The sequence below is a fragment of the Vicugna pacos genome, chromosome 6 (assembly GCF_048564905.1).
Source record: "Vicugna pacos chromosome 6, VicPac4, whole genome shotgun sequence".
Lineage (NCBI taxonomy): Eukaryota > Metazoa > Chordata > Mammalia > Artiodactyla > Camelidae > Vicugna > Vicugna pacos.
The window spans coordinates 79,813,293-79,957,471 of NC_132992.1; the positions used below are offsets into that span (position 1 = coordinate 79,813,293).

Genomic DNA, 144,179 nt, shown 5'->3' on the forward strand with positions numbered 1-144,179 from the left:
ACAGGTTTGCTTTTTGTTTCTCTACTTCTTTGCCCTTATGTATTAGTGATCATTTCCCTATGAAAATAAAGTAAACTAATTATCACAGTTTTCTGAGTCTGCAAAATGATTATACTCTGGAGCCCCTGACCCACATTTACTACTCTTTTGCTTCCCCTGGCTCCACCATCACACATTCTAAAGCTGACTCATGCACCATGTGCTTAAGAGATGTGTTACCGTGATTCTGTTCATACGTTTGCTGTGATATTTTCCATACTTTATTTCCCATGTCCTGATTACAATAATCACACCTGATTACAATTGTCTTTCACAAGGAGCACATCCACATGACAGTCTTCTTTTCACTGAGAAACAACAATAACCTAATATACAAATTCTGTCCATCTGCAACCACCCCCCTCTCCCTTTCTCAGTCTTACTCATTTCCAGGAGCATAAATCAGAAAGTAAAGACTGAACAGGGTTCCATTTTGCCTTTAAACAGAAATGGATTCTTAAAGATGAAATAATTATACTGCTACGTGAGATCAAGGTTTCAAAGGAAGAACCTCGTGTGGATCCTTATGCACACTTATACCACGAAGGTGGATGTTTAAAAGCAGCTAGATGGGTATTTGTCCTAAAATGTGGTCTTCCGTGTTGGTTCTGCAGCCTGAGGAGCTATCCCTATGCTTTGCTGCCACCTTGGCAAACTAGAAGGATTTACAACGGAATTCTGCACCCGGCGGGCTGGAAACAGCGTTCCCATTGACTCGGTGGGCTGGCTTGGCTCAGAGAGGCGTTTGAAATGGCTGTTATGTTGCAGAGAGAAATTAGAACATCAATCCGGTGGGGAAACACATTTTCTCTATTTAAAATAACTCAGTTTCCGCAAGATTCCGGTGTTACTCTCCGGATGATTTTTAAAGGCTCAGCCTTTCTTTCTTCAGTCCGAAATGGAGACGGAGAAAAAAAGGAATCGGTTGAAGACTTCGGAGTTTGCGCTCTGGGCGACGTTCCGGCTCTTTTGGGTGTGACGGTGACAGCTGAGGCGCTCTGCCGTCCGTTTTCGCTCGTAAAAAGCTTCTATTCTGTGTCCATGAGATGACTCGCCGCCTCCAACTCCCGTTAACTTCTTGGGAGTCCCGAGAACTTAGTCGAAGATGTTTACAAAATGCAAAGCATCTGGGTGGCCAAGATGAAGGCTTGTATTTTTTTTTTAATGCTGCCAAAGGAACTGGGTAAATATTGCTGATTCAAATCCAAGCGCTTTAAACTGACCCGCAGCTTTCAATATTGGGACTCAGATATATTTTCCTCATTGTTATTCTTGTTTGTGTTTCTCCTGTTTATTCCATTTTAAGGCACTCTCTCCCTCCGCCCCCACCCCCTCGACCGCACACCTATGTCCCTGTTCTCATCTCAAAAATCCTTCACTACCCCTCACCCCACCCCCCAATCTTCCGGTCTTTTAATCTTATCTGAATGTGTGGTCGTTTGGCTTTTGCAGACACTGGGTGGGAGGCAGCTTTCCTCGCTATTTCATTTAAATTTGGCCTGAGTGCGTGGGTGCCTTCCACATTTCGTCTCGCACACGCAAAACAGTTAAAAGCTAGAGTCAGAATGAGCGGAGAGTTCCACAACTTCAAAGCACCCGCTAGGAAAGGAAATAATCCGGGGGTCCGAATTGGGGGGTGGGGAGAAAAAGGGAATAAAACCCAACTTCGCTGGCAACGCCAATAAATCTGGTAACTGGAGGCGAAAAATAGATTTCGAGGGCTGGATCTGGTCCGGATGAAAAGCTCGGGCTCCTTCCCCTGCCGGAGTCTGGCGCTGGAAGCCTGCCTCTGGCTTCTTGCCACGCGAGTGCCCCCAGACAGCAACACACCCACTGGAAACGCACGTGAACAAAGCTCTCGCCCCGGGAGCCGCCGCCTGCGGTTTCCTAGTGCATTACAGCTGCTCCGGGGAGTGCAGGGCGCACACAGGGTTAAGTCAGTTCCCTCCCCGGTAGGAGGGAGAGGCGGGGGAGGGGGAAAGCAGCTTACTGTCTCTGGCTGGGTACCTAGTAGTTAGTTGTACGTTCGAAACCTGTCGCCGTCACTTGCGAGTTTGGCATCTGCCACTGTCACCGTAGAGGAACGAGAGCTCGGAGGTAACACCAGTGGCCGCAGTCTCCGCGCCTGACGCCGCGCGACTCTCGCCCCGGGTGCATCTCTGGCCCTCGGTCCCGCGTGTCAAGGAGCGGCGAAGTGGCAGCTCCGCGCCCGCCGCCGTGTCTACCCAGCCCCAGGACCAGGTTGGCGGTTCTCAACGATGGGCAGGAGGGACCTTGGCGGCGACCCCTAAAATAATACCATGCCCCGGGAGCCCCGTTGCTGCCGAGCCAGCTTCTTCCCTTTCCACCTCCCTGACCCTGTCGGATTCGGATGAGCCCACTGAGAGGAGCCGCGGCCGCCAGGTAAAGGGGCTGAAGTGCCAGGTGGAGTTTCCAGTAACCGCCCGGGAGGCCGCTATGCGAGTATCACGCAGCATCTTTAGGGCGATTATTTTTAAAAACTAGCTGGAGGGTAATCGCTGGGGAGGGATAGTTTAAGCTTTATCTTTCATCCAGAGAAAGAATAGACTGCTTAACTCTGATCCAATTTGGGGGAAGTCTATTTGCAGGTCGAATCTACCTCTTCTGAGTTTTGTAACTGAGCTCAGGGTCAAAACGCTAATTCGCAAGCCCGCTGGAGCATAGATCCTAAATTGGGGTTTCTAGGGCCACTAAGCTTGCCTGAGTCCAGCCTCTCACTTTCCCAGAATGAATGTTAACTTCCACCAGTAACAAACCCCTCGTTCCCTACCCCTGCACCCACTCCATCTGCTCCTAATGTCACCAGAGTTATTACCAAGCCGTTGCGTCTAAAGACACCCCCTTGCCCGCAACCCGAGATCCAATAGTGGCTAAGAAGATGCGAAGGGTACTGGTTCATTTTCCTTCGAGTTGGGGAAGGGGTTATTTTTCCCATCAAGTCTTTCTCCAGCCTTGCTGGTTTTCAGTGGCCTGGCGCTGAGCTCCGCCAGTGTGTCTTACAGGGGCTCCAGCGAGGAGCCCACCAGGCTTAACTGGGATTGCGTTCCGGGTCCGCGTGCGTGGGATGCGGGGAGAGGGCGGATAAGGCGTCCTGGCACTGAGTGCAGGGGCTAGGCGGCAGCGAGGAGCGCGGGGGCAGAGCCTCGCTGGGTGCCACCGCGTCCCAGCCAGGGCTCCGAGCCACCTGGAAAGATCCCTCCGCCACGCTGACCAGTCCCGGGCTCGTCCCCGCGCTTTCAGCGCTGGCGCGGTCAGTTCTCATTTGTAATCACACCCAAGATCAAGGTTGCCAGTTGAGGTCTGGGCACTTAACCAAAGAAAGGAAGTATTCAGGGAAAAGGGTGACTGGGGAGGGCTGGATCCACACTTGATACCCGGGAAACTCCTGGAGCGCTGGGGCTCCGGCTGGCGGCAGCTGCTAGTGGAGGCGGAGGCCACCGCTGCTGTCGTCGCTCGTGCTTTGCTCCTGGAACCTCCCAGAAAGATGGCACTCACTGTCCTGGTCCAGTTAACTTCCCCAACCTTCCTCACTCCTCCTCCACAGTGTATTAGTCACATACTGAGTTTGGGGAGAAAAGCGGCTTTGTATCTGTAAGTCGAAGCATTTTCTTAGCCACTTTCTCATAATGCTACAGGAGTAGCAACCCGCGGGCACGACCCCAGGTCGCGTGTGCGCGCGCGCGCGTGTGCCAGCGTGCGTCTCGGGCGTGCGTCTGGGTGGATCCGTGCGTGGTTTGTGCTTGGGAGGCAAATCGGGCTTTTCTCCAAGTCTGCTTAATACGATTTAGGCGCTCAAATACTTGAAGGCGGTAGACACAACAGGGATGCGAAGGAAATAAAAACAATTGGGAAAGTGGTGCCAAGTGACTCAGACTTTGAACTGAGGACCGGGAAATCATCTCGAACCGGTTGTGGCCACCGCCCCTGCCTAACTCACGCCGCGATAGCTGAGCGGATCCCTAGGGGAGTTGGTCCTGAGCTAGTCTGAAGCTCACTGATTGCTTCTCGCGTGGTCCCACCGACGGCGCGTCTCAGCGCAGCCCAGCGCTTGGCGCGAACTCGCTCTCCCTCTTCTGTTCAGATGCAGCCTCTCTCCAGACTTGTTAAAACATGACAGCAACTTAACTGGAGGCTGGAGGAGCGGCAAAGAAATGAAAGGAGAAAGCCAGAAGTGGTTTTTTTCCCCCCCCGAGAAAGAGACGTGCACATGGTGTTCTTACATTACTCTTTAACCTTTGCAAAGAGATTGAGAAGTGGAAATGTTGCTTATATGCAAATCGGGCTTATTTTTCGCTGTCAAACCTGTTTCCTAAAAATCTGCGAGGCTGAATTTGGTTGTTCGTAGTAATCTATGAGGAATGTGAACTACGCTCTTTCCAGCGGCCAGGATGAAGGGAGAAAAATGGGATGTTTAAAATTATATTAAACTGCAGATTATTTTCCCTCTTAAGTTATTTAAAAAAAGATCCAGGATCAGGGAACTAGTGATGGGGTGGGGGGAGTAAATCACCAAGGTTGCCTGCATTTGAAATAACGCCATCTTGGTTGAGAGACTTGTTATATTTTACCCTCTAATCTCACGTTTCAATCGTTTCTCAGTGTCTAAATAATAGATCCTCTAACTTAGAAGTACCACCCCAGGCGGGCAGGGGGAAATCAACTTTCTGCGCTCAGACGGTGGCACTGATCCTTCAGAGTTGGGGGTGGGATGGTACAGGCGGGCACGGTCAGGGCGGCATTTGCAGTGTGAGCCCCGACGCTCGCTCTGCAACTCTCTTCAGGGAGGACAGGGTTAAAAGCCGAGTCTGACTATGCCTCTTGGAAAGCTTTGGGTTGCAGCCGCGCCTCCCAAGCATTCTTTAAACCAGAAATGTGGGAGGGACTCCGAGAGGGAGGGAGTAAGCGAGGGAGGGAGAGAAAGAGGACTCGAGGAGGGGAGCGCGCCAGAGCGCGAGGGACGGAGGCAGAGGAGGAGCGCGGGAGCGGCGGAGGCGATCCCGCGAATTCATTACTGTAAACATCTCCCGGGGGGGTCAGGAGGGGTGGGGGTGGGAGCCGCGGCGCCTACATTAGCGGGGCCGGGTCAGATCCAGGCAGCAGTAAGGTCGGAGCAGCCTCCGGACCCACGCCGGGCCGGCGCAGCGCTTGGAGCGAGCCCCGCGCCCGCCCCCGCGCACCCCACGCAGCGCCCCACTCCGGGCTCCGCGCGGTCCGCGCACGGGCGTCGGAGGCGCGCCCGCCCGGCTCTCCGGCCGCCCCCCGGGGTCCTCCGTCTCCGAGGAGCCCCGGCGCTGCGGGGCCGCGTTCCGCCGCCTTCCCGGCTCTCCCGCCTTCTTTCAGGACTCGTGGGCTCGGCCGAGGCGGAGAGGGGGAGGCAGAGGAGGAGAGGAGGCGGGGGCCTCGGCGGCCGGAGCCGAGAGAAAGTGGCATGCCCCGGCCCTGGAGGCGGAGGTGGCGGAGGACGGAGGAAGACGATGCCGCGGCTCCGTAGGGGAGGAAGGCGAGAGCGAGCTAGGCGAGCGGGGCGCCCGGGCGCCGGCCGGCTGCGGGGAGGCGCGCGCCGCTCTGAGGCTCCGGCCTCCGCACCCCCGCGCCCCGACGCTGCGGGCGACAGGGCCGGGCTCCGGCAGCCTCCTCCGTCGCCGCCGCCACCACCCGGAGGACCTAGCAAAAGTTTGGATCTGGGGGAGGACGCGGCGCTGAGCGGGATTACCACCAGAGCTTGGAGGAGACCTCGAGAACCTTTGCAGGTAACGCACACCCCCAACCTCTCCTTCCTGGCCCCTCCGCTGGGCTCCAGCTCCCTCCCAGCGCGTTTCCTGACGCTCGCCAGATCTGGCTGAAAGTAGGAGGGAGGCGAAGTTCAAGATCCCGGGGCTGGGCACCTAGCATGGGGAGAGCTACAGGAACGGGGTCCGAGGCGCTTCTCTGCGCCGGGTGGGCAGCTGTGCGGGGAGGCGAATCTCCCCCGGGAATGGATGAGAACCCTCGGCCCCAGCTGGTGCCTCGGCTTGTAGCTCGTAGGACATTCAGGGTGTTTATTCAGTATTCTTCAATCCGGGGAAATGGTGCGTAGATTTCACTCACTCCCACCTTCGCCCTCGCACTCTCCCACCCTTATTTAGTATCTTTTGAAAATGATACGAACCCACTCCCATTCGCCCACCTCGTTTAGCTGGTGCAGAAAGGCAAACCGGGAAGGGGGGGGGGAGCGTGTGTGTGAAAATTTCAAGCAAAGGGGAAAATTTATCCTTCCCCCTTTTAACATCTCCAGAGTACTCCCCTCCTCCTTCCATTCACCTTCCGGCGTCATAAAATAGGAACTTTAGAAGTCACATTTTCACTGAAGAGTGAGATGAAACATGTTAACCATTGGTGGCGTGAATTTGCAGTGATTGTCCGCCTGTGTGTGTGTCTGTGTTTGGGGGGCTAGTGGTGTTGCGGAAAGGCCGGTTTTCCTTGGTGGCCTGACGCGCCGTCGCGTGGGGGGAGTGAGCGGTCGCGTGTGTGCACTGAGGCGGGGGCAGCGGAGAGAAGACGGTCACGTTTCCAGAACAGCAGCCTTTCTTGGGCTAATAAAATAGCTGCTGCGTTTCACTCCGAGAGCAAAAAGATTCCAGCCCCAACTCCCCAACGTCCCCTTTCCCCCAGTCGAGTTTTTGAGTTTCGAAGCAGCTCAATGTCTGCTGCTCCATTATCTTTTTTTTTTTTATGAATCATTATTTGTGCACTTGGAAACTCACCGTGCCTTCTCTGGTAAATGGAAATAAGCCTTCGAGGGCTTTTGATTAATTTTAGTGGAGCGAATCTCTTGTAAAGCTTACAGTAAGCTAATCAAGTGCAAGGCACAAATCCGTGTAAATGCTCGAACAGGAGTGCAAGGTGCTGATTAGATTTCTTTACTTGCTGTATTTGCTATGCAAAGCCTCTTCTAAATGGGAGCTATTGCTCCTTCCTCGGCTGGGAGACCGTTTAATCACCCAGGGTCAGGAAGCTTTGGGGCATGTCCACACGCTCAGGGGTTTATTGCTAAAATTATTATGTCCAACTTCTCCCAGCCAAAAGGTAATATGAAGGCTACCTTTCATATCCAGACCAGTATTGTCTGTAGACTTAAGCGGTATGACCTTATTAAATCTCCAATGAAAGAATTCCGCCAAACATTTTGAGGTAAATAGAATGCAGATTGGCATTTGTCCAGGGTTGTATTTGGTCGTTGCAGTAAGAATGTAAAATTTTAGGTCAGTATCTGAAGTGTTAGCACCAGTTTTTTTTTTTTTTTAAATCAGTAAGCAACATCACCAGATTCATAAGATGGAAAGGCCACCATATTAGATGAGAGTCAATCTTTGGGTAGTATGCATACCATAAAAAGTTGCTCATTTCCCCACAGTGTCAGGAGTCCCTCGCAGATACAACTTTTCTTCCTCCCCGCCTCAGAAGCCTCAAACAGGATAGGGTTAACCATTTATGGATTTGTAATAATCACGGGTGACAGCACACCACCATACTGTCATGTTGAGTTGCAAATGTCTGTGACTGGAGGAGGCTGGAAGATGAAATTTCAAACATTATTCCATGTCTCTGGCAGTCGGTACAAGAAATTGTAAAAAGAATCTCGCTAGCTGTACTGGAGCAGACCTATTACAAACCTAGCATGGAAGGAATGCTGGTTTAAAAACAAAAAGCCCATGTCCTAACACTTCAGTAGTTTCATTGCAGTTTTACAAATTCCAGGGGATGCTTTTAACAGAAGAAAGTAGATTCCCAATTGACACCGTGCTGGGCTGCTTTGGGGTTCTCCAAGCAGGCATGGTTTTTCTTGTATGCTAGGTTTCAGACGACGTGATCTTATCCGAGTTTGACTTTGACCGCCTGGATCTAATTTGAAGCTCCTCTGATACCCGTTACATTTATATTCTGGCCTGCTGGAGAGTTTGATTTAGGATTTAGACATATCTCCCGAAAGCAACCTTATATCTTCCCAGTTTGAAGCTGTGGTTTCAAGAAAGACTCAAGTATGTTCAAGTGCAGAAGCCGTATTCTGGAGAGACCCAGTGTGAGCATCTGATCTAGTTTGACTGTTTAGCTTTGTACTCTACAGGGAAGACGTGCCACTTCTGCGATCCCCAGTGTCTGGAGTCAAAAAACAGCAAGGGTGAAGGGCAACTCTTGGTCTTGCTCTGTTGAGAAGATTCGAAAAAGGTCCAGGTGATGTAATTTTATTTCTAATCAGGTCAGACCTTCTCTGGATAATCGTCTGTTGGTATCTTTACTTATTTCAGTTCAAGTTCATTTTTCACTTGATTACTTTAATAACTTTGTGGTTTCTGCCACAGTGATTCAAATTCAGGCCATTAGTGACCTCTATCTGTGAGAAGTGAACACTCAGTGTTTTTCTTTCTTATCAGAGTCTACAGATTATGGGGTGGGGGGGGAAGGGGGCGGATACCCAACAGCTCTGTAGTTCTTTCTGAGTATTTAGATTTTCCAGCTTGGTTTTCCTAAGACAGAGTTCAGTACAGGTAATGCTCTTTAACAACAGTAATGAAAATGTTACAGGCCAATGAGCTACTAAGTTGTTCCATACAGCATCGACAATTTGATCAACATAAACAAAACACCAGAGCTATCCGGTGCCAATAAGAGGACTGTACAGGCAGGTAGGCCAGTGCTTTGAGACTCACAGTACTGCTGGATGTGAGTGAAATTTTATTGCCCCGAAGTGCTTACATAACAAGGGAAACTTGAGACAAGCCCAGAACATATACGTGGGAGCTAAGACTTGCCTTTAAATTCGGCTGTGCTTCTGCTGTGAACGTACAGCGCAGATCAAGGGAGAGGTGGCGTCTGCGAAGGGTGACTATAAACAGATGGTCTTTTAAGGAGACTTTTAAAATCTGACTCCTAATCCAGCTTTGTCTTCTGAGCATTTTCCAATCGAAATTTCCATTTGAGTTGATTATCCTAAATGGTAATTGAAGACAAAGTTTACAGACTTTCTTAGGTGGGTGAATACCATTATCTGACATTTTCCAGATGGTTTTTGATCTCATGGTATTTGGGGATATAGAATTTTTAGGAGGTTTTCTTTCTTTTCCCTTGGGCAGATTTTACACCAAAGGCATTTTTAAAGACCAATTCTTCTTATTAAAGGTAAACAATTATTATCATACCCCAATTTTCTTACTTTTCCCACCCTCCATATTGCTTTTTTTTTTTTCAAAGTTGTATTTTTTCTTCTAAAACTACATGTTGGGGATAAACTATCACTGTCTTTTTATTCCTTTCAGCAATATGACCTCCAATTAAATACCTATTTATAGTAAAACATACACACTTACATACACATCAAGCAAGGACCATTTTAAGACAGAGATTCTTTTCAAGGTTTTAAATATGTTTCTTTTTTAAAGGGCTATGACACAAATATTTTAATAAAAATATCCTGTGTTCCGATGAATACAGAGACTTATTTCAGTTGCATGGAACAGTAAAACACTGTATTAGCGAAATAATCAGCGGTATTTTCAGGACATGGTCAAAATCTGTTAGAACCTTCATGGGTGCTTTTTTTTTTCTTTCCCTTGACGAATTTTGCATCTACTGGTCTTTTTGGTTTTCTTTGATTCCTTCTACTGTAGCTCTTTGAAGTGATTCAAAATTAAACAGTAGCTACTTTTTAAGGGAAATTCATCATGTTATGTTCAGGATTCCAGAAGAGTTAATGATGCAGAAAAAGTCCTGTAAAACCATCTTTCTAAAAGAAGTCCTTCTCTTGCAGGCGTCCCACTTACTGGCCTCCTGTACCATTTGCAGTGAATTGGAACTCCGTTATTTATTTATTTTTCAAATACCACCTCTAACTTAATTTAACGTGGGATGTGTTTCTGCAGAGGCATGTAGCTCCACGTGTCCCGAGTCGCCTGGACTCAGCAATGGTGGTTTTTTCCCAGATCTAGAAGAAGGGGAGGTCAAAGAAAATATCCTTGTAGAATTTGGGAAGTCAAACGGCCATGTTTGTGATCCTGAAATCCCAATCAGTTATTCTGTGGGTATTCAATAAGGGTACACGTTTTCTGGCAGTTTCGTGGTGGAAGACCTCAGCCGTTTTTTGAGGCCTTCACCAAAGAAATCTGTGGTACCTGTACAGAGCTCATTAGAGCCAGACAATTTTTCTCACTTTCTTCCCGTGTTGCTTTTAAGGGAATGTTCCAGAAATGTGGCAGAAGGTCCTCTGTTCCCCTCGGTTCACAGGTCACGTGTTTATAGTTGTCTCTTTATTAGGGTTTCCAAGACACAGATAAAACAATCTTCCATCTGAACCTTTTAAGAATCTGAGGGCATTTGGATTTCAACCCACCAAAAAAACACCTGGTCTCAAAGTTCACCGGTGCTGCTTGGCCGCAGAACACTGAAACCTCCTTCTCTAGGATGTCGGGGAACAGCAGCTCCTAAAACTGGTTCACACATACATGGTCCAGGGAAGTCAACAGAGGCCATGGGGCTGAATGGAAAACATTAGACTCCCATCAGTCCCAAAATAGGCCCACGTGCTGGTGTCACTCTCGGCGCCAGCTGCCTGGGGGTGTCACTTTCATGAACATCCCGTGTCCACGTAGCCTCAGTGAGGGTTTCCTCTCCCATTTTGCTCCAGAGCTTGGGCTAGTTGGAAGAAGAAAATAACACAGGGAGTTGTAATAATCTTCACAGATATTAGATAAAGAGGAGGGCGAAGTTAGGGCAGTAGATGGATAAGCATTTGCCATAGAGGTTCCAGAAAATTCTACGTAGGCCCTGGGGGATGACATGGATTTTAAAACACATTCGTCTCCCTGTCATTTTTCTAAGTCTCACAGGCAGGATTTCATTTATTCCTCACAGCTGCCTCTGTGAGCTGGTCTGAGACAAGCCCCACTCACCTCGTTTCTCACTGGGAAGCGGGAACCAGAAAGGAGTTGAAGGCTACCGAAGGCTGCACAGAGCGCTCCTTTAAACTGCTGGGCTCTGTGCAAAGTGAGGAACATCACATTTAATTACGTAGATCTTGAATGTTCCAGGTCTGGTTTAGAAGTTTTCTTCTCTGCGAGCCTACTCAAAATGATCAAGGCTGTGTTTTAAAAATTAAAACCGGACAAAATAGTGCAGTTGTGTAAATATTTAGACTTAAAAAAATGCATTTCACCCTCTCTCCCACATTCTGTTAGATACATGTTTGCTGGTTTTGGATGAAAGTAATTTTAGGAGCTAGGCTTTGTGGTTTCAGACTTCTGCTGGGGTGGGGGATGAGACATAGGCTGTTTTGGAAGAAAGAGAAGATGTATTTATGTAAAGAAGCCCCACACTCTTATGTCAGCACACTCCTTTCTACATTTATGACCTTGGACAAATTACTTAATCTCCTGGAGACTTAATTTCCTCTCTGCAGAGTTCAACAGGGTTGTTGTGGGGTCAGACAAGATTAATGTGTGTGAAAGTACCTTGATAACAATTCAGCGCTATATTCTCATGAAGAGGCATCATTCACGTGGACCTCATTCATCACTGCAGGACTGTCATGTGCTCGGATAGGTCTAGGTTTTATGTAAATAGAAGGGTAACCAAGACAGAGGGTCCTGCCCTCCAGGAGCTTTTGCTTTTTGCTCTGGGATACCGTCACCCAGGAAAGTGTCCCATGGCCCTCTGCTGCATCACTTCCTCCCTTCATTTAACGGTGCATGATCTCCTTTTTTTGTGTTTGCTGTATTTTGATGAAAATATGCTGATAAGGGCGAGTTGGGTGCAAGGGCCAAACTTTCCTTCCTTGACAGCTTGGCTTATTGTTGGAAACTGAATTTATCACAAATGGATTCCACTGAGGATCTTTTGGGAAGAAACCATCAACGTTCCCTGAAGTAAGGTTGTTTCTTTTTGGCTAGCTTTATACTTCAGCCATCCAAGTTAACCTTTTGCAAAAAAACATAGTCATTAGTAGAGCATATGATGATTTTTAAGGCTTTTGTTTTGCATAAATAAGGCAGGCCAGTGCAAAGGACTGTCTTTTCAGTAGTTTGGAAATCTCCTGAGCCCATTCCCCACAAATGGCCTCAATTTATTAAGAAACAACATAATCTCCAAAGCTTGGCCTTAGGTTGACTTGTGAGTGTCACAAAGCCCTTGTGGGACAGTTTCGTACAATTTATTTCTCCATATTTTCTTCAACTGGGTTTTTACAATTGTCAAATCTGAGACACTTAATTTTAAGTGTTCTAAAAGTGAGCGTGTACAATTTACTTCCCCGATATGTATAAACGTAGGCCTCTGTAAGGTTTTAATTTTTAATTGTTTTAAGGTTACTTAATTGAAGCTTGCGGGAAACATAGGTGTCCATGAAGCGTGTATTTATAAAACCCAGGATTAGGTCACGACTCGTGCTCGGAAGAGCATGTGCCTATGAGTGACTGAATGGAGGCCAGTCCGGTTCTAGCGATGTTCTTTTCAGGTCTGGGTTCACTATTTGCTGGAGTTCTGACACTCTTTCTTAAAGCTGATTAGCATTTTCGTAGTACACTGTAAAGGACCTGGCCACAGAACTATATTTTCATGTGACAAATTACTTCCATAATTTGGAGAAATTAATCTGAGTACCTTTTGTTCTGGCAGTGCCGGATGACATAATTATAATATTTGAAGAAAAAGAATGTTACTACTCGGAAGAGTTCTGTTAATAAAATGCGAAACCTCTGTAGGTGGATGTGTGGGGAGTTAGTGTGTGTTTGTGCGCGTCTTTGGAATGCACAAGGAAATCTAAGTCTTAGACACTATGGGGTGGGAATCCACGTTAGCCAGGTGCTAGGTGGTGCCAACTTAGCTCCTGTGTTTACTTGTTTTTTTTTTTTTTAACACCTTTATCGTGGTATGGTTCCTGTACCGTCTACACATATTTCATATGTATAATTTGACGAATTTGGTAGATGTAGACACCTGTGGAAACCCCCACCACAATCGAGATAGCTAACATTGCCATCCCTCCCCGAGAGGTGCAGTTTTCGAACTCCCAGTGCATCCCTTCCCACCCACTTTACTGCCTGGTAACCGTAAGTTTGTTCTCATAAGCCACCTAATTCTGGGGTGGAGATTTTCTTTTCCAAATAGGTCCTAGTGGAGCTCTGAGTAAAGCACACATTGTAATGACTGTGACATGAAGGAGGTATTTTTCTTTTTTATTTTAATTTTTTTTATGGGGGAAGGTAATTAGGTTTACTTATTATTTATTTTAATGGAGGTACTGGGGATTGAACCCTGGACCTCATGATTGCTAAGCACACGCTCTACTGCTGAACCCTCCCCTCTCCTCCTAATGTTATTCTTGCAGAGGTAGAAGGTATGCGTCAGATGATGAAGAAGTCTTTTTCATTCATTCAGGAGATGTTTTTTACTGCTTACCACGTACCAGGCAGGGAGTAAGACTGGGGAGCCCCTCCACTGAAGCTGCCCAGGCTGGGGAGGAGAGAGGCATAAACTTAATTGCAGGGCAGTTTCATACAGGATTGAAGACAGTGCAGTCGACCTGGGTAAATGCGGCAGGAATGCGTAGTACTGAGAAGAGCTTTGTGTTGAGAGAGGGAGGATCTTGGGTTCTAAGCCTGGCTCTGTCACTTGCACATTTTGTAAACTTGGGTGGGAACCTTTTTAAACGTCTTTCAGTCTTCGTCTCCTCAAGTCGAAAATGGGAGGAAATACTTTCTGCTCACAGAGCTGTTCTCCTAAGGACAGAGATAATTATGTAAACCATCCCCCTGTCTGGCACACAGTAGAGGCTTAATAAATGCTGACTGCTGAGCCTTCTCTCTCTGAAATGATAATAGTTCCATTATGTTACTCTCTCCCTCTACAAATACCTTGGCATTTCTCTGGAATCCCAAAGAAGGCTTTTGAGCCCTTAAACTGTTCACTCGCAGGATCCAGCCTCTTCTGCAAAATAAAATTTTGTTTTTTACGCACGTAACAGAGCGTGAAGAAAGCGGAGCGAATTGCAGTCCCCACAGTGGCAGGACTAGCGTGTAGCCCCTGGGGTCCAGTGTGTGGGCTGATGCTGTGACAGGACACAGGGCGAAGGGACGGGGACCAAAAAGAGGACTTGTCTCAGTTTGGCGAATCAGAAGGCGGTGCCAGCTGGATCCTGCCTGACTTGTAATTTTTTTTGTTTTAATTGAAGTATAGTCAGTTACAATGTGTCAATTTCTGGTGTGCAGCATAATGTCCCATCATGTATATACACACCTATATCCGTTTTCATATTCTTTTTCATTAAAGTTTATTACAAGACATTGAATAGAGTTCCCTGTGCTATGCAGAAGAAATTTGGTTTTTTTTTAATCTATTTTTATATGACTTGTAGTTTTTTCGTTCATTGAAAGCATCGCCTTTGACACCCCCCATTGACATCCATAACGCCCTCCACGGGGACAGTACCTGTGACAGGACCTCCCATGTCTCGCCTCTGACACTGGACGCAAAAAATGAGCTGTGATTATTATTATGTCTCTGCTGATCTACAGATATTTTTATCGGAGTGAATTGTAAACACGTGCTTCACACAATTCATCTCACACACACGACTCTTGGCAGAGTCAAGAAGATATTTTATTGTAGAAGATTTAACACGTAAATTATTGTTATGTTTATATAATGCTTACTCTGGTTATAGAATGATTATACCTTGCTTGTGTCATGAGAGATGTTAGAAGCAGAATAATGCTTCTAACTACTGGGTTATCATTTCTGTGTGGAAATACTTTCAGAAAGCCATTTTCAATTAATTTAAGTGAAGGAGCTTCTTGCTGCTTCTGTGTCAGATACTTCTGAACAATACAGCATTCAGAGGCACCGGTCAGGATACACAATGCTGGAGTTATTTTTCGTTTCTCATTATGATTGCATGTGTATAGAGTATAATTTTTGTATTTGACTCAGCAATTGAGATTTGATTCTTCTTTTTTTTTTTTTTTTTTGGCTTTTAAATTGATGTAGGGAGGTTATATTTAACAAGATGTTAGGTGCCCCCAACTTCCAGGTTCCGAAACACAGAAGCTTTTCCTGTTAAAAAGTCACATCATGTATACACAGTCTATATACATGTGCTTGATCAAACTGGAGCAGAGAGAGGCAGGCACTAGAACGTACTTTGCAAGCCCTTAACATCTAAGTAAGTAGCTTCTGAACCAACATTCCACGCAACATAAAACAATAAGACCTTGTTTTTGCTACTTTAGAACATGTAAGAGAGATTAAAATTCTTTGGGAAATGGTTTAAAATTTTTTTTTTTTTACCCAAATAGGTAAGGAACAAGTCCAGTAGTGCTGACAGCAGTGGAATTTAAAACTCAATTCTAATAATCTCTGAGTCCCGAAAGAATGCAAGGCAGACATCCATTCAGGTCATGAGCTTGTAACTGGGGATTTGACAGAGATTGTTTTATTTTACCTTGTGCCAGACACCATGCTAAGTTTTGTGCTGAGCATTTGGGATACTGTTTCAAAGACAGCCTCGTCCCTACTCATCAAGAAAGCTGATGGATTGACCTGGAGTCACGCTTTTCCAGATTTGACTCATCCATCTGAATTAACTGGAGGAGCTGGTTAAAAATGCAGGTTCCTGTGCCTGAGGCCTGGAGGTCCTGATTTATTAGGTCTGTGATGAAGCCTGGGAATGTGGATGTTCAAAAGTTCCCAGGGTTGGAGATCACTAACCGATCATTTTTAGAATTTTTTCTGACCCAGAGACTCGGTGGTTTCATAGTTGTCTGGTTCAGAGCCACTTGTGAGTTTCTGAAAGTATTTTTATATATATTTTGCCACATAGGAAATACTGCTTCATTTAACCCAACTCTTCTAGGGGAACCTTGAGAGGGACCAGATGTTGGCTGGTTTCACTCTTGGAAGCCATAGTCTCCCATGTGGTTTCTCCACCATTTGTCAGTATCCGTTACACCATGGTACTGTACCATTCTTGGTGTCCCCAGAGTTAATTCCCTGAAAAGCCAAATCACATCATATTACTAGTCCCCTACCACTTGGATTCCTTGTCCCTCTGGAAAGAACCCGTCCAAACCTGTTAGCATGACATGTGAGATCCATGACAGTCTGGATCTCAAACCATCACTCAGGCCTCATTCTTAATCAGGCATCCATCCTCTGCACCCATGTTCCAACCAACGGTGGTAACTTAGCCTCTTGACACAGCCTTTCCCATGTTGTTTACCATTTACTTAGAATATCAGCTGCCCACTCTCCATTTGGCAAACTCTTTTCCTTTAAGACCCACAGGAATGTCACCTTCCCTCCCAATGGAAATCAATCATTCCTTTCTCTGGGCTTCTGTGGAGTTTCCTTGTCCCTTTGTTAGTTCCCTGCTGATGTTGTATTGTAATAGGTCTGTTCATGTGTCTGTCTCTCCCAATAGATGCCAAGAACTTTGGCTCATTCGTCCCATCTCTCTGGTGCTAACAGTCGTGCTCAGTTCCCCAGGTTCTGCATATATGTAATTGAAGGAATAAGTACGTAATTGTTCTGGACAATCTTGGAAGACAGGAAGAGTCATAATCTAGCGATAGGGACTGCTGCTTCAGAAGTGCTCTTCATTCCCATAGATCGGTTGCCCAGTGTGGGAGGGAGATACAGCCGCCACCATGCTGCCTGACTCTAAGCAGTCTTGTCAGGCAGCCCAGCCCTGTCACCCAACCCTGATCGGAATCAGGCTCTCCAAGCCACACGTGAGGTGGTTTCAGATGCCACACTGGAAGACCTGTTTAATGAAGAGCGAATTTTGCTTCATGAAATATCTTTCTTGGCACCAATTAAAACCATCAGTTAAGTAGATGTTCACGCAGATGTAGTGCCCGTAAAATGAGAAACTTAACTCATAGTGTTAACTTTGTGTGTCTTTCCTGGGATAATTAGAGAGCAAAGCAAAGAACTCGTGAAACTTCTATGTATTTGCTCTCTTTTTCGTATTTTTTTGCTCTTTGTTTTGATTTTGTTTATTTTATCTTAGGCGCATTATTTCCTGATGGAGATACCTGTCTGAGGAACGAGGGCCCTCCAGATTGGAGAAAAGAGGACTAGAGATCACAGATCCTTAATCACTCTGTCTCCACAAAACAGGATCCGCCTTAGTCCTTGTGATTTGTGCATGCAAAGGTTACAGTACATTGTAAACTTGGGTGGCTCCGTGTGATCACGATGGTGACAGAAGTAGGGCTCTAAGTCCTTCTTGTTGGCCAAAAGGAAGTACTAACACCTTGCTGCTTTCTTTGTGGATTATCGATTGATGGACAGGGGGGACTTCGCTTGCGTGTGCACCCATATGCACACAATCTGGTCCCTCCTCCCCCCCCTTTTTTTAGCAAAATTTTCAGTGGCTAAAAAGAGTAGAAGATGGCGGAGCACGTTTTGATATGCCCCCACCTTCCCCCTTGCTCCCTGCTGGGCTGTCTGTGCACTGGCAACGCTTCCCATGCCAACAGGAGACACATGGAATACCCTCTGTGTTGGCTTTTGATAAACCCCTCTGCTTAACTCCAGGGGCTTGTAGCAACCCCCCGGGGGATCTTACAGTGTTAATTTATGGGACTGTTTAGAAGCAATATGCTTTCCTGATTCTTGAATCACACTGAGTATCAGTAAGGCCACATTCTCATCTTGGGAGAGTCATAATAATGGTAATAATAAATAATAATTAACAACCATAATTGTACTGATTATAGATATAGTTTATTTACGGTGCTGCTTATGCACTCTGGGTAATAACTCTATAATAATATAGATTATATTCTATAATCTTTTTTATTATGTGTTTTATTCTATATGTTATATAATACAGAGTCCTATTATAGCACTCTATAATAAACGTGATCTATATTATCACATTTAAACATTCACAAAAACCCTGTATAGTAGGTTCTGTTTAGTAATACCGCTCATAACCCCTGTGCGTAAGCACAGGAAAACTGAAGTAGAGAGAATTGCCTTAGATGGCTTATTTTGTATTTTGTAGTTGCTGTTAATTAGTTTTAGAGGATAAGTGAGCACTGGGTGGGTTCCAAAATCCACTCTTAAGTTTGTTTTTCCATGTCTTAAAATTCTGGAGTGATGGCTCACTGTCCACAAACCTCTAGCTTTCCATATTTGACTTTTTAAGAGGTAACTACCTGAGAAGGCATTATTTACTCTTTGCCATTTTCGATTGAAAACAATTCTAGGGGCTCTCAATGTATTTCTGTAAAATGGGAAGAGAGAAGAATCACTCATTGCAAAAGGAAGCGTGACAACGTCTTAGCATGTTTTCAGTGCTAACGAAAGTTTGTGGGGAAGTACCTCGTGATTAAGGAGGTAGTTACTGGAAAGAACACTCTCTATTCCTTTACCCTTTTACCAGCGCTACTAATAAAAGGTTATATGGATGGATTTGAGATTCACCTCTTTTTCCCTGTGGAGGTGAAAATGGACAACGGAAGGACCAGAGGGCAGATAGTAGCATAGAGCCTGGAAATGATGGAGAATTGATCGTGTTATAAACAGGTGAGATTCTCTCCTTTTCTGAATCTATGGAATTGCTCAGGCGGTGGATCCTGTTGAGTAAAAAAATGACCCAGAGAGGGTCTGGGAAGGGCTGTTCCAAGTTGATAATTAGACCGTAAGCTCGGCGTGTGCTTACAAGTCTTCCCCTGCTGAATTTGATTCTGGCCGTCCCTCCCTGTTTGCCCCTTCTGCTGATGCACTCATTTCTGCATGTATACACATTGTGTTTTATGCATTCGGGATTGTAATTAAGGCCCTTCAGTTATTTATCCTTCCTTGTTCCTTGTAAGTATTCTCAGTTCTGTTTACATTAAGTGATCCATGCCTTAATTCCTTCATTTCCCTTTAGGCAGCTAGACCACGGCTGCTCTTGCTTCTGTGTTCTCTTGGTCACCCGGGGCGCGTTATCTGTCATGAAACTACTGTGGATGGAGTGGCATAAGGTGCTTTCTGAGCTGGGTCGGTCTGGATGGGCTCACTGAAGGGGTGGTCTATGAGAGCAGACTCTGCCCAGGTGTGGTAGCCGTTTGGTGACTGACTCCCCAGCTTCAGGACCGCATGAAAACACCAGTTGTGTTTGGCACCCTTCCAGTGAATTCTGGGGAGTTTCTGTCTGTGACAGTGGAAGTCTAGCTGAGTTGGGTGGAACCGTTAGCTGTCTGCAGGTTGCAACTGAGGCGCGATCAGGCCATGTGAACTGAACGGAAACCTCCCCGCGTCAGTCTTGCTGGAAGTGGCTGCCTGGTCTGCCTGGACCACATGCGTCTGTAAAGGATCAGCCTGAGACTCAGGGTCACTCTTTCCTCTCCACTCCGAGTGCTGGCTGCACTTGGGTTTTCTGCTGGGCTTGTGTCGTCGGTATGCTTCAGAGTGAGCTAAACATTCTGAACCATGTCCTGTTCTGCTTAATTCATGCTGCTTTATTCAACAGGATCCACTGTCTGGACCCACTGCTTCGAGTCATCTTTGATGATGCCCTTTCGCTCATTTTCAACAGTTCTGTCACTAGTTTCATGTGTCTCTTAAGAATCTGCCTTAGCCCTTTCACTTTGGTTCTGTGGTCGTTAAGCCCACACATGCTTTCCTCCCCTGATCTGCACACCATAGTTTCTCCTCCTCATTTCCATGCTGATGGTACTACTTTCCGTTATTCACAGGGTCAAGTGCACACTTTTGAGTTTGATGCCCAAGGCCATTCTTTTTGTACTTCTCTGTATCTTCCCAAAGAAAGTCGATCTTCTCTTCTGAACTGTGTCTAGGGTGTGCGCCCTTACTTTTGTCTTGATATCAGTCTCATTGTCGTGTGAAATTTTACCAGGTGCTGTGTGTCTACTGTCCGGGAGCTCATTTAGGGCAAAGGTAGTACATGTTTGAGGAGCTTAAATTGAACTCAGGGCTCAGTCCCCAACCTACCTCTGAAACTTACAGCATGAGTCCATCTCTTCCTTTCCGAATACTGCTTCTCATCATTTTCAGTGTTGAGTGAATTCCTATTAACAGAGTTTGCAGAAATAATGCTTCCATATTTGAATTTTCAAGTTATCTAATAGAAGCTTCCTTTGTTCTCCCTGTGGAACACTTTGCCAAAGCAGTGTGCTCTTGATTTGAAAACAGGAAGGTAGAACATTCCACCAGCATCATGAGCCCTCTGTTTATATTTGTGAAATCTGTAGTCTTCCCAGGCCTCTAGGCAAGAGCGAATAGAAATAATCAGAGGCATTAGACTCGATGATGTTGAGTTGGATTCTCAACAAAGGCTTGAGAGCCAGAATTAGTGGTGTGCTAGTTTATACTGAAAGAGATGCTTGCGATATTGCAAAACCGTAGTCTCCAGCTTGCTGGAATCTTTGAAGACATCTGGATGTTTTGAAAACCGCAACAATCACAGGCTTTTTTATTATCTCCGTAATTGTTTTCTTTTTAACAGGGAGCTGCATCATGACAGAGAGTAGGGGAGTGATGGAAAGGCAGCAGAGTTGGGGTTCAGGCGGTTGGATTTGAATCTGGTCCTGCCTCAGCCAGCTGGGGAAACTCGAGCATGTTTCTTCACCTTGGTGTCTACGTCCTCAATTTTAAATAGAGGAAAAATACGCATCTCATAGGATCTGTGTGATGAACGACACACACCAAAGACTAGGAGGCGTTTTTCTTCTCCTTTCTATGTCTCTCCCCTTCAGCACTTCAACTTGAAATAATATGAACGCCGTGGTTTGTAAGTGGCTGTTTTTTTCCTGCATAGAGAAGGCAGTTCCGTAATACTGTCACTGTTTCCCCGCAGGGTCTCTGTGGGGCCACAATGCCTCTTGTCCAATTTCTCCATAACAGTATTTATTTCTGGGGTCCAGAGAGGATGCAATACCTGGGAAATAATCATCCCTCCGTCTCAATTAGGACACTCACTGTTGAAGGACTCTTAAAATCCCTTTGCTTTCTGGGCAAAAAAGAAATCTTTCCAGCAGTCTTATCACCTCAAAAACAGTGGGTATCATGGATTATTAGAAAGGAATTACCCGAAGATCATGCTCTTAAAAACAACTGCCTGCAGAGAAGTCTGTCTTATCAACAAATGAAAAAAGAAAGAGGAATTTTTCTCCAAAATTTTAGCTTGTCGCTATACACATGAAAGTAGCAATGCTCATAATATATTCTGTGGGGACATTGCTGCGAATGTTTCCAGTAGGTGAAATTCTCAAGTAGGAGCTTCTACGAATGAGCGCTAACTCTTCAAGAACATTAGGGAATGTCTGTTAGGAAGCAGGTAAACAGCAAAATGAAAGCTGTTACAAAAAGAGAAGCGGAAAAAAAGGTAAACCAAGCAAATAATTTTATTGCAGACCACAATGTGGAAACTATGATGGGATGGGAGAAACATTTCATTTAGTGTGAATGACCAGTGTCATTGTAATTAGCTAATGAACGTGTTTTCTTTTTCTGCTTAATATTAGTGCCATCCAAAGTTATGAAGGTGTTTTTCATATCAAAATCCCACAGCCACACAAAATTACATTCATAGACTTATTTCCTGGTGGAAAATCAGTGTTGTTCTAGCTTTTGCTTAGATTCCAATTTAAAGGGTTGGCTGCCGTCTGGAAACACAAAGTTAGGAGATAAAGAAGGATCTATACAATGTGATTTTTTTTTTTTTGTAACCCTTAACAAACTAGTGTTAGTGCTTCCCTTGATTACATGTTTCTTTGTGTGGAAGTGTTGATCTTCTCATATAAAATGCTTGGGAAATTTGGAAGGGATTTCATGGGAGAATTTGCATTTCCTTCATTAGTGATTTTTCAAATAATAAGAATCATCATCCTGATGGCGTAGCTTGAATTTGGTCTCCTCTGAGAGGCGTGCAAGCAATCTGGCTTTTCCCTGCCCCCTTCTTGTTTCATGATTCTTAATTTCTAGGATCATTAGTGGAATTTCTGTGAAAATATATGGCAGATAGACTCCTAAAGAAATGAGTATTCAGATGATTATCCATCCTTAAGTGACAGAGATTTGTAAACAGTGGGACATGGAGAGAAACCCTTGATTTCATTTGAGAGTAGTTTGGGTGTGATTGTGACTCTGCCTCTTTGCCAGAACGCCTAACAAAAAGATGAAAGGAGTGAAACTTCAAGTCCCATTTGTTTCTTTCTTCACAATGTAGGGCACGTTGCTGATGGAAGAGTGGTCCTTGGGGTCTCTGAAATGTGGTGAACAGGACCACGAGGCCATCATTGAAGCGATATAAGGAATGGGGTTGTTTGGAAAAATGAAATGGAGGTGGGGAGTGGGAGCTTAAGAAGGGCACAGGCATGCCACTGGTAGGGATGACCTTCTAGGATCTCCTTTTCTATATACGGAAGCTCTTTGCCTTCCCCAATGGATGATTATAGAGAATTCATTGAAAAACGAAATGTTTGCTCTCTTCATGTCACTCTGTGATTTCACTCTGTAGAGCCCAAGTGATCGCACTGGACGCTCCTGTGCTGTTTTGTAAGAGTGGATCACAGGGGGAGTACCTGTGGTTGTGGGCACATCCAAGCACGACTCCAGGTAGAGGGAATGTCATGTACAGCATGGTGCTTCGGTGCTGGAATTAGGTGGGTCTGAGTTTGAATCCAGCTCTACTATGACCTGTGTAACTTCGGGCAAATTACACATTTTAGCTAAGCGTCTTGTATAAAATGAAGGCAGTGATATTTTATAGAGTTCTTTTAAGGATTAAGAGAAATAAGTTATGCAAAATATTGTGCATAGTAGGATTTTAGTGTATTATTGACTTCATGTGTGTTTGGCTAATTACCACTGTAGCCTAAGTTCTTTAATGAATGGATGGAGGAGCGCGAGCATGAATGGAAGCATGTGTATGATCTGCCTGGAAATCCCTGAAGGATTCATTTTATTTAAGATCACAGTGGATCCTAATGGAATAACTGAAGATTTAATTTAATTACTGCCAGAGAGAAAGCATGACATGAAGGGAGAAACTTGAAGACGGGAACTGTTTTTCATACTCCTTTCCATTTTTGTAATTCCTGTTTCTTTTATTTCTTAAAGCTTTCAGTTTGGTTATAGCATTTCACTTCCATGTCTCCTGGAATCGGGTTTTGGGGGGATCTGCCACGAATGCTCTCATAGATTCCCAGACAGGAAAATGCAACACTGAAGGTCATGTCCATTTCTGTTCTGTGTAGCTCTGTACCAAATAGTCATCTTCTCAACAACTAGTGCCAGGAGGGGGACTCGACCAGCAGTGTGGGGTAAGCAAAAGATCTGTAGGCGGGTGGGCAGAAGGTCTGAATTCGAGTTTTTGTGCTGTCTCTAAAAAAAATTTTTTTTGATTCCTGTCGATTTACTCAACCCTCTGGAGCCTCCGTTTCTTTCTTTCTTTCTTTAGACTGGGCAGTTCTCAGAATTCTCAAATTCTCAGAATCGAGGGAGCCAGTGCTAGTGGGTTGGAAGGAGCCTGGCTCTTGATCAGATCTGCTTGGGCTTCTGGCTGTCCTCACTGCCCCACAGCTCTGGCACCTTGGCAAGGTCCTTAATCTCTCTATAAGTCTCACTTTTCTCATCTGTGCAGTGGGGATCGCAAAAGTAAAACCTTCTTTTAGACATTGCCATGAGGATTAAATGAAGTAATCCACACGGGGCGTTTAGCAGCTGGTGCACTTATGTGCTCAGTAAATACTAACACGTCTTTCAACATGGCTTACTCATAAAAAGGTAAGGTAAATATCAATGATGTTTTCAAACAGCAGTAGATTTTTTAAATGTTTTTAAAAAATTTTTTATTGAAGTGTAGTCAGTTCACAATGTTGTGTTAATTTCTGGTGTACAGCATAGTAATTCTTTTATACATATATACATATATTCATTCCTTTTCATATTCTTTTTCATTATAGGCCAATACAAGGTATCAAGTATAGTTTCCTATGCTATACAGTAGGACCCTGTTATTTATCTATTTTATATATAGTAGTTAATATCTATAAAATCCGAACTCCCAATTTATCTCTCCCAGGGCCCTTTCCACCCTGGGAACCATAAGTTTTTTTGTGTCTGTGAGTCTGTTTCTGTTTTGTAATTAATTTCATTTGTGTCCTTTTTTTTTTTCACTGGAGTCTACATATAAGCAGTATCATATGGTATTTTTCTTTCTCTTTAGCTTACCTCACTTAGTATGAAAATCTCCAGGTCCATCCACGTTGCTGCAAATGGCGTTATTTTATTCCTTCTTTATGGCTCAGTAGTATTCCATTGTAGAAATATACCACAGCTTCTTTATCCAGTCATTCGTCAGTGGACACTTAGGTTGTTTCCATGTCTTGGCTATTGTATATGGTGCTGCTATGAACACTGGGGTGCTTGTATCTTTTCAAATTAGAGTTTCCTGCAGATACGTGCCTAGGAATGGGATTGCTGGATGATAGATTCATCAGAGATTGGGGGAGGGAAGGAGTGAGAGAGGAAGAAGGAGGGAAGGAAAGATTGAGGGAGAAAGCTTACTTCTGTTAGGTGGTTATAAGAAGTTTTGGTGGTGGTGGTGGTGGTGGTGGCGGTTCTGTGTTGTAATTTTGGGAAAGAATAGAGCCTTTTGCCCTATTGAAGACACAGCATAGCAGATGACTCCAGGAGCGCATCAAACCATTGCTTTGCCTGTGTACTTGACGCAGGGGTCCAAACTACTGTAAAAACAGCATGGATTCAGTTTTAACTCATCAGCTTATTAGGTAGGGCACATATTTCCAAATGTGATTTTGAGGATTTCAATTGAAAGGAAAGTCTCATCAGGAACAGAAAGCCGGCCTCCCTTCTTGTTTTCATTCTCATGTAGAAGAAAGAGGGCAACATTTCATTTTTTTTTCCTTTTTCAAAGAGTGGAACTTAGAGGGCTTCCTTACGAATTACGCTCTGCAGGACACCACATAAGTTTAAGTAAAAAAAAAAAAAAAGATTCATGATTGAGCCAGGGATCAACAAGTATTTATTGAAGTCTCAAATGCCAGAAAGTTCTAAGTGCTCATTTAGTGTTCTTCCTGAGGGATTTAATAATCTGTCGTTTTGCAAAAAAAGACATTGTGGAAGATGAACGTTCGTCAGTGAGCAATCACAGGGTGCAGGTGCCCTTCCTACAGAGGGGAAGTATTATGTGCTTTGTTTCCTAATGTATTCGTGCACCTGAGAAATATAGTCTGGGGGATGGACTACATTTTCATTTTTTTCAAAGCTTGCCAGTGGCATACAGGTGCCTCTGAGGCTTTATCAGACCACTTCTGTGTGGTTTGAATACTATTCTGAGTCCTCCTCCTCTTTTCTTAACTGAATCCCGACTTTCCACTTAGAGCTGACAATGAATTCAGTCCATTTAGGCTGAGAATCTCTCCCTCTGAAAATTGAGATATTTCTACTGGATCCCTGATTTGTAAAATTTAACTCATTGACTTTGACCAAACAATTAGCATGGTGAATATGAGTGTGGAGTCTCACCTAATGGAGGAATGGTTCTGTTTCTTTAGCCATTCCTTTCTGAATTTAAAAATGGAGAGCTGCTGCTTGCTGTGAATTTCAATCAGCTCGGCCCTGTGAAGAGCACAGTTCTGCATCACTACTGCTGGATGCCTGCTAAGGTCAGATTCTGAGGTCCTTGTTCCCTGAAGGTGGTTTGCTGTCCTGCAGAGTCAGAGGCGGTGCTCTGTCCCACGTCAGCCTCCCAGCCCTGACTCCTTGGGTGGACATCACACCTGCAGAATGCACTGCTGTGGATTAAAGACCTGTAACATCATCTAATAATGCCTTTCTAATGGAGATAGGCATCATTCTGGTAATGTGATTTTGGTCCTTAGAGACTTGGTATGCAAGTTAGAAATTTGATTTCACTCTTTGTGTAAAAGCTATCTTTATCGAAAGGGAGGGAGGGAAAGTCGAAGAGTGGCGGGGTATTGAAGATTCGTCACGTCAGATTTTACAGTAGATTCAGATCTTGACCTCAGGGGCCAAAGGAGGTTAGCAGCCCTAATGATCTGGTTATACCTTCAGAAATGAACTAGTCAATATGTCCAAATATGCCTAAACTATGAGATCCTACAGGTCAGCAACATAACCATTTCTTCCTTATCTAAAATCTTAAAGTGAGTCTGCTAAGGGGAGAAGAAAATGGGAAGAAATCCAACTATTAAAAATTAGAAAAGTGATGACTAACACTTTTAATAATGAGAAGATGACGTAAGCATAACGATGTAAGAATGTTTTTATTTTCTAGCAGTGAGATGTTAATACAATACAGATAGAAGGCATATAATTGAGAAATTTACTACTATGTTGATAATGTCAGTCTTGTGAATATGGATGTTTTGTACATACAGAAAGCCATCTGGAATATACAGATGATTCTCTTAAAATTAAATCAAAGCAATGATAAGCAGAGCTGCCTGGATGTTTAAATTTTTTTTTTTTAAATCTGACATCCTAGAGACAACTATATTGGTTCCATCTGCAGTATTTGCCCTTCTGAGAGAATGTCCACGGTTGTTGAAAATTAAGTGTGCAGGGGTTGTGTACATGGCATGATCATTTTATTGGCAGGGACTTAATTTTAGATATTTAGTTGACCTTTTGACGAGCTCCATCCTATATCCAAATACCCTGCTTTCTTTCCCTAATTTTGTCTGCAAGTGGTGCTCTATGAATTTTTAAAAGTTAGTGATAAAATTCTATTGCTACAAGTATTTTAGCTTTAAAAGTGGACTCAGAGCCCGAGCTTGGTCTGGGGACCACACACCTTCCTTGGAGAGAATGCATTTCAACCCAGGATGCTCCATATGCTGTCCTCTGCATGGGCACACTGACTTTTACAGGTAGTTGTAGAAGGTGATTAAGCTAGTCCTGGGGCCAGACTTCTCAGGGATTCAGATCTCATCTCTTCCTTATGCTCCATTGCCTTAGATAAGTCACTTGTTTCTCTGTGCCTTAGTTTTCTCACCTAGAGCATGGAGATAATGTCTACCACAAGAAGTTGTTGGGAGGATTACGTGAGTTAATACGTACAGTGTGCTTACAACAGTGCCTGGCACGTATGCATGCACATTAAGTACTGCCTATTACTATTAGTTATAAATAATGCTGTACTAGCACAATTTCTCTGCCATTTATAATTGACCTAGTGAATAACTTTGTGAACTCTTCCTGTTTCCTAAGTGATTACCCCTCCCCCCAAAACAGACCCTCTTACTCAAAGGGAAGCTTAAAGTCAAAACTAATTGAGAGTCTTTTTTTTTACAGCACTTTTTACAAGGTAGCTCTTTTACTAGTTTCCCCATTGCTCGCGAGCACGGTTCATATGACATTCATCTTGAAATACCTCCACAGCTCCTAACCTGGTGTTGAATGAAGTGATGAATACATTTGCTTAAACGATTTCTTCCTTAAGTTTACCTCATTATGAATACGATACTATGAGCTGAGTGCCTAGATTTTCAAAAAGGAAATAGGCTCATCAATGTCCCTACACCGACCCAGAACGCATGAAAATAAAAGCGAAACAAAGGAGGCCCTTCTCAGAGCTAACTTGTGCATAGCACTAGTTCAAATTGGAAGGAAGACAGTGATTGAAGAACTAGTCAACCTGCAATCCTTTTTAGGAAACAAAGGACAGAATGATCTTTTGAAGAAAGTGTCTCTTACTAAGTTCCAAGCACAAATCATAAGAATAAGGAAGCCTCTGTGTAATCTGTTTTGCTTTGGGACGTGTATGCCCTCTGCATGTACGTCTGCGTGTGTTCATCTGGGTTAGGATGTTGTCATTTTGTAAGCAGAACAAGAGGTAAAAGGGCTTTCATTTGCCCCAGGAGTTATGCTCTGGTTATTCAGGGGATTTGTGTTTTCACCCTGAAACATACACCCTTTCTTCAGAAATTAATTTAAAGAATAAGTAAACGAGAGCGAACAGAAAAAGCAAACTGGGTAGGTGGAGGGGGCGGGGGTGGTTGGAGTCATGGGAATGGTCAGGTGCGTAGCTGATTTAAAATGAGAAGTAAAGCAACGGCCGAGGTTTTCTGGATGAATGTCGATATGCATTATTAAATGAAACCGTGGTAAAATATAGACTGTCAGAAGCATTTTTCTTCTAGAAACAAGGGGAGAATTGAAATGCACATTCAAAAGAGAAGTCTCTTGCGGTGTTTCTTCCATCACTTTCTGTATGAAGCTTTAATTACAGCGCTCCTTCCTACCTAATGCTTTCAATTTCAGATCACATCACGCAAGAGAGGGGAGGGTGCAGTTGCTCAGAAGAACCGCGGCCATAGCATCAGGGTCCAGGTGTCCGTTCACCAGGGAGTTCCTGCCACACGATCCCTTTCGAGGTCAACAAATCATTTTCCGAATGCTTTTGTCTCACGCCTACTGGACACAGTGTTTCTTTATAGAGTGATTGCTGTGATGTTGTTATTGCCAGAACAGTTAATAATCCTTACAAAAGAATTTATTCTGAAAGAAAGGAACTAGTTAACTCCATTCTGAAAGAGAGGAGCTAGTTAATTCCATCGCCTTCTGTGGATCTGGTGATGTGGGTGGCTGGCTAGTGGCTGCCTAAGAGTTTAGTGTCCTGATCTAAGAAATCTGTATTTAAAATATATTTATGTGGCAGAGAAATACACATGTGCATACACAGAGATATGTGTCCACATGCATACGCATACACATACACATACACACACATATATAACTGTCATAGTTACTCCTGCTGAAGAATTTATTGTTCAGCCCAGTCAACACATATTCTTTTTTTATAATTTTTTTTTGGTGAGGAAGGTAATTAGGGTTTAAAAAAAAATTATTGTTACTTTTTTCAGTGGAGATACTGGGGATTGAACCAAGGACCTTGTGCGTGCTAAGCACGCTCTCTACCACTGAGCTATACCCTTCCTGCAACACATACTTTTTGAACAGGTGCTCAGCCCAGCAGGACAGAGGTGCCAGGCACTCAGCCCCTGTCTCAAATTGCTCAGGGTCTGGTGGTGGACGGACAGGAGGGCAAGCCGTGACTGCGGGGGTAGGGGGCTGGGTATGCAGGGGTCTGGAAGCAGAGCAGAAGTGGAGGACAGTTCCCCTCTGGGAGCCTGGGAAGGCTCCACGGAGAAGTGACCTTTGAGTGGATCCTTGATGTAGGAACAGGAATTAGCTAAGTAGATAAGCTGTTTAAGTTCTGCCAGGCAAAGGAAGTAATCACTTTGGAATTTACACCAAAATGAATATGAGTTCTTTTTTTCTAAATAGTTCAGCTGTCCTTTGCACTGCCGGGAGGAGAGGGAGCCAGGATGCTAAACCATAGTTGCATACAGTAACAATTATATGTGGTATGCAATATACGTCTATATACACATATATGTCATGTGCACACATAAATACATGTGATACGTATGTTGTTATTCATAAAATCCTTTTATACTTTTTTTTCCTTTTTGCCTCTTAGCAGCTCAACGAGTTAGAGGAACAGGGTCATTATTTTTCAGGGATGGAAAGGGAGGCTCACAGAAGGGCTGTCACTTGCATAAGATCACAAGGCTCGGTGTCCCTGCAGTGATGTTCTTGGAATTCACCGCTCTTCCCCGGCTCTGTGCTGCTTGCTGCCACCCTGACGTTAGAAGGCAGGTCACAAGTTAGATCTCTGAACCCAGGCTCCACCCCCCCCCCCCCCCGCATCCGCAGCAGGGAGTCAGTGGCTTTCCTGTCTCCATCACTCTAGCTTCAAGTCGGATGGGCAGGGCTTTTTATCTGTCTCAGGAAGCTCCGGAGGATTTGAGGAAAAAGGTTGACTTTCTTGCAACCCTGCAAGAGCTGCTCCCTTCTCTCCCCAGGAATTTAAACACATCTCTTAGGCTGCTGCCTCATTTCCGTACTTCAAAGTGTTTCTGCCAGACAGACAGACAGACCTGTCTGTCCCAGCTCTGACTCTTCAGGGATGGGTCGGTTAATTTATTTATTTCTCAAGTTTGACTTATCTCTTGGATGTGGATCTGTCCCCACCCCAGTGAAGCAGTGTCAGTTTGCCCTCATTTTCATAGGGGAGGGAGTGGGAACAGACGATTACTCACAACTCACTCCAGAATCAGGAAGCTAGAAGGAGGAAAAAACATCATAACCTATCGGAATTAGAAATGATATCACACATACCAAAACCTGACTCCTCATAAAGACAGTCTTCACACACAGGATCCATGCTAGGTGACAAGTAATTTGTAACAGCCAAAAAAAAAAAAAAAAAAAACTTCGAGAGAAGAAAATTGAAAGGTGCTAGGTGCGGTGTGACTTGTCTGCCTGCTCCTGGATTCTGAGATGCTCATGCAAAATTTCAAAAAGTAAATGAAGAATGTTCTTTTCTCGCCTTTCTTCCCCCTTACAATTAGATCTTTTTGATTATGGGGAAAAAAATGCAAAAGAGCAATTACTCCGCTACTTTAATTACTCTCCTAATTATAACGGTAACCTTGTCACATTATCATAATTCCCCAAACAGAAAATGCAGACTCCAAATTGCACCAATATTTGGTAATTTTACCTTGTTAACGGTTCACTGTCAGTGTGTAGAACACTGCGTGTTTTCTCCCCCGTTACCTTTCTCTTGCACCGTGGATATTTCTCTGCCTCCCAAGCTGGTGTTACATTCTGTCAAAGATGTTTTGTGCTCCACCACCCCATGAATTCCTTGCAGCTTTTTAACATCTCCTCGCAGTTTCAGAAGCTATCTCCTGAGCAGTAAGTAATTCTCCCCTGGCTGTTTGATGGTAATGGGTGCTGTGCGTGTCTGGAGAGGGAAGAGCACAGCCTGGGGTGAGAAATAGCTATTTATCAAGGTATCTTACCATCTCAGTTTATGTTGCTGTAAAACGTTACAGTGCATGTTCTGCGAGAATATATCCGCTAGGAATTTGTCAGCCATTGTCAACATACTGTAACGGAATAAGGACATGTATTATTCTAGTCAACTTAATTTTATTCTGCATTTCTTTGCCCTCATTTTCAAAGAGACTGACTACCAGGGGCACTTGCTTAATGGTGCCATCTGTTAGATTATGAATTGTGCAGAATGAGTGCTGGAAGTCTACTAGAAGGCTCACAGAACCCTGGCAGGTAGGCGACAAGCATCGTGATGCATGAGTCTTGCCTGCGTGGAAATTCTCCCTCCATCATCACAGCAGATGATGTCGACAATGAGAAAAGTTGCACAAAGGCTGCCTCGTGTACGGTGACAAAGCAGGAGTGAGATAACGTAGAGTCACACCAGAAGCCTTTCCAAAGAGAACGGTAAATTACCCACGCCTTAAAACATGTAATAACGTAGCCGTGCAAACCATTAGTTCTTTGGACCACCCCAGTCTTTGGTAAAAGTACGGACTTGTTTCTGTTTTGGTTATTGTTGCCTTTGCATTTTATGGTTGCTGTTTGACTTTAGTGCCGCCGAAATCCCACAGCCCCCCACCCTCGCTTCTGGGGGACCTTTCTGCCGCCACGTCTCTTTTCTGTCCTCAAGCCTCTTCTGGATGAAACTAGCCTCAAGATGAGTTGGAGAGTCATTCCGACTACAGCAAATATGAGTGACACCAATGCTCACTGTTTGTCTTCTGAAAGTATTTGCATTTTAAAATGATAAGTAAAGCCTTGGACTGAAATGCAAGCAGTTTCTGAAATGGCGTGTTTGGAGCAGCTCCTGGACACCTGGAGAAGAAGGTTCACGAGAGGAAAGGTGTCATTTCCTTTTGAAAGTTTCCCACACATCTGGTCAGCTTCCAAAGTCCATCTGACTTAGGTTTCCAAAGGGACATTTCATTTCACAGGGACGTCAGTATTTCTGCATTTCAAACCCAAAGTAACTGGATGTGATGTAAACAATGTAAGTTGTTTCATGTGATGCCTGGGATTTTCATGGCATCAAGAAGACCAAGTTTGGCTACAGTCCCTACCATTTTTTATCTAGTTATTTGACTTCGTGGAAACACAGCGTCCTCCTCTGTAAACTGAAGGTTGATAACACCAACTCCTGGCCTTGTTCTGAGCATTGGATGAGACGATGTGCATACTGAGGAGAGGGAGAGGAGAGGTGGATATATGATGACAGCCACTTGAAGCTAGTTCCCAATTCTCATCCCTCCTCCACCTTTTTTTTTCTTTTTCTTTTTGAATCAAAGTGTAAGGTCTCTAATTTATTTCATAGTTGTCTTAAAGGCTGTGATGCTCCTGAGCATCAATTACTTTCTTGTTCTTTAGGACATTCTTCAGGCAAGAACCATTCAGTAACAGGACAGGATGCCATCACGTGATTCAAAATGAAATCTACTGATGGTTGAACAGTATAAACAACAAGGAACATAATCGGTCAGAGTGACCCAGGGGAAACAGCCCAGTGAAATTAAACAAAGGAAATTTTATCCTGTGAGGAAAAAAAAATCAGTGGATTGTAACCGAACCCTGCAAGAGGAGACAAAGCTCTTGAGTCCCAGAGACCCAGAGGCAATTGCAAAGCTGTGTGAGCTAGAACCTTGGCTTCTTGATTTGCTTTCCAAAGTCTGTTTGCACTGTGTTATAGAGAATGATCAATAGTAAAGCAATGTGCTTTTAAATTTATTTTTTTCTTACAAAGTTAGAGATGCAGAAGTATTTATAGGCTATCTCCTCCTTAAGAAAAATACATACAGTTTTTCTGAGAATTATGGTTTGCTGGATGGACACTGTTGCCTTACCCAGTTTAATCATTATAGGAGCCTTATGAAGTATGAGTTATCAGTTATTCACAACAAGTGATAGCACAACCATTATCCTTGTCATCGGGACCTCACAACCAGGAAGTGATGAGATTGCAGTGGGACCAGCTCTAAGTGACTCCAGAGTCTATGTTGTTTAACAAATGCCAGATGCACTGGTTACCACCCCCCGCACCCCCAGGGGCACGTTCTTTGTGGCTAACAGGGTTCAGATCTTCTGTTATCTCCAAACGCCAGTGCTTTAGATGACCTTGAGAAAGAAAAACAAAAACAGGTGGAGTAGACTTCTTCAAAAATCTGAAACACTTTATACGTTTCCTCCTAGGTGGAACACATGGATGTGTCTGATACTTGGGTGTAACTTCACTGATGGTAGTTGAGTCTAAATCTCCATGAAGATGTTAGAGTTAAAAGGAAGACATTATTGACACATATGAAAATCCCAGCATGAAAAGAGCCTTAAAAAGGATACTCCTACACTTGACACTTGAATGGGCAGCTGGAAGTCAGGGCATTGATCCCTTTCCTTCAATTGATCCATAAGATGATGTTATCAAGGGAAGTATAAGGCAGGCAGGGGGGCTCACTCTTTGGTGCACTGTGTTCAGTATTTACATGGCTTACATGGCGGAAAACCAAAGTGGCCCTGGGCGACCTGCTCTTCTTTGCCCGTGTCTGGAGAACATTATAGCCAAGTGACATTTTTCCTTTTTTTCATGGCTCATGAATTGATTAGGCAGATGACTTGCTTGAGTTGGATGGATAGGTTTAGAAGCTTTAGTGATTTTGGTTTTTTTAACCCTTTGGTGAGTACCCATTTGAGAGAGTTAAAAGGAACACCAGTTTCTTTCATTTTGGTAAGGATTGATTATCTTAGAGAAGTAGAGGATGATCAAAAATTAAGCAAACAAAAACCATGACTAACAATCCACGTTAGGAACATATTTAGGTAGTTAAGAGCCTAAATCATTACATCTCCATTGGGCCAACCAGATCATTCAAAATGTATATATGGAAGACATTATGGCTTTGGCAAAAAGGACTGGTTTTCTGAGTTTGCTGTTGGACTCATGGGTAACATAAAAGAAAGTGTTTGAAAGTAAGGTTCTGTCACGCAAGCCATTTTCTGTGTCTTTTGTAGACTTGGGTAACGCTATTACGGAAATACACTGCTACCTGCCGTGATTGAAACAAATGATCTGTAATTTAATGTAATAGTTCTTACACTGCGTGGCTCTGCATCCTCTCTGCAAATCAGCTTCTTCATCAGTATGACCAGGATTCTGACAGTGCCGATCGCACAGGTTTTTGTACTGATCAGATGTGAAACTCTGTCCAAAAGTGATTTGCAAGTTGGAGACTAGTATTCATGTGTAAGTTCTAGTGGTGATTATTATTCTGTTTCTATGGGGTAGTTCATACATTAAGACATATTTCATGGGGCTTATCTCTTTCTGTCTTGAGTTGGTACAATAATACCCATTTAAATGTATTTCCTTTTGTTTCACAAAATTGCTCTCCTCGTATTTCCTGTATAGTCATGAATTAGTTCTCAATTGCATTCCTGGTCTTACCAGAAAAGCAATTTAATTTTATGATTCAATCAAGTCTTGGGGATTTTAAAATACTGCTTCCTCAATAGAAAAGAGAATCTGAACTCCTAGATTGTTGGGTTCCACTGACTTTATACGATATTGAAAGAGAAGTTGTTGAGTGTACACTGGTGTTTTCATGGTAAGAAGGAGGTAAGATATTTATCGTATGTTCTCTGGTTTTGTCTCTGTCTCACCATTTCTATGACAGTAGGGAGAGAGTAGTGGGGTTCTGAGCTACACCAGTCTTAGGAAGAGGATTTATAAGATACTGTGTAAAGCAGTTAAGATACAAAGCCACAGAGATCCTAAAGTCTTACTTTAAACTAGCCTTCCATTTCTGTCGTTTCTGTTCCTTTTAGGGATCTTAGGAAAAAGGAATGGAAGACCCTACTTAAAAAAACTGGGTGTTTTGTTGTTGTTATTTTCGGGACAAGGAGAACAAAATTCTCCCTGACCCAAATGGCGTGCAGTCCGCAGTGTCTTACACTGTTTTTGCAAAACAGACGTGCTATTAATATTCCCAAGATGTAGAGAAAGCCCTAAAAATAGCTTTTGCCATAATATCGCTTGTATGCTGTTACTTTTCTCATAAGAAGCCTGTCACATTCATTTTCAGTTGCAGCGTGGATATGAGACAAATGGATTCTACAGTTGTTGTAATGGGCTGGGGGTAAAAATAACCACCTTGATGGAGCTATTCGGAGGGTTAGCCAGCATTCGGAACCCTGGTGCTTTCTTAATCAGATCAGTAGGAATATTACTACCTCTCCAGTACATGCATGGCGAGTGGCCAAGCTTACTTATTTTAAAAAAAAATTTCAGATGATTTCAGGACCCAAATTCACAGTGCTGCATTAAGATGTATATGCTCCTGGAGTCCTTGTGTTCAGGTTATTGGTTTTAAAATACAGGGTGTTAGCTTTTAAAAGGGGTTTGCTGTTTTAGGTTTTCACGCGTAAAAGGCACTTGGAAGTAGCAGGGAAAGACTCCTAGATTGAAAGAGCTGTTACCAGTCATGAGGGAGAATGTACTTGACGTGTGACACTGATGTATTCGTACACAGTGAATCTGTGGGGCCTCGGGAAGGCTTAGAACCTGCAGTGGAATTTATCACAAGATCCTGACCGACGGGCCATATCTGAAGGGCGACGAGCCGGTGCTGTGTTAGTCCTTCGGACAGAGACGTCACTACTTGCAGGAGAGGATGAATAAACAAAATGCACCAATTTTTGTAAGGTCCTCCCCACCTGCAATCATGAGAGTAAGAAGGGTGTGCCTCCACTCCCGGCCGGAGCTAGGCTGATAGATAAAACCAGGATAGGAAAATGACACACTTAGGGAAACCTGTCAGTGCCACCATGCCAGCAGTAGGTGTCATGTGATCATCTTGATGATTCGTGCGATGCAGATGGAGGACAGTGAGGGATGTGCCTGGACAGAGATCCGCTTCCCTGTTCGTATTTGCTCAGTGCACTCTAGTTGAGGGCCCCCAAGTGTGCTCAGGAGTCAACCAGCGATAGTCTCCCGATGTATCAGAGGGAAATAAAATCCAAGGATCGTGGCCTGAAGTACCCTGATGAGCCCCGCGTGCAGGGGTCGGGGAAGACAGTGCTCACTGAATGAATACTGCACATTATCACCACGTTCAAGGCTGAAATCCAGGTAGTTCTCCAAGAGTGACATGGCTTTGGAAAGGAACCCAGAGGACCACTTAAATTTTTCAGCCCATAAAATAACGCATGGTAAAGTGTCAAGTCTAATTCTAGAGGGACCGTCCTCAGTGCCCCCATGAGTGCATGTGGGTTTAAGGTGGGGCTTTCTGCTGCTATTATGGTGGAAGCAACTGGGAAAAGGCAGTATTTAGTATGTTCGGTAGCTGATCCAAGTATGTATGGTAGACTCTTTGGGGTTTATATTCCTGGCCTAGTAGCCTGGAGGGAAAATGTCATCTGGGGGCTGAAAAATAGTTGCAGCGTTGCGTCCTATCCAGTCTTTGGCATGACTAGAAAGGAACGGATCCCTTTGGCAGATCAGCTTCCCAGGAATGAAACAAGCATAAATATTTTTTCAGTTTGGCCTTTGTGAATTAGTCATGATGAAAAAGCAGTCCGTTTCTGGCAGATGAAGGGTGATACAGTGCGGAACTTTTGACAGTCTTCATATTTGTGTTGTGACTGAAAAGTAATGAAAACGGTTTCCAGACTTCACCAGAATTCCTCATGATGGGACCAGCGCCCCCGAAAGTAGGAGAAGGGGTCCATCTGTGGGAACCTATTTAAGTGAAAGATGTGTTGACACCTGTGCTCAGTGGTCATCTTTTTCAAAGATGCTGGGGAAGATGTGTGCAAACACATCTGTAAATTGGGAGCAGGAGAGTGGATCTGAGCTTTATGGAGGGGTGGTGGGAACCAGCCCAGTTCAGCTGCTCTGTTTGACACATCCCCTCGGGACCCCATGGGCACCTGGGCAGTGTCTTGAACATCATGGTACTTCCATCACTGGCATGCAACTCCAAAGGTACTTGGAACCTCAGAGCTTCCTTCTGCACGCTTCTGCTGTTAGACCAAGATGGAGCTTTCTAGAAGGACATCCATTGCGTACACGTCACGTGTGTGTTTGCCCTGTTGCCATATTATATGGATTGAGAGCCCGGATTCCAGAGCCAGACCACCTGGGCTCATACCTGGGCTTCACCACTTGTTTATCGAGGAGCTTGGGCAAGGTCCTTTATCACTCTGCCCCATGTTTATCGAGGAGCTTGGGCAAGGTCCTTTATCACTCTGCCCCAGTGACTTTCTCTGAATGGTGCAGACAATGACAGTCCTTACTCAGAGGGTTGTTGTGAGAATTGAATGACAGTATCTTTAAAGTACTTAGAATGGGGCCCGGCAGAGAGTAAATGACTTATAAGTAAATGTGGATTTCCTCTAGAGATCGCGGAACATTCAGCTCAGCTAAGCTCTGTGAACAGTGAGGCTTATGTCCTCCCACCAGGTGGACTGCAGAAGGCTTGTGCGATTCCTCTACAAAACAAGGAGTCTGGCTACTTCTTGGAGATTAGCCATCTCTGTCCTCCTCAGGGTGGGTCCTTTGAGGATTTGCCCCTTCCCCTGTTTCATAAGGGGACAAATAGAGACCAAGGAGTGAAAAGGCAGTAGGCTTTGCCTCTGTTTGTAGAACCTCGCTGACCTGTGGGAAGGAGGGCGCTTGGGGAGCAGGGGTTTTTGAGGCAGAAGCACATGGTTTTGTCCCATGTCTTTCCTAAGCAGGGCCTTCAGTTTCTTACTGAATGGAAAGAGGACCTCTGCCCTGCTCGGGCAGTGGGAAGGACTATTGTAAGAAGAATGAACTCTGGAATTAAAAGGTGATTAGAAAACCTTTAACAGTCACGTGTGCGGGGAGGCAGGCATTCGTACTGAGACAATGGTCATTGCTAAGTATGTTTCCAACTGAGGTGAATTTTCTTTCTTTGTATAATATAGAAGGGGGTGTTCCTTATAAATGTGCTCCTGTTCAGGAAGCTTGGAGCAGCTCTGGATCAAATGGCACAAAAGATGGTGATTGAGCTTCACACGTAGTTTTCCTGCCCTTTCTTTTGTCTTTTCTTCTTTGCCTCTGTAAACTTCCTCAAGGATCTGGTGTCCCAATCCTGCCCCCGACCCCCAGTTAATGAGGACACCCCCCTGGGGAGCCCCACCTTGGCTGCTCTCTCTCCTCCTATCCTTGGGACCTTTACCTTTCTCCTCTTAGTTACCTGACTTTTGGAAATTGATTTTCACTGTAAAATATAGATGCTTTACTGACTTCGGATGTTAATGGACATGGTATGTGAGTGTCTAGCTCAGTGCCTGGTATGTGTTGACCCCTTCTCCCTGCTTCTCATTCTTCCCACCCCCCCTTTTCCTTAGCATCCTGTTCCCTTCAGGACTTGCAGGTCAGTCTTTCATCTTTGAGGTTCCAGCTGCGACGTTACTTGACGAGTAAGCCCTTTCAGACAAATAGCAACATTGTGATAGCAATTTCCTAGCAACCACAGCCCTTCACTGAGAAGAAGGACTGTGTTCATGGTGGATCTCTTGGGCATTGTGGCAAACTACTGAGGACTCTGGGGGGCAAAAAGAAGGCACTTTAGCCACGACAGGCAATTGTCATTTTGCCTTTAAACACTGTTCTTGGATTTCCTTTAGAAAGAAAAGAGGAAGTGTCTGCCCGAAGCAGCCCTGTCATTACCCCACATCCTTGGCAGCTGACCGTCTATTGTTAAGGTGACCCATGTCGATGCGAGTTTCCTTTTTCTATCCTGGGATGGAGAGAAGGGCAAAACTGGGCTCCTCCGGTTCCCTGGGCTGACCAGGAAAAGCTCCGGGGGCAGCAAGGCGAGCGGAACCCAGTGCGGAGTACTGTGTGCTGGAACTGTGGTCCACAGCAGGACAGGGGCAGCAGGAGAAAGAGATTATTTCCTGCAGCGAACACCGCCTTGGATGCATTTAACTCAGCCCTGAGACGTAAACATTAGAGACAACGAACCAGTGGGAACCGGGACACTGTGAGCGCACTTCGGAGTTCTAATAATAATCTGCAGACGGTCACAGTAAGGAATGTGTTTAAGAATTTTAGATGGGCATTGTTTGGTCGCTGAGCCCTTTGGTGACCACGGTTAGTTTTGGTTTAATCAGAGCAACTAAGAAATACATTTATCTTGCTGAACACCAATGAGACAATGGCAGAATATCAATCGTGAGATAATGCTCTTAAAGCATTTCTTTTTTCTGGGTCTTTGGAAGGATTTTGCATCAGTGATAACAATCGTCATGAGCACCCTCGTTACCAAGGTGTTTTTTTTTTTTTTTAAGTTTTGGCCAGTTCAGTTTTAGGATCATGTTAATTAAATATGACAGAGTCTTAGTGGCGTTTATAGATGTCGGTATGTCCATTTCACCTGCTATCGGAGTCTTTAAACAGGTTTTCTCGAAATGGCCATGTCATCTTTCAATCTTAGAAGGAAATCAGGAGTAGAAAGTGACAAGCTTTCATACCAAATACGACTATGTATCTCCAGTACCCACGTTTCCTATCTTCCACCACTGACAGCCATCACCCAGGAGAGGAGAGTTGTCATTTTGATCCAAATTATACCTTGTCTCCTTCAAAGCTGTTCTCTTGTTCCAGTGCCGAGTTTGCTTTGAATATTAAGGGCGAAAGCCCTTGGATTCCATAGATTTCACATCCCAACTCCAGGTTAGAATCTTTGTGAAGATATTGTGAAAGACTGGGTAGATACACGTGAAAACTGAACAGGTACAAACTGAGCTCTCTTCATTGTAGGCATCAGGATTCATAGCCGTGCTTTCCTACCTCACCCTGACCACAGTATTGAAAGCAGCTAAGTGAATTCGCATGTAGAGGTTAATTGTTTTTAAAGCATTGTATTGGTATGCTTTAATTTATACACTCAATGAAAGAGCAAAGAGTGAAGTGTACGGTTTTAAGGAATTCCTTATGCTTGTGTTTTCCCTTAAATTTTCGTAATTCCTGGAAAACAGCTCTGATATCTTAATATATTCCATTATACTTATTTTCATTGTACTCTGCACTGAGTCAGGAGTTTAGATTTTAAAGTATTCGTTGTTCATAGGAGTTAGCTTTGAAGAAAGTATCTGTTTATAGTTCTCAGTGGTACTGTGTTCGGTGGGGTGTAATTACAGTGTCTTTTGGGCTCTGATGACAGTCAAAGGATTTGGAACCCTGAGCTTCATCTGATTTGCTCAAGGCTGTCACTGTTTAAAATGAATATTCTTTCATTTCAGCACAGGATGCTCTCTGCTAATGTGTTTCTCTAGAAGAGTACCTAATTTTTAAGAGTCAACATGATGTTAGCTTCGGGTCAGCTATAATATGTTTCTATCTGTATCTACTATAAAATTTTTATATTCAAGAATTTCTTCTAAAATGGAAATGGTCATACTCTTATATGTGAGTTTCAGAAACTTTAACAAACTATAAACATAAAGTTGTGAAGTAAGGAGGATATTGAAATATGAGGTGACCAGTTGGTGCCTATTATGACATTTTAGTGTAATGGTTCATAATTGGCAGTTTGAAAAAGATAACCCAATGGATGGGGTGGTTGATGTGGGCATTAGAAGGGAGAAATGGTTTATCTAATCTCTGGGCGCTTCCCTTCCACTGACACGTGCAAAGTCTACATCAAAGACTGGTTCCAAAAAAAGGAGAATCAAAGACAATCATCACCCATCTGGTATTGAATATTTCCTTGACTTTCTTACCACGATGGAGCAGAAGGATTCTTAACAAGGTGGGCGGGGGTGAGTGTGCTGGGGCAGAGCCGTGGCGGGACACTCCTCTGACTCAGTGCATCTGATGTTTGAAGAACACAGCTAGCACCTTCTTTTCTTACCAAGTGTGTCTTAAACTCAGAGTTCTGAGTGGCCTCTGTTTCCCAAGCCGCCTGCATAAATCATGTGTCAAGGGACTCCTTTGTTTTGCAGTCAGTGAAATGGACATGTGTGTGTGTGTGTGTGTGTGTCTGTGTGTGTTTGGAGTGGGGGGATGCTAGTGCCAATTTATTAGGACTTTATATATAATCTACTGTTAGTCTTATCTATGCAACCTCAAGGCTCTATGCCTTGAGGATGAGCATTGTCATCTGACAGCTGTATGGTGGTGAGACAAACCATGAAACGTTGAGAACCACCCACCAGCCTGAATAGCGCTGGTCCCGCTCTTGTGCCTGGCCCTCACTGTCGCAGACGACATGGTTGATGTCCTGTCTGTCTGTAAGTCATCCCTTAGCTTTGGGTTTTCTCATTTCCGTGGCTTTACTTGTATCAGAAACCTAGGATTTCCTCTGCTCCGCTTATCTAAATCCTCCTCTTCTTTCAAGGCCAATCTCAAGTGGCTTATCTTCCACAAAGGATCCCCAGGATGCTTTGACGCCTCGCGGGTCCTTTTTCCCCTGAGCCCATGGCATTATCAGCTACACCACGTGTCCCGTGGTTCCTCAGCTATTCATCATTAGCTGTTTGTACTTTATGTTGTCCTTCTCTTGTTATTATTCACCCTTGATTCCCATTAACTTCCCAAGCAGGTAAGTGTTACCTTCTCAACCAAGTCACAGGGAGCAGGGCAGAGTGTCTTAGAATGTTCGGTGTTACCTCCGTCAGTTAATCAGGTCTCGTGTTCATGGCGGGGCTTGTTACAAGGCGTGTATTGGTTCATTGACTATAATAAGATGGTGGTGTACAGACAGTAAGTAGATTTTGATACTCTTTTATAGCTCAGTTGTGCTACACGCAGACAGGCACAGAGTCTGTGCTGGGCTCAGCCGCTGGGCCCGCAGAAACACACTCTGGCTTTGCTTTCTTCCCTTTAGTGAGCCAGCCATGTGCCATGCTCTGTGGTGGGTCCTTCACACACACACTAGTTTATTTAATCCTCCCAGGGGCTCTTGAGTTAGCTGTGATTACTTACATTTTCCAGATGAATGAGGGGCACAGAGAATTTGAGTCTCCTGCCCAAAGTCTCAGGGCCAGTCAAGGTGGTTACGAACCACCTTGGTTTTGAACACAGGTCTGAGTTACTCTCGAGAGGGCTCTGATCCCTGCTTTCCTGATGCCAGGTCCCCGCTGCATACAGACTCATATCTCAGTTCTAGCTTTGCGGTTCTTGGCCATTCTAATCACTGATTAGCCAGAGTTTCTGTGTTAGCATCTTTCTTTGGCTGAGTCATCCTTTGGGTCATTTGGACCTCATAGTTAGCAACCCAGGATTGTCCAACAGCCTCCCTGGGAGGGAAGTTTGCGTCTGTTGTAAATGGAAGGGCGGGTGGGGAGTTACTGGCAAGAGCCAGCATATCGCAGAGAAGAAATTCTGCTGATGGTGAGAGAAGGGAACGCTCCCTCCTCTGTCATTGCCGTCCATTCACAGATAGCACGGAGCACAATTTTATCCTTGGAAGCAAAGAGTAATTGAGCTTCTTTTTCAGTGAAGAACAATTGGATTTTTCTTTACTCACTTTTAATGCTATGTTAGCATTCGCTGATACAATGAAGAAGCAAGCTGACATCTGTCGAGACAATTCCTGATTCAGATGTGGATTTCTTTATGTGATGTTGTGATTGGAGAGTTACTTGATGGCGAAGGAGCTTACACATTTGCTAAGGGTAGAAAAATATCTCCGCTCCTTCTGTTGGGTGTGCCAGCTCTTTCAGCTGTTCAAGAAACAGGATGTAAGGAGCAATTGTTTAGAAATGACAGCATGGGGTGAATTCTGGCATCAGGTATCAGAGATTCTATTCTTAGCTGTGCTTTTGGGTTGCTGATTTAGTGAGTGGTTTTCCCCTCAGTGTCCTCACGTGGGTGATGAAGTCTACGGCAGTATTTTCTTAACCAGTATTTGGGTTTGTTAGCTCCTTTTGACATTCTCAAGTTAACACTATCTGAAGATTTAAGACATCTGAGCCACCTCTGAAGGCCTCATGAAGTATTTGAGCCATCAAAGCAATCTGGCTTATTGTGTCTTCCTCATTTATTTTTATCAATCAGAGTTAAAACAGTCATTCTCAAATCTGTGTGCATCCGGATTCACCTGGGAACTTGTAAACGCAGTGATGATGGTTGGCCTGTGGGAGAGCTGATCTCCGGGGAAGATCCCAGGAGTCTCCCTTTTCAAAGAGCTTCCCGGGAAGGCATAAAGTAGTCTAGTGGTGAAGCACCTCTGGTTGCACCATTAACCAGCTCAAAAATAGTCCATTCAGAACTTGCTCATGACTGTTTGATTGTTCTGTCGTTGGGTTAATCAATGTAATAAGTAAAAATATAGGATGCCTGATTAAATTTGAATTTCTGATAAACAGTGAATATTTGTTTGCATGGGTAGGTCCTGTGTCCAATTTTATCTCCTTTTGCCTGGCGACCTTTCTTGCTCAGAAAGCCAGAACAGGCTGGGTTCTTTCACAAATCTTAATCCTGGGGGGTCAAAAAGGATACCGAGACAAACAGAGGTTTGTGGAGATCTGTTAACTTGGATCTTAAGCCTGTTGAGGATCATTATACTAGAAAGAAATTTGAAGATACCTTTTTAAAAGTTTTCATTTATGAATTCTTCCTTTTATGGGGCATTTTGCCGGTGGCGCATTCAGTTTTATTCCTGAAATAAATTGAAGGATTTTTTTTTTTTTGAGTGCAAAGGAATCTAGCCACACAGCTCGTATGAAGCCATCACTTCATGTGGAAATTTGTTCCAGCGTTTCTTACGTGGCTACAACTACCTTTTCCTAAAGTTTCCAAACTTTATTTTGATGAGGAATCTGAGACCTGCCTGTTGACTAATTTGATGTCTTCCCAAAGAGTTATTCTCCCAGATGGAGTAGTTTCTACTTTTTCTGAGTTGCATCTTTTTAGTCTCCTTGGAAGAAATTTACCCAAGACATACCAGGTAAGGTAGGAAATGAAGGCCTTGGCCATCGTTCAAGAGCAGATCAGGTCATGGCCAACAGCACAGGATGCGCTTTCGCTGAAATTGATCTCTGGGTACCACCCACGCTTTGTATAGACTTACTCAGCAGTAAAGACCTGTGGTCATTCGGTAAGCAAATATTCTCTCTTTGACTTTTATTAAATAAGTTACCAGATGTGATTTGCTGGGCACTCAGCAGGCATGCTTGTCTTGTGCATGTGCTCAGAGCCTGTGACATGTGGTTGTGATTGTCAAGGGGATAGTTCAGCTGCCCGGACCCAACAACCTTATCATCCTCTGAAGGTTGTTGATTCCCGACCTTTGCTCCTGGGGTTTTACCATCTCACTGAGATCTTGAAACCTGGACCCAGATGACCCTCCACAGTCCTTCTGTCTAATACAGGCTGAAGGTAAATATTGAGTGTGTACATCTGATAGTCCTGGGTACCCTGGAGTGGAGTGTGGGGGTCGAGCAAGGGGCTCCATGACTTAGAACCCCATTTCCCATTTGCTGGGGCTGATGACAATTTGTTCTGATTGAACTATGTCTTCAGACTCAACAAATGTCTACCCAATGCCTCTGTTTCTCCCGCAAAACATTATTTTTGAATGGCTTTAAGGACTTCTGCAGCTCGAGAAGAATGAGTGTCCTCATAGTGACTCACCTTTGTCGTAAGTGGAAATGGGGAGCTGAAAGTTCTGTGTTCTGGGATGGGCACACCCGGCTCCACAGCGGTAATCCCAGGCATAGAGCAGCTAAATGAAGTGTGGAGAGATGAACAGTGGGCCCCGAGGCTCTGAGCCAGAGTTGTTTACGGTGAGTGTTGAAAACCCTGCCCCGGATGGTCCTCCGTTTACTGCGGGGCAGTCGGGCTCATAAATGAACAACCTGCAGCAGCAATTTCAAGCCTCTCTAAGAGCTGGAGAGAGCGCTCGAGAGAGGAAGGGACACAGAATGGGACCTCCTTTCTTCCAGCTCAGCCACCTGCTAGCCATAGGTCCACTGCCGCGAAGCGTCTTTACTTCTGAGCGTCTAATTGTTCATCTGTAAAGAAATAATACTACTACCTACTTGGCTGGGTGTCCAGAAGATTCAAGTGAGTAATGTATGTTAAGTGCTTCTTAGCACAGTGTCTGGGAGGGACATGGCTTTTAAGGGGCTCAGTAAACCTTAATTCTTGTTTGTGAAGGCATATTCTAGAACTGGGAAGGATGCTTACTGCACTAAGACTCAAAGAGATTATTCACAACCTTGTATATTTGTACTCTGAGCTTCCTCTGATTCATAATCTACCACCGAGTTCACCAATGACCAATCTTGAGATAAAATGATCTTTTCCTTGCAATCTAGGCTGTATTTGAAATGCTGACTATTAGAGGTCGTCTCAGAACCTCATAACCGACCCCTCAGTTGTTTGGATTTCTTTCATATTTGCTGCTATTTAAATTATATGTGTTTTCTTATTTTCCTTGTAAGACAAGACCTGTGTATTTTCATCCCTATGGTTATCTTTTGATGCCTCAAAGTACTTGGCTGTTTTCCTCTGTTTGGGCATAGAGGCAGGGATGTCATAATTTATCCAAAAGTATTTGCTGTCTGCAAACAGTAGAGAGAGTTCCTTACCTTTACAAAGTGCTAAAACATTATCATTGTTTTGTGTTGGTGCTTGCAAATTCAGAACTTTACGTTACTAAAAGCTTTCAACACCTTTTTTTTCCTTCTTTGAAAAATAATCAGTGTATTGCCTCTAGCACTCTTTCAAGGAAAGCCAAAGACTGTGTTTTCCAACTTCTGAAAAATCTAATCCCTAAAGCAGTGGCAGTACAAACTGCTTGTACCTTTCGCAAGCAGGCAAACCAGTCACTTGTGGTTTTTTGTTTCCAAATGCATTTCAGATTTACAGCTCTCCGTATTAACACTAATGACTTGCTTGATGGTAGAAACACCCTGTTGCATCAGAGAAAGGGCATTACAGACACTCCTCAGAAATGTTTCAGATACACCCCCAGGAGCACCAATGCACTGCTCCGCGGGGAGCAGAGATTCTGAAGGCCAGTCTGAATCGTGGACACGAAATTCACACGATGCGCACGTTTCGTAGTTCTGTTTAGAAAAAGTGAAAAGGCAGCTCTGCCCATGCGTGCTCCTGATCTTAAATACTGTTATTCTTCCAAATATAGCTCAGGACATTTGTCAGTGAACTGTGAAGCTCTTGTTAAAAATAAAATGGAAATTCAAATCTCAAAATGAACGCGGAGCGATTTGTAACATTGCCTGTTTTTCAGTTTGGGTCGGTGACTCCGAGGCCCGTGGAATGCCCATTGTGCGTGACCCCCATTTAAATAATTATTCAGAGGCTATCGGATCTTATCATTCAGATGTCTTCTTTGGCTGTTGGTGTAGAAAACTACAAAGCTGAATTGATTTTTTTAAATGTATTTTTATACTTTGTCAATATGTATAAAAATGGAGGCGAGGAAGTGAAATGATTCATTTTAAATGACATAGGAATCCATTTTTTTTTTCTGCAATACTGCTCCAGAACTCCTGTTGACATTACTGGGAGTTGAGTGCGAGGAGAATTCTAGTCACAAGCCCACTGCCGCTGTCTTGAAAGAAGGATGCATGGATTTTTAGTAATTCCCTGCAGCCGCGCTCCCCTTGGAGATTTTGCTTTCTAGCCAGTCTACTATTTCTCAGTTTATTAACCTCTGAGGACCCTGCCCTGCCTTCGATGTGCATGTTCTATTTCCCCTGCTGTCAGTAGGACTTGAACAAGACGGTCAAGGACAGACTTGGACCTTTATTCAGCAAATGGCCATCACTTCCCTTAGAGTTTGTCCTGCTGCATTGAGGAGGAAAGAGCTGGCCAGAGATATTCACTGTGGCATGCGGTGCTGCCTTTTTGTTGTCATCTATGCACAAAAGTATACCCCGTCTGTGTATATTAAAAAATATATATATTGGCAGCTGTTCCCCCCACCAGCTCTGTGTGTGACCATTCAGAAAGCTCCAGTACATCCCACTGCAGCAGCTTGTGTGACTTGTACCAGAACACACATCACAGGCGCCCCGTGTTAACTCAGCAGCGTAAAAGCATATTGTAAACATCACTATCAGGCAAGAACATCTTTGTAAGTCCATAATCATTTTGAATAGTCACGGCAGCAGTAACAATGATAACCGCTGGACGATAAACCAGGACTCGATGGCTAAGTGGCTGTCTCTCAGAAGTCACCTTGTAAATCACAGGCAGAGTAGAAGCGGGGGACGCATTGGCCTGGCTTCCAGGCAGAGCCTCCAAACTCTGACAGGGACAAAGGAAATAGACACTAAGGGAAAGTGGGGGGTAGGTTGGGGGGAACGGGGGTGAGTACTGTAACAAATCATGTTCAGGAACTTTTTGGTTAGTTCCCCTGTTTCATTTATAGATCCCAATTCAGGAGAATTCTTTTACAACAGAGTATCGCTTCAAATTCTAGAAATGCACGAAGCGCTTTATCAGAGGATGAAATACCGCCGCCCGGTCCGGTGAGGATGCACTGAGTCTAGGTGACATCCGGGTGGCCGTCCCTGCTCCTCAAATCCGTCTGGCACTCAGAAACCTGGGATCATCTTGCAGGCCTGGGATCTGAGCTATAGAAACACAGCCCTCTGAGTTGGAACTTCATATCTTCTGCTCTGCCCTGGCCGCCCTGATAGAAGTCAGCTTTTGGAAAACACTTCAATTTTTTTTTGTTTTGAGCTGACCAGCCTCGGCAGTGACTCTCCACTCCTCCTCCACCCTTCCCTAGGGAGAAGGTCCCCCTTCCAGCTGGCCCACGTGGACCAGCTGTCTCTGACGTCCCAGGGAGCTGTGCAGAGGCTGATGGGGGGTGGTGAGGGGAGGAGGGGCTGGCCGAGACTCACATTCACATTGCTCCATGGGTTTACAGGTTTCTCCTATTCCAGCTTTTTAAACAATATATTTCCTTTTATTTTGAAATGCGTGTCTTCTCTTGGCTAGAGTAAAGGCGGAATTATTCTGGTTCTAAAGTACACCACCCGAGCCAGCCTGTTTATGCAGAGTTGACTGTTACAAGCAGCTGCCACCAAAGCCCCCGGTGCCAGGACTTGAAAATTGGACGTACACCCGTTCCATTTAGGTTTAGGTTATTTCGGGAGTGGAGGAAGGCTGGGAGGCATCTGAAAATTCTGAAGTGAATTTTGATGCTCTCTCTTCCCTAGTATCTCCTTTTCCAGCTACCTGGAGCACATGATCTCTCAGAACCTCAGTTTTCCTTATCTGTAAAATGGAAATAAAACTCATAGCTCGTGGGTTTATTCTGAAGATTAGAAGAAGTAGTATTCATAAGCCCTTTATGCAGTTTCTGGTTCATCTGAACTGCTTAAGAACCTGAGTCTGTTGCCATTATCATATTTATGATACAGCAGATTTCTGTTGAAAACGTTTAGGGCTCGGGAGGGCAAAAATTGGCAGAGGGTTCTTCAAAAGCAGCATCACTGGAGACATAATGAATCTTCTTGTGGACACGTGCACCGATGGTCCAGATAGGAGAGGGCAGTCACGCCCTGTGTATGCTGTTGGGCTACAATCAGCCATTATCACAAGGGGGTGCCTGGGTCCTTCCACATCCATCCAGTCTGGTTTGAGTTGTCTCAGTTTTGTCACTCAGATTCGCATCTTGTCTTTCTTTCTGTTTTTAGTTGTTTGGATTTCTCCCAAAGTATTTGTGGCTAAAATTCCTTTTGGACTCTGAGCTGCCTTTTTTTTTTTTTTTTTTTTTTTTTTTTTTTTTTTTTTACATAAGCTTTGGATTGGAATCAATAGAATGTCAAGATGCCAGGCACATTCAGCCTAATAGCAGGTGGGTGTCTGCTGGCCAGTGTGCTGGATTGGCCTGACAGTAGCAAATTTAGGCCAGGATTAATGAGCCAGAGAAGATGCTGCTGGTGGTGCAGGGTTTTTGCAGAGTTTACACAAGTAGTTTTGTTTTCTCCTTCTCATGGGATGGTGTTTGCGCAAGAGCTGTGTGTTCATATGTGTATGTGTGTGTTACGTTTATTATATTATTGAGCCAGTTTACTTTTGGAAAACAGTCTTCCCTCCCCCACGCCTACAAATCTGGCTTGTAAACCACAACAAAGTTTAGTTTAACGTTTGTCTCTGTCTGTTTAATGCTCAGGAAGAAGGAGACATTCAAATGCAGAGTGAATTGCTGCGGTTTTTGTTTCCACTTAGTAGATCACATTCCTGCTGTATTTTGGGCTAAAGTCAGAAAACAATGGGTCAGCAGAAGGGAGGTCCTCTGGGGTGGTAGGTGAAGGAATGGGAGTACAGCCAGACACCACGATGTTTGCATCTTGCTTCTGCTGTTGAGAAGATGTGTAACATTGAGCAAACCTCCTGCCTTTTAATTATCTTTACCCCCTGGGTCCTTTCTTGTATGTCCGAAGGGGTTAAGAAAAAGATTAAATGTGCAAACGTCAGTGAAGTACCTGGTGTACATCTTAGATGTCCCTAAATGGTGACTTGCTGGTGCCTCAGTAGAAGTGGAAGCCCACAGAATGACTCTGGTTTCTTCCGTATTTATTCTTAGCTGGTCCTTTTGTTTTTCATAATCTGTGCCTTGCACCAGTCTTTCTCTTGTTTCTGGTTTTAATTTCAAATATCAACCCAACTCTGGAACCCAGGCCTTCTAATCGTTGACCATGAACGCCCTTTAAGTTCACGAGACCTCCCACAGCGAGGATGGTATTAAACATTCTGATCTAGATTTGGGCAGGGGATGAATGAAATGGAAATGGGGCTTATGCAAATCAGCTTCCATTTGTTTGGAGATGGTCAGAGGCAGCAGCAGTCGTGGGGTATTCCAGGATTCTAGAACAGGGCAAGCAGTGCTCTGAATGACAAGCCTGCGGCTTCACAGGGCTCATTACAAGATGCCACTTACCCCCAGAGAAGACGGGCCTCTATATTTTGTGGTCAAAGAAAGGAAAACAATAGTTTGACAGTACCACTGGGCCCTCGTTCAAACAGTTTAGAGAATTCTACCACGTCTCCACTTCTTGGAACAAAATGGAGGCTGTTCGTTCCTTGGGTTCAAAGCCCCAGTCGGTCCCCACGGGCATTCCACGTCACGAGTCCAGTGACACTGAAGACTGATCCCTGGAGAAGGACCTCCGTTTTCCTCTGGAATGAAAGGTTAAATTCTCCCTATGCAGTGGTGACATTGCGTGCATTTCATAAACTGTTTTACAGTCTCCAGCATTTTTAAATATGTAGGAAAGAGATTTTGAATAGTGAAACTCTTTATTTTTATGCAGGAAAAAAATGTGTATTTATTAGAGGTAGGAGGATGGTGCCCCAGGGTTCCTTCGCCACATTTCACTTGAATGCAAAAAAGCTCTACTCTTTGGGGTCATTCTGCAGTGTTACTTCTCCATAGTGTCTTGAATTAGGATGTGTGACCAATGTGATTCTATTGTTCCTTTTCGACTTGGGTTGTAGCCTTTGAAGGGGTGAATCCTTGGCTCTGGATGGCAGCTACGCCTGCGGACATGGATGCGGTTTGGCTTTCCCTTGGGTGTTCCCCTGCAGGGAGGGAGGTGCTGTTCCTACCACGGGGTTCGTCGTCCACATGGGCTGTTTTTCTCCTGGCGGGGTGGCAGGTGGGGACAGTTCTTGATAATGTCTGTGAGCACCAGCATTTAGGAAGCATGGAGGAAGAACTAATTTTAAATATTTGTTTGATCACTATTTTTCTGAATCTGTTTTCATGTCTGTGAATTGTACAAAAGAAGTCTTTCTGGCATGTTCTTATGAAGTTTACAGAAGATACTCTTTTTAGGGAACGGGAATACTCTGTGTGATCTGCCGGCTTTAAGGCGCACTTAGGTCCTGCTCTTAGACCTACAGGCTGCTGGTAAGGCAAAGCAAATGGATGTCATTCTCTTCAATAACAAGATGAGCAGTGTTCCGATATGTGTGCAGTATGACCTTATGATTATGTGACTTGTGTGTGTGTGAGTGTGTAATGGGTAATCATAGTTTGTTTTGATTTAGGAGTCTCTATGAAAGTGATAGAAAGCTTGAGCTGGGGACCTCAGAAGGAGGTAGGAACTGTTTCCTCAAAGACTCACAGAGGTTGTCTTCAACTCCTCTCACAGATACTCATTTTACTTCCTGTTTGTTTGGGGCAGTTTAGCAAAGTTGTTGAGAAGTCTAGAAATGAATTCAGTCTGGGTTGAAATTCTCGCATTTGTCACTCTTGATCTTGGTTTGTTACTTAACCTCTCTCTGTGGGCTCAGTTTCTTCATTGGTATGCTGGGAAGAAGTGGAGAACCTAGTTCATAATGCTACTGCACGGATTAAATGAAGACATCTTAAGCAAGGCGTCTAGCACGCAGTTAGAAATCATAGCCATTGTTGTAGTTATAATCGTTCGTGTGATGTGTATAATGGGGATAATAGTCCGATCTTAGGCAGTCATTGTGGGGATTACATGCACTAGTTATGCATAAATTTTCCCTGCAAAGAAAGTACACAATAAAGTCTAGCTGTTTTATTATTAACCTGGAGCGAAAAGCACCTAATTTTGAGAGACGTTAAGTAGTGGCTGTGAAAAATGGCCTCCTTTAATAGGTCTTTGTGTATGTTAGATACATTTTATTGTTTTGCTATATATTTCCATTATATTCCACATAATTTTCCAGAGTAACTGTTGCACATTGTTTCACTGCACAACTGTGGAAGTTAAAGCTAAGCTTCCTCGCTTCCTCCCCTCTCCCTGTCCTTGTCTAAAATAGAAAATCATCTGAAAGAAAGAACCTAGAGACAGTTCCCATGTGAGGAATGAGATTGCCCTTGTGAAGGGTTAGAGATCTAGGACTATGGGCAGAAAATCATTGAAAGATAATCTCTATACGAGATTTAGAAAATTACTGGGAGGGATCAACACTGAAGGTTAGACTGTCCCCAGACTTCCAGTAGTAAATACCTAAGGGACATTCATTTATTACAAATTAATTTTAATTCATGTAATTTTCTATGCTACGTCATGCTACTTCACGAAGAAGACGTAATGAGAGCCAATCTATATATAATTCATCCATTTTGCTAAATCAAAACTTAAGGAAATACTTTTAACTCATTTGAAATTCTTGCTGCTGGTAAACTGATGTGGGCCGAGTTCTCCAGAAGTAGCAGTCAAGGAGTTAATCCATTGAGCCACCGAGCGTCACTCTGCCCCATGGACAGAATTCAGATGTGGGTTAAAGCTATGAATTTGGGGAGCAGAACACTCCCATCTTGGCAGCACTGGCTTGAAGCCCTAGATACACCCAGCACCGCGCAGCGGATGCCGTAGGGAGAGGCTCCAGGCACGTCCCAGGACTCCGACGGGATAAAGTCAAGATCCGAGCTCCTGGCTCACTCAGAGGCTATTTTCTCAAGGCGTCGTGCAAGGAAGAAAATGTAACTTACTTTATATAATGTGCGTGCTGCATGTGGATCGTGCTGCTCTGGTAGCAGCTACCGCCTGAAAAGCAATGAGAAGGCAGAGAAAAATGGTCCTCCCTTTAACTCATCAGAATCTGGTGATGGGGATATGGATGTGCTAAGAATAAGAGGTGATTGGCATTCATTTTTTGTTACTGATTGGCATTCATTTTTTGTTACTGATGGACTTCTGTGGTTCCCTGAAGTGTCTTTATCCCAGCAATAGTGTTTATTTATTTATTCCTCAGGGAATATGTGTTCCGTTCCCCTTATCTGTAAGGTTTGTCTTCGGAAGGCTCCACAATTAAGTTGCTCTGTTGTCCTGACCTCTCTGTTTAAGCGCTGGTGAGCTAGGGCCCCTTAGCTAATGGCCTGACAAAATGCCAAAGAGTTGGTTAGTTAGTGTTTGCCCAGGACTGGGAAATGCGTTTTATGAGTGAGATGAACACGTACCGGGGCCTTTATAGTACTGACTGAGGGCATTGCGCTCATTTCTGTCTTTAAATCATTAGCAGGAGGAATTACATGGGAAAAAAACAAGTGCTGAAAGGTATAAATGAGAAAAATGTGGGGGTTAATTAAAACCGTGAAAGGACTTTTTCTGTGATGTCTTAATTTTGTGTTTCTGTAAAGCAGGAGACATCCTGCGCCCAGGGTGGGTGGCTGGGCCCAGTCAGACTTGGAGGTTCTGGGTGTTTCTGCAGCTCTTTCTCCTGTCGATTGAAATAAAATCACACAATGTTGTTTTATTTGGGGCAAAGTGAGGACTACAGCCTGGGAGACGGCATCCCAGGAAGCTCTGAGACACTGTTCCGAGGAGGCAGGGGGAGCTGAGTGTTATATGTGATGTCGGCGCAGAGGGTTGTACGTGCAGTCAGGCACACACTTAGGCAGAGGCTTGATGCTAGTCATGAGGAGCAGATGTCACCGTTAATGAATTTAGTGTTTTTCTGGATAGAAGGAGACTCAAGAATTTGGGCTTCTTCTCCTGAAAGTATCTAACCCTCTGAAGGCCTGTTGCACCAGTTGTCCCAGAGCGCAGAGCGCCTCATCCCTGACCTCCATCCTGACTCCTTCCAGGGAGGGTTGGAGGTCAGCGGCTGCCGCGGCTCGTGATTTAATCCAAGCGGAGTTAGATGGCAAGTGCCAATGTGGTTCCTTCCAGTCCTCGTTGAGGCAGGTGGCAGCTGCCAGTTTTTAGTTGGCACTCCCCTTCCTGACCTCCAGGAAGGGACAACGTGCCCTGCAGAGCCGCAGAGAACAGACATTCCCCCCGGGGCCCCCATGCGGTCTTGCCCGGCCGGCCCAGCAGAGGATGACTTACTGTGGGGAGCTGGCCGCCGCGGCGGATGCGCGCTGACGCGGGGCTCGGAGCAGCACTGAAAGCTGCTTGATGGGCTTCGCAGGGTCGGGGTGCAGGTTGGCGGGAATCCTGGTGGGGTCAGGCATCGCTGGCCCTACCTTAAGCAAGCCCTGTGTGGAGGAGCTGGATGTGGCTTCTGTGCCCCTGTTTAGTTTTCATTGCAAATGGGGCAGCATCCAGAAAACACTGAAGAGGGTGGGCTTGGAGGGGGAGCATGATGGAGGCACTGAATCTAGATGTGAGCGGGCCGAGGACTGGGAGGAGGCGGACGAGGGCTCGGTGGCATGGTGAAAGGGTATGTAACTTCGGGCCAGGAAGCGTGGGTGGCTTTCTACCGTGACTGCTGGTGGCTGGTGTGACCTTGAACCCTGGTTTCCGTACCAGCCCTGAAATGGTGGTCCAGGTCGCTACCTACACGCTGGAGGTGAGACCGAGGGAGATCAGGCTTGTGGTGCTTGTCAAGGTATCTGTCATCAACACTCAGTACGTGTCTCCAGCCCCTACGCCTTTCGAAGCTGCCCCTCCTCAGGTCTGAGTGAGTGGAGAATCTGTCCTCTAGGTTGAAAGAGCAAGACGATGCTCAGATTTTTTTTTTTAATAGAATTTTTTTATTTTTTAGATTCACAGCAAAACTGAGCTGTGAACTTGCATGGGAACTTAGATTTCCCATAGAACCCTGCCCCGTACAGTATAACTTCCCCTACTGTCAACATCACACAGTTGTCACATTTGTTACAACTGATGAACCTACGCTGATGTACCATTATCACCCACAGCCCATAGTTTACGATGAGTTCACTCTTGGTGTTGTACGTTGTATGAGTTTTCACAACTGTATAATGATATGTATCCATATTTTTGGGGAGGAGGTAATTAGATTTATCTCTTTATTTTTCATGGAGGAGCTGGGGATTGAACCTGGGAGCTCAGACTTGCTGAGCATGCGCCCTGCCCCTGAGCTAAACCCTCCCCCAGCACAGATGTTTTATTTCTCTTCCTCTTCTTGGTCCCACTTGTTTCATCCCAGATCATCATTTCTCAGGGCAATATTTGTATTTTCGGACTGCTAATCCTGCCTTCCCCAATCGTGTTCAGTTATAATGAGAATTCTAAGTTATCCCTATTTGAAAAATGCAAAAGGTTTCACCACCAATCACAAAGGTGAGGCAAGCTTATTTATAGATAATTTGGAAAATCCAAAGTTCAAGAGTAAAATCCAGCAATTATAATCTCAGTGCACAGAAAGAATCGTTGCATGTGTGTGTATGTGTATTATATACACACGAGCAGACCTATGGTGGGTATTTTATTAAGTATGATACTAATATGTTATTTAGAGTTCTGGATTCTGCAAAATAAAGGCTGTCGAGATGGAGGATGGATGAATTTTATTTTCTTCATTTTAGATACATCTAAATCATAAGCGATTTGAGAATTCCCTCTGGTCCTGGAACCTGCCAGAAGGTTGGGTGAGGAACTGGGAAACCAAAGATGGGTGGTTGCATTTTTCTTCCTTTTCTTCCCCCGCTTTTACTGAGGAATAATTGACAAATATAAATGCATATACATTTTCCTTTCTGAATGTTCTTCAGGAGTATCAGTACTTTAGTCAGTGGTAATGACTGCAAGTATTTTTACATCATTTATCTTCTTGGCATTGGTTCTGCATGCCACGTATGCATACATATTTAATACCTGTATAACAGCATATATATGTGTGTATATATGTATAACAGGTACATATACATATATATAACAGATACACATACAAGACTTACATAATTCTTTTTATAAGAAGAGGCAAATGAGGCACAGAGAGGTTAAGTAACTTACCCACATGTCACACAGTCTGTCATAATGGAGCCTGGCTGCAATGCCAGGGGCTACTTGAGCTTTTATCTATTCTGCTTACCGCATGGATAATTTTGGTGTAAGAAATGATGCTCAATCAATGAGCACAAAGTTTTGGTTCTGCAAGATGAGTAAGTTCTAGAGATTGGTGGTACAACATTGTCCCAAGAGTTAACAGTTCTGTATTATATACCTAAAATGTTGTTGACGGTAGATTTTGCTGTGTTTTTACCACAATACAATAAAATTAAAAAAAAAAAAGAAAGAAAGAAATGAAATAATGCTCCAGTTCGGCATTTCATAACCCTGGTAAAACTCATCTTTTATGCCAATCCTTCCACAGTATAGGAACTGAAACTATGGTGCTTTATTTTATATATATATATATATATATATATATATATACACACACACACACACGCACACACACATATATATAAAAAAAGAAAAAAGGGTGTGTGTTTAATTCTTTCTAAGCAGCTGAAGTTGGCACGCCAGTCAGGCAGAGTCTCATGGGCATGGGGTTGTTAGTCATGGCCCCCACATTTGTCCATTGGGGGTCATGGCATTTCTCTGAGTCAGAAGAAAAAAGTTCACACCCAACAGATCAACACAGGAAGGGAAGCTGGTTCTTGTGGAGTTTAGATGAGTTGAAGAAATTCCCAAGTAATGTGTGAAGATTAAAAATTGTATTTGTTTAATTTAATTTTTTTTATTTTTTGGAGTTGTCTTTCCTTTATAGATCAGTATCCTCCAGTTTGGCTGTAGGGAAATCTGCTCTATGTTATAAAAAACAGTCTTTTACTTGATATTTGGCCCTTGGTTCATGTTTTAGAAAAAGGGTTGCAGTTTCCAGTTTTACCATCCAATGAGGAAGCTAATTTTTTTTTTCAAAGTGATATTTGGAAAAAAAAAAGTACACTCTTGCAGCATTTCAGGAAATGGGTACAAGTAGCTTTGAAACTGCTTTGTCATCTGGTTTGAAGCTGGCTAAGGATTGAGAAAAAGCAGCGCTCATCCTGGTCACTCTAATTGGCACTGACAACAGACACCAGCGTCCAACAGTTGCCAAGAATTCCCAAGGAAGAGCTACTTCTGCTGTCTGAGATTCTCCAGATTTGTTTTGTTTGTTCATTTGATGTATAATCTTGTGGTTTCTGGCCATTTCACCACCTAAAGCAGAAAAATGTATTTGATTCTTAGCTTGTTTTAACTAGAACTTGCTCTCCAAATTCTAACTATTTCAACAAATTAGAGGACTTGACTGTGGAAAAAAAAATTTTTTTTTTTACGTGAACACTTCGCAGTGACTCAAACTCTACCCCACGTTCAGCAGACAAATGCAGACTGTCTCTTTAGATGTGGTCACAGTTGACAGTTCAAAAGCATGAAATCAAAACCCTTAAGACTTGGAATAAAAAAGTCATTCTTGGAATAAGAGGTTGTATTTCAAAGATGATATTAAAATGGTAATAATTTTAAACATGCCCTTTTAGCATAAATTTCTCCTGATTAAACACTGCCCACAAAACTGTAAGGCTGTATGTATGATCTTAAGCGTCCTTTTAGGGAGCGCCCTGAAACTCTCAGATGGTGAATGATGTGGGAGTGTGCTAGGGGACTGCTTTTTATTTTAGTTTCCTTTTTTATTGGTGGTGATGGGATTAGATTAAAATCACCTAGAATGAGCCAAATGTGTTTGGTTCTCAATTTTAGTTTTCAATACTGTCGTGAGCTAAAAATGAGCGATTCTTCTTACGCCCTCGTATATTTTCCTTCTCTCTCTCCATGTGTGGTTAAATGAAAGATACTGGGCTTTGTTATTAATAAAAATGATAGAAATACTGCCAGTTCTGTAAGCATCCCAGGAACAGGATGAAGCACTTTGCTTGCATTCTCTCCGGCGGGACCCTCGCCCATCCTTCAGGGTGGGTACTGCTGTACTGTGAACAGTATTATACAGATAAGGAGACTTGCGTTTCCCAAAGTTCAGTAATTTGTTCTGTGTCCTGTCACTAGTTCAGGGTTTCTCAGCTGCAGCGATATGGACAGTTTGAAGTGAAGAGCACTCTGCCTTGCAGGAGACTCAGAAACATCCCTGGTCTCGTCTGTGGTCTCACCCCACTAAACACCAGTAGCATCCCCAGTCAGGACTACTAAAAAGTCTCCCACACTGCCAGCTGCCCCCTAGGGGAGGGGGGCCGAAGTGCCCCATTGAGAACCGCTGCTCTGGTTCTGTGGCAGAGCTTGGGAATGTCTTAGACTAACTCCCTTCCTCTTAACGTGTGTGCCGTGTTGCCCCTCCCTGTTCATCTAAAACATGGCTGCAGCCTTCGGCTCTTCTGATCTCTTCCTCTGCCAAAAATCTCTCTCTCTCTTTCTTCTGAACACAGAGATGTAGCTTTTAGTAAGTGATCATTAACATCTGCTTGTTTATCTCGGTGATGGGCTAAGTGCATGACAAACACCTTTCTGTTCTCTCTGTGGGTGTGGTCAGTTAAAGATGGTGTCGGGACAGATGAGTAGTTTGGGAATAACAGACACACATTACTGTATATAAAAGAGATAAACGACAAGGACCTACTGTATAGCACAGGGAACTATATTCGATTTCTTGTACTAAGCTGTAATGCAAAAGAATCTTAAAATATATGCATATATATGTATGTATACGTACAAGTGAATCGCTTTGCTGTACACCTGAAACTAACATTGTGTATCAATTACACTTCAGTGAAAAATAAAATAAACGGTGTAGGGTCTACACGTTGTGAAGGCAACAGCGTACGCATCACAGTATGTGTGAGGAACCATTCAGTAAGCGTTTTCTTAATTGCTCATCTCTCTTCCCTTGCTGAATGTGCACCTGGGATGTACTGCCGTCACGTGTTCACTGTCACTGTTTCCTCTGAATTGCTGAGTGGTCTTGAGCAAGTGCCCGGATCGTTTCTGTTTTCTCCTTTTTCTCTTTGACAAAATGAGAGCCATCAATCTCTTGCAACGCCTCTTAGCTTTCACTTGGGAGAGTGGCGTCTTAACTGCAAAACACTTTGAAAGGAATTCTAAGGCATCCAGTTCATTGGAAAGAAAATACAATTTTTGAAAAATAGAAGCATCATTCATTGAACTCACTTTCAAGATGAAACAGTCAGCCCGTCAGCCTTCAGTGTGTGAAAGAAGATAAGAAGAAAGCCAAGAGGAAAGTAGCCACATCCCAGGCCATCTCTGGCTTCGGCTTTCCCGGGGTGGGCTCTTCCTCAGGCTTTCTAGTAGCTGCGGATTTGGATAAATGTGAAGCCATTTTGGAAAGAATGTCATACAAGCACTGATCAGTGGTGTCTTGATGTTGGTATCATCTCTGCATTTCACAGGAGCTGGGACACATCTTGTCCTCTTCCAGTGTGTGTTTGAAGTGCGTTGTCCTGTGGGTGTTTATTCTCTGGGTGAGACAGTCTGCAATGGAAAAGTGCTTGGACTCTGAGGATCTGAAGGGGCACAGGCCGGGGACAGACCACAGCCCTGCCCCTTGTTTGGGAAAGTTGTGGGGCAGGTTTCAATAGCTTGTGGGAGGTAGCTCAGATGACTGGTTAAATGATCAGAAATCCTATCACCTTGGGACTCCAAAATAGCCATCAAATTGGTTTTGCCAATGAGCATGTGAAATAATTAGCTGAGGGTAAAACAAATCTTTGTAAATCTAGGCTAGCAGGCAACTAAGTGGTTCTTTTTAATTGCTTTTGATTTATTGAGTGACAGGTGTACATGGGTACCTAATTTATAAATGAGATGGAATTTTGTTTGCTGAATATATAGCATTTTTATTGCTTAATAAATATTTTGTGAGCTCAGCACAGACTCTTGGGATGTGGTGAAAAAAGGGGGCATTATGCTTACGTAGAAAGCTATATAAATGTAATATGCATTTATCTTAGTGTTTAAAACACATCCAACAGTCACCAAATGAATGACTCCCTCCACTAAATTGCAATATCAAAGTAAATTGCAAATTGATTTTTAAAGTGTCAAATTAAATATTTCTTTACGTGGTAGTTGATTTCACCCTGTCTGAGATGGGTCATTAAAAATATATGTGACATGAAGAAAACGAAAATCTTGTGTAAGATTGTTTTCTAACAACAACAATAAAATGTGACAGGATAAAGATGGGTTTCTCATTTCTTATTGTTAATCAATATATTCTGTGATGATGGAAGACAAAATAGAAAAGGAAAGCGAGGACTCTAGAGAAGGACCAGCAGTCGTTCCTCCCTGTTCCTGCTCTTTGTATCCTAGTAGCCACATGCCTGGTTTCTCTCCCAATCTGAAAGCAGTTAGGTGCAGATTGTAGGACACACTAAATGGAGACCTCTAACTTCCCTTCCTTCTCCATCTGGTAAGGAGAATTGGTACACCCTTTGCCCTTTGCTGATAAAAGTGCATCTGCTCTGAAAATCAGTGGAATCCAGTGTGTACAAAAAAGTATCGGCATTACTTGCGCAATCGAAAACTGTAACCACCTTATTTCTGCATCTGTTCATGCAGGACGCCATACAGAGTGCTGTGGGGGAGCCAGACGTGCAAAACATGCCACCTCGGCCGTCCCACGAGCACGGCTTTCTTAGTAGTCATCTCACACTATTTTCAAATTATGTAAAGATTTTGCATGGTCCTTTCAAATCAACGGGTGTAAATTACATCAAAATACATCTTCCTCTACCCTAGACTAAACCCCAGTTCACATCTGAAGATGGGTAGCACTTTACTTTCCTCTCATGCTACACAGTTGCCACTGGGTTATAGTCTGTTCCTTGAAGACCATTTAGAAGAAGTGTTTCTTCAGAAGAAAGGAGAAAAAAATGATTTGGCTTTGATTAGGTATCTGTGTACTGTCTTTAGCTCAACTTTTCATGTCTTTGGGAGCAGCTTGCAAATTTTTAATCAGCGAGTTATCAGACTTTTCCTAAAATTTCTAGATATTTTCTGTGATGTATGTGACCCCATTCTGTGCTGCTTCGGACATTCTACGAAGCTCATACTGTCTCTCCCTCGGGACAACTGAACTTCTTTTCTGTATCTCGTCTCCTGGATTCATAGCCAGTAGGTTAATTTAAGGCTCCTCAGACCTTTCATATGATTTCTTTTCTTTTCTTTCTTTCTTTGTTTTTTTTTTTTTTGGTACATATGTTTTCATTCTATTTTAATTAATTAATTAATTAATTGACGTATAGTCAGTTACAGCATGTCAATTTCTGGTGCACAGTATGATGTCCCAGTCATACATATATATATATATATACACACACACATATATTCATTTTCGTATTCTTCTTCATTAAAGGTTATTATAAGGCATTAAATACAGCTCTCTGTGCTATACAGAAGAAATTTGTATTTTTATCTATTTTTATATAAAGTGGTTAACATTTGCAAATCTCAAACTCCCAGATTTGCCCCTTCCTACCCCCTTAAGTGATTTCTTTAGAAGTATGATTGAAACCCTGTTGATTGGATAAGATTACAAATGTGTTCCTTTAAAATCAGTAGGTGCCAGTAGGATTTGAAATATGTCATATGCTGTCTGGGGATTGGAACCAAGGGATATGGTTGGGCATTTATAGTCTACCTGGAAACCAATTAATAATGTTGTTTAGACTGTGAACTTTTTGCATCATTGCCAACTCTTAACTGTTTCTTTTGGTTGTTTAGCATTGTTTACATGGCTCTTGGTTACCTGTGCTATTTTTTTTGTTGTTGTTTTGTTTTGTTTTTCTGGAATTGAAATAATTTTACACCTGGTTCTGAGCATTAAAATGTCTCAGCATCTGATTTGTTTAAATAATGCTTAAAAATTCCTATTCACCTGGTTTACTGTGGATCCTGTCATTTGTCTGTTTATTTAGAATGCTGTGGTCACAAGTATCTGTTAATAATTTTTCCAAATTCATCTAAAAACAATATTTATTATTAAGTATATACTATTTAAATATTACTGTTAAATAATATTAAGCAAACAAGTGATGAAACTTTTAACAGTAAGTGAACGATCACAATTATTTTTTACTGAAAATAATTTAACTAAGCTAAAATTTAGATTTTTCAATAGTAATGAGATTTTTCAGTCTCCTCAAATTGTGGTCTTCTGAATAATGAACCAATGCTAGATTTAAGCTCCTTAATCCTGTTTTTCTAGAAAATTCAGATTGCAGTGGGTTGACCTTGGTAGTTCAGCAACCAAGTGAAGAATAGGCGAGGCTCTGTGTTGAGGTGACCAAGGTGAGCCTCTCCCTGTGGTTGGGAAGATAAAACATGGGCTGGTGGGAGGAGACACTGTGGGCTGGATGCCTGGCCCCAAACGCCAGCCCCACTCTCTGTTACCCATCAGCATGGCTTCCTTCCTTTGGATCCCCAGGGCTTTTCTTCCAGTAAGAATGCATTTTATAGTTAAAATGTGCCCTTATTGGAAGGGGTCTCCTAATACTTATGAACCCTTAAAATGGGACAATGCTGATTTCTAGCTTAGAAGAAGAAGTCCAGGGAAGGCATCTTTGGAAAGGAGAAGACAGACGGGACAAACCGTTTGACTGGAGGAGACAGCAAAGGCATGGTAGGGAAAAAAATTCCACAGACACACCCTACGTGTATCAAGAGGCAGGGGCTTGACCATAAGGAAAGCAGCAAGTCTGTAAAAGTGACACTTTTTTTGCAGGGGGTCGGAAATGCAGGTCTTGGTGGAGTGACTGTCGGTGGGTGCCAGGGTCTTGCTCAGGTCCTGTCTGTATTTCACGTTGGCCCTCAGTGACGGGAAGGGTGGAGAAATGGAGGCCGTGATCACTGCATCCAGGAAGGAGTGAGGATTTGTTAGGTATGGAATGTGTGTGAATGTGTGTCATTCGAGTGTGGCCGTGTGTGTGTGTGAGCAGAGCTTCATTGAATCTTTTCTCCAGGTATCCACGTGCTCAGCTCCTTCCTTCCTGCAAGCCTCTGCTCAGATGCCCCATTTAAAACCCTCACCTGCTCAGCCCTTCACTGCACACCCTGAACCCCTCTTACCTCAGTAGGTAACAGATACTTAATAAACATTCCAGAATGTTCCCTCTAAGCAGTCAGACATTTAGAGTTGTCTCCATCGCAGTCATTTAAAGTAGGTAAACATACAGGAGGAGGCTTCTGTCTTTGGCACTTTTGATTTGAAGTCCTCTCATTCAGTTTTCATACACTCCTGATAAGAACCAAAGTTTCCCCAATAGTTCCATGCACACCCACCCCACAACTGGCTAATTACCTAACAGGATGTGTGTGACATGTCAGAACAACCCTGGGATTTGGGAATCACATCATCCTGGGATCAAGAGCTGGGGTTTGTAATTGGTGTGAATTTGAGCAAATTGTTTCACTTTTCTTAAATTTACATTTTAAAAAAGTATCTCAAAAATGGGATAGTCGTAATGACCTAGCCAGGTTTTCTGAGGATTAGCGATAAGCTGTAAAGAAATGCCTGGCAAGGTGCTTGGCCTTGCGAACGTGCCCGTCGTTGGGAGACGCGCGCCTCGAACGCACACCCTTGCTTGAGTATTTCTGTTTGTGTATTTGCACGGAGCTAGGAGAGAGCAGGGGTTCCTTTCAAAGATAGGGAAGACGGAACCTTTTGAAGTCTATATGAAAAGAGCTTAGGAATTAATGTCCTGCTGTTATCCAAGGTGTAAGTGCCTACTGTGTTCGAATCGCATCAGTGAGATTAATATTGAGAATCTTCTTTGAAGTCCCAACGCAGAAAGGCCTGGACGTGAGACCCAGAGCTGTTTCTACAGGGGGATCCATTCTCCATATCAAGCAACAGGTCTGGTGGGAAAATGAGGCCATATCTGTCTTGCTGGATTTTCCTGCCTTCACGTGTATATTCTCTGGTTGTGATGAAGAGGCTTTAGAACCGTTCAGCCGACTGGCGAGACATGAGCCAGCTTCTCGGAGTCAACTTCTGTAAGACCCCTGGGGAGGGGTTGGAGGGCTGTGAGATTTCTGCTTTTGAAACTGGGCTTTTTTTCTTTTTTTTTTTTTTTCTCCCTCATTCCTCTTTGGACAGGCTGGTGGCTGCCTCGCTCAGGAAATTACAGTTCATTTTTTGACTGTTCAGGAAGGGCCTTTTAACATACCAGCGTCCCACAAACAAAAAGTGTCCTGCGCAGGGCAGCGAGGCCGCAGCTCAGGCAGGGCCAGGAAGCAGACTCCTCTGAACTTTCGCCGTGGTTTGTTTCCTCACATTATCTTCTCTTCCAGATCTGGAGACTGACACGGAACCTGTCCGCAACAGATGTACGTGGGGTCAATGAAATCACCGCCAGCCCTCATCTTCCCCAGAAACCTACAGTGGGCGGGGGGTAGGTAACAGCTCCGTTCAGTGGTAGAGCACGTGCTTAGCACGCATGACGTCCTGGGTTCAGTCCCCAGTCCCTCCGTTAAAAATAAACTAATAAATACACCTAATTACCCTCTCCATCCCCCTCAAAAAAGAGAATTAAAAAAAGAGAGACACCTAAAAAACCTAAAATGATCAAACATTTCTGTAAATATTAAAACAGTTGGACACACACTTTCCATGTAGGGTTTTTTTGTTTCTGTTTTTTATCTTTCTTGAGGCACTCCAGCACATTGGTTGCTCTTCGTCGCGATTACGCTTCGTAGAACTCCAGACCAAACTAGAGGTGAGACAGGAACACCAGGGAGGTTTGCTTTCTTTCTTTCTTTCTTTCTTTCTTTCTTTCTTTCTTTCTTTCTTTCTTTCTTTCTTTCTTTCTTTCTTTATTTTTTTTTTGAAGCAACTTTTTAAAGTGGTAAAGGGAAAAAGGGACTTGAATGTGAGAATTTATTTTCTGGATTTGTTCAGTGCACAAGTAGATGAAAGAATTTCAGGTTTAGCAGTTCTAAAATAACTGAGCCCATCATCCTTCTGTAGACTTTTTTTTTTTTTCCCTTTTAAACATTGTTACTGCTTCAGCTCTGTCTGCCTGTCACCAGGGTACCTGGGAGAATTCGGGATGTTTCATAGGCGAGCAGTTACCATGCAGCTGCGCAGATCAGAACATGCTAGTTGGGCCTTCTTATGTGATGTGTTGACTTTCAATGGATTTGAGGCACACTTTAAATGGTAATGAGAATGCCGAGCTGGGAGAAAGCATATGGCTTTAATGATTTGTGTCTCAGAAAGCCAGCAAATGTTGAAAAACGGGAGTTTCCCGGGAGTAAAATTCTAGGTGAAATCAGAGTGTTTGAATGGCAGAAACTGTTTCTTCCCCTTTATTATTATTAACTATGCCTTTATGATCGTGTGTTGTTTGTATAGGAAAAAAAAAAAAAGGAAAACCAGAATTTGCTGTTGACGTTTGGATCAGATTAAATATGACATAAGACTTTGCTCAAAAGGTATGACTCCTGGTCCTTTTGAACTCAAATCATCCTTTCCGGTAAAATTTAATATGAAAAGTCAATTAAAGTATCATACGGAAAAATGTCGTTCAAGGAGCTGGAAAATGGGAGAAAATGTGTCGGCGCATGAAAGAAAGACGAAGAGAAATATTAGCTATTTAGCCAGGCCCTACATTTGTATATGTAGCACTCAGTGCATAGTCTCTTGTTAACCAAGAGGGCTACGTGAGTAAATGAGATGAGGCATTTGGAGATACTTGATCTCTTTATGGGAAAAGACTTGGAGGTTCCCTTGTACGTTGCTTTTCACTGTTTGCTCCACCACATTTTGCCAGCTGCCTTTCCCAGCTAAACGACAGAAGCCAGTGGGGTTATTTTTTTCTTAATCTGCACTATTTGCATAGTTAAAACCGAATGCTGGAGATCACTAAGGGTAGTTGACTTTAGGATATTTAGGGGGTTCTGAGAACTTGTGAGAAGTCCGGTCTGTCACAAAGACATCATGCTTCCTCTGTAGTTCAGTCACTTCTGCTTCTGCAGAAATGTAGAGGCGTGGGGGAGTTACTTGGTAAGATGTGTGGCTGAACATTATATCCTGATAGGATGCTACTGCTGAGTGGCACGGCAGTGATGGTGCGCCGTGGTGGCATGATCTTACACCAGCAGAACTGACTGACTTACAGTCAAAACCACCATTGTCTATGGTTGGCAAATAAGCCTTTGATCTCCTGAGTTTTAGACTCTTTAATGGCTTCTCGACACTTGTCACTATTTCAGTTCAGTTGTTTCACTCAAAACCGTCAATTTAGTTCCTTCTTAAAGAAACAGTCTAAATCGAATGATGAAAATAATCATTACCATTTATTGAGCACTTACTTTTTTCAGGCCATTTACTAAGTAAAAGCTTTCGGTAAAGGTCTTCATTTAATCTTTACAACCATGTGATAAGGAAACTTTGGATTAGAGATATTAAATGATTTACTGAATATTTGCCTCCAGCTCATTAATGGCAGAGAACATGTTCAGACACACAAGTCTGTCTGATTCCATGTATTCATCCTGGAATTAAACAGGTTTCTTAATTGAGTAAAAATACTCTTCCGAAATTCTAAACTCCCTTGGATTTTTCTGGTGATTTTTGGTTGCAGTGCACAGGTGATAGTTACTAGAACCAACACTGGAAGCAGAATCAGGAAACCAAGTCTCTGCCATCCTCATCAACGTTTTATGTCCACTGTATTCATCAGAAGCCTTGGCTTCTGATGACGACATTCAGATGCTCCAAGAAGTCCTTCAAATCTTAAAGCTACTTCTCAGTTGGACCCGGTGGGCAGCACTCCATCCCTAGGATGCGTGAGATTTTCAAACTGAGAGAGACTTTAGGCATTATAAAACCCTCTTCCTGTTGTAACACTCCTGTTATAATACTTTCTGTTTTAATACTCAAGCCCCCAAAATGAAATGACTTTCCCCACAGCCACACGTCTAGTTAGTGACAAAACTTAAGACCAAGATGCAAGGCTCTGGGATCCATGGGTTTATCCTCTTTTGGTTATTTACACAGCCTCTTGTTAAAAAGTAGTGTTGAGTAATAGATTTAGTCACATACAACAAATTTTATGCAGCTGTCCATTAGGATAAAAAAAGGAAATATTTTGTGTTTGTTTGTTTTAAATTCACATAACAAATGCAAACAGCTTTTGACTCTATGAAATACTCCTGACTCAATGGACTAGAATCATTTTCCCGTGTCACAGATGGCCATGTCCTGGATACCCTTCCTTAGTCCAATCTTGGGAATAGTCTTAGTAACTGCCATCCAATTGGTGGCTGCCGTAGACACAGAGTATTTCTGTTCCTCATTCTGAAAGTAACTCTATAAGGTTGGTATAGTTCTTCTTATTTACCAGGAGAAAACAGTGACTCAGCAAAGTTAAATGACTTTCACAATGTCATGTAGCTACTCAGTAGAATATTTAGGAATTGAGCACTGGTTTCTGTAACTGTAAAGTTATTATGTTTCCCTCTGTACCACAGTGGACTACCGAAATTAAAGGTGAAGAATTAATTCAAGTTGAAGAATTGTCAAGTAAGTCTAATGATGCCGTGCAAGAAAAAATTAATTCCTCCTTCTCAAATTGCACTAGACATTCAGTTTAATCATTCATTCATTCATCCTTGCTTTCTTTTATCAGTGAGTTAACAGATGCATGTGTGATTTCATAAATCAGGAAACCAGGTCGCAGGAAGTTTAAGTAACTTCCCCAAGGTCATAGAGCCAGGAAGTGGTAAATCTGGGATTTAAATCCAAGACCTAAGTAGATGGTTAGATTGCATCCAGCTATGGAAAATTTGAAATGACATTATCCTCACAGGCGGTAGAAATAAAGGTTTGAGTAGGGCAACACGATGATGTTACTTTCCAGATACTAATCTGTAAGTGGTTGAGGGTGGCTACGAAAGAGAGACTGGAGACAAGGAGACATGAGGCAAGTTCAGTTTAGCTTATTCATGGTGTTAGCAGTAAATATATGAAGAGAGAGTTTTAAAGTAAGAACTGACCTCACCAGCAACTCATTTGGGTGGTAAGTTAGGAGGAAGTAGGAGATAGTGGTGGCTTCTTCGCTGTGGATAACCAAGGGGATGTGGATGCCATTGGTCAAAAGGAAGAAGTCAGAAGATCCTGAGAGATTTGGCTTGAAGTTCCAGATGGATGTATGGCTGTTAGTGTCCATGTTTATAGAAACGTAGGACTGAATTTCTCATGAGATGGTGGGACTGGGTTGAAGATCTGGGATCCAGCTTTATTAGATTAAAGCAGTAACATTTCATCGTGCATCGAAGAGAAGGTGCAGAGGATAGAACTGTTACTGTTTGCATTTAGGGGTTGGGAAGGAAAAAAGATGTGGTCATTAAGTAAGAGGAACATGGACAGGGTATCAGAGAAGCTGGCAGACAGGGGTGTTTAGGGAAAAAAAATGGTCAGGAGTGTCATTCCTTGCAGAGAAGTCAAGGGGAAGGAAGATTGAAAGAGATCATTAGATTTTCTATTATGAAATATCATAATGTGGACATTTTAGAGAGAAGTTTCAAATGTATTTCAGGATAGAATGAGCCAGATTTTAAGGAGCCAGAGGGTAAGAAATAGAGGTCATACAACTTACAGGAATGCAAGGAGGAAGATGGATTAGGAGTGTGGTGGACTTCCGGTTCTGGAAAGGGTTTTTAAAATAGCAAGGACCCGATCATCTTGGTCATCAGAGGAGACCAGTTTGAGGTCAAGTCTCTGTATCAAGTCTGCGTATCATGCTGTACTTTGTCTCGTTCACTCCAAGTGCTTAGTAGATGTTTGTTGAATGACTAATTTAACCTTCTATCAAGCCAGAAAGATAGATCCTAACTTAATTTTATAAATTAAAGGAACACATGGAATCAAATAAACAAATGGTCCTATAGTAGACAGGAGGATGGGGAGGAGGTTGGGTGAGGGACACAAGGTTAACTTCAGAAAGAAGGTTCAGCTGATGGTCAGGCAGGGGCTCAGGAAGGCCGTGGGGATGCAGGGACAGAAGCAGAGGTGCTGCAGGGTGTGTAGGATGACTGGAGGGAAGCAAAACGTGGAAGCGACAACTGACAGAATGTGGCCCAGGGCCGGCAGTGAACTGGCAGCCCGAACCCATCAGGGCCAGGCTGAGCTTGCGATGGATTTATCAACCACCATTGAGCCATTTTGTCAGTGTTGCTTACAAGCCCTTTTGAACTTTAAATGACACGGCGTGATCCTAATAAAGAAATCCTGGAGCACAGCCAGCCTGCCAGGACCGAAATTATGTCCAACATCATCGATTCCCCGGAGAGACCGCAGACCTTCGGAGAACAGGAGGCAGCGGCTGCCCTTGCCGCTGGGGCAGGCGGCTGTGGATTCATGGCCTGGGGAGGAAAACCCTAATGCTCTTCCCACCCCAAAGGAAAGAGAACAACTCTGGAATCAGAACACTTGGATTTCAACCCAGCCCTGCAGCCAACTACCTAGATAAACCTGAGCAAATCTGTGGGATTGCCTGAGTGAGCCTCAGTCCTGTCATTTACAAAATGGGACCAATGACAGACTTAGCCTATAGAGATGTTGTGCAGATCAAATGAGATGTATGGAAGAGGACTTTGTAAATTTTTAATTCAATGCAAATATTAGCTTTTTTAATCATTGCCAGTACTGTTGGTAAAGCCATGGAGACGTGAGCAGCTGAGAAACAGGACTAGCAGAAGGGTGGCCCTGTAACTGGCAAGTAGCACTCAGAAATGGGAGGTTTGTCCTTGAGGCCAGCTTGGAGTGTTTTGAATACCAGGCTATGCAAATGGTTGCTCTGGAAAGTCAGGTAGAGGAGCTCATTTTCTATGACAAGCAGTGCATCTTGATCTGTATGGAGGAAAGGCCCTTTCTGCAATAGACACTTTTTTAAAAGACCGTATCGGAAACTTGTCATTAAATATTTCTAGGAAAGGGCAATGCGTGTGTTTCGTGGGGATATATGTTTTTGTGTGTATATGTACATACACACATTCACCCTGTACATGCATATAAAAATGTGCATGCATGTTACATGAAAATATACACATAACTGCCTTATTTTATCTGCTGTCTCCTGCCAAGCTGTAACAAGCTGTCTCTGCAAGTAACGATAGATTCATTCCAGTTTCTCAAAGTAGCAATCGTGCTAACACAGTCCTGACCTAGTGTCTGTGCGCAGACTTGGAATTAGCATTGCAGAACCATCCCTGGCCCGCTCAGGGCTCTGCTGCCTGCCCGCTTTCCACTGGAAGGCGAGACGGCTCTTCTGATTCCATTACAGCATCCTGCAGCTTGGCGAACAAGTTGCAGAAATCAGGACTGATTATTCTCTGCGATCTCTTTGTCTTTGTCGGCGTTTGTTCAAAGCCAAGTTAGAGTTTTCTAAGCAAGAGTGGCTTGATGGGCCTCTACATTCAGTCCAGAGAACTATGATTTGGCCAAATCTCCAATTATTAGAGGGAGTGAAATAGAAAGGGTGGGTGAAATGTTGCTCAGGATCCTTACTTTCACGTGACTTCCTTTGGCCTTTAGCCGAACAGACCTGGCAACTTACTAGGAAACATGGTGCTGGAATGTCGTCACGTGGATGGCATAGCCTTTGATGCATGTGTGGGGACCTTTCATTCTTGTTTGAATAAAACTAATAACCATTTTTAAGATATATTACCAACAAAATCTGTCATAACCCCAGATTAAATAATCATTTTTGTGCTCGGGTTTATTTTGTAGGGTTGGGAATAATAAGGTGATCTTCTTCTTCTTCTTCTTCTCCCCCTCCTCCCCCTCCTCCTCCTTCCCCTTCTCCTTTTCTTCCCCTCCTCCTCCTCCTCTTCCTCCTTTCTCCTTCTTTCTCTTCCTTCTTTCTCCTCCTTCTCCTCCTTCTTCTTTTCTTCTTCTTCTTTTTTTTTTTGGAAGTGGTTTTCTTCTTTACAACTCAATAACTCAATGGAGAGTTAGAAATGGACCTAATCTCAAATGCCACCTTCTTTCCAAATCTTTCAGATACTCCCAATCAGACATTCCGTTTTTGTTCTGCCTGGATACAATTTCGTTGACACCTCTGTTTACGGCACTTATGACCTTCCGCCTTCAGTTATTCATTTATCCATCTAACTTGTCTTCCTGTCTCCTAAGTAAGGCGCAGACAAGGACTTGAACCCATTCATTTCTGGATTCCCTGAAGGAACTTGGGGTGGAGTTCTTCACTTACTATGTGCCCACTTGGTAACTGCTACTGTTACTGCAATGAAATAAACTCCAAAGAACAATCGACAGTGGTCCCTCCGCATGTATCTATAAGGAAAAAGAAAGTTGAGATTCTGGGCATTGATTATTAAGGAGAGAAAAAAAAGAAAAAGACTTGTGTCATAATTCCTTCCAGAATAATAACATTGACTGAATAACTGAAAGCTCAAAACCAGCATATTAAAAAATGCCCCTGTCGTATCGTTCCTCAAAGAGTGATGCTCTCTGCCAAGGATGAGATAAGGACAGATAAATAACTTCTGATAGAAGATGAAGGAATTCTGCCTTTATTTTTTCTTCTTTTCTTTTCTGTCAAATCTTGGCAGGTAACTGAGACCTGGATAAAGAATAGAGACGGGGGTCAGGGATTAAAACTGTACAGATTTTTGGCTAACAGAAAGTGACTTTTCATTGTGTCTCGAAGGGACCCTTCTAACAATGTTAAAACCTACTGCTTTGGTTGAGATCCTCATCTGTCACTTTCTCTAATGTTAGTTTTATGAACCCAAGAACTTCAAAGCCTATCCTACCTAAATTAATCCCTGTCTTACTAGTTTTTTTTTTAATTTTTGTGGAGTTTTTTGTTGATTTTTGGCAGGATGGGATGGGTTGGAAAAGTGTTACTTATTTTCAAATTGAAAGGAACTTAGATATAATGAAATCCACCTCCTTCCATAAAGATGTCTGACATGACGCCTGGGGAAGTTAAATGACATGCTTGTATTACTGGAACGTTCAGGAGTAAAGTCATGATTTCTTAACTCTTACCCCAGCCTCCTTCACTTACACTTGATTTCGTGTGTTTTCCACATGCTTGTCCGTTGCCTGGTAATCTTCTCTAATGTGCGTATTTTATTTGCACAATGATTCTGTACATTTTTCAAGGACTCAGATCATATCTTTGACTTCTTTTGACCTCTAACAACCAAGCCCGAGTCTTTGAACATTATTATTCACAGTAGGTCACCCTTTAAGGATTAATGATTGCCGTGGGCAGCATTTGTTTGCACAAATTGCCTTGGGTGAAGAAATTGAGGGAGAGTGATGGAAAACTCCACCGAAAAGGAAAAAAAAAAATCAGAAGCTAGATAAAGAAGCCTAAGGATTGTTTTTAAAACTGAGAAGAATTTTTTCTATCATTCTTACTGTTTTTGAAATTGGATTGCTGGTAGAGGGAATAAAAGGATGCAGATAAACTAAATTGCTCTAAATAGGTGCAGTTCGGAGCAGTCCTGGAGAAATGCCTTCAAAACGGGCTTAGAAAATGGGAAATGAGTCTTTCCTGCTGTGTGTGTTCAGAGGGCCGGGATGAGGAGGACTAGGAGAGAAGAGGGGAAGACCTCAGTGGTCCTCTTGGCCCCGTCCGGCTGTCGGTGCCGGTTACTGAAGACGTGACTCCGACATGGAAGGTTCTGAATCATTACGGGTTGCAAAGAAGACACCACTAAGAATTCATAGCCGTTTGGGGGCCTAACTGCAGTGCACCTGATAAATAATTCAGGTCGTCAGAAGTGCCTGGTGTGGAAGACTTTAACCGTGCTTTTTCATCTTTTCCTTTAATATCATCCCGGGCTTTTCCATCTGATTAAAATCTCAATCTCTCTCTCTCTCTCTCTCTCTCTCTGCCTGCTTTCTTCCCTCCCTCTTTGTTTCTCTCCATCACATTTTTCTGCCCCTGCCACTATCTCTGTATCCCTGCATCTGTCTCTAGCTCTCTTTTGTCAAGAAGGACCATTTAGGAAGCCCCTTGTTTAGTTTTTCTCTCAGCTACATTATGCTTTTGATAACTTACAAATACAGTTGGAAATAAGGAGCATCGTTTATTTTGGTAATGGTAACTCTCTCCTTTGGATGGTGTTTAAGCACTTTTGCTTAAGTTTTTGCCTCAGTAATAAGTCATAGGTTTTCCAGGCTTTAGGGCTGATGGAACCATGTTATATATATGAAAATGTATGTAGCCTACAAAGTATCTAATAACAGACATAATTGGGACAGTGATTTCAGTTAAATTAAGAAATCGTTAAATATTTAAGGGGGGGTAATTAGGTTTATTTATGTATTTATTTTTTTAATGGAGGTACTGGGGATTGAACCCAGGACTTCACGCATGCTAAGCACGCACTCTACCACTGAGCTATGCACTCCCTCTCTCATAACATTTTGATACCCTAGATACACTATACAGCTGTTCATGTACTGTGGCCATTTTGAGGGTCATGAACTGTCACATATCTAAGGTTTTCTTCTCCTTTTCCTAAGAACCATTTTCCTTACCCCATCAGGGACAGTGTTGCCTTGATTAAGAATGTATTTCAGACAATTGTGTTCTTCCCCAAACCAAGGCATCAGGGTACTGTATTAGAGTGGGACTGACTCCCTATAATGCAGGATTGAGGAATTTTTTTTTTGTTGGAATATAGTTGATTTGCAATGGTGTGTTAGTTTCTGGTGTGCAGCATAGTGATTCAGTCATACATAATGCATATGTATTCTTTTTCATTATGGGTTATCACAAGACATTGAATATGGTACCCTGTGCTATACAGTAGGACTTTGTTGTTTATCTGTTTTATATACAGTGGTTTGTATCTCCTAATCCTAAACTCCTCACTTATCCCTGCCCCACTTTTGACCTGGAAGTCATGCCCCGTTTGCCCGTAGATGCTCCCTGCCCTGAGATAAGTACTTTGTTAGTGGATTGTCACTGAAGATACAAAGTCATTATTTGTTGGCCTGGAGAGTGGGAGGTGGTAGTTTCTTGGAACTGCTGAGGGTATGATCTTGGCACCTGGAAAAGAAAGTTTCCGGTTCCAAGAATGAGAAATCTTTTTGCGAAGGCCCGGAAGCTGAAATTGGGCTTAAAAGCGGATGTTTAAAAGGAAGACTCTCCCTCGGTTCACCGTCAAGCCTGCTTTGCAGCCTTGCTCTGAGGGTTGATGTAAGTGGACTGTACTCAATCACCTTGTCTTATGATTAATTGTGGCCTTTTTTTCCCACCGTATTATGAGTTACTGAACTGAGCGCATCTTGGGCTGCCATGACAAAGTACCACCTGCTGGGTGGCTTAAACAACAGAAATGTCTTTGTTCACAGTTCTGGAAGCTAGAAGTCCAGAAGCGAGATGTCCGCAGGGTTCTGAGGCCTCCCTTCCCGGCTTGTAGGTGGCTGCTTTCTCCCTGTGTTGTCATATGCTCTTCCCTCTGTGTGTGTCTGCGTCCTGTAATCTCGTCCTACAAGGACACCAGTCCTGTTGGATTAGGGCCCACCCTAATGACCTCATTTTAACTTAATACCTCTTTAAAGGCCCTGTATCCAAACACGGTCACACCCTGAGGTACTGGAAATTAGGACTTGAACATTTCAGTTTCAGGGGACACACAGTTCAGTTCTTAGCAATCTAAGACGTGTTGGGTCGCGGGCATTCAATAAGGAATGAATGAATGGGTTTTTGTTTACATTTTTACTGTTTTTAGAGTTAATGATTGTAGCAATACTTGAGTCATTAATAAATTTCTTACATTTATTATATTTCTTTTACCCTGAAGATACACTTAGGAGATAAAACTCCAAGGTGCTGTTTATACTTAATCCGTAACCATGCACCACTTTTCTCTTCAAGGAGGAGGGTCCTCTCATCCTGTGAGGAGCCACTGTCACAGCCGGTGCGCCCCGGACACTTGCAGGCCCCTGGGCAAGGCTAGCGAGAGGCCCACCGCAGATCTAACCTTGCAGAAGTTATCAGTCTTATTCTCAGGTGGTTTATAAAGTGTGTGTAGTTCTCCTGCCGTGACTGATCTGCTTTTGAAATGTCCTAGAAGGCCAGGCGGGTTTGAAGTCTCAGAGCCCCCCAGCTCTGCGTGGAAAGTAGCAGTACAGAAAGGACTGGTCCCCAGCCTCTTCTTTTCCCACAGGGTGTCATCTTGAACCCTAAGGGGCTTTGCACACACACACACACCAGCCTCCCACCTGCCAGATGAACAGGCCCAGAGGTGTTATAACCTCAAGGGAAGACAGACCCAGCTGAGAAGCCCGCCCAGGCCCCGGGAGAAGGTCTGGGGCAGGGAACTCTGGACCCTGGTTACAAATTGCATAGCTTAGATGGGGCTGTGGAGAGATACAGGTTTCTGATGCGGGGTGCTGCTCTTGGGTCAGAAGGGTGGGGCTGTGGTCCATTTCAGCTCCTTCAGGAACTCTCACTGGTTTTGAGATTATCCCCAGACTCTGATTTCCTTAAAGAGTGAGCAAGAGAGTTGGGGGTGGCGGGGGCGGTCAGAACCTTCTGGGAAAACACCAGGGTCAGGGCTTAGCCGAGTTCAAAGGCAGCTGATGGGGGGGTGGTTTCACCCAGGAATTCCCTTCATGAGGTCCCAGCCCTGAACACCCACAGTTTCTGCACCCATGAGTCCCCCAAAAGGCCAGCTCACAGCTCGGGAGGAGACCCGACTCTGGTCTGGAAACGTGAGAGCAGATTTCAGGATTTCAGGGAAAAGCAGGTGCTGCTGGGCCTCCCCAGGAGCGGTGGCTGCCTCACCTGCCGCGAGCCGGGGCCGGGGCGCCGCCTCTGGGCTCAGGTCAGACAGCGCGGCCCCTCCTGAGTGATGCAGCCCTGCCTGTCCCCAGACGGCACTAGCCACTTCCTTGTCACTAGGGTCACGAGAAGCCACTCTTTCAGAATTATCCATGGCTGTGCTCATAGCTTCAGAAAAAGAAAAAAGCCAGTGCTTGTCTTCACCAAGTAGAATAATTTATAGGTAGGGACCAATTTACTTGGTAGGGGACAGCGGGTGCTCTGCGCCTTTCCCAGTGGAAGGGACATCATGCTAAGCAGGGCGACAGGCTTCAGTGCTCACCGTGGAAGAGGGGAGGGCCTTCTAATTAATCACAAGGCTGTCTTTACGCAGCACGGGTACCTCACTTTGTCCTGTTTAGTCAGAGCTGAGTTGCTTTTATTTATTTATTATTTACACAGCATCTATTTTCAAAGAGAATTTGAGACAGCTGGAGAAAATGGGGTGGGGTTGGTATATGGGAGGCTCCCTGAAACCAGACATTTGAAGAGAAAATTCTGATGGAAGGAAGTTTGGTGTTTTCTTCCTTAAGGTTTCCTCTTCCACTTCATCATTACTTCCCCTCCCTCAAAAAACTTCTGTTGACTCTCTGCCGTACAGATTCAGGTTGTCCCTTTTCACCGTTACCATCCCTCGCCATACCCTCCCTGCTCTTAATTGCAGGCTTTCCATCGTCCATAGAATAAAATCCAAGTGGCTTACCAAAGCCTGAGGGCCTTGCATGTTCAGGCCCATCAGAACACTTGGACCCCGACTCGCGCCATTCCTCACTTAACATCCCCAGCCACACTCGTCTTTCAAGTTGCTGTTAGAGATCAGGCTCTGCTCTTGCTAAGACCTGGAGCGCTGTGTCAGCCTTTCTCCTCCTGTGCACCACCCTTCCTTGTCCTGGATCCCGCATGGGTACCAGCTGCTCATGCCTTGGGACTCCCATTCTCCAAGATGCCATCCATCTCCATCATGTATAAGCTCACACTCACGGCCTCCTAATACTCTCTACCACACAGCTCTATGCCCTTCATGAAGTGGCTCATAATTTTATCATTCCTAGTCTCAAGTTTGCAGCTTTTATTTAATTATTTATTTTCTGTCTTGATTTTTTTTTAATTGAAGTATAGTTGATTTACAATGTTGTGCTAGTTTCTGGTGTACAGCATAGTGAGATATATATATATATATATACACACACACACACACACACATATTCCTTTTCATATTCTTTTCATTATAGGCCACTACAAGATACTGAATATAGTTCACTGTGCTATACAGGAGGACTTTGTTGTTTATCTATTTTATATGCAATAGTTTTTTTATATACAATAGTTGGTATCTACAAATCCTGAACTCCCAATTTATCCCTCCCCACCCCCATTTCCCCCCTGGTAACCATAAGTTTGTTTTCTATGTCTGTGAGTCTGTCTCTGTTTTGTAAATAAGTTCATTTGTGTCCTTTTTTTTTTTAATTCGACATATAAGTGATATCATATGGTATTTTTCTTTCTCCTTCTGGCTGACTTCACTTAGCATGACAATCTGCCTTGCTTTGTAAGCACATCACCTTCCTGACTGTAAGGACTTTACCTGTCTTGTTCATCTTTGCAACCCAAGAGCCTAGCACTGCGTCAGCATGAGAGTAACCACTCAATGAATGAATGAGTGAAAAAAATACTAGCTTTGGGGGAAAGTCTGATACACTTCACTTGATTTAGAATGTCTGCCAAGAATATTTGGATTTCTAGAGAGGGTAGCATTCTAGCCCAAAGAAACTGGTTTCTAATTATAGAATTCTAAGCATCAGGGAACTGGTGACAAAAGGTCTTTGAGGAAACAGAGGCTCATTGGAAAATCATGTCACACTATGTGGCTGCCCACCCACATGTCTTTTCCCTCAATCTGTTTCTTGAGTGTTTTGTCTAAGAGGGCAAGCCTGCCATTTAGATGTAATACTTTTGAAGTTGAACTTCGTTAGCTCCACATTCATACTCCCAAGGACTGGGGAGCCCAGCATTTTAGTCAAGTGTGAACATGTGGCTGAGGAAGGAATGAGTCATCTGATCCGATCTGATTTCAAACATCTGATGCTCCCGTCATAAATCTCAGGATTTAAAGTTGGCTTTCTCATCCCCAGATTCACATTCCTGTCTGATACTGGCATTCTTAATTTTATTTACAAGATCAGAACTCTTTTCTGAACAACTATGAAGTAGCTGAGACAAGGATGGAAAGCAAATCAAAACTTTTTTCTCATGTGACTTTGTGTGTGTGTATGTGTGTGTATGTATGTGTGCATGTGTATGTATCTGTGTGTATGGTGTGTATATGTGTGTATGTGTGCATGTGTGTGTATGTATGTGTGTGTGTATGTATGGTGTGTATGTATGTGTGAGTGTGTGTATGTGTGTGTGTGTGTATGTGTTATAGGATCATATTAACAGCTGTGTCACCTCCCTCTGGTGCCAGCTATGTGCACACAGGCCTGGGTGACATGGACTGAGTCAGACTGTAGCTTGCTTTCCTTTGAAAAAAAAACTTATGTTCTCCTTTTTTTTTTTTGTGGAAGCTTTTTTTTTTTTTAACAAAGAATTAAGCGGCTGAAATTGACTGGCAACACCTACTTAAGAGAATGCAGACTTTTTGCATGGGCGGTGAAGTTGGAAACCTGCAGTGGGCATGAATGAAAGCAGGGCTCTGACTGCACATAAACCTAGAAAAGGATCTACTCTGCTCGTGTGTTTAAATTCCTCCATATCTGGGGAATAATCTCAAAATTCATTCAAATGAGAAAGATCACTATAATAGATTTTTTTAAAGGTAGCTTTTAAAATATGTTGTATGCGTGTTTAAATTATTTTCCTTTGAATTCCTCCTTTTCTGCACTGTGTAGCTGCACTGGATATGGTACTGGTGCCTCTCATCTGGGGTTTTCGTTTACGTCTTAGAAATCACTTGATTTAATCTTTTTTAGCATTTTTTATTGATTTATAATCATTTTACAATGTTGTGTCAAATTCCAGTGTAGAGCACAATTTTTCAGTCATGCATGAACATATATATATTCATTGTCACATTTTTTTCTCTGTGAGCTACCATAAGATCTTGTGTATATTTCCCTGTGCTGTACAGTATAATCTTGTTTATCTATTCTACAATTTTAAAATCCTGTCTATCCCTTCCCACCCTCCACCCCCTTGGCAACCACAAATTTGTATTCTATGTCTATGAGTCTATTTCTGTTTTGTATTTATGCTTTTGTTTTTGTTTTTGTTTTTTGGATTCCACATACAAGCGATCTCATATGGTATTTTTCTTTCTCTTCACTTGATTTAATCTTAACCCACATCTGGTCATGTCCCAGGGTGTGGTTAGGGGAGAAGGTTCTTGAGAGAAGGAGAGGGTCAGGGATAAGAAATGATCATCTTTCTTTTGTTTCTTGTCCCTTCTCATCTCCCTAAATCCAGAAATAGTCTCCTGAACATGGCCTGACACTTCCGCATGACAAGTGCTCTGAAGATGAGAAGGTGCATTGGAAAGTGTTTATTCAGTGAGGAACTTTTATACCATTTATATTCAGAGCCATGCCTGTAACACTGAAATAGGCTTAAGTGATGAATTTTTCATTTTTTTTTTAGACTCAAAACCAGATAACTCACCTGGAAATACACACTATGTAATTTCATTTCACACACCTAATCAATATTGCTGCCTGAAATCTGTATTCTCCTTGTGAAGGAGACCTAAGATTTTCTGTTTCATTATGTATATTACATATATGGTGCAGTATTTTGGTGGAAAAATAAGCCATGTTTATATTTTCGGATTCAGCTGATTTTTTTTTCATAAGGTGTTTTCATAGCTCTCAAAGATACCGGCCTATGTTTTGTTAATCCTAACCATGCAGAATGGTACAGTGATGTGCAATTAAAAGGCAGTTGAACTGTCACGCTGAAGTTGTGTAAATATTTATAAGCTGTTAGTATATATGAGTGTAAACACATACTTGCTGTGGTTAGATCGTAAAGAGTAACCTGAATTTAAGTCATAACCATTTTATTATTTTATTTTATGTTTTATGTATTTAATGCTTTTATTCTAGTCGGTTTAAAATCTTGTGTCAATTTCTGGTGTACAGTGTAATGTTTCAGGCACACATGTACACACACATATATTCCTTTTCGTATTCTTTTTCATTACAGGTCACTACAAGGTATTGAACATAGTTCCCTGTACTCTACAGTAGGCCCTTGTCATTCATCTGTGTAATATATGTACTGTGTATCTGCAAATTTCAAACCCCCAATGAATGCCTTCCCATCCTCTTTCCCCGCTGGTACCCATAAGTTTGTTTTCTATGTTGTAACCATCTTCGAACTGAGGTGGTAGGTGTCTAGTCTGATCAGACGTGCCTTTCATGAAAAGAAGTTTGTAGTCATAGGTCAGATGGACCTTATTTGAGTAGTACTATGGCTGAAGAAGAGACTAGAATTTGATGTTATTTTGTAAAACAAGTGTAGTGCTGTAGTGAGGACGATTATTTTCTACTTGCACGTTCTGTGTCTTTTTCTAAAGTCATCTGGTTGCTTTGTGCTTGGGGACTACTTATCCATCAGTCTCTCCAGATAGGTTAGTGTAGCTTTAAACCCTTGAAGCCTGTCCTGAAATATGATCCCGATGATTCCTTATGGGACCTCAGGTTGAAGATGTCGAAGAGATTTTACAGACTGCCTCTTCAAACAGAGTAGTCATCTGAAGGTCGCTCTTTGATTCGTCAGTTGATTCTACAGACACTTCTTGAATGCCTGCCACGTGCTGCTCTGGGCTCTGGGGAAACAATAGGGGGCAAAAGCAGATCAGCCTCCGGCTGCGTGGCGTTTACAGGGAACACAGGTGAGGAGCGAGGCCCTTCGGCCGGTGTTTGATTCAGATCCATCCCTGTCACTTCTCTGCTGATCCACTCTGGAGAAGCTACTTCATTTGGAGCATTCCTTCCCTCCACAGGGGAAATAACAGTATAAAGTGCATTGTTTCATTATGAGTCAGTGTCTGTAAGGTTCTTTAAAAGTATCAAAATACTAAGTTGAAAGTGCTCTTGAAACACTGAAGTGGGTAAGTCAAGTGGGTGTTTGAATTTACAAGTGAGGAGCTGAGAGGTCAGTCTAGGATGGAGATTTAAGTTTAAATGAAATGAAATATTAAAATGTTTTGGGATTATAAAGAGCCTTTTGCAAAGAGTTATTTGATCTGACAGGAGCCTTTACTCAATGCCAAGGGCCATGTCGTAATTATCTTTTCTAGTAACCAGCTCCATGTCTGGTGGGCAGTGGGCATTTTCCACATGTTCACTGGGCTGTCCTTGGTGCTGGTCAGACCACTGGGAGTCTTATTTTCCATTACGCACATCAAGGAAGGCATTACCATTGAAGGCATCAGCATTGCCGAGATTCTGGAGCAAATGAAGGGCAAGGGACATTTATGCAGGAAAGGAGACTATCTCAGAGACCCAAGAAATGTCTCCGCATATTTGCAGGCCTGATGGATGGAAGGGCATATGTATGTATCTCCAGAAGAAAGAACTATGTTAAAAATAGGGAACGAAAGTCAGAGGAAGATAAAATCTGATGAATTCACAAGAACCCTCTCTCTACTCAATTAGGGACAAGAGCTCCCTAGAACAGGGGGCTTTTTGTTACTTTTTTTTTTTAACGCTAGTAATAGCAGTGACATAATGAATGTATGTTTTCCATGTGTTACATAATATTCTAAGTGATTGTAGTCTTAGACCAACCACGAGAAAGTAATACTATCATTTTCCCTGTTTTGCATATGAATTAACTGGGGCATCGGGAGATGCTAGGAATTGGGAAAGTTGTTCAGGTCAACTGTCCCCAGAGACCAGCTCCAGCTCAGTTACACCGTCTCTACCTCTCCTAAATCACAGTTTATTGAGTGCCTATTTGGTGCTTTTAGTTACTTTACGTGCATTATATCTAGTCTTTCCAGCAACTTGGCAAGCATGGCTCATTATCCCCCCCTGAAATGAAAAAAGTGATGTTCAGACAGGTTAAGTCCAGTGCTCATTGCCATGCCATCAGTGAGTGGCTGAGCTGAGGTCAAACGAAATTCTGACTCCAGACCCTTTGCTCTTTCCACGCCCCCACACCACCTCCACCCCTGAAAGCAACTCCTGACAGTGAGTGTCTGCGTAGCAGGACCCTGAAGTGGCTGATCATCAGCCCTACCTGGGGAAAGCTGACAAAATGTACCTCCCCAGCCTTCTTCTAAGTTCTACAAGCCCAAACCATACAGAACGGGATCCAGAAACCTTAATTTTTCATCACCTTCCCCAAATATCTCTGATCACCCTCGGGACTGGGGAATCACTGGGTCAGATGATGGGACAATCTCTCCCAATGGGAAGAGTCTAAGAAATCAGCTATTTTCCATGCCTGAAACATGAGATACTCAGCATTTATTTGAGCAAATGAATGAATGTAGGAAGGAATGAACTACCTTTCTGTGAAATGGGTTGAAAAGTGTATAGATGTGAGCTGCAGGGGGTCCATCATTACTGAACCATATACTTTTTTCTTTGTTAATCCTGTCGGTGCTGTCTCTATACAATTCTTCTCTCTTAGTATCTGTTCACCACTGGGCTTATTAAATACCCTGGCGGCTCAGTTTTGCAGTCCTAGACTATGCAGATTTTTATGAACCCAGGGGATGGTGAGTGGGAGCTCCCTGTGGATTGAGAGCAGCCCATGGCAGTAAAGGTATATGCAAAGTTTATAGATTTGAGTTTGTAACACTGGTTGCTTGTTCTAAACTTATCCCTATTATTTAAACCAACTGCATTGGAAACCCTGTGCAAAAAAACTCTTCAAGTGTGTTAGAGAATTTTATTCTTGTTAAGAGAATAGCTTTTTTTCGGGGGTCCAATTTTAATGTTTTCAATTCTAGACTGACTGGAGCCAGAAAATTGCCAACTGTTTAAATAAAATGTTTCTTTCCTTCCCTCCTCCTCTCCCTCTTCCCTTCTTTCTCTCTCTTTGTTTTAGCAAAGAGAAATATTTGTCTAGTGAGAAACTTCAACTGGGTTGAGCTTCAGTGAATGAGATGGAAAAATGGTTTCAAGTTAGGGGGAAGCTATGGTTATAATGTTCCCCAGATTCCTCTGCTAATCCCCACATCTTGGCCAGCTAAGTATAGAACTCCCCTGATTGTTGCATGAGCAGTATTTATAACCTATCTTCAGGAATGTGGAACTGTGCACAAAAATCTGTAAATTGCTTTAGTGTTTCCAGATTGTAACAAAGACATTTGCGGTGTAGTTGGGCCTGTGGCTTTGCACCTGCGTATGCCTGATTTTCAGTGCAAACTTAACTCCAGAAGCTCTAAATCTGATGTACCCTGGAAGTTTTCTAGCACCCTTCTTCAAGTTAGCTTTCTCATCGCTGTCACCTCATGCAGCGTGTTGCCTTGGCACAGTCTGGCCAATGCCAAGGCCATTAACATTTAATTAGGTTTGTCCTGGTGTCATTATATCATGCAATCGACAGGGCTATTGACAATTTCTGTCTTCTGAGCTGTGGTTTTATAGTCTGAGTTTATTAAGCGCTTCTGGAATACAGGCTCCTGGAATTAATTTAAAAAAAAAAAACTTTTAGGCAGCATCAGGGGAGAAACACTTTGCAGAGAGATTTTATGTGATTTATGTCCTCTTGAGTCTCAGTTCCTCTGAAAAGAGTTAACTTAAAAGGTAGCCTGGCATAATTGTTACTGTTACTGTCATCTTGAACAGACAGGCAGGGCGAGGTTCTCTCTTTGTCCAAAGAACATTTGTTGCATGTTGATTTACGCTCAGGCTTTAAACCGTATTTTCTGCCTTGAAATATTTTTTCCTGGCCCCCTCCATTAAGCCATTCTTCACAGTCTCTCGTTTCCCGGAGAAGAGACGTATTCCATGCAGTATTCAAGTAGGAAAGAAAACAGCAAAAAAAGTTGCACTTGATATTTGAAATTCATCTAGTAAAGCAAAATCTTTTTATTCCCAACTTCTAGAGACTTATAAATGAAATGGCTAATGGTTTTGAGACACGGGTTTAGAAGCAGGATTCCCTCATTGAGAAGCAGACAGAGTTGGGGAAAGCGCTGTGCAGTCAAGAGTTTTGTTCCTTCTCTGAGCTGGGCTGGGTTTCAGCTCTTGACCCACCTTACAGCTCATCCATGTATAGAACTCCTGGGATTGCTTCCCTGCCTTGCACCTTAGTATCCTTCAGATTATCACATAGACAGTCCTTCCCCTGCTGTCTCTGCCCTGATACCCCATGGACCAGATGAGACCTTTGGACAGGTACCATAATTCCCAGATGCCCTGGGGTTGGAGTTCTTTACACAACACCATAATTTCCTGCTTATTCATTCCTTTCCCTTCATTATACTTTTAAGACTCACAAAGCCAAAAAACACATCAGTTTCTGCATGGTAGTAGCCTCACCTTAGTGTCCAGTCAAAACTAGCTGAACACATGAATGACAAACATGTTGCATTTTCATGCTTTTTTGATGTCTGGCATGAAGTCTTTTTAGGCACTGTTTATCAGAAACTTACCTTCGATTTTCTTTTTAAAATAAGACTAACTTTCTAAGGTGCTTGTAAGGCACTTTACCTCCCCAGGGGACATATATGTGGCAATGTCGAGGACATCGTGGTGTGCTCACGGCTGCCCCCCAACAAAAGAATCATCTGACTCAGTCTTCGAATGGTGCTGGTGTTGAGAAATCCTGGAGTAGGTGTAAGTTCAGAGAACTCAGCAGGTCAAAGGTGATTTTATTTTATTCTACATGTTGGCATAAACGTCGTTTGAATATCATTTATGAGAACAGGCACCCAGAGAATAACAGTTTATATTTATTACATTCTTGCCTGGTGTTAGGCACCATATGAGCTTTTCACAAAAATTATCCTAATTAATCCTTTCCACAGTGCTGTTGAGTTAAGAATTATTTTATCCTCATTTTTCAGATAAGGAGACTAAGACATAAAAGGTTAAGTAATTTATCAATAGTCCTGCAGCTCCTAAGCACCAGAGGTGGGATGAGAACTCAGGGGCAGTGTTTTTGACCATAACATTCTCTATAAATACAGTCTTCATCTTAGGGTCTAAAAGGATTTCTCCCCTTGGTATTTAGTAGGAACTAGAGCTGAAAATACAGAGGAAATTTTAGCCTACTGAAATTAAAAAAAAAATGTATTATTGCCTAGGTGGTTATAATTTTACACTTGCACTAACTTGAACAAAGATATAGTCTATTTGGCTGACATAACGTGTAGGCTGGTTTTGATCCAAGAATTAGAGCCAGCCTGCCATGCACAGTTACTTTTTGAGATTCCCAAGAAGCACAAAGGAAACCCCAAAAGTTTGTTTTCATTCAGAATTGAACATGTCCTAGCTAATCAACACAGTGAGATCTCCATGGGATGTTGCTCCTGCAGAGGTGAGTAAACAGTTGCCCGTCTGCCCCGTATGATCCCATCAGGCGCTTTCTTCAGGACCATGTCCTCCTCTTGTGTAATACACAAGAACCACTCGGAAGTAAAGTGCACCTGCCAGACAGCAAGGCGTGGGGCAGCGGGCTGGTTGATAAGCTTTTTTCTCTCTGTACAGAGGACACACTTGAGGCAGGTGAAGATTTGCACTTTGGATGCACAATGAGATTCCCCAGGTCCATCCTGAGTACCGTTAGCTCCCAATCATTATTGCCTTGAGGCTGTTGGCAGATAAACTTTCTAAACAAACTACCATCCTCAAGCATTGGTCTCTTGTTTCTAGGGCTTCAAAACTTGATTTGTAAATGTGGTTAAGAAGCATCTATTCATTCCTACGTGCAAACTTAAAAGACCCTGGGGCAGCTGTTTAGCTGTCTTGGAAAACTCTGTTCATTGGATGCTACTATCACACTTTGAAGATTCCTGCGAAATATTCAAGTGTATCAGATTCTACTAGAGCTTCACTTTCTGACCTCTTTTGAAGAGTAAATGCGACATAGCACTAAAGAGATTTTTGTTCTTGAATAAACTGTGCTTTGTAAAAGTGAGCCCCTCTAATTACAAATAACTCTTTAAGCTCCTGCTGGACATTACTGCTTGGATCTGTTGAGGCCAAGTGACAGCTTTCGTCACTGCATTCCTCTACCTAGAAGATGTGACTTCCTTTTAAGATGTAATCTGAGACTGTCTCCCAGGGACAAAAGTCATCAGTAGACCTTATGCTTTTACTCTTCTCAATGAGTCATCTGACATGCTCTTGCATTTATTGTACATTTAATAAGGTAAAACATTTGAACAATTAAATAATATGGCACTGTGTTTAGGGCAGCGTTTCTCTGATTTTAATGTGCACATCCTAGGCACTTGCTAATATGCAAATTCCATGTTTCCACCACCTTCAAGGATCACACTTGAACAGCGAGCTATTAGGGAACGTTGACATGGTTTGAAGATTCACATCCTAAGCTGATGTCAAGCTGATGGCATTAAACTAGCTTTTCTGACACTACCCCTTGTTTTATTATAAATTACTTTTAAGTGTATAGGGAGATTTTTACTAGCAGGGATGACTCCTGTTCAGTTACAAGACATATATTTGGAAGTGTTAACAAATTAAATAATGCTTGAGTTTTAATAAAGTATCACATTCTCTGTTCTGCCTGGAAAGAGATGCTGTACCCTGCCTCCTTTTTTTTTTTTTTGAAAGGTTTCTGAACAATAAAAAAGAAATATTACTGTTTCTGGCATTTTTAAGATGGTGCACAATCTTTCACATTGTGGAACAAATTTACAATATTTTGGACACTTAAGTAGCAGTTACAGTGTTTTTTTTTTCTTTTTTAATTATGTTTCTAAAGATAGCTAAGGGGACAATTTTAAATCATTCCACTGTGCTTTTAGATATAAATTATTTCGGTCACTGTGTATTGGTGAGAATTGAGAGGCTCAGAGCTTGCTGTGTCCTGTCATGTTAGCTTATTTTGTAGGGAAATCAAATCTGGCACCTTTCAATTAACTTCTCTACCTCTCTGATCTGAAAATAGATGGAACACGTTCTGGAGCAAGAAGGCATAATTACTACTGGTAGATTGCCTTTACTTCCCAAACTGCGTCTTCTGTCGTTTCGATATTTGCTTAGAGTCCTAATTTAAAAGCAGGAAAACACTCCCGGGTGAGAGGAAGGTTGTATTGTCGAGAAATAATTTATTCCCAATCATGAGCTTGTCAACTCTCAAAGGAATCACAATGGTATATCTCGTCTGTTCCTGGAGATCTCGAAGAAGGAAATGTGTCATGGGCTGGAGTTCAGTCATTCCAGTTGGTAACTCGGGTGAGAGCTATTTGGGAGGCAGACAAAGGTGAGAGGCGGCAGGGAGGGGGAAGATAAGTGACGTCTTCTCTGCCTCTATACGTTTTGTGCATCACCTTTAAACTGTTTTATCACCGTGTCAGATCAAAAGGACGCATCTTTTAAAATAACTGTACCAGTCCCCATCTTACATTTGTTGACTTATAATTGGAAAGGTTTCACCCTTTTTCCCTTAAATTTTATTAGTTGCTTGGTTGATACAGGAAAAAGTGGGTGGCGCGAGAGGACGGCCATGTACTGGGTCTCGCTTGGGTCCCTGGTGGTGTAGGAGAATAGGTTCTTGCCTCGCGCAGGAGAGAATTCAAGAGCAAGGCATGGTAAAGTTAAAGCAAGTTTATTCAGAGAGATACACACTCCATAAACAGAGTGGGGTCTGTCTCACTCAGAAGGGAAAACAGCTTGGGAGATACATACTCCATAGGCAGAATGTGGGCCATCTCAGAGAGGTGAGAGGGAAAGAGACTGAAAGGCATAGGGGTGTTTAGTTTAAAGTAAAAGTAGGTACATACTCCATGGAAAGAGTGCGGGCTGTCTCAGAAGGCAAGAGGGAAAGAGACCATGAGGTGCTGAATTGTTAAGTTTTATGGGCTTAGTAACTTCATATGTTAATGGGTTAGGAGGATTATTCCAGCTACTTTTCAGAAGGGGCAGGGATTTCCAGGAGTCGGGCCCCACCCACTTTTGGACCTTTTATGGTCATCCTGGGAACTGTCATGGCACTTGTGTGTGTGCCGTGAGGCTCACGGTCTACTGGAAGTCGGATCTGCCGCCATCTTGATTCTAATCAGTCTGTCCTGCCCTCAGGTGCTGTGTCATTCCTTCAGTGGTTATGCCTTGCCCCCTTTCCCCCTATCTCACTGGGATGCCCCCCACCAAGTGAGGGTCCTTGGCTCCGCACGGGAAGGAATTCAAGTGCAAGCCATAGTTGAATAAAGTAGATTTATTTAGAGAGATGTATGGGGTGTGGTTTGGTGGGCGTGGTTAAAGTAATAGTAGATACACACTCTATAGACAGAGTGCGGGCTGTCTCAGAAGACAAGAGAGAGAGAGCGTGTGGTGTTGCTAGTTTTTATATGTAACAAGTGGAAGGTTTATTCCAACTACTATGGGGAAGGGATGGGGATTCCCAGGAGTTAGGCCACTGCCCTCTTTTTTAACCTTTCCTGGTTAGCCTGGGAACCGTCATGGCACCTGGGGGAGGGTCCCTCACCAAGCTAGTGCATTACAATAACGTAGCTCAAGGTCCACTGGAGGTTGAATCTCCTGCCGTCTTGGGCCTCAAGGTCTATTGGGAGTTGACTTTTCCTCCATCTTGATGCTAATTGCTGTGTCATTCCTTTAATGGCTGTGACCCCGCCCCCTTCCTTCCTGTCTCACAGTCACTCATTTCATCTTGAAGTATGACCATGACCAGTTGGATTTGTAGATGGTCATCATCGATTCAGTGGATTCAGCCCTGCGCCTCATGTGCCTCTCTCTTTGGATACACAAATAGATCTGTAAGAGAAGGTACTGGCTGGGATGCAAAATTCACAAGATGATCATTTATAGTGAGTTTTCCCTTAATGATGAGATAATTGAATCATTTTCATTTCTTGAAGAACTTTTCAACTAAATTGTTGTTATTTAACCTATCACTTCATGCCTTCTCCCTGCCTCCAGGCATTTAGTCCCCATCACAGTGTTTCTTGAAAAGCTTACAGTCAGATCAGCACTGAATTCATTCAGTACCCTTAACTGACTCTTTTCTCTCTGCTTTCCTACAACAGATTGCAGATTGAGCTTAACCAAGAAGTTCCTAGGCTGGTCCATGCTGTACTGACCGACAATAAACGGAGGGATTCTGCCTGCCCCATTGGGCCCCTGTGGACCGCTGATAACTTGGCTTCACTTGCTGCCTGGGTGGAAAATTCTCCCTGTTGAAATTTTTTTTTGCACATGGAGGACAATAGCAAAGAGGGCAACACAGGCTGATCTGATAAGACCAGGAAGATTCTTTGACCGTGCGTCTTTGAGACTTTTCCTCTAGTTGGAGTTCTGGACTTGAACAAAGCTCCAGCCAGTCATTTTGGTTTTGCCATCCTTTCTTTTTTTGTTGTTTTTTTGTTTCTCCACCACATTGTATTTTATTTCTGTACTTCAGAAATGGGCCTACAGACCACACAGGGGCCCAGCTGGGGGGCTTTTTTCCTGAAATCTTGGCTTCTCATGTGCCTGGGGCTCTCCTCCCAGGTGTCCAGAATCCTGGCGTGCCCTAGCGTGTGCCGCTGCGACAGGAACTTTGTCTACTGTAACGAGCGAAGCTTGACCTCAGTGCCTCTTGGGATCCCGGAGGGCGTCACCGTGCTCTACCTCCACAACAACCAAATTAATAATGCTGGATTTCCCGCAGAGCTGCACAACGTGCGATCCGTGCACACCGTCTACCTTTACGGCAACCAACTGGATGAATTCCCCATGAACCTCCCCAAGAACGTCCGAGTTCTCCATTTGCAGGAAAACAACATTCAGACCATATCGCGAGCGGCTCTCGCCCAGCTTTTGAAGCTGGAGGAGCTCCACCTGGATGACAACTCCATCTCCACGGTGGGGGTGGAAGACGGGGCCTTCCGGGAGGCTGTCAGCCTCAAATTGCTGTTTCTGTCCAAGAATCATCTGAGCAGCGTGCCTGTCGGGCTTCCCATGGACCTGCAGGAGCTGAGGGTGGATGAGAATCGAATTGCGGTCATATCAGACATGGCCTTCCAGAACCTCACGAGTTTGGAGCGTCTGATCGTGGACGGAAACCTGCTGACCAACAAGGGCATTGCCGAGGGCACCTTCAGCCACCTCACCAAGCTCAAGGAGTTTTCCATCGTCCGGAATTCGCTCTCCCACCCTCCTCCTGACCTCCCAGGTACGCATCTGATCAGGCTCTATCTGCAAGACAACCAGATCAACCACATCCCTTTGACAGCCTTCTCGAACCTCCGGAAGCTGGAACGGCTGGATATATCCAACAACCAGCTGCGCGTGTTGACTCAAGGGGTCTTCGATAACCTCTCCAACCTGAAGCAGCTCACTGCTCGGAATAACCCTTGGTTTTGTGACTGCAGTATTAAGTGGGTCACGGAATGGCTCAAACACATCCCCTCCTCTCTCAATGTGCGAGGTTTCATGTGCCAAGGTCCTGAACAAGTGCGGGGGATGGCTGTCCGGGAGTTGAATCTGAATCTTTTGTCATGTCCCACCACGACCCCTGGCCTGCCTCCCTTCACCCCGGCCCCCAGTTCAGGTTTCGCCACCACTCAGCCTCCCACAGTCCCTGTCCCAACCCCTAGCAGGGGCTCTCTGCCTCTGACTCCCACAGCCTCGAAACTTCCCACGGTTCCCGACTGGGATGGCAGAGAAAGAGCGACCCCGCCTCTTTCTGAACGGATCCAACTCTCCATCCACTTTGTGAATGACACCTCCATTCAAGTCAGCTGGCTCTCTCTCTTTACTGTGATGGCGTACAAACTCACGTGGGTGAAAATGGGCCACAGCCTGGTAGGGGGCATCGTTCAGGAGCGCATCGTCAGTGGGGAGAAGCAGCATTTGAGCCTGGTGAATTTAGAGCCCAGATCCACGTATCGGATTTGCTTAGTGCCGCTGGACGCGTTCAACTACCGAGCGGTGGAAGACACCGTTTGTTCCGAGGCCACCACCCATGCCTCCTACTTGAACAACGGCAGCAACACGGCCTCCAGCCACGAGCAGGCGACCTCCCACAGCATGGGCTCCCCCTTCCTGCTGGCGGGCCTGATCGGGGGCGCGGTGATCTTTGTGCTCGTGGTCCTGCTCAGCGTCTTTTGCTGGCACATGCACAAAAAGGGGCGCTACACCTCCCAGAAGTGGAAATACAACCGCGGCCGGCGGAAAGATGACTATTGCGAGGCCGGCACCAAGAAGGACAATTCCATCCTGGAGATGACCGAAACCAGCTTTCAGATCGTCTCCTTAAATAACGATCAGCTCCTTAAAGGAGATTTCAGACTGCAACCCATTTACACCCCAAATGGGGGCATCAGTTACACCGACTGCCACATCCCCAACAACGTGCGATACTGCAACAGCAGCGTGCCGGACCTGGAGCACTGCCACACGTGACCGCCAGGGGTCCGGCGCCGGGACTCCCGAGAGCACACACGTGTGTGCACGAAAAGACACGCCAATTACATTTGATAAATGTTCCACAGATGCGTTTGTGCATTTGAATACTCTGTAATTTATACGGTGTACTATATAATGGGATTTAAAAAAAAGTGCTATCTTTTCTATTTCAAGTTAATTACAAACAGTTTTGTAACTCTTTGCTTTTTAAATCTTAAAAAAAAAAAATAGTTGCTGAAGTACTGTACAGGGTTGTACAAGAGCCCAGGCAAAAGCACGAGTGATTCTTCCTCCTGATGCACATTCACGTCTTTGCTGTTGAAGCTTCCGAATAAATCCCTTTCTTAGAGTCGGTGGTCAGATGGAAGGGCAGATTCAAATGGACTCATCAGGGTAGGGAGAATAATAGGCGTAAAACAAGAAATGGCCCAGGTCCCTTCATGCTATTTCTATACTTCCTGGCCCAGAAGAAAAGTAAAAACTTCTAACATTTAAAAAAAAAATTTAAAAAAGGAGGTAGTCACCCTGATTTGACCCAAGACAGGAAATGCAGAAAGCATCTCGAGGAAGTCAGTTCCTGTAAGATAAGTTAACCCAGCCTGGCAGAATCAAGACAATGAGATGAGATTGGAAAAGACCTTCCAACCCAGGGGTTGGCTTCCTGACTGGGAACTTGAAAAATCACTCTTCATGCTTCCCTGGTCCTATGTGAAACCGAGTGAGAGACCTGAGTCTGATAGCCGTCATCTTCGGGGGCAGGTGGGATGTCCCGGCAAGAGAACTCCCTTTAAAAGTGTTACTATTCAAATTATACGTCAGGTTGAATCACATTCAACAGAGATATATTCTAGAATACTTTTTTTAGAAGAGGCTAATAAATTAACGGGAAGAATTATATTGAATGGAATTATTTTTGATAATGAGAATTATTTGGGTAGATTCACATCAGCTATGTCAACATGATATTTAGACCAACAAGGGATCAAGGTTTGGAATATACTAAACTTGTTTAAAAATCATTGCTATCATTTAGACGAAAGCAAATGATCAGTAGTTCTGCGATCAACTAACTTTGTGAATATCATGTTGAAATAGCTTGAATTAATACCTTTATCCCCTCCGAAATTCTTGTCTTCCAATCATCTCACGTATATTTTCATAATTAGCTGTTTATGCTACATTCATTTTTTTTCTCCCTCTGCCCAAAATTTGAAGGACAATTATGGGTGCCGGTCTTGGCTGCACAAAATATCCGTATACACTTTAAAATGTATATTAATTTTCCCGGCTAATAATTCTGTCAGGACACATCAAAGCTGGCTAAAAGAACATACTTTTTTTTTTAAAGCAATACCAAGTTTCCACCTTGACCTGACTTTGATCCTCTTCCATTTTTTAAATTGCATTTATTACTTTTCAATCTTGGATGTTCCTCGTCTTTGGGATGTGGAGGATAATCAATCTTTTATTAACAGGATAACAGATGAAAAATGAACAAGTCAGAAAGTGAAGGTTTGTTCCCCTAATCTTGGCAGAGCAGGGCAGAGAGCAGAGGGCACAAAGAAGAGAAGGACTTCCAGGCTTAATTCGAGATATTTTTGAAGCCACGTCCATCTTCAGAAAGCATGTGTAATTTACCCCTTTCCATCCCTTAGATGTAGAAGGGCTATCGATCACATACATACATTATCTAAAACATACACCCTTGGAAAATTCTTCTTAAAAATCAATTTCACTTGAGGAATTTCACTCTCTGTTGCATGTTTCCTTGGTCACTGGCCATCGTTTTAGGGACCTGTGAAATTTAATGTCACAGTCATTTTGCTTTCTGTTTCTCTGTCCCTCTTACTTTTAACAAAATAGAACTGTGATGTGTCTTCTTTGTAAAAGTCTAGGTATACAATGCTATGCAAGTTTTTCTTTATAGTAAGAGCTTTATTTTCTTTAATAATATATCCCCTGCTCATATGTTTTAATCTCCCTTGTCCCTCAGAATAAGCAGAAAGTATAACTGAAGTTATCATTGTTACAGACACAAGAATCGAAACTGTGCAGTCAGTTGAGCTGAAATTAGCTACGAATTAATTTGAATTAATTCTAAAGTGACTTTGGTTTCCATTTTAGTCTGTTAGCAAGCTCGTTTTAGCTGTTGCTTTTTTACAGCTAGGTCCCCACAGTGAAGGGATGAGACAATCTGTGAAGGTGATCGGTGTAACAGAAAGCCATCTAAAACGCAGGACAATGACACGGGGTTTTGTGTATTTAACTGGATAATTCCCTTTCACTGTCCTTTTTTTTCCTTGGCTGTGTAGATAAAACTGTGTGTTCAAATGACGGTACTTTGACTTTTGAGGGTTTTTTTTTTTCCTTTTATCCGCAAAATAATCATTCTCATGTATTTGTATTGTGTGTGTAACCTCCAGCAGGATATTTGGCTGCTGAAACAAATGTCTTTGCTTTGAGCCAAGAGAGCCAGGGTTGGAGAGGTTTCTGTAATGTCTCGTGGGAGTCACAGAGTTATTTGGGGCTTAAGTCGTACCATGGAGACCTAGTCTTGTGAAGTGGTTAGGATGATCTGAAAGGGTTCCTTTGCTAAAAGGTGCCCCTGAAGAGTGAGAATCTCGTTCCAGGCTTAATTCCGATCTTGTGCACAACGTGACAGAGACTGCTAAAATTAAGATCAGTCTCCTATTTGTAATAGCATACCCGGGGGTCTCACCTACAACAGGTTAGAAAGCACATCGTGGAACTGGTCATGTCTTAACATGTCTCAGCGAAATTGCTGACCCACCGTCAGTGGTGGATGAGGCTTTGATGGGCTTTCTTGTCACGGGAATGTTTTGCTGATATATCAACTCTGTATTTTGGACCTCTCTGACTATCATTGTCACGCGTTTTGAGATTAATCAAGAGTAAAAGTTGAAAGTGCGGGAGACAAGACCATAGACAAAGGCATATTTACTGGCTTCTGAGGGCTAGATGAGCTGTCGGACCAGATGCGGTGACTTCAGATAGTGTGTGACCACTCTCAGAGTTAGGTGACTGTCACTGTGCAGAGGAAACTGCAAAAGGAAAAGGCATGGCCACAATCACACAGGTATTATTGACCTGTTATTCATCCCCAGGGTTGTCATTAATACCTGCTTGTTTGGGGAGATGAGTTTGAAAATGGAGGCCCTTAGCTTTCCCCGAAACTGTCAAATGCATTAACAGCTCATCACATGAGACAATCAAAGGCAGGGACAAAAAGTGTGTTCCTCTACCTATTTTCCTTGTGCAACAAGTGGAAAACATTCTACCCTGTGAGGAATAATGCAGTTTCTACTTATCTGGATGTTTGTTGAAAATATATTAGGTGTTTTCCCTGAGATTTAAAAAAAAAAAAAGGTATCATGTGTCCAGTCTGGTAAAAAGAATTAATGACGTAGCTAAAATGATGGCTTGGTTTCCTACGAGTGCAGATCCTAATGGTCCTAAGTCATGCCGTGGGGGCCAGACCCTCCTTCCCACTGAGGAGGGTGAGCTCTTTGTGTTGGGAGCAGAGCATCTGCTCCAGACACAAGGCAGTCTTGCTGTCCACGGGCAGCGCACGCGCTTGGCCAGCCAGCCTCCCGCGCAGAACCCATGGAAGTGGTCCATTCACATTACTTCTTTGTTAGTAGCTTTTATCTCTAACCCATACCCAGGAGGCATTAAGTTTCACTTTAGAACATGAGAAGCATGGTTTTGCCCACAACTCAGCCTTTCCAGCTTCATGGGAAAGCAGAGGAGGAAAGAACACCCTAAAGAGAAGGAGGTTCCTACACAAACCAAAATATCCTAGCTCTTAGCCTTGTCTGACTTTGATTTTTTTTTTTTAAATCAACGTACGAATGTAGGAAAGCAGTAGCTCACTGGTGTCTTCTGTGGGGTCGAAAGACAATTGCTGACAATGGGAGATGCTTCTCACTGATTGTGGGGAGACAGCTTTGTGCTCGTGGCATACCGCTGTTGTAACCAAAAAATCAGATTCTTTTGCTGTAGTTTTCGTTTTTTTATTTTTCTAGCAGTACACCCACCAGAAGAGCACAAAGCAAGGCCATCACAACAGGCATTTTTAAACTAGTATAAAACACACACTTGGACACACACACACATACACACACACACACACACACACCCCACTAGGGCATTTGTAAAGACATCCATGGGATGTGAGATTTATAACCTTTCCGAGGCAAGGTGACGGCGTCGCCACTGTGTGTCCCTCGTAGGACCAGTATATTTCAGTGTATATTTCCAGTGAATACACAGTCACTGAAAATTATTCCTAATGATTTGTTGTTGTTTGAGCCATATGTTGATTTGCTTCTGGTTTCTGTGTCGTATTGTTCTCGCTGACAAGGGACCGCAAGGGGCTGGAAGATTCTGCACCACAGGTCTCCTGAGACCTCCCGGGTCGCACACTTTGTTAACTACAGACTTCACTCTACACTATACAGTACGTTGTTGATATATTCAGTAAAGGCTTATTTTAAAAAGAAACCACATTGTGTTTATCTGAGTAAGTTCCTTGGGATACTGCCAATTCTTGCTTTGTTCACATCCAAGAGGAATGAGGGACCTTTCCTGATGACACAGAGGGATGGCAGGAATGAAGTGGGTAACAGGGTTTTTCATTTTCTCTTACCTTGAAGACGACGTCTGTGTTTTAAGGCCCTTTGACTCTGTGTGTGAGGGGTTTATATGAAATTTTCACATTCTTTCCTATTTCTTGACTAAATTGTGTGTTCCTATGAGTATCTTTTGAATAGACACACATACATTGAGCATATTATTTTGTGTTGGTGAAATCTATGTTTAGAATATATAAATACCAATGTTATCTCATCAGAATAGTCCTTTTTCCCCCTATTTCATTATATACACTGTTGGCTTTAAATGTCAGTTTTCCTAAAGAATTCTCATGGTATTTTCTACTTCAGAATTGTTGATAGCTCACCCACTCATCCTTTCAGTGAGCACTCATGAAAATGTATTTATTCATATGCACAAATTGAACTTGGGATTAAGCTCATGATTTTCCAGAACCGTTTCTCCAACCCCGCTTGACTAGTTCACTAATAACGTATTTGACAGAGAGTGAATCAGGAAATAAAACCATGACACTTCAGTTACTAGTATTAATGATGTACAGAATCTCTGTTGGAAAATTAACTATGAAAGACAGTGGTAGCAGTGATTCATGTTACATCTGGGAGAGTTTATGTAAGATAATGACTGCGTATTCTTGGTCACTTTTGCTGAAAGTTACAGACTTGACTCTATTAGACCCTTAGTCAAGGAATACCATTGATTCAAAAAAGCTTATGAAATTTCTGCTCTGTTCCAGGCATTGCTCTGAGTTCAGAGATTTCATAGAAGAGTAGAATACAGTCTTAGCCAAATTAAATATGTCTTCTACTCCAACATATTCCTAAAGAAATGTGTTTGTTCATCCAATACGTTTACTTCTCACCTACTTTTTACAGAGTTCTTAGTTAGGTTCTACTGGAGATTCAGAGAATAATAGGATTTCAGTACTAAGGAGCTCACAGATCGTGTAATAAACTTGTTTTCTAACACATTCCAGCATCTCAGAGCCCATGTAATAACTTTACATTCTCATTAAACTCAAGAGTATCTAAGGTAACAAGACATGTACACACCTGTTGGTAAATTTGATAACATATCAACTTTATATATTAGGTATTTAGAGAGAGATTAGATGATCTTGGTGTTTAATAGATGCCGCAGAGGGATAGTGCCTTGATAATAGCACAACTCAATTGAATCAAATGTTCAAATGTATATCAAGTAATTGAAAATTTTGGAATCGTATGTGGTCATTACACTTGCAATTTTTTCATTCCCATTGAGTGCCAGAATTGAAATCAACCCAAGATGATAATAATAATATTAGCATCTAACTCCATGGACTCAACTTTTCTTGCCTTTTAATAAACTAACTAGCCTTAAGACTGACTGGCCTGCGGGACAAATTCTTAGTGTTTAAGATTTTCAGTGGTGGAAAAATCACAACTCCACTCTGTAGGTGCATACATGAATTATCATTTGTGACAAAGCAAGAGAATATTTTTACAGACCTCAAAATATCTGTCTTTGAACTCCCTTGGTCATCCATTTCTGTATTTTAATAGTGATTTTATTTTTGTGATTATTTGATGCCTGCTCATTGATTCTATTAGAAAACTTCAGAGGGAATCCAGCTACGGCTCCATCCACAGGGTGAGCTGAGAGAACTGTTAAAAAGGACTTGAGTCGGGGTATTTTTAGTAATGAACTTGTTTAGAACTTGAGAAGTTGCTCTAAGTATTTTGTAAATCCTGCTGGAGATGCTCATGGGTCAGAGTCTATTAGGGTGTCAGCAAACTGGCTGCTGGATTTATACCTTTTTATTTCACAGCACAAATAGAGAATGTGTGCTTAAGAGGATATTACATGAGCATCACTGCATTAGTTACACAGAAAGTTAGGGATAAAAAATGTTTAATGTTAAACTCCAAATCACATATTATTTTAGGCTGATCCCATTTGTCTATTTTCTTGGTATGAATTCTAAACTAGATGAACATCTCAATATATCCTTAGGGGGATTCTTAAAATTTGACATCATAAATCTCCATAAAGGGTCCATTTTTTCCTAATCAAATACAAAACCATGGTGGATCAGAGGGAAGTATAAGCCTTTGTTAGTTTAGTTTTGTTTTCATTCAGCAAATATTTGCTGAGGCCTGGGAGGTTTTGGTGCTGAGTAAGACTGTTTTCCAGGAGACTTAACTTTGCATCATCAAAAATCTTTCCTGGAAGCTACTGGTATTCAACACACGTCGTAGACTATTCCCGCCTCTTTGCCTTCTTTGAGCGCTCGTGCACCTCTATTTAAATAATCAGCCAACGATCTTAGTCCCAGCACTTAGCGTGCTCTCTCAAAGGTGTTTTTTCTCTCAGTCTCCTGACCATGATGTGGTTAAGACCCTTCCGGCAGTCTGTTCCCACATCAAACTTCCCTACAGGCTCAGGACGAAGGATAATCTATAACGAATGCCTGATGTGACATTGTGTCAATTTCAAAATGTTCCATCATCATTACGCTAAGAGAGAAGTCAAACTTCTTGTGCGACATGTACATCTTACCACATACTGCTCCCTGGTACTTCTTACCAGTATTTCCTCCTCATTCAGTCCGTGCTCTAGATTAGATATGTATCTTAAACAAACAAACAAAAAAAAATGAAAATCTTCCTGTCTGTCTCCAAGAGATCTCAAGAACCTTGTCTGGTGACATGCTTCTTCAAGATACAATACAGATGCAACCTCACAGCCCACCAAACCTTGGGAAATGTCTTGGATCACACCAGTCAATTATCTGACCTCTCTGTGCTGTTAATATAACTTTAAAACACTTTTATTTGTGGAGATTACACATTGTACTTTTTCGTGGGTCTGTTTCATGCCTGCACTCGAGGTCCCTGGAGACAGAGCACATATCCTGCCAACTGTTGAATCTCAGCCAGTGCTAAGTGCATTGTCCCCATGGCAGGTGCCCTGTACTCGCTTCTGGAGAAAGTGTGATTGGAGCTTGCGGGGGCCCTGCGGTGATGTCAGATGCCCTGTGGGATCAGTTCTCTGCGCTCAGCAACCCTGTCAGTCTCCTGTGGATGGATGATTTTTTTTAAAAAGCCGCAGAAAGAGCCATAGAATTGTGAATTACGTGGAATAAGCATTGCTCAAATGCCACAATGTAAAACAAAACACATTTTCTTTAAAATCTCTTGGTTATCCATTACTGTTTTTTATAGAAATTTTGTCTTGGTGATTTTCCAATAGCCACACATGTATCTGATTTGAAAGCTTGAGATAAACTCAGGAGATGTCTATCCTCCCAGACTTCTTCACCCAGGGAAGCCTAAGAGAACCATTAAGATGATTTGAAGAGTAGCCTGGTATTTTACAGACAACCTCACAGCTGAGCCAGCTTACACAAGGCATATGAAGAGCTATGTTAAGGAATCATCTTGTAACAAAATGTCACCATCATGAAAAGTACACAACATCTGGGCAGACACAAAGTCAAAGGGAAGCATTTTGACAGTTGGCTAGTCAAAACGAATTCTTCACATGCGAAAAGCAGAGGTAGCTTTTGTTTGTTTGTTTCCATCGGCAGTATCAAAAGGAACAGGCATTATTCACTGTGTCATATCCTGTGTCAGAAATACAGCATAGATCATTTAAAGGTTCACATTGTATTGTCTCGGTTATTGCCATGAGAATAAATAGTCTCTCCTAGAAATGCTATTCCCATAATGAAGGATGCAGTGGAGAGTGGTGGTTATTCAGAACTCAGACTTGCATCAGGCTGACTTATTTTGGAAATCCACCTCTGCCACTAACCTCACCTTGTTAATAACTTACACTGAGGGTCATCAGTTTCTTGTGCCTTAAAGGGAGACATTGAAGACTGACACATATGTTGGCGGTCAGAACTGAACGCAGGTACAGCCGTTAATGTATTATCTGGGATTGGGTCAGTGACATCAAGCACTGTATACTTTTCAGGCAAACCCAGCTCACAAGTAAGAGAGTGCCATGTTGTCAACTTCATGTGATGAAACCGAGCTTCTTCAGTATGCAGATGAGAATTATATGTAGGAATCATCTATTTAGAAGTGTTAGCCTCTAAAATTCCACATAACTGTGTACAACCATTATCAGTACAAGTTTGACAGGGAGTTTTTCATTTTCTCTGTCCTTTTATTCTGGAACAGTGGGGAAAAGTGAGATTCTCTAGGGTAACACAGAACAATACTGGGTCCTCTGTCTGCTGGTGAGTGGGAACCCTTATACAGCACTGCTGAGCAGAAAGAGAATAGACTTCTTTGTAGTGTTGCTCTTTCCTGTCTAATCCTGGCATGGTTGTTGCTGAAAATTAATTCAGGAAAAGTATCAGATGGGTGAGTATCAGAGTGAGTGTTCAGAAGACACTGGCAAACTGAAACATTTGAAAAATCAAGGTGGGAAGTCGGGGAGGAGATAGCTCAGTCCTAGAGTGCATGGTTAGCATTCTCAAGGTCCTGGGCTCAATCCCTAGTACTTCTGTTTAAAAAATAATAATAAATTTAAAAATAAATAAATAAACCTAATTACCCCCCCCAAAAAAAGAATTGGATGGCCACTTAAATGATAGACCAGTGGCTTTCTATAAAAAATTTAAAAAAAATCAAAATGGTAACTTTCTGTTTCTAAAAATCTATAATGTTAAATGACATGGTTTTATTTCATTCTACTATACCACAAACCATAGCATCAACATTTACACTTGATTGACAGTGAGGATGGTAACAACCCAACGGAAGAGTATTTTAATGGTTCTGCAATGCAGATGCAATAGTCTACCAGCTGTCACATAGTTCCTTCTTGCAATCAGTACCACTCTTGATTTCATAATCTAGTTGTAATTAAGAAACATGCATCCTCTTCAGCTGGGTCGTGTTCTTTTTTCCTTCTCTATGCTTTCTGTTATAGTAATTTAAAATAGTCTCAAAGCAGCTCACTCACTGGGGCCCATATGAGCATTATTTTCCTTCTGATCCTGTCTTCTCTTGATCAGTAAATACAGAAGGTCAGATATCCAGATGCTAAGGGGGAAAAAAATACTTTCTATTCTAGTTTTTGACTGCAGAGTTTAATTGGTTTCAGGGCAATTATTTGGTAGACGTAAGTCAACACTGCCATTCCCATGGTCCATAGGCGATTTCTATTCTGTTTGGGCTAGTGTCTGTTTTGATAGATTGGCACACAGCTCTTTCTATCGTTAAATGTTTTACATAGAAACCTTCGTTATTTGGAATACAGTATGCTCCTCTAGCGTGTTGGAAGTAAGGGAGAACCAGTTGCTTTATAAGGGGGGCCATTTACATCTGATAGAGACCAACAGCTTCTTATATCACCTATTGGGCGGAGAGCTAAATTACTGAAACATTGTGAATCCCTTTCGATCTGAGTTCAAAGCTACCTACGGCTAGATTCATCCTTGCTCCAACGCATACTAACCTTGAGCCTTGGACACGTTCATGTTTCAATTTCCTCACCAGTACAAAGGGTCATTGCACAGTTTACCTCTGCAACAATACAGCACCACGCCTGACACGTACCATGTGCTCAATAAATGATTTTCTGAAAATTATATGGAACACAGCTCAGGTGTCCCTTACATCTTGGTAAGACCATTTCTCTCTCTACCTTGTTTCTCATATGTGAAAGCCTCAGAGTTTGGCTAGTTTCTTAAATTCTTTTAAGCTTTAAATTCTGTTTCATTCTTGGTAATTTTTCCATGAAGCTTAGTTTTAGGTCATTGGGCTGCTTTAGGTCCTATGTTCTTACACATTTTAGAAAAATGTGTATGGACTAGAAAACAGGGAACATCCAAACGCCCAGTTTCATTACCTTTATCCTGAAGACTGGCATGTCCCGCATTACTTATAACAATAGTAAACGCGACATGTTTAGGAAGCAACAGGCACCATCATTTAAAACAGGAGCTGTGGGATCACTTTCTGCCTGTTTGATATTATTTGATGTTCATCAGCTTCCTCATATGTGAAATGAGATACTAAAACTGATGAGGTGTCAGTGAGACAATTTATTTCCAGTATTCAGTGCAGTGACTGGGATTCATTCAAACCCATTTCCGCTGAAGAATTACGAATAAATAGAAAGAGAAGCAAGTGGAATGAAACCCCTTATTAAACCAATTACCTTTTCTTCAAAACAGGAAAGTTTACGAATATGACTAAGTAAACATATTTATAAAATACTGTATTTCGATAAAAAGTGTCAAAGATCGATTTCCCCACAAGAACAATTGTATAAGACAAGGTTGTTTCTTAGCATATTGGTTACATCAGACCTTTCATTTGATGGCGATTACACTTTAAATATGCAGCAGAAAATGAATTATGAGAAAAATACCCAGGAAAACAATAATTGATAAAAGTGGTTTATTTTAGATGAAATAGAACAGATACTAACATTGACTCTGCCACTTCTTATCTTTGAACCTTGAAAACGTATACAGTTATGGTCTAAAATCAGTAAAGGACAAGGACTTAGAAGAATTAGAAATTACTCCTTTTCAGGACCTTCAATATATTTATAAAAGCATTGCCTAACAAGTAGCAATGGGGTGTCAATGTCCAAATGTTTATTTAGCCTTGAAGTGATTGGCCAAGAATCCCAGCCAGTAAATAATAGTTTGTTTGATTACATCATACACTTGTGTTTAATAATGATATATTGTTTCATTAGAGATTTTTACAGACTTTCCAATAATTTATAACAAACTAATGACTGGTATTTTAAATGAGTGGCTTTTAATTGCATGGCTGAAAAGTGATCTTTAAGACTCAGATTGAGGTACACTCTCTGTTCACCTTTTTAACAAGCCGTTATGATTCTCATGCATTAGCTCTTTGTTATGAAATTTTTAAAAGTCCATTAATTCTAGAAAGAGAATTTAATAAAGTGTAACCAAACTAGTAACATAATTATTTTTTGATATTAGCTAAGTACTATGCTTCTTCTATAAAGGACCAAAATAGCATTTGAAAAAGAATTTATCAAAGTAAATATTATAAAATGATTTAATCATATTTTTTCCAAACATTAAAGTTCTACCTGGCAGTTCAGGAATTTCTACTGGAAAGTTGAACTGGCCTTATTAAAAGTTATTCACGCATTCCCCATGGTATGAGTATGAGATGATAGAAAGAGCATTGGCTTTGGAGTTAAAATATTGATTCATTCACTTACTAGCTGTGTTCTTTAGGCAAATAACTAACCTCTTTACTATTTGGCTTCTTATCTTTAAATGATATAATAAAAACATCTGCCATAGTGTTGGTGTGGGGATTCATTTAAAATTACCAACAGAATACTTAGTTCATTGTAGTCACTGAGCTGTACCAAGGACATCCAGCTTCATCCTGCCATTTCCAGCCTCTTTCCTTTCCTTTTGTTTTTTGCTCTCACTTCTGGTTGAACTCAGTGCTTTCCTGCCCTGCTGTAATGAGGACAAATGTCTCACAGTCTGCTCCTCCATGAGATCCTCAGAGAAAGATGCTGTCTCATGTAGACAGCAGTGATGTAGCTTTGAGCGTGGAGCCACCAATCCTGCCACGCTTTGGATATGTTCATCTGTTGCTTGAAGTAAATCAAGACTTACTGTTGTTCTTACTCTTTGTCCTGTCATCCTCCTCTTTGCTTGGAATCGCCATCCTTGTCTTCATTCCTTTGATCCCAGGCATCATCACCAACATGTGCACATGTTACCTAGACGTTCGAACAGTGAAGTGTTTACTAGCTGTTATGATGGGGGTTGGGAATATATGTCTTATCCAAACAGAACACTTACCAGTAGACGATGGGACAAGAGACAGTTGAGTATGGATGGAGAGAGAAGAAATGGAAGAGTTTGGAGCAAAGGCCACTAGGATGGACTGCCCCCAGGAGGGACCCCAAATTTGGGAGGAACATTAAGGAGAGCAAGCTATGCCTATGTGGTTGGGACTCCACGAAGCACTCTAGTGCTGTGGGTAGAAGGCTGGAGGCTGAAGGGAACGTATTCACCTCTGTCCTCCTCTCCAGGCCACCCTTACCTGATGACTGGCAAGCATGGACCAGATGACAGCTAGCCATGGGGCTATGAAGTTCTGGGCATCTTACTCCAACTTGGATTAGCTCTGAAGGGCCATGGCATCTTGCAGATGGGTTGCAGGTTCAATTTAGGCTTCATTTCAGGTGTCACAACGCCTTCACTTCTCCCTCTACCCTGTCCTTCCTTCTTTCCCATCCCTTTCACAGCTGTTGATTGCAAGAGCCCTTCCAAATAAGCCTCTTGCATGTGAATCTCGCATGCTTCCCCGAAAACCCACCCAGCCATTGCCTGCTTCATACTTCTGCTCAAGGCTTAGATTTCACTGCAAAAAGGACGCTAATTTTATGACACTGGGCTTAAAGGTGTTCCCTACTTGTTGAACAACGGGAAGTAAAATTAACTTCATGTTGTAACCTCTGACTGTTTGATTCTGTGCATTAAAGTGATGCATATGGACATATACGAGGCCCAAATTTTGCTGTACGTTTATGGCAAACCTATTTTGGTTAATCAGGAGTTCACCTTTCCCCTTTTCCGGTGGCTGTCAAATTTCTAAGGAGATAACCCTAGTACACCCTAAAAATAAAATTAAAAGAACACAAAGTACAAAAAAGCAAAAATAGTTAACATTCAATTCTTTGAAGCAAGTGAAACCAAGTTTATCAATTTTGTATGAAAATGAAGATGTCTAACAAGAAGACAATCAAAATGATTGCTGTGGTACAAGTGTCTCCTGCGGACAGATAAAAACTGGAATGAAACCAAAAGAATTTCCAGAGCAGGCAGTGTCTATTCTGTAATAATTTTCTCTTATGATCCAATTATTTTAACTGCCTTTGCAGGACCCTCCCAGATCTTCTCAGTCATGGGCTGGAAGCTGGGAAGACAGTGCCTCATTCACCGTTGCTATGTGACCTTCTTCCAGTCCAAATGCTCCTTGACACATGCAGTGAGCCCCATGGCAAGTTGTGTATGGGCCTGCCTTCTTGTGAAGTTGACGAAATCTTGACAGGAGTAAGAGCAAACTGAATGCTCTTCCTGAAGTGGGTTATACTTTTAAAATAAGCTCCTCTTCTTGAAAGCAGTTGACCCACATGAGCAGAAAGGAGATGAGTATTGCAGCCCATCAGGTGTTTAAAGTGCCCTGTTTACTTTCCATGGTGCGACAAAGCAGAAGAAGGGACTCCACAGTCATTCTGAGACTTGCGATTTTACTTTTGGCTTCTTTCTAATGCATCCCAAGAATGGGAGCAGTGAATGATTTGTGTCAATCTTGTTGGAGAGCTGCTGAGTTTTCTTATGATTTTAGCTGGAATTGGAGGCTGTGTTAAGAGAATTCATACGTATAGACTCTTGCTACCGTCAAGTGCATCACTCATTTTAAAGGTGAGATAACGGAAGCCACTGAAAGGGCAGATAAAGTCAAGGAAATCTCGAAATGACCAACCTGAGCACTTTATTTCCAAAACGATACATTTTATCAGGGTAGCAAGGTGATCTGTGGCCTAATGGCCCAACCAAGCTGCTGACTACATTCAGAATCATGCAATTGCTAGTTTTTAATGCAGATCATGACCCAGATTCCCTTGGGAAGTAAAATTTAGTCCCCAAAGTATGTATAGCAAGTATTAGATATTCTGAGAATTTTGTCTTGTTTAATCCTTGGGAAAGCCACTGAGAGCTTTCTCTCCAGAAGCAAATTAGAAGCAGCAGAATTAATTAATAATAATAATAATAACAACAACAACAACAACAACAACAACAAAGGCTAAGTTCTCTCATCAAGGGCTTTGCCATCACAGAGTTCTTTGCTGCCATATATTTCCTACTTTTTAATAAATGTGCCTCATGAAAATGACTACTTCTGCATCCACGTTCTCCATTCTCACTGGCCAGGCTCAGCCTTTTCTATTAGTCTAGCATCTCTGAAAAGAGATTCACGCCCTTTGATTACAACATTGCAAACTACTTAAATTACCTGGCAAACACTTCTTTAGAAGCTGCCTCCTAATCTGTCTCACAAATAGCTGGAGAGAATTAGTGTAAATATTTCTAAAGTGCAGATCCCACCTTAGGTCTTTCTGTAGCACAGCTGAGGGGCCTGGTGGAAATCCTGACCTGGCTTTTTTCTAATCGTGTAACCCTGGGCAAGTTGCTTAAACTGCAGCCATAATTTCCTGGTAGGTTTGGTGTAAGTACTAAATGAGTTTAAATTCACGTAAAGCGTGTACAACATCGATTGCATCATGTGGGTGGCAACATTCTAACCCCTCCCACAGTGTATTTGGTCTATGACTTATTTCTGCTAAAACCCACTAAGGTGAAAACTAACAATTGAGAAGGATTTGAAAAAAACGTAAGAACCTCCAAGGATAAAAGAAAGGAATACAGTATTTCACGCTGGGATGGCAAAACCTTAAGTCGGGCTGGTTGGTTCAGTACTGGGCATTCCCAATCTATTATATACATTTTTTTCTGGAAGGACTCAATCACATTTATTGGCCTCTTTTGCATGTAGAGTCCTACATGTGAATTAGGATCTGCCAGTGATGTGCACATGTACAAAATTTGCAAGGCAGAAATGAAGTAGAAACTCTCCACCTCTTGATGTTTGGGCTTGGGTACAAGTCAGGCAAGGTGGCCATAATGCGTGTTACAGGGTCTGGTCACTGACTTCCCTGAGGTCAGGGGGTGGTAGCAGGAGACCCCTGCTGTCTGAATAAAGCCTTGGACACAGCAGTTAAGAGGTGGCCCTGGATTTCTTCCTCCATTCCCTATCCCCATCCCCAGGCTCTTTCACTATATACCTCATATTTGTATTAAATCCTCTCCTGCCTAAAATAACTAGAATTATTTCCATTTATTTCATTTTATACTGTCAGATGAAGTATTTAATACCAAACCTGGTTACAGATCCACTTACTTAAGGATAGAAATTTGGTATTGGTTGCCTACCCCGGTTGAGTATGAGAAAGGAGACAGTCCTATCAGTGCATCGTGACACATTGCTAATTCTTGGCTTGCAGCGAAAATCAGCTCCTGCAATTATTGTCTTAGGTCACCTGGAATGCAGTACCAATTAAAGCCAAGGTTTTGTGGTTTCTTCAATAGAATTTTATGATGAGAATATAAATATAATAATTGTAGGGTAGGCTGGCTCTCATTGACTGGACTGAAAATTGAAGAGAAAAAAAACAACAAACTCAAGAGTTTTAAATACTTTGCTCAAGGCAAGTCAGGAACCCAAGGAGCATCCATGACTACCTCCCACAATCTTTTATATCTTGTAGCTGTAGGGCTGCTGGTGGCAAAAAAGAAAAAAAAAAAGTCACATAGTGTCTGATCTTGTTTATTGCTGCATTGGAATGTGGGCTGAATCATAGCTTCACCAGGCTTCCTCTGTGAAAATTACCGCATTGGTTAAGAAAGATTGAGAACCCAGCGAATTTGAGTGGGAACATTAGATGGCTTAGATTATTATGACCATAATGAATGTCTAAATCCACTGAACCTTCTTTGCCAGTAGAGGCCCCCTCATCCCTGTTATATTAGGTTGATTCTTCCCTTCTTGGAGAACTAACTCACCATAAGTAACTAATGTGTAAGGAATGCCATTTCTCCCCATTGTCTACCCGCACCATCTCACTGCCTCCATACGTATAGTTAGAATTATTTCCCAGTGTGTGAGTAGAGATCCAATACGAAGTGTGAGCCGAGAGGAAAAGTCTAAAACCTTAAAAAAAAAAAAAAAGACTAGTTTATTTTCCATCAGCAGAAACCTGGGGAACATGTAATAGATTGGAAGGAGGCTGCACCTGATAGAAAAAATCATAAACATATTGGTCCAAATTAACCAATATGGCTGCACGGACCAGCATCTGGATCTAATGTGCTGGCCCCAGAAGCCCAGTGGTGTGCTGATAGCTGGTTGGTGGATGGGTTGACTAAAACCTGGACTCAGTGATATTTCACACCAAATGAAATTAAGATGCAAGAAATTCCTTGGCTTATTTGTAGAATCTGAGACTTGAGGGGGATAAGAACATTGGAGTGACTTATCATGTACCTCATTTGAACTTCTGATTATTTCAACTGAGCAAGACCAGAAGGTATTTCTTCCACCAAGGCATTAATCAATACATTGATGAGGACTGTCCTCTCTCGGACCAAGATGAAGGTGTAAATACTACCCTTGAAATGGGCTCCATGTTTAAGTAGGGATGAAGGTATTCTGGAGTGACAGAGGTCAAATGACAACATTTGTTACCAGGTATCATGTGGACGTGATTATAACAGACATCAAGAGGACAGTAGTAGGAGAATGGTATAACCCATCTTCTAAGACTGGATAATTACAAACAACTCTGTAAGTAAAATAGATGTTCAGCTACCTTAATGTATATTAAATGGTGCAGCAACAGAAATGACCCAGGTGTGACAAATGGAGGCCTGAGTCTAATGATCACAGTGGCGGGTCACAGCCACCCACCCAGTTCCCAGACCTGAGGTGGGAGAGCAGCGATCTCTGTGATAAGCCCATTTAACTTGCTTTCTTCAGCCATGAAGAAATTGATTATGTTTTGGAACATAGCAGATCAATGTCAACTTAATCAGGCGGTGACTCGTTGCTAGTGTTGTGGAGGCACGTGGTCAACTCACTGCGACATCTCGTATTCAGCTATAAATCTAGAAATTTCTTTACTTTTATTTGAATGTGCAAAGAACACTGCAGTGGTTTGCCCTCACCTTAATATTTCTCATGGCAATATCACGAATTACTCCCTGGGCCCTTGATTGTCTCATGATACCAGAAGATGTCACACAAGTCTACTAGTTAATGACATCAAGTGACTTTTCAGTCACTTAGAACGCTGGGAGTAAATTACAGCTTAGACAGCTTGGTAATTTCATACATATACCGGAAGTTGGGAGAAAATCCTTTGTGAAAATTCAGGACCCGCCATCTTTTGCAAATTTCTGGGGGTTTGATGGGGCATATCTGGATATTTCTTTCAAAGAGATAGGGCCAGTTTTTGGTGGGCTTCTTGGATGTCTGAAAGCAACATATACTATTTTGGGATGTGCTTCTTGACTGCTTTTACTAAGAATCACTATGGCTGTGTGTCTGCAGTTTCTTCCAGGGCAAGAGGAGACCATCCAGCTGATCCAAACTGTGGTGCAAGCTGTTCTTCCTGTCACTTGGTTATAAGGGTTCAGCAAACTCAGTAGGGCCCAAAGTGTCTGAAGCAGATGGCCAGGGAGTTCCGAAAACCTTGCAAATCTGATAGGAGATGAATAATGTAGACCTGTGGGTGTTTTAAAGCAAAATCATGTCTTCTTCCTGAACTTAGTCATCTTCTTATGAGGAAAAGACCCTTCCTTGCTAATAGATGCTGGGAAAGGCTGAACACTTGACCATCGGTTTGAGTAGCCAAAGGGTGAACTGTATTGGATACAGTCAAGTGGCACTCAGCACTTGTTTCCATGTCCTTCTGGGTACCATCTTGTACTAAGGAAGCTGTAAGCTGAAAAATGCATTTCCAGACCCCTCTGTTGCTAGCTCTAGATAGGAATTTGGTGCCACCATTAGATACACTCATACATTTCGAAAGACAGAAATGGAGCGGAAGCCATTTATGTTGCCATTTCAGTAACCAAGTTCACCGTGACATGAGTGTCAAGGGCAGTTGTGGTGAGACTAGGGGCTGTGCAACGCAACAGTGTTTTTCTTACTCCCAGAGAGCCATCACTCACATAGGCTCTGGAACTTAATACTACCATTGGCAATCCCCTTTCTCTGCTTCTTTAATTCTTCATACAATTTTCTAAGTACCTAGTTCTCCTCTTGCCTAAATATCTGGGATAGGTTTTATTTCTTAAACTGTATCTCTGACCAGTTACAGAGAAGTTTCTCTAGTTGTTCCCAGAGCTACAACAGGGATATCAGCTCTGAGCTGTCATCAGTGTCAGTGGTTATCTGTTCGATGCCCATCTCCTAGGAAAGGATAAAATCCATGAATTTGGGGACCAACAGTTGTTTTGATCAGAATTTAGCACAATACTTAGCACTGTTCAAGAGAACCAGAGGCAGACAGTGAAGTGGTAAAAACAGATTTCATTTAGAAACTGTGACATTAAGGGAAAAGAGACCTCAGGATAGAACAGGGCTCAGTTCCGAATGCAGCAAAGGCCAATGGGGATTTACAGCTAAGGATCAGGGTGAGGGGGGTGGCTAGTGATGGAAAATTACTGCTAGGAAACATCAAGAGTTAGGAAATTCTTAGGAAATTCTTGCTAAACTGACTTAACAGGATTCTTCTTGTACACAGGCCTGGGGGGTCAGATACCAAGGGTGGGAGATTCTCATTAAACAGGCTAGCAGATTCTGCCTCCACCTGGGGCAAGGCCCAAGGAGGGAGCTTGTCCAAAAATAGGGCTCAGAGGAGACAGTTTAAAGTCTAACCAAGGAGAGAGACTGCGGCAAATAGGATCTAAATTTTAAAAAATTTTGATTAAAATGTTTTGAATGAATGTTGGGGGGAGGGTATAGCTCAGTCATAGAAGGATTGCTTAGCATGCAAGAGGCTCTGGGGTCAATCCCTAGTTACCACCATTCAAAATAAATACATATACTTAATTACTTCCCCCTCCAAATTTTTTTTTGAGTGAGTAGATGATAAATCATGTGTAAGCAGGTACAGAATTTTTCCTTATCTTTTATAACTAACCAGTTCCTTGGAATTCATAGCACCTACATGGTATGTTTTGCCCACAAACATTGTCCCATAACTGATGTGGACAGAAATCCCTTGTTTCTGGGGGAATGTTGGTACTGTCCCTGTCAACATGCCCATGACCTCAATGTGACTCAAGATTGCCCTGAAGTCTGGCTGCAGAATGACAAATGTAAAAGTATGCGTTTTAGACATGCTGTAAGAATCTGGGACCAAACTAATTATTAATTCTCTATTCTACAGTTTCCTCCAGAAAGCCCCAATGTATTTATTTTGGGTAACAATTTACTTGAGCAGAAATCACTTGACCCAAATTTTGATGATTTAATAGCTCATCGGAAGAACTAGCCTGAAGCGGATGACAAAACCTGTTGCAGACGCTCTGACTTCTATTTGCATCCATCGGTCTTTTGGTTTACATGCTTTAATAATTTGAAAAAGAAGAAGATAATCAGGAACCAAGACAGATACACGTGTCTTGAGGCAGAACTTAATTCAGAATTGTACAAAATGTTTTGTCAGATGAACTCCTGAACCACATTTGTTATCAGTGGCACAAAATACATTGGATTAAGTGTTTGAATAATATACAGCGACGGTGTCAGATTGATCTCAAAAAGCTCAGCGTCAGAAACAGAACCTTGTTTTCATCAGATTAGTTTTAGGCAACAGATTTTAAATACAAATTCTCTCATAGTGAAATTTCTTACATGGTCTACACTTTCCCTCATTATAAAATTTAGTGAAACATACTATTAATTTTTGTGTGTGTGTCAGATTTGAGTTCTTCATTTATCTTTAAATTGTGTCAACAATTTCAGAGATGAGACCATGTTCTGGGCAGAAACAGTCAATTTACTTGTTTAAAAACATACACCTTACACATAGATAGAATATTTCTTACATTCTGAGGAAGAATGTAGTATTTCTGTCCTGGTTGATCATACAATTTGTTGCTTTATTTCATTCTTTCTTTCTTCTTTTATTTTTTATTAGGAAATTATTGTTATTTAACTACACAGGAAAATAAAGAGTCATAATAGAAACACTCAAGTACCCGTCAGTTAGCTTCGATCTAAATAATATTCTAAATTTGCTTCAGATCTTTTATTCATTAAAAAAATTTACAAATACAGTCGAAGCCCTTGTGCCCCCTCACCTATCACACTAGCCTCTTTCCTTTCTCAAATATTCACCATGTTCACATGTGTAAATAAACAGTATGTAGTGTTGTTTTAGATTGTAAATTTATACCTAAATGGTTGTAGAATTTATGAATCATTCTGCAGTTTGCTGTTTTGTGCCCAATATTACATTTGTGAAATGTACCCATGCTGTTTTAATTCCCTGATTTTCAATACAGAGTAGTATTTTTCAGTATAAACATTTTACAAACATATAAGAACTCAAATTTTACTTCAGCAGTTTGATGAACATTTTAGCTGTTTTACATTTTACCGTATCATTAAAACTCTTTCAGTGAACATTCTTTTCATGTCTTGTGTCAAGTATGAGAATTCCTTAGGCATATATATCTAGCTTTTGAATTGCTAGATTGAACATTCAACTTTCATTTTTAGCTTTACTATCTATGACCAAACTGTCTCCAAAGTGTTTATACAAAGTTTAATTACCACCAGTAATATATAAAAGTTCTCATTTCCGCATCCTTGCTATTTCTTATTGTAAAACATTAAAATGTTTGTCTATTTAGGAATGGAAATTGTGTCTCCTTTGGATTTTAATTTGCACTTCCCTGATTCAGATTGTGCTTAAGATTCTTTTTATTTATACTCTGTTCATGCGTTTTGCTTACTTTTGTCTTATTGGGTTCAAATCCTCTATCTATGCTGAATAGTAAACATTAGCTTGTTATATTCTTTGCAATAATTAAAAAATGTTTTCTTAATATAAGGCTATATATTTCTAAGTACTAATTTAGCTGACTCAACATTTTGTATGCAATTTTGAATTAATATTCAGCTCTAAAGCTTTTCTAATTTGATTGATATATTTTCTTTGATCCATACATTGTTTGGAGAGTCTCTAATTTTTTGTTTGTTTTATGGATATCTGTAATTACTTATTCCTGATTTATTTTCATTTAAGTTGGAGAATGTGGTCTGAAAAATATCAGTTCTTTGATATTTGTTGTGATTTGTTTCATGACTTAGTAATTTAATTGTTGACAGCAAGTTTTTTTTTTCCTAATGTTGTCTATGGCATTCTATGTAACTCCATTATATTGAGCTAATTTTACCTCATTTTCTGTCTTACCACTTTTGTTTTGCCTGCTTGGTTCATCAGTTATTGGGATGATGTATTAAATGTGCATTGTGTCGTAATTTTGACTGTATGTTATTTAGTGGGTAGATTTTAGAATGTTATGTATTTGTTGGTGAGATAGTCCTTCTATAATTATATATGATCCATTTAATTTCTAAAAGGGACATTTTGTTTTATTGCCTTAAACTTAACCATTTTGATTGTTATTAACATAGTTATATGTTTTTTGTTTTTCTGGTTGATTTTTTATGTTATTTTATTCCTCTTATTTTCAGCTTAAGCTCTTGTGAGGCTTATGGGGGAGCTTTTTTTTTCCCCTCAGTTGATCTGGAAGACAATGTTAAATTTTTATTCCTTGTAATGTTTTCCTGAAAATCTCAGCATGCATATTTGACTTAAAGTCTAAACTTAATCAATGCTTTCTTGTTTTTCTTAAATAATAAAAGACATTTCAAATATGTTATTGTCCTTCATCCCCTGCCAACTTACGTATGTTTTCCCACTAGTCTGTGTGGGTGCTCACATAGACTACTTCTTTAAAAAAGGTTTCTATATTAAATATTAAAAATTTCTATATTTCTATATTAAATTCTATATTAAATATGGGATTCAAACCAACACCAAGAACATAATCTAGATTGGATAATTCTCATTAAGTCAGCTCTTTATAAAGAAAGTAATAAACAAAGAATACTGAATATTCCTTAGACATGAGGACAAAAATAATATTTTGTGTGTTGCGTATCATTGACGTTGCTGAAGATGCTTTCATCAACGTGTTATTTAAAGTCAGTTTGAATTCTGTGTTAATGGCCTTATTAGCTCAGAAGGTATTTCAGTGATTTGTACTGACGTATTAGTTGGAGACTCCTTAAATAGTGCTATCAGATGCTCTCCTATGCAGTAACATTTATATTGGGGAGCAGATTTTTTCCAATTGTTTGGAATTCATCTTCTGACGTGCTTCCTTTTCATTGAAGACTATCCAAGAGAGCAAGTTTTCTTTCAGAAGCAATGTGTGTTTTCTACCTTGAAGTAGGTTTTACTGTTTTTATCTGTTGCTACAGAAAATATTTTCTGGGAACTTTCTTCTTGTAATGTTCTTCATCCGATTAAACAAATTTTTAAAAAGTCATCTTTACTTTTAGGCCATGAATCTCCTAATAAAATATTATAAAACTTTTAGAAAATTGAAGGAGAGATCACGGTTTTTATTCTTCAATTTAAATATAATCTTCATCCATCACTGAGTCATCTGTGGGATTTGAACGTTTGGCTTTCGTTCATGTTAAGTTATACCAAGTTACACTATACTGTATACCTGAAACTAATGTAATGTTGTCTGTCAACTATACTTCAATAAAAGAAGAAAAAAAATGATACCAAATTAAGTTGCTTAAAATGAATATAGAACTGAATTAACAGGCATAAAAATATATTTAGTGTACAAAAACTTAGAGATTACCAATGACTTTGATGTTTTTAATATTTTGAACAGTTTATCTTTTACAGATCTCCCCAACTCTTTTTAACAAATAAAAGAGATTAAAAATATTCCTTGGGCGTTCATTAACATAACAGCACCCAGAAATCATTTAACTCTGAAGCTGTGGAACTTTTAGCCATTTCACTTGGCTGGTTTAAGGCATGTCATTTTCCATGCTGTGAATGGAAGTTGCCTTTAGCCCCATGAGAACAATTAGGAGAAAGTCAAGATTTTAAGGGAAGTCAGCTGATATGCAATGGCTGATAACACCCATCACCTACAAAGAGGGAAAACAACAAATAAGTTCCATACATCTACAGCAATGCATTTGAACTCAAAGCACAGTTTTAAAAATAAACATTTTTAATTGGTGATCTGCTTGAAGAGTTGCATAGATAGATAGGCTGGCAATACTTCCTGAATCACATTTATAAGCAGAATGTTTAAACAAAGTTGCAAAAAAAAAAAAATCGCAAACTTACCCACAGAATAGTTTTGCTAGGGAATAGATGTACCTTGGAAAGCTACCCACTTGGTCATCCTAGATGGCAAATCTTCTGGTGACGTCAGTGGATTGCCATTTGGCTAGTCAGGCCTGGGTGAAGAGTATCTGGAGATTCTGAGTCACTGAGGATGCTCCAGTAAGTCATTTAAACCAAACCTCCTCGCAAGTGATCGCTAGAGTCTCAATTTAACTGCATCCTTTGGCGATTTAAGGAAAACCTCTAGCAAAGCTAAAAATGCTTCTTCTACTGGGGGACCTATTAGCATTCTCCACAGTGCTACTCACATTCGCTGCCTTTTCCTAGAAGCACATGAAAGAAACTCAGATCCAAGTACGCTGTGTTGCCCTCACCAAAGCCACCTTGGAGAGAGCCCACCCTGAGATCTGGAGACCTGGGCTTTATTAAGAGTCCAGCCACAGAGTAACTTTGATTGAGTCACTTAACCTCTGTGCTCCTTCCTCTAAGCGCCATCCCTGGCCTGTGTTGCAGGGATGTTTTGAGAGTAAGTCCTGTGTATAAATCCCTCTCTGTGTGTCGCTGTCAGAGAGACGTGGGGATTGAGCCAAGTAGCAGGCTGTCTGAAACGTGAACGAGGGAAAAAGAAAACTGATGCCTATGTTTCTTCTAAACTGAGGAACAAAGAAACTGTCCCTCTGTCTTTCATGATACTGAGAGTATGGGTCTAGAATTTTATCTCATCTCATAATAATGTTGATTTGGTATTAACCGATTTAGTGTCATTTATTGTCTGGTTTCTTCAAAGTCATCTGATGAAAATGAGACTGATTTCAGTTAATGCAGGCATAATAGGGAAGAGCAAATCTGACTCCATATTGGATCTGTTTCTTTCACTTTTACCTTCGGATTCTATTGCTTTTGCTACAAGTTAACCACTAAAGGGTTGTAAGCTATAAGCTTAAATTATACATGACGGCCCATCTCTGGGAACCCTGCCCCCCGGATAATGAGCATTAACCTGAAATACCTTTGTTTAGCTCCCAGGAAACACCCTGACCAGGCCTACCTGTGAATGACCGCAGGGAGGAAGAAATGGACACATCCCCTCTGGAGGCCGACCTGAACCAGGAAGTGTTTGACTTTACTCCCTCCCCTGTTAGTACAATGGAAGCCTGAATTCTCACTCAGGCAAGATGGATCTTTGGGACATGAGTCCCCTATCTTCTTGGTCTGCTGGCTTTCCAAATAAAGTCACTATTCCTTGCCCCAGTGACACTTCCCTTGATTTAACGGCCTATTGTGTGGTGAGTAGTATGAGCTTGTAACACAAGGGGCATTAAAATGAAAACTAATAAAAAAGTACTTTGACATTTATGTTTGTGCCAAATATTATCCTGATGAGTTTCTGATGGAATGGCTGTAGTGAAGAGACCAGCTTTTTGGCTTGTGATCTTTCTATGAATAATAGCATAGACTTGAGAATCTATGAAAATTCTATGGTATTAATTTGTATATAGCTTTCTCTCTGCATGTAATTGTAATATATATTTGTTGCTGAAAATCTGAAGAACACTTTAAGTACAAAGTAGAAGTTACCCATGTCTCATCAGCCAAAGCTAACTAATGTCACCATTTTCACATCTGTGTGTATGTTATTTAAAAAAAAAAAAAGTTGGGATAATCCATTTAAACAGATTTGATTCCTACTTAAACAACTTATATTCTTAAAATTCACTTTGTGACCATGATACTCCATTTTATTGATGTACCAACATTTATTAATCAGTGGTCCAATGAAGGATATTCAGATTAATTTTTTTCAGCGTTATACGTAGGTCAACCTATACATCTTTTTGCTTTCATACTTCAAATTATTGGGAAAGTTGGGCAAAGGTATGAATATTTTTAAACTTTTATTTCATATTATCACATTCTTTCAACAGTTTGTACTAATTTACAGGTTTTCCTGCAGCGTATGGAAGTCCTGGTCTTACTCCAGCCTCATCAACGCATTATTAACGCAACAAGGTTGAAGATTTTGCTGATGTCTTCTTGGTAAAATCATAAAACAGATTTCCACCAGATGCTGAACTAACACCTGGCTATTAACAACAGTTAAACAAATTGAGGAAGCGTCTTTAAACTCAATCCTGAAAGCTCTTCCTCAACATTTGAAAAGCTGCAGGCAACAGAAGAGGGAAGAATGCATTAACTTGAACCTAGGGGTCCATATGCTGTCTACAAGTCAGACCCGTTAGCTTTGCTTACCTTATGGTTTGGCTATCACGTGGAAATCACCTTGACTGCCAAGGAGAGATAAAAGTGTACATTAAAAATACACTGCACCTTATCTCACGGAAGCAGGTGAAGAGGCTTTCATTCTTTCAGCAGGTGGACTTTAAGACTTTTTTGTTGCCTGTGTTTAATGGCGGCTCAACTGACACAAATGCTGGCGACGTGCAATCTGAGCGTGCTGTTCCAGAAGCAGTGTCTGCCATCTGTTTGGGCTAATGGAACTGCCCAGCCCTCGCCTCCCTGCCCTTGAAACTTGACTATTGGAATTTAATTACATGGCTAGATGATTAAATCAACGAGATTGAAAGGTTGCCGCTAACGTTCCTAGAGGTGAACGGGGCCCCGGGCTTTGGAAACAGCTGGTGTTGGCGAAGCCACCTCCCTCCTGACAGGTCAAGGGGAGGAGAGGAGAGGTAAGGAGCTCTTCTGGGGGTAACACTGATATTGTTTTATTAGACGTGGTGCTGATTGGGAAAGAATTTATAAGGTCTCAGTTCCAGGAAATGAATTTGAAAACTTCTTATATTTTTTCCCTTAAGTCAAAGTGCTCAAACAATATGTTTTCCCCCAGATTTAGCTCTTTGATTCCTTTTACTCTTTTGAAGTAATTTTAAGAGTCTGAAGCACATTGTCTGCAACTTAAGGAATTAGGGAAGCAAAGGGGAATCTGGGACTCATTTTCAATAGATGTGTTGTCTCTAGCTTACTTCCAACCATTCAATACAGTGCTGGTGTCAGCATCAAGATAGATATTTCCTAATTACTTTGACCTTGATAGCGACATTCAGCATTCCTTTCAGAGGACCCATCAGAGATGAGCCAGTGGGGAAAGATACCAGTTGCAGACGATCTCCTGGGTTTTACAGTCTCCTGTGGCGCGGGGTAAAACAAGAGGTAATAAAACCCAGGCTCGGGAGATCAGGATTTGTATTCAGGGGCAAAAACATGCCTCTACCTTTTACTGGCATTTGCAAATTACTTAACTGCCCCTTGACTCAGTTTTCTCATCTGGAAAATGGACTAATAACTATTATCTCATGGAATAGTTCATCAGGATTAAAATGGCTAGTTAATGCTAGGTGCTTGGAATGCAGTCATTATAAAGATGAGTTCTTATTGATATCAGATCAAATGAGGGAAACTTCTGATTTTTCATTTGATTCTTCACCTGTTTGCAAAATAATCCTTTCCAAGAGGTCAGTGTGGCACTTCTATGGCCCTTTGACAAATTCTTGTGTATGCACAGAGTATGCTATGAGAATTTGAATTATCAATGGATTTGTGGCAATACCATATGACCTCCTGGCACCATTATGGGATTTTCGGCATCATTTTGATGATGAAACAACATGTTGGCCAGGAGAACAGTAATAGAGAAGGAGGCTGTGTTGTTACTCAGAATCCCTCCAAACCCACATTAGCAGATCTCTTTGTACTCCCTCAGTTGAGTCTCCTTGGGTGCTGTCAGTTGGACACATGTGGTGTTTAATTTTCTTTATAGAACGCATATTCACACAGGTTAAGGCAATGTGCTTCTTGTGCCTGGAAAGGACGGTCTTTACCAAATCAACAGCTATTTAGAAGAGGGGTGAGATCTGACATACTGACCACTCAAGACTAGCTCTTGACTACTGAGATAGAGGGAAAACAGCCTTTCCACGCAGAATGACACGGTCATTGTAGGCATGAGTGAGACTTTCTTAGTAGTGAGCAGAGTGACTATTGCAGACCTTAATTTGTTCGTATGTTCCATATGTTGCTAAGACTTACATGTCAGTAAGTCTATATGATAATAAGGCTTGCCTGCATTTCCACATCTAGAAAGGGATGACAATTGGTTTGAATCTCAAAGCCCTCATTCTCGACCGTGGTGATGCTCTATTGCACTGTAAGTACCACAATAACTACACCAACATCTACGGAATTCTGGGTATGAACCGGACTCTTCTAAAGCACTTTGATGTGCTTTGTGTACAGCCTTCCATAAAAACAACCTCAACAAAAACACAGTGAGGTGAATGTGACATTAGCTCTACATTACAGAGGAAGAAACTGAGGTTTGGTGATCTAATGAAGCTAGATTCAGACTCAGGCTCTATGTGTCAAAGCTCATCTTTTTAATTGCATCATATGATGAGATGTAAGTTTAGTCTAGCATCTGGGAGGAAAACGAGTACATGCGCAAAATGTTAAGAAGCAGTAGAAAATGGTTGAAAGAATTTGGGTATGAAGATCTGGGAACACAAATTCTGATCTGCCACAAGTCTCTGTATCAACTTGGATAAACCATTTAAACCCTCCATAAAATGAAAGGATTTCATGGCTGACTGCTACACATTCTGCCCAATAACCATTCCAAATATAATTACCAATTGATTGCTACCAATCATAAAAATTAAGATGATAAGGAAAGAGATCTCCTGCTGGAAAATATGCGGTATACCTGATGTTCCTGCTTCATCTGTTTCCTTTCACTTTTCAACTCATTTTTGCAACAAGTTTCTTTTATTCTAAACTCTTCATAGAAGTAGGTTGACAGTGGTCTCCAATGACTTTCTATTTTTCTATTTTTTTTTTACTATTACTATATCAGTTAAAGGATCTTTTCCTGGGCCATGAAATGTCATTCTTTGACATTTTGATGAAAGCCATAAGATCTTTCACTGAAAAATTATACCAATGTATAAAAAAAAATCTCTCGGTTAAGTCTCAGGTAACCCACAGTGCCAAATACTGTATGGTGCTCAGGAAGAGTGAGGCTAAGTAGAGCTCTTTGAATTTGTCTAGAAGGATTTTGTAAATCTCAAATGGTAAAGGTTAGGCAAAAGTCTGATTACAAGTGATTACAGAGGAAGGAATTTGAGACCAATGAACACATTAGAAGTTTGTGGGATTTCTTTTTGGAAATAGAACTATACAAACAACGTTAACCCTGGTTGAAGTTAGAAATGTCTTGTTCAAAGTCCTTATTTTACAAATTAGGCACATTATCTACAATGATAGGAAAGGGCTTTGATATTGTGAAATTACTTGACTCATGTCTCTGTCCTTTTCCTTGTTTCCCCTCCCCCCAACCCCAACATAAAGCCACTGGGCAGAGGAAATTAAAACACCACGTGAGTCTCAGCTATGTTACAAATGATTTCTTTAAAAAGTATGTATGTAGGATTTCCATTTCTTTCAAACTCAGTTGAATCATAGCACCAATATGGCCCAAAGAGGAGAGTCTTGCAATCTGTTTTGGCTTGAATTTCATGCTTTCTACCTGTGAGTTTAAAGGGTAATGGAGCACAGAGGGCTGCGTGCCATCCTGTTACCTGCATACGAGAAGGAAAAGATGAGGAGATAAGCGGAATGATAAATAGCCTGGGTGACAAACACATGCTGACTACTGCTTATTTCTCTCCACTCGAATCAGAGGTGACAGTCCTGCTGCTTCATGTCACCATTTTCCTACCAGTGCCAGGGACGGGCAGTATCAAGTGGACCTGTATGAACATGGTTTTAACCACTAAATGCATGGCTCTGGGCAAGTTGCTTAATGACTCATTTCCTTGTATTGAAGTTTGTTGATCGATTTAATAAAAAGTTTGTCAAGGTCCCAGTAGAATTCCCAGCACATAGCAGGTATTCAAAAAATGACAAATTTACTATGATTATGTATCAAAACATTCCTTTTAGAAAAATATGTACTGATGGTGTAGTCCTTGTTTAAGCAAAAATAAAGTTACCTAAATTCATAATAAGAATTCACTTTTTTTTACTTAGAATAAAATAAATATATTCTCTTGGTGTCCTCCACCATGCTATGAGAAACTCAAAATATAAAACAAAACAAAACAAAAAAGAAACTCAAGTTACATGGCTGGCCCATGGTTGACTTCAGTATTTAAATTCCAACTTTTTTTTTAACCATATATATATATATATGAGAATTGGTTTAAGCAGTTATGAGGGCTGAGAAGTCCCAAGATCTACAGTCAACAAGCTGGAGGCCCAGGAGAGTGGATGGTGTAGACCTCGCTCAAATGCAGACAAACTGGAGACCTAAGAAGAGCTGATGCTTCAGTGCAAGCCCGAAGGCAGGAAAAGGCCAGCCTTCCAGCTCAGTTAGTCAGGCAGGAGGAACTCCCTCTAATTCAGCCTTTTTGTTCTATTCAGATCTTTGATTGGATGAAGTCCACCCACGTTAGGGAGGGCAATCTACTTTACTCAACTAATCTCATTTAGAAATACCTCACAGAGACACTAAGAATAATGTTTGGCCAAATGTCTGGTCACCCATAACTCAATCAAGTTGACAGCATAGCACCATTGTACTGCAGAATCGTTTATCTGCTTAGAATTTGAGAAACACAGAATTTGCCTGACTCTATGAACCAGGTGTTCCTTGTGACCCATTTTCCATAATCTGAAGCCTGCTACATGGAGAGACAGAGCAAAGTGGCAGAGACTACAGTCACACAATTCGAGCAAACCAAGATAGGTAACACTCACTCCCTACTGAGCTCTGCCGTTCTTAAACCTGGTCACAGTCATCAGCAAGGGTCAGGATCCCTTATCCGACTCATTGGACTCATGACGGTTAACACTCACTCATCCTGAAATGTTGCTCTGCCTTTCTTGAAAAAGGATGTGGGATCAAATCCCGTGGACAAAGTGGAATTTGGTCACGAGGGGTGTGATGCCCAGGTAAGAAGTCTACCAAGTTGACTCTGTTAGGTTTCCCTACGTTCATTTGGAAATCTACTAACATCATCCGAAGATATAATCTATGCATTTTCTCTTCCTTGCTCATCACCCATCTTTGCCTCTAATAGACCTTAAAAGGTCTGTGCCAGCCATTTTGAGGTCTGGCCATTTTCATGAAGAAAGTGAGTGGTGGTACCTTGGTTTCTATGAACCCATTAATTCTTAACGTGTTCTCTGAACATGACAGGAAACAGATGTCAGCACCTGACACAGATGTTTCTCTTGGTTTACTTTGAAAAACTGACTACTGGACCAGTCCCACAAAATCTACTTACAGTGGTTATCAAATTATAATAAATTTAACTTAAAAAGAGCTTTGGATAAACTTAAATGAGCATCTTTGATGTGATAGGTTTTACAGTCTATTTCTTGTCACCAGTAATATTCAAGAACTTCTGTGCCCCCCTCTTTCTGTTATAGAGTCTTTACTTAGACAAGTAAAGAGTTTCCTGGTTTTCTTTTTCTTTTCCTTTCTTTTTGCTTTTTTTGGCAGTAGGAAGAGTTGTGACATCCAGGGTGCCAAGGCTTCAGCTCTGGTCTGTCATTCGGTGATGCTATCAAGCCTCATTTTGCAAAGAGAAAATTGCACTGATGCCCACAGGCCATAGAAATGTCAAAACTACTAAAGAGTTTGATCTTCCCCAGTTTGGAGAGGCTCTCAGAAACTCCCACGGATGTAACAAAAGAGCGGGAGAGGAGGAAGAGAGGGAGAAAGCGAACCAAGTATTAGCTGTATTCATTTCCCCTAAACTGATGTAGCAATCAACTGTGCAATTACCAAGATCCATCTCACTGGACTTTATAACTGGAAATGAAATGAGTGAGAAATGAGAATCTCTAATGAAGGCTCAGGTCCCCACCCATCGCGTTATCATCACATCCCGCCAATCTCACCACTCACTCGCCGGCTTTGTAATTTGCAGCTTATTTTCTCACAGCTCGCCAAGCGGTTCACATTCATTTACATTATGGCCGTTTAACATGCAGACAAGGAGAAATACGGTTTCAGATCTGATGGGCTCGGCATTTTTTTTGTCTAGTTGAGTTTGTTTTGCTGCCTAAAACAAATGTCTCTGGAGCTCCGTTTAATTTAGCATGTCAAACGGCTTCCTTCAGAGACGATTTGGAAATGCTTTATGCATATGATAGACGCAGAAAGCCAGAAAAATCAGAGCAGGGAGTGTTGCTTAAATAAGGAGCAATTCAAACACAAAGCAGGGCTGCCCATCAACACGAATGATGCTTCCATTGTCGGAAAAGCAACTGTATTCTGGAATTGAAATAAACTGAGCAGAGGGGCACAAGGCGCAATCATGAACTACAACAAGCCTCTCTTGGTATTTCTTTTTCCGCTTCTTCTTTTAATTTTTTATTGTGTTTAACTATAACCTGGTAGCGGCAACTCAGTATTTGTCTATTGTCCCAAACATACAGACCTCCCGAGGTCTCCATCATTTATATATTCTTGGAGCTTCCATTGTTTATACATTCTTGGTCCTAGGTCCTTATCAGATATATAATTTGCAATTATTTTTTCCATTCTGTGGGCTGTCTTTTCACTCTCTTGTTGATGTCCTCCAACGCACAGGAGTTTTAATTTTGCTGAAGTCCAATTTACCTGTTTTTGCTTTCCTGCTATTTAGACAACTCAACAAGCATGTCTCACACAGTGCCTGACGCACGGAGGTTTTTAATCAATGTCTTTTAAAAACAGAATCTGCATGGACTTTCCCAGAAGAAATGGCGTCTAGTGTTGAAGTCGTGGGAGTCCAGGTTGACAGTTTCTCATCATTGATTCCGCAATCTGAAAAGCTATCAAAATGGAAAGATTTGTAATTCAGTTTTGAGTAAAACACAACTCTCCTAAACTGTCTTGCAGCTGGAGATAATCTTTGCTTATCCCACTTGGTGGGCATATTCGTTCATTTTGCTGCAGAAATAGTACTGTATTGAATAACGGGATGTTATCCCAGGCTCCACTGAATCTAATAATTGGCACATGTATGGAATGACTTCCCAGCCTCCCCGGGATGCTAATAAACTCTTTATTGCTTTAAGTGTACATTGTCATGGTTTAATATACATATACATTGTGAAGTTAATGAATGTCTCCATCACCTTCCAGAGTTACCATTGGTGTGTGTGTGTGTGTGTTAAGAACACCTAAGTTGTATTTTCTTAGCAAATTTTAGCTGGATTACTTGACTTAAAATCTGAAATATTCTGAATTTTGAAGACATTCCGATCAGGCTTATGAACGTGCCGTGATAAGAGCAGCCGACAGGGGTGTAATGCCTTCAGTTTCTAGAAGGCATTCCTGTGTTATCTAGCTTGAACCTCACCTAAGATTTTTGTAGAGTGTTATTCCTATTTTACAAGTAAAGGCACTGACACTCAAAGAGATTAAGTGTGTTAAAGAAAACCAGAGTAAGACAGAAGTTAAAGCAGTGAAGATACATTTTACTGAAAATACAAAACTATTGCAATAGGAAAAAAGACCTCCAGAAAACTGAGTCCAATTCCTAATGCAGCATGGACTACTGGGAATTATAGCCAGGAGCAGCACTGGAGTGGGGGGCAGTGGGTGGACTATTACTAAGAGGAACCCTTGGCACTGAGGGGAGATTCTGGTTAAACTAACTCGACAGGATTCTTGTTGAAGGCAGGCCAGGATGATGTGATTCCAATGGCAGGGGACTGGATCCGATGTTGATGGTGGTCTGGTATCAAGGAAGGGGATTCTTGATAAACTGATTTATCAGTATTCTTGCTCAAACTGGGTTCTACAAGGAAGGACATGGAAGCCAAAGCTGCGGACTAGTCAGAGAAAGAGCTCAGAGTTACCTGATCAAAGTGTGGCCAAGGAGAGTCTTTGTCAAATGATTTTCTCAAAGGTGATGAGTCAGAACCAGGAAGATAGATTCCACGTCTTCTGGCTCCAAATCCCAGCAAAGGTCACAGCTTCTATTTGTCAAGCACATAGGAGAAGGTGTGCTAAACAAGGTGAAGCCTACCCGCCATGCAAAATTGAGCCAAATCTGTGTCTATGTATTGGTACAAAAACTAGACAATTTACTGAGAGAAAGAAAGAAAGAGGAGAAGAGAGAGAGAGATAAAAGAGAGAAGGAGAATCTATACCAGACACCCTGTGGATGTGATGGACAATTGTAATTTTCTGTTACTGAGCACCTGGAAATCTGAAGTCAGGAAGTGAGGTTGATGGAACAAGTATGATAAACAGGCTAGTTCATCTAGCTTGCTGTGGACTTCTCTTCCATGGAACACTTCCTAGCAAATTTATAGAAGAGGCATATCCGTTCAGTGAGATTTTGGGCCACAGAGAATTTGGTGACCCTTTTCCCTGACCCTTCTCACCTCTCAGCTCACTGAGCATCCTTACAGATTTAACTGGTTTTGCTCCTGATCTATCAAGGGGATGCTAATCCAGACTGAGAGGGACACATTAAGCCATATCCACTTCAGTGTGAACACTAGTTTTTAAACCCTTGTCTGAAAGCATAAGGACTCCGAATTCGAGGCGGCGAAGGAGGCATCAGAGAACCCTGAAATTGCTCTTAAAATTTTGGGCGTTCCAGCCCATGGACACTGCATTCTTGTGGCATGTGACTTTGCAACTATGTTTTTGTGGAGCAGTCATTAACTTCCTTGAGTCTTAATTTTCTCTGTTTCTGGGGGAAACTATAAATTGGCCAACTTCCCAACTTTTGTAAGGCTCAGGCCTGATGGCAAATATTTTGGAGGCTAAGGACTTACCTCGAATGTCTGCCACTTGGGAGGCTGTGACTGAAGGATAGCTATAATGAGTGATTGGTTGTATAAATAAGCCTGAGCAGGTTTCTAGTGGAAATTCCACTTGGAAGTTTTGAAGAGATTCCATAAGTCAGGACACCCATGAATGTACTTGACTTCAGTCAAACTGAGGTGGGGGTTGGCAGTGGGCATGACTCTGAACCATCCCCTGACCCATCTTCCCAATTCTTCTACATCAGCTTGAAGGAAAGAACTGAACAAGTTCACTGCAAACCAGAATTTACAAAACATTTTTTCTGTTAAAAAAGAAAAATATTTGTAATTCTTCTAAGCTCCCAACTAGCTTAGATCTCAAAGATACAGATAGAGGTGGGAGAATAAAACTTGAGTGGAGACTTCCTGGTTTTGCTCAGCTCAAGAGAAATAAGCAGTTCCCATAGGTTCAGAATGAATCTGTCATATAAATCCCTTTTCTCCAACATTTGGTAAAGATACAGAAGCCTGAAGTTTTTTATACATAGAGTCTACCATGTATGCACTGCAGTGGCTGAAGGCAGTTAATTCCCACACACACCCTAGTCTTTTCTTTCTTTCTTTCTTTCTTCCCAAACAAAAACTTCTTCACCAAAAGGTTAGGAGTATCATTTATCAGCTAGAGTCTTTTTTTTTTTTTAAGGAAATAATTCTGCTGAAACTAATCTTGCCATTTTAAGGTAGGTAGGTTAAGTAATGGTTAAGAAATTTCCCAGCTTCTATTAGTTATAGGGTGTCAAGTTAGGAATTCTTACAAAGAAAATCAAACTTTCTTCCTTCTGTGGGTCTTAAGAGTCTATTGTTTGTCGTGGCCCCACCACCCTGATGTAGACTCGTTTCTTCTCCCCCTTGGGCTGTTAGGTCAGAACAGGAGGCATTTCCTGACGGGTGGGATAGATTTCCAGAACTCCCTGGTGTTACTAAATCTTCTCTGTTGGCTGGGGGAAATTACCCAGCACCATTTGTAACATCAGACAGCAGTGTAAGGTGAGTCTAAATGTCAGGGCTGGGGAAACAGAATGATGAGGGATAAATGTGATTGCCTAAAGTAGGGCTGAAGACATTTCATTCATCTCTCATTTTATGGGCACTGGTTTCCCAGACAGAAAGCAGGAAGGCCCACAGAAGAGGTACTCGCTGGGCCACTTATGGGATAGAACCTTCCCATGTCAACCTAGTTGGGATGTCACGTGACCCTGCTCCTGCCCGCATCTGATGTTCATGCTGTTGCCTCAAAGACTTTATTAGAAGAAGGAGGCTGAGCATTCCTTAAATGCTGTGGAAAACACTCATGGTTTTTTAAACTTCTAGAAAGTTTGGGGGTTTTGGTGTTTTAAACAAATCAACCTTATGTTAGATCATGGCAATTAAGACTAGTGTGGGAGCCTGGTGTTTTCTCCTATTTCTACTTTATTCAATCTGAACCCTGAGGCTTCAATGCCATAACTGCTATATCCAAGCCCATCTGTAGCTGAATAAACAATTTCCCATGAAGTCAAATTAGATGGGGAAAAAAAATGAAAAAAAAAGAAAAGAAAAAAAAAGAAAAGAAAAAGAAAAAATTAAAAAATGAAATTTTTATCATTTCACATCCCTCATTGACTGGTTCTGAATAGTCAGTCTTAACCCTGGGTTGACAAGGGCAATTATTTGATTTGCATACCTACTGAGATGCTGTAGTGGACTTGGTGTTGCAGTAGAGTGTCCATGTCTAGTGTGGAAGTACACTGAATAGAAAACTACAGTGAAGTGTGATCATGCCTGCAGCTGACAGATGAATACAGACGTGACAATGCAGCCATGGGGGTGTGTATACTCGACCAGAGGAATGAGGAAAAACCTTTCTTGAAGGAGGTGTTGTTGACGTTGATTCTTGAAAAAGTAAGAGTTTGCCATATGCATAATTCAGGGGAAGCTCTTCCTGGCAGAACAAACATTATTACAAATGGTACATACAAACCAAGCCTTCTGATACATCGAATCTTTCATCTGAAATGCACTAACATGCTCAGTTACATAAAAGTAATAGAAAACTAGTTTGGGTTCTGTCCTAATTGAAGATACGTGAGTTCTTTCACACACTGCTTTTTCAAGTGCGTGCGTTACCTAATGATCACATTCTGTGCTGTGAGAATCGAGTAATGAGTCATTTAGAATATCACATGAGACTGTCTCATATGCCATGTTATACTAAGTATATATTCACTTTAATTTGCCCCTCTGAATACCTACAGTACACTAAAGAACTTTTATTCATAAGAATTGTAGAATTCTGAAGTGATTTCCGATATGCCAGGAAAAATTTAAATTATGCCATGTGGTTTCAGTGAGTGGACTTTCAAATATATCATGCATCCTTCAAAAAAAAAGGTTTTAAGTTTCACTATAATTTATATCCTACTAAAAGGCAAAGACTATATCTCCCAAATTTGACTCTCTTCCTGTGCATTGTGTAGAGAAAGTGTTCCAAGTACACTTGTCAAATTGTAACTAATGTTGTAATTTTGTTTACTAGGATAGCTGATTAAACCACACAATTTCTAACTCTGCTGGGGAATCTGGGATCATTTGTGACCATTAACTTTTTATAAACTTAATGAAATTTTAACTTTCATTTTGAAATAATTTTGAAGTACTAAAAAGTGCTAAAAGTAGTACAAAGAATTTCTATTTACCCTTTCTCCCATTTTCCAAAATGGTGACATCATTACATAACTGCAGTTATAATTGTTAGGAAATTGTTAGTTTCCTAGTTTAAAGGTAATAAATAATAATAATAATTAATTACTTAATGAAGTAATCAGTACACCTGCACAAATTTCATCAATTGCTAACCGATGTGATTTTTCTGGTCCAGGATTCAATTCATCATCGCACACTGCAACTCATCATCGTGTTTCTGTCATCTCTTCCAAATTGGCATGGTTCTTTGTCTTCCAGGACCTTATCCTTTGGAAGAGGACTGGACAGTTACTTTGTAGAATGCCCCCCCCACCCCTTTTGGGTGTGTCTGATGTTTCCTCACTATCAAATTCAGGTTTACATTTTCGGCAAGAGGACCACAGAGGCATAAGCTCTTCTCAGTGCATCACGTCAGGGAAGGCATGTTGTCGCTGTGTCACATTACTGGTCTTGTTAACTTTGATCACTGTGAAGTTTGACTGCAAGAGACCACGCTTGAGCTCAGTTTGCTTTATCGCAACTAGATCAGTTTCAGTCCACAAACGCACACCCAAATGTCACTTCCGGGGATGGCTGTTGTTGAGACAACAGTGCATGAATTCTAGTTGAAAGAAATCAGATTGTTATTATCTTTAGAATTCCATAATTGAGTGTCTGGATACACAGATCTAACGTTTTTGTGTAAGTTAAAGAAATCAACACATGCAAGTTTGGTTTCTCTCATCAGTTTCCTTCCCTCTCTTGCCACAATTGCCCAAAACCCGCCGAGGTAACAGGACTCCACTATGCTATTCACTTTTCTTTTCTTTCTAGGAATGGAGATGCATGGGTCATATTTTCCCCCAAAAAACTTTAATATAGACCTGCAATTCTTCCATTTTCAGCTTCCTAGTATAAATCAACTAAATAGCCTTCTTTTTTTTTAAGGAAATGACCTCTTGCTGACCTTAAGATTTCTTTTAATGTTAAAGGATATTATAAGGTTGGTATATAAAGATAGAAAAGAAGACCACAGCCTAATTCATAGTGACAGTAAAACAGGAGAGATAAAAACAAAGAAAAGGACCAAAGCTGTAGGAAAAATTATCAGGAAAGTTTAAGTGCATATGCCTCTGAGTGGGAAAGACCACTGAAACAAGACTCACCCCTCTCCAAGCCAGGAATTCATTTGGAAATAGAAAGATAGACCAAGGTCATGCAAAGGGCAAAGAGCCTCATATGGAAGCACATGTGAAATTAAATGGCCCAGGTCCATCATTATATAATTGCTGTGCTATGAAGGGGCCAACAAGTTGACATTCTGCTTATGTGACCCGAAATAGTTGACAAGATCATTTTAGTAGGACTACATGACCACTCTAGCCACCTTGTCATTGAAAGCAAAGAATGCTGTTGCTATGGCACAATCCAAGTACTTTCTATCAAGTTAGAAAGTATAAAAATAAACGTGTACTCTTTACTTGTGATTCAATAATGTTCCTAGAATCAATCAGGGTTTATCCCTGAAAAAAAACATAATAAGTTATGTGATTCGGAGCATTAAAGATGGATATCTGTATAGTTTTCCCATTTGGGAAGAGCCTCTTGTGAACTTGGAGGGGAGAAACCTCTTTTTTAGCGACTCCGGGACTCAGGCGATTTGGCTGGAAATCTCTACCGCACCACCGTCACATAAAAACAAGCTGGTCCCTTATTCCCAGGGTCTGGACAAGGGTGGAGAAGCAGCTGAAATCCTTGCATCCCCAACGCATGCAGTTACCTGAGTGACGGAACAAAAGAGACAGAGTCCAAAATGCACCGTCTACAGGTCCTGGCTGTTTTCAGTGTTCTCTTTTAAGCTCATCCAGTCTCCACATTTTCTATCAATATCAGCAGTGAAATGTTCATTTCGCAAACTGCATTCACAACTACTCTCTATTCCATCTTTCTTGACAACACCATTCAGTTATTAACCTGACTTTTTGGAAACGATGCCACAGAATTAAATTCATGAGCTGTTTTCCCTGCTGCATTTTCTAAGAAGTTTTTAAATAACAAAACATCCTCTGTAGTAATTTAATACTTTCAAAAAGGAGTACATTTTTTTTTTAGCTACTTCATGATTAACTATCGAAATGTGTAAGCATAGGAATGCAGCAGGTCAGCAAAAACCCAACACCTTCTAAATCTGACTTCCATTTGAAAGACTAGAGACCGTTTAACTCTCATTACAACTGCTCGTTGCTTAAAAGATCGTACTGAACACTGAAAAGAAGTCAACAGATCTGATGAAAGGAATTTCTGTGTCTGGCTGCTTGGATTTTCTCTGTGTAAAGTGTGCCTTTTTACTTAAATTAGGCAAATGGCAAGGTTTCCTGCCTAATGGGACTGCTTGGCCTCGTGGTTTGGAAGTGTCACCTCCATTCTTTATCAGATAATCATAATTAGGGCGAATGAGCCAACCAGGGAAGTGGAAGAGCAAGCCAAAAAAGTGTTCTGAATGGAAACAAAAAGGACCTCCAGCGAGCAGACCACCAACCAGGGCACAACCAGGAAGAGACATCTACGGTGGGAACACACAGCCGGGGAAAACTGCCCGACACCAACTACGCGACTGCTGAATTACTGTCCACAGTCAGCTTGAATTCTGACCGTCCAGACTGCCTAACCAGTCCTGTTTCAACTACACCTGCTTTCTCAATACAATGCCCCCAAACTCACATGTTTATGTCTCTTTCACTGTCCCTCAAAAGAACCCAAGATCGATTTAAATTGCATTTGTCCTTCTGTTTGCTTGTTGCCTTTCTGCTCTAACTTGAGAAGTCTTTCAACAGTATTGGAATTTCTCTGCCTTTGCACACAAGAAGTCCTCTGAATCCCTAAATGTACCTCTTCGGATGCCCTGCAGAATCCATATCAGATAGAAACAACTGCACTAAATCTCCTTTAAATTTCTCTTTTTACAAAGTTTCAATATGTTGTAAATGTCTTTTTCTTTAAGGTCGATTCTTAAGGGAAATTTCTAGGCCACGTCAGACCAAGACCTGAACTGTGATAGTACAGGGGTAGACAAGTTCAAGGTCAGGTTATTTTTAAAAATGGTGGACAGACAGAGGGGAGAGAACTATGCAACTATTTGAAGGAGGTATAAAATTAACTTTGGGGGGACCTAGTGGGTCAAGAAAATGGACAGGAGCAAACAGAGTCCAGACCAGTGAGTAGCAGATATTGAAATGGTAACATATATATATTACCAAACTCATCTTCCAGAAATTATGATTTCTGATGGGGCACGAAGATCTGCATGCTTTAAAGAACCCAGAGTGATTCTGATTCACATTGCCGTCACTGAGAATGCCTTTGAGGAACACAGTGCTGTTTTTGATGGAAGTCTTTTTGTGGCAAGGGACATAACTCATCCCAAATTTATTTAAGCAAAAGCAACAGTGATGATTGAAGTGGTCAGAATGTTACAGGGCAGTTCTTTAAGGCTGGGCTGTAGCTGGACCTGGATTTTGAAAGGGAGTCATCTGGAGACTTTTTCTGTCTTCCGGCTCTGTTTTTCTACTTGTTGGCTTCATCCTTATGGAGGCTTTGACTAGGAATGGTGGTAACAAATCTGGCTTAAAATCTACTAGTTTAGTGAGCCCATTAGAAGATAACTACTACTTTCAATTAGTTCAACAAATTTTCCGTGATTTAACTGTATTGAATTAATTTATATGATTAATTAAACTAATTTATGAAATTAATTTGGTCCTCTAAAACAAGAGCAGTGGACAGGAAGACGGAACATACTAATTAATGACCTTTGAGTGACATATTTCCCCCTGGATCATGAGATGGTATCTTCACACACAAATCAGCATATGAAATATGAGACAACCTTTAAACACAGAAGAATAAGTCTAAAATATAAAGTGAAAAAAAAAGTAGTCAGTGGATACAGCAAAAACTGTGATGGCAATTCATGAATGACAGAAATTTTGGTAATTTACCATGCATATACTCAGGGAGAAATAAGTGGGAAATACCCCCATTGCCAGGAAGAAAGATACACATTAATCAATTAAAGTCACAATTAGACCTCCAGAAATGACAGAATAAAAGGTTATAATACATTAGAAGGAGAGAACTAATGTAGTCCTTATTAAATACATATACATGAAGAGACATATGAAAAGGGAGAATTTGACCAGAGTTTGAGCCAAGGCTTAAAAGAGGTGGTAGAAACTTTTGCCTCATTGTTCACAGTGCTGGTGTCAGGTTCCCTTTCTACCAGAATGGGCTTAAAGAGGATGAAGTGATTTTTACATTGAGTTCCACCTGGTTTTCTTGCTCATTGTCAATCTCAAACCCCAAATGTTATGTTCAACGTGTTAACACTGCCTTTGTCAGTTTGGTAAGTTAGTTCTTAGCAGCGGATGATCATTGCTTTGTATTTCAAAACTTCACATGACACCCAAACTCTGTGTGTTAATTGTAAAACTCAGCTGAAAATATTTGATTTTTCTCTCTATAGAAGGAAAAATAGATGTATAATAAATAGGAACTTATCGATATCCCCAAAGGAGTTGGTGAATCTGATAGTTTATTTTTGCAAATGTGATATTTGGTCATTTCTTATGGTTTGTTCTTAATGAAACTCTTAATTTCATATCATTTTCTTTGTTACAAAGCTGGAATCAACATGGGGAGGACTGAAAAATAGGATATTTTAGAAGGAAATGAAATCACTCATTTCTAGAAAAAAAATTGAAAAATATTAGTCCTCAATACCAGAAAGCACACCACGTTAGACTTGTGAGGATTTGAGTTGAGAACATTACATTGGCATATCTGAATATAGTTCAAATCAACATTTCTTAATTATCTGCCCATGAGATACAGGGATCAACAAAATGGAAAATGCCATGGATAAGGAGTTTGCCTAAAATGTCTATACCTCCACCGTTCCACCCCAGTTTAGATCTATGGAAATAAATTAGTAAATATAATTTATAAATTATAATGCTTAATAAATTTTCTGGATGAGATAATGTATATTCCTTTGAATGAAAGTCATCTGAAATTTCAAAGTGAGCTTAAAAATAAATATCTCAAAAGTTTTGATGAAAAGCTAGCTGCCTTTTGAAAGTTAAAGCTTATGTTTTGTAAGCACAAAATTAAATGCAGGAGATTTTAAACATTTTTAGAGTTTATGTCAAGGACATAAAAATATGTGAGAGATGTATTACACGGAGACTACAGCACCCTTTTTTGGGGTTGGTTGGTCTTTTTCTTTCTTTCTCTGGCCATAACTAAATCCATCAAAATGTATCCTAGATCATTAAATTTTATTGAACTTCCTAGATTGCAGAGTACTTCTGATTTTCAAACATATTAACTTCATATATAAGTATTACAAGGTCAAAACTGATACTTCTTAAAGAAAAACATTCTAATTTTATCTATTCATTTAATGCTCATTAAAGCCATCCTGAATGATTTATTGAATATTTTAGAAAGATAAATGCCACTTTTCACATGGGTCTCTTAGAAGATGCTAGAATCATGTTGTATATCTCTGATAATTTTTATATTCAAAAATTGCTTATAATTTCAGTACTTAGAAGACTTTTTTGTAATTAAGTATATATATATTCTATCAGTATTCTCAGATTCTGGAGTCTATAAATTAATATTTTCAAAAATTGGCATAAAGCATTTGGAAAAACTTAAGGTACTGATGATAAAATTTTGAGTGAAATATGGAATTAACTTCTAATAATGTTATTTGCTTAAAATGTGTTATTTAAAAACAGTATCCTGCAGCATTTTAAAAACATTTTTTGCACAGCACCGTTTTCTATAAAATGGTTTATGATAAAAGGATTTAGTGATTGGCACAGAGACTATGGAGAACAGCATGAAGGTTCCTTAAAAAACTAAAAATAGACTTGTCATATGATCTAGCAATCCTGAGCATATATTTGGAAAAGACAAATATAACTCAAAAAGACGCATGGACCCCAATATTCATAGCCATACTATTTACAATACCCATGACATGGAAGCAGTCCAAATGTCCATGGACAGATGATGGATAAAGAAGATGTGGTATATATATATATATATGGAATATTACTCAGCTATAAAAAAGATGAAATAATGACATTTGCAGTGACATGGATGGACCTAGAGATTATCATACTAAGTGAAATAAGTCAGACAGGGAAAGACAAATATATGATATCACTTATATGTGGAATCTAAAAGAAATGAGACAAAGGAACTTATTTACAAAACAGAGATAGACTCACAGACATAGAAAACAAACTTAGGGTTACCAAAGGGGAAACAGAATGGGGACAAATTAGAAGTCTGAGATTAACATATATACACTACTATATATAAAACATAGATAAACAACAAGGATCTACTGTATAGCACAGTGAATTATATTCAATATCTTGTAATAAAATATAACAAAAATCTGAAAAAGAATATATATACTATATATATATAGTATGTGTAACTAAATCACTTTGTTATATACCTGAAACCAACACAACATTGTAAATCAACTATACTTCAATTAAAAAGAAGTTAAAAATGAAACAAAAAAGATCTAATGCTCCAAAAAGTTTGAGATATGTGTTCTGGTAAATCAAAATACATATGGGCATATTAAGGTCTATAAGGCAATAGAATGATTCTAACTTGTCTTCAGGTTGAACTTATATTTTATGAATTTTTTATTAGACATGTGTACAGCTCTTAGAACTGATATTTAATAGAATCATAGAGGGAGGCCAGAGGATATGTATTTAAGAGGACACTCTGGGATCAAAACATTTAGACTGAAATCTTACCACTTAATTCTTCAGCTTGGAGTTTCTCTAGCTATAAAATGGAGATGTTGAAATAATAGAATCTGTCTCATAAAGTTATCATGTCATGTTAATTAATATATGTAAATGCTTAGAAAAGTGCACAGCAGAGTGGGCACTTGCAAAATGCTAACAATTATCATAATTTGGTAAGCTATTTTGGGACTTTGAAGTAACACACAATTGATTCATATATTCTCATTCCATTTCTTATTATATGTGTATTTATATTTGTATGAAAGTATATGTGGGTGTACATGCATGAATTCATGTGGAAACATGTACATCTGTCTATTCTAATATCTTCTAATAAGTCACACTTCTCAACATGTTACAAAATATTTCCGAGGAAAAATGATTACTTAGAATCAGTTTCATCCCTGGGTTTAACATATTTAGTTTGCTGGAGAGCTGTTCATTTACATTTTCTTAAAATATAAACAGAATTGTGTCCTTCTGTCTAGGAAAAGTGTGTCTAGACAGCCAGTAATGAATTAGGGATAGCATTTTCCAAGGACTGACCCAACTTTGGCTCAGCATGCTCATTTCTAGTCGACTACCCGGAACTCCTTAAATCTTTTGATTTTGAAAGTAAAATGTCTGATCAGACACTTGGCTTTGGACTAGGTCACACATTTCTAAGCGTATTTCCTATTTACAGTGCCTAGTTGCTTGATATATATGGTTTGTTCATATTTCATTATCTAAGTTAGACACTGTAACACTTTCATTAAAATCTATACACTTAGAGTATGATTGAAAGAAAAATTCTACATTGCACGTGTACAGCTATAATTGTTCTCATATTCTTGTAGAATGATCATCATGGAAAAGAACTCTGAAGCAAAAATGTAAACTCACTTATGCTCTATTTTAATGAAAATGATTTTTACTTTTTAAAATAATACATCATCAGTCTAAATGCATATTGCCAGAAAGAGAAGAATTTACTGGCTTACATAATTATATTATTCAAGCTGTGAAATTTGCTTTAGCTACCTCTTCATGCAAAGCCTTAAATCAGTGGATCTCGGTGGGAGAGGTACCACCCTCTAGGGTACATTCTGTTAATTTATTGGGCTTATTTTTAGTTATCACAACATTTGGGGGTGGTGAAACTTGAGTGTGGTGAGTGGGGCCCGGAAGGCTAGACATTCTGCTAGGATTAAGATTGTTCTGCAGAAATGCATAGTTCATATTTTGCAGAGCTCTTAAATATTCTTCCTGTAGCCAAAATGCATGTTTATCCCTAAACCATAGATTGAAACTCCAATTTAAATATAAATTCAAATGGGTTTTTGGGACACTTTAAAGCAAATTGAATAACCAAGAAATGCAAATATCATATAAATCATATTTAAATTGAAGAAAAGTTGCTCTGTTTTAAACTTTATCAAGAATTGTACGTTGTTTTGAATCTTCTATTATGTGTGGCCACACTTTTCATGGAATTTGAATCTGGATCTCAATTTGTAGATTTTGCATGCACATTATTTACAGGGCATATACGAGACTCTTTTTCATAGGCAGATGAAAAAATTTTTTTATTGAGTTATAGTCAGTTTACAGTGTTGTGTCAATTTCTGAAATTTTTAAAATTCATGGAGACATGAAATGTTGGCATCTCATTAAATTTTATCAGTAACCTTTGTCTAAAAATCAGTCATGTTCTTGACTTTCCAGTTTTGGTATTCCTACAGCACAATGAAAAATCTAATTGTGAGAAGCCATATTGAAATTAATTTTTATTTTTGTATTTTCTGTACTGAAAACTTGTTTCCATGATGTTCCTAGAGATTTGAATCACCATTTCTCTGTAGACTTTTATTGCTCTCTTTATATTGATCAACATGATCTCCCAGGCCTTCGTTACATAATAGAAAAAAGTATATGCTTCAACATATGGTAAGATCTTAAAACAGGAGATACAGTGTGTGATTCTTTGATTCTGTCCTATCGCAGATCATTATATTATAGCATGGAAGTCAAGTGTGTAGACACTGGGATCAGAAAGCCTAGTTTCAAATCCTGGGTCTGTTGCTCACTAGCTCTGGATTCTTGGGTAAGTTACTTAAACCCTCTGTGTCTCAGTTTCCTCTGCAAAATAATGATTCTAGTCTCACAGGGTAATTCACATGAAGAGTGAATGAGGTAATACATTTATGAACTCATCTACAACAGAAATAGACTGCCAGACATAGTAAACAATCTTATGATTACTAGGGAAAGGGGGTGGGAAGGGCTAAATTTGGGAGCTTGAGATTTGCAAATGATAACCACTATAAGTAAAAACAGATAAAAAACAAATTTCTTTTGTACAGCACAGGGAACACTATTCAATATCTTGTAATAACCTTTAATGAAAAAGAAAATGAAACAAATGTATTTATGTATATGTATGACTGGGACGTTATGCTGCACATCCAAAATCGACACATTGTAACTGGCTGTACTTCAATGTTTAAAAAATGGGAAAAAAAGATTATCAGATAGATGCTTAGATCTTAACGGATGTCTTAGGAAGGTCTGTGTGTAATTAGAGGAAGTAAATCTTAGTCTATTACTGATGATTGGGTAAAAACAAACTATTATCATCAAGGGTATTTCATCATAAGACAACCCAATAAACAGTATCTGTGATAAAAAAATCATAGAAGTGAGCAAGACACACAGAAAGCACTACATAAATGTCTGATAAATAAAAAAATATATAAAGAATTATCTTCCTGCTACACTTATAAATGAGGTCTAAATCACCTGCACACACTTTGGCTCCTCATTTTGTCCACTTCACTGTGGTAGTTCTGGGTGTTTGACACTTGCATTGACTAAAGTCGTTTTTCTCTTCCCTTTATCACTCACAGGTAAGTCCATTCTATTATGTACTTATTCTCATACTGATTTTTATTCTAATGTCCACTTGCTTCTCTGCTTTTTCTGCAGAAATTGTGTAGAATTGCTTCTAATGATCTTTCTCCTTTGTATTCTAAGCTTATTACAATGAGTAAAACAATCTGATGACTTATTGTCTCCTAGTATGGTCAGCCTGAGCGTTCACAAACGGAAATGAGATATTTCGTTATAAATTACTTTATTGTTATTTTTTTATGTAACATGTAGGTCTGTCGATTTACTTTTAAAAATATTTATGTTATATGTGAATTTTACTTCAGAATAGTAAAAAAAATTTTTTTTAAATGTTATAAAAAAAGTTTTCAATTTGGTTGAGAAGTACTGTGTGAGAATACGAAGAAACGGTCTAACCTCTCTTCCCTGAGCCCCTGGTCTTTCAGAATCATGCTTGTGGATAATATTGAGAGATGTCACAGCTCTTTTCAGGGTCAAGTGGCTGCCCAGAACCATGCAGCCAGTACTACTAAAGGAAGAACCAAGAATTCAAGTTTCTTTATTCCTAGTAAAGCCCATAAAACTATAGTTGAAGAGAATTAACATATTAAGTTTTACTAAAGCACATATACTGAATGAAAATGCAGAATTAAGGAAAATAATCAAGAAAGAAATCTTTCTCTTAAATTAATTCTTACCTTTTTACGTTTTAGGTTAAAACATACGGCTTTTGAGACTTCTGATGACTCCCTTTGCATCTGTAAAAAATATCAGAGCACTTTATCTTGGTTAATTCTATTGTCCGTTTTGAGTCCTACCTTAGGGACCTTAAGACTTTATACACCTTAAATAATAATTGGAATCAGGAATCGTTTTTATCTCCAAGTCAATAAAGACCCATTAATGTAATGTGTTGAGGGAAAAACAAAATCCCAAACCAAAACTCTAAATCATTGTGTCTTCACAATTAAATAGTCTTGAGTATTATTTCCTTTGCTGCTTCAGCTGAAACAAGGTGGGTCCAAAACCCGTTTAACAAGACCTGAATGAATTTATAAAGTATTTTTTAAACCTATCCTATTCTCCCGAGTTTTAATAATAAAATAAGCCTTGTTCCTGAAAAATTTTATCAGAATTGTGGTCTAGAAATGATGTGCAATGACTAACCTACATAATATTTGAGCCAATACTGAATGATTGGTTGCTTATTACGAATTTGGTCGGAAATTTGGCAAAACAGACTGTGGGAGAGTCATTCTCTCTGTTCGTTATCTTGTGGGTGGGTTGCCCACTGCAAGGGTCACGAGAGCAGCGTGCTCTGACTTGGACTTTCTTGCAGCTGCAGTCTACCTAATTTGTACTTTGGCACTCGAACGATTATAATAAATGAAGTGCTGCTTAAAAAGTTTCAGACACACCAATTTTCCCCCCTGTTTGGCAAAGGTGGATTTAATTTGACTTTCACGAGTGCAAAATCCGTCTCCTTAGAAGTTGGTCAAACTATTAATTTTATGACAGGGACAACTGAGTACAGTAAACCTTTTCACAAAGCCAGACAGCTTAACCTAATTAAAGGGTTGTTTTGACAGGTGGTTTAAAGTAGAATGAATACCATCAAGACCATTTCAAGAAATGAGGTTGATGAATGCCTGGTGTGTGCATGCAGGTGAAAATGTGTTTTGGAAGGGTGTGATGACAGGTCTGTGTCCAAAGTGTGGAAGGTATACCTCAAGATTCATCTGTGTATACATTTGACAATTCCTTCCTCTTATAGAGATATTTTAAGAAGATGGATTAGATCAAGACCACATGAATATCAAAAGATCGAGAACTGACATTCACCGTTAGAGTAACTTGCTTGCCTCTTAGCAGAATTAAAGTAACTCACATTGGAGAGGAGTTATGGCAGAAATTTAAACTTTGATTTGAGATTTTTCTGAATATTAGTAAAATTTCTCATGTCTGGTTTCTCTATGGAGTTTTTTGAATCCTAAGACTTAAGACAATATAGAAATATGGCCATTAGCCTGTCTTCTAATGATTTGACCAGTTCAATCTACTACTTTCTCCCAGCTTTTTATGTCCTTTCATGCAGGTTTCAGTAATGAAAGGAAACTGATCAATCTTTAACAATGTGTTTCAAGAATGTGCTCTCAAGAGAAGGGTCTCTAGGATGTGTTCTACACGGTTATCATGCATTCTTCCACTCCATGCGCAACAAGGACTGATGCTCAAAATGCAGTATCTTCTTGACATATTTCCATTTCTCACCCTCTGTTTCTTCTCCTCATCGCTTCAGTGGAAAATGTTAAGGTGATACAAGGTTCTGGGTCCCAGAAAGCAAAGTAAAACCAAGTCAGTACAGGTGCTCTACAGTCTTTGAGAACCTTGTTATAGTATTATCTAAAAAGTGATGATTTCTTTGGAGTAAACTTAAAACATTGGTTGTGTCAGGAGTTTCAGAAGGACCTGCCTTAGACAGCATGTCCTTCAACAAATTGCTTCTTTCTCTCTCTGATAATGGATAATCTCTTCAAAATAATTTATGAGAATTTTTATTTTTATTTGTACTGTACTTATAAAATCTTTAAAATGCAAACTGTCAATAGATGAAGTGGCACTATTGTTGATGACAAGAATGACAATCAAATGGAGAGCAGGTAACTTACTTAGAGTCATAAACCATAAATTAATCTGTAAATGAATCCACAACACTGAAATTCAGTCCAAATCCTTAAAGTTTGAGGCATATTCTCTTAAGCATTATGATTTGCTAAGTATTTACTCTATAAAATTTTGTATTATTCAAATTTAGTTAGAAAATTTAAAATAAAATCAATTCAAAACACAAGACTTTCCCATTCAAAATGTCTTTAGGCTAACACAGAGCTAGCCTAAATTCTAAAACATAGCTTCTGCATAGTTTATAGTTATGAGGACAAAGAAATAAAGTGAAAATTTTAACTATATTGAATTAATATACAGGAAAGAAAAACTACTGCTAGAACCATAAAAATGTTTTACTGATTTTAAGGTAAATAGAGCTAAGAGGGGAAAAAACTGACCTGGGTTTGACCTGGTTTTTTGTAGAAAAAGTGTCACCCGAGAAAAGGTAGAAAATTCACATTTCTGTCATCATATAAACGTGAGCATTGACTCATGATCTGGGCTCCAGTCACAAGACCCTGAGCCATTACACACTGGATACTGGATTGTACTGCTTACCTACACCAAATCTCCCCTGTATGCTAAGAAGTTCCTAAAACAAAGGGAATGTCATAAGCCACATAAAATAATGGACAAGAAGTAGAGTAAAACTGAGGGGTTTGCATGGCATTCTAAAAGTTGTAGATCCAGTGAAGAAAGATAAATTATTGACAACTAAGATGATCAAAATAAGAATTCTTGATAACAGGTACCTTAGAAATTATATTTAAAACTCAAGTTTAACAACCAGGACTATCGGAAAACCAGGCACTAAAAGTGGGAGATAATAGACAACTTCTGGAGAGTAGGGCTGGCTTGAATTGAGACTTCAGAAGGGTGTTATGTCCCAGGTGTTATGTCCAATATCTTTTCTCTAAATGTGTATTTAAAAACTACACATTTCCTTTTGGACAGAGAACAGGATCAAAGTCAGTATCTTTTTCAGTCCATTGACATTGTATGGAAATAGTCCTTTATTGGAATAAACTATTTAGTCAAGAGACGGAGTGAAGGTGCACAGACACACACACACACACACACACACACACTCACTAGACGCATATCAGATAAATAATTTGCAAATATTTTCTCTCATTTTATTTTTTCATTTCTCTTGATTGTGTCCTTTGATACACAAAAGTTTTAAGTTGGATGAAGTCCAGTTGGTCTTTTTCCCCCTTTGTTTCATGTTCTTTCCCATTGTTTTACACAACGCACGTATCAAGTCATTTAATACATTTTTAAAAAATGGAATCTGCATGAAGCTTCCCCCAAATCAAATGGGATTTAATACTGAAACCATGGAAATACAGGTCAACAATTTCTCATTGCCAATTGCGAAATCCAAAAAGCTATTGAGATAAAACCTTTTTGTAACTCAGCTGAGAGCTCCATCTGCCCTAAGTGGTCACGAAGCTAGATATGGCCTTTGTTTAGCCCACTGAGCGGGCGCGTTTGTCTATCTTGCTGCAGAAATATTAATGTGTTTGATTATGAGTTGCTGTTTCAGACCTCACTGAATCCACTAATTGGCACAGGTAATAAATCACTTTTCTAAAATCCAAAATACTCTGAATTTTGAAGGTATCTTGTCCCAAGAGCTTCCGAAAGGCTTGTGAATCGGCAGTGACAACAGCAGTTAACAGTGATGTGATACTGTTTCAGTTTCTGAAGGACATTTCTGTATAACACTTGAGCATCCCCAAAATTTTTGTAGCGGGTTTTATTCCTATTTTACAAGTAAGAACACTGAGGGTCAAAGAGATTAAATGACTTCCCCAAATGTGACAAAGTGTAAGAACTGAGAGGTTGATTCCAGGTCTCCTGGCTCCTCATCCCAGTGGATGGCGCAGCTTCACTTCGCCAAAGCACACCAGAGGAGATCCACTGACCAAGCTGACTCCCACGCAATGTCATTCCCTTCAAAAAGCCAATAGTAGATGTTGATTATATGAAATAGTCTGCAAGTAAAGTGGAAAAAAACCTGTAAAAGTCAGAAGACATATTTTCAGGAGTATGTAAACAGAAAAGTATATTACAGCTCATACTTACAGAGGTTCCAAACCTCCAGAGACACATTACAGGGAATGTACTGTTATTATTTCCGCTTTACACCTAAAGAAACCGAGGCACAGAGTTATGTACTGACTTGTCTGTGATGATCTAGCTTAAGTAGCACAGCTGGGTCTCCAGAATTAGTGGTGTTACCACTATTCCATACAATGTCACACTATCAAGATCATGAAAGAGGTTTTAAGGCAAAAACATTAAACAGAATAAGCAACCATTTTTTTTAATTAGTGAAGGATGTAATTCACAATGATAATGTAAATAAGTAACTTTGATGAATAAAAATGTATTTAATATTGTCACAAGACAAAGTAATTAGAAAAAATGAACTTGAAAATATATGTTAAAAGTCTGTTATATAAATTGACAGTAAGTTATTAATTTATCTTTGACAGATAATGAGGTTATAATTACATGGGCTAATTTAATATATCTGTATATAAAACTCTGTTTTCTTTATACAAAGTCTGTAATTCCCTTTCAAATGCATAAGGAATATTTCAAAACTTGATCTATATGACTTCGAAAATATCAGTCTCTGAAGCAGATTTTTGAGGCTATTAGACTGAAATAGAAGAGAATTTTACATTAATAAAGTTAACCACCCTCCAACAGCAAAGAAACAAAATGATCTTTATCCAGAGAAATTAATAAAACTTTCCAAATACCCAGAAATTTAAAACTTTTGCCAAAGAGGGGAAAAAAAACTTATTATAATGGTAATAATACATATAAAAACTTACGGTATTTATCCCAAGATGTATAAAGAATACTGATATCATTCATTGTTTTTATTATCGAAGAAAAAATGAGAATAAATCAACTACTAAAAAGAGAAGACACACACACATTCACACACTCACACATATGAGCCCCTAAGGAGACTAGGTACTAGTGGAAAATTAACAGAGTTGACAAATTAAGATAAAGACACGTTTCTTGAAAGATAAATCATTGACAAGTCTGTTTATAAAAAAAGAAAAAAATACAAAGGTTTATTATTATAAAATGGAGGATAAAACCACACTTTAAAAAAAAAACAGCTTTTAAGCTGTAAGGCCGATAACATAAAAGATACTCAAAATGTGACAAACACACACACTTTTTATGACCATCATGCCTAGAGAACTTTATAGAAAATTCTAGCAAACCATCCAAGAATAGATACTTCTAGATAATTTATTGAGTATCAAAGCTTAGAAAATAGAAAAAAATATGAACTATTCAAATGATAGAATATGACTTTTAACTGTAGATTTCCCAAGATTTAAAAATAGTAATACTACCCATTACTGCTAAGACAGTTAAGGAAATTGTTGTCTCTGGCTAGTGACTGCAAAAACGAATTACCTTTCTTCCTATGGGCGTTTGTTACAGAAATGCTGTAGGACAACTGAGCCAGTAATATGTGTAAGCATTTGATGTAAGGAAGTAGCAAAAACAAAGTGTGTATTCGGGTATATGTATAAAGATTTTCATTCCAGTGTTGCTTTTTCTACAAATATCAG

The 144,179-nt window shown here is 41.4% G+C and overlaps 1 protein-coding gene across 4 annotated transcripts; it reads left to right on the forward strand.

The window, feature by feature from the left end:
* The first annotated feature begins 1,951 nt into the window (after positions 1-1,951).
* FLRT2 (fibronectin leucine rich transmembrane protein 2) lies at positions 1,952-97,003 on the forward strand. Of its 4 annotated transcripts, none has more exons than XM_072963546.1 (3): positions 5,123-5,810; positions 8,165-8,271; positions 88,639-97,003. In XM_072963546.1, the coding sequence occupies exon 3, from the start codon at positions 89,015-89,017 to the stop codon at positions 90,995-90,997; it is 1,983 nt and encodes a 660-aa protein (XP_072819647.1). In that variant the 5' UTR covers positions 5,123-5,810; positions 8,165-8,271; positions 88,639-89,014; the 3' UTR covers positions 90,998-97,003. The 4 variants fall into 4 exon arrangements, with proteins under 4 accessions (XP_006208231.1, XP_072819647.1, XP_072819648.1 ...); XM_072963547.1 differs by lacking the exon at positions 8,165-8,271 and adding an exon at positions 25,623-25,733; XM_006208169.4 differs by lacking the exons at positions 5,123-5,810; positions 8,165-8,271 and adding an exon at positions 1,952-2,442.
* The last annotated feature ends 47,176 nt before the right edge of the window (positions 97,004-144,179 follow it).

What these genes read in the sequence shown, in the direction of transcription:
- FLRT2 (XM_006208169.4), top strand. Translation starts at nt 89,015, where the DNA reads ATGGGCCTACAGACCACACAGGGGCCCAGCTGGGGGGCTTTTTTCCTG.